Raw genomic sequence first — 140,001 nt, forward strand, 5'->3', positions numbered from 1 at the left:
AGTTCCCTTCTCTTACAGTTTGCTGAGAGGTTGGTTGTTTTTTAAAATCGTACCTAGGTCCATCCATGGCAGTTATTGTTATTTTCCAATACCCCCTCCCACATCAGTCTATTTTTGCAGATCTGCAAATAATTTAAATCACCACAGCTTTGTCTCCACTCTACAACAATCTGTATACACTTGCTTTCTTCATTATCGTAATTTACAACCAAAAATGTAAGTGAATGAAAATATTAGTGCCCAAGATTCTGCTTTTCTTATGTTATTATTATCTGCTTTCTAAATAAAAGACATGGTTTTAACAGAAGCCCAAAACCTGTTTGCTAGCATGTCACTTGAGAAAGGACTAAAACTTCGAATGCCCTGGCCATGAGGGCGTTAAAGCCCAAGGACAAAGTGAGGAGAAAACTGTCCCCTCTGGTGAGGAGGGTTGGGGAGGAAGGGGGCAGGTGGAGTTGCTGGCCAGATCTTTGCCTAGGCCTTGAGGGCTGACTTCTGGGCCAGTTGGTCTCTGGCAGCTCAACTCCCTGTCCCCCACCCCCCAAGGTCCCGGGCCACCAGTATCCCTCGGTCTCCTGGAAAGACAGCAGGCCAACAAGCTGACCTGTGTACAAGGTGATGCCCGATGTCTGAGGCGACCCCCATGTCCGAGGTGCCTCTTTCTTCAGAGGGCGGAAGTCTCTCATCGGCTGGCATGCCACTCGGCTGGACAGTGCAGCTCCCTGCAGTGGCGTCTCTTGTCCAGTCGCACTCTGCCCGTCATGTGTCCTCAGCTTGGCTGTTTGTAGTGCTGGGGTGGGCTCTGAGGGGTAGCCCAGCAGGCGCCCCCCAACCACGACGTCCTGGGGCAGTGTCGGGAACTGGGGCTCTGCGTGTCCTGGGGGACAAATGAGGCCCCTCCCCATCAGGACGTCCAGTCCTTCAGGAGGCTGGGGTCTGGGCGGCACATTCTTGGGTGGGCACGGACCTCAAGGTGCCCCTCGCCCTTGACAAGCTATGATTCAGCACGTGCTTACTGTGTCAGGCACAAGCTCGGTGTTCCACACGTGGGCTCTTCCTCAACCCTCACACCTCTGTAGGGCACGTGTCCAGATCCCCACTGTCCCTTTGCAAAAGCACCCTTGATGTCATGATGCACCAAGGAATCGTGTGGGGCTAGGTCTTATGTCACCAAATGGGACAACCTTTGCCTACATAGAATGATCTCGCGGCCACCCTCGCCACCCTGTGCCTGTGGAGTCTGGGAACCAGGTGATGACAGAGTCCAAGCTCCGGTGTCCCTCTTGTCCCCTAAACATCCTCCCCACCCTAAATCTCCCTCTATGACGTGGCTGGCAGGTGCCCCCTGAATCCTCGTAACTCCTTTTCAGATCCGTAGAGGCTCAGAGGTGTAGACAGAAGGAACACAGGTCCTCCACATGTCCCAACACATACCGTGTGTCTGTCCATGCAGCCATGTGGGCCCACAGTGCCTGTCCTGGCATGAAAGGGCCCTCTGAATTCTGCCTCAGTCTCTGCCTCCGGTTTTCCTCCGGTGAATTCTGCCCTGGGCCTCACAGCGCATCAGTCGCAGTGTTTGCCCTCGTTCACCGGCTTCTCCTTGCTGCCCAACATGGAAAAAATACACTTGTCCCCAGAGCAGAGCTTCTTGGACCGCTCTCAGAGTGGGAGCCACCCCCTCTAGGGGCGGTGGTGGGTCACCTGACTGAGCGCAGGTGACTGTGGACTGCAGTAGCCTTGGGGCACACAGCGGTCCCACGTGGAAGGGAGCTGGAGGAGAAAGGCTGTCGTGTGCCCATCTCCCGGCTCCTCCTCAACAGGTCGGGTCCCACGAGGGAGGAGGAGGGAAACAGGATACGCCCACCCCCTGGCACCATGGAAGCTGCTGGGCCCCAGGCTGCAGTGGGGAGACCTTACGGGTGGGAGTACACAGGTGCTCAGGGGAGAGCCGGGAGCTCCCAGAAAGCCCGCGTGGTCTGTCTGCACGATGAGAGGCGACATCAGTGCTGCTGAGCAAAGCAGATGGCAGGCGGTGGGGACCAGCCCAGGGCCCTGCTGCAGAGCCAGCAGTCCGGTCCACGGCACATCCCTGCCTGCGTCTTGGAATGCGAGCTCGAGGGAATTCGGCAGACCTGTCGGGGGGGAGCTCCCTCAGACCCGGGGCGTAAACTAGGACACCCCACGGAGGCCAGGAGCCCCTGAGAGAACCGGTGGGAATCCAGAGAGCCCCCCTGACAACACTCTCTGGACTCAGAAGGCAGTGGGCGGTTTCATGTGGGCGGGCCCTCCAGAGAGGGGAGGTGGGGGCTTTGCCCCTTGGGAGGCAGGCTTAGGGATGGGACAGTCCTCCCAGATCCCTGTCTGGGGCAGGGAGGACCTGCCCTTCTCCCAAGCTGTGTAGCTATGGCTTGGGAACAAAGGACACCCAGAGGGAAAAGGATGGCCCGCCAAGCCCTGGACCACAGAGGGCTGGCCAACCGAGGGGGACGAAAGGGGGCCTGTGGCAACAGGAGGTAAGGGGCTGTGGGGCGGTGGTGAAGGAAGACAAAAGTGGAAGGCCGGGGCCCCTGGGAGATCAGAGCCTGTCATTCTCACCTGGGAGGGCCACCTGGCAGAGCTTCTAGCCCCCCTGAAGGAAGGCTCAGCGGGTGAAACGGAAGAGGGAACGCACCACAGTCTGACAGTCTCAGCCCGGGATTCCTGTGGGCAGAGCACGTGTGGCTCGAGGGCCCCCCGTGAGGCCATTCCTGGTCCGGCCTCCCTGCACCCTGTGTGAGTCCTTCAAAGCGAAAGAGAATGAGGGATGAGGCCGGCTCCTCTGTGCTCCCTTCTGGGAGATCGCGGACCGTGTGCTCCGGTCTGTACGTGCCAGAGAGGGGTGGGATCCCACATAGTCTGGGGCCGGCTAGACCTCAGAGCCCAGGTAGCTGTCTCCGTCACCGAGAAAAGTCACCGTCATACATGCTATTGGGTTCTTCCCGTATTTCCTCCATGGGCACCGCAGGGCAGGCCTTACACTTAACTAGTGAGAGGCAGGAAGGCACCAGCCCACCTGTTCCTCACCTGTTGCCCTCACGGGGCAGAGACCCCAGGCGTGGCTTTTTGCTCAGCCAGTCCAGAGAAGCCCCGTAGGCTGAGCACGGGCACCTGCTGAACGTCTGGTTTGTCCCGTGTGGCCATCAGCAAGCAGTGGCCGCGTGACAATGCCTCCTCTTGCCTCTTGCCGTCCTTCACTCTTGCTTCCCTGGAATTGTACTTCCAGATTAAAGCATTCGTTCTTTCTTTTTTAACTTTTTTTTATTTAATTATTTTGCGAGAGAGAGAGAGCGCGTGCGCATGAATGAGCAGGGGAGGGGCAGAGAAAGGGAGAAAGAGAATCCCAAGCAGGGATTCTCCCGATGCAGGGCTCAAACTCACAAACTTTGAGCCGTAAACCAAGAGTTGGATGTGTAACCGACTGAGCCACCCAGGCACCCCTAAAGTGTTGGTTCTTATGCCTATCCCGAGGCTCTGTTTTCTAGGGAGTCTACACTAAGACATTGGATACTGCAAAAGGTTCTAGAAAGCAGACTCTTGGGGGTTCATTTTGGGATTGAACTGCCTACCTGTCTCAAAGCCATAGGGACCCCATTCCTAGTGGTGAGTGGGACATGGCCCTTGAGCTAAGAATGCCTTTTACATTATTTAAAGGAAAAGAGGAGAAAAGAAAGCCAAAGAATATGCTGCAGAGATCGGACAAGATCCACAAAATGGACATTATTTACTCTCTAGCCCTTTACAGAAAAAAATTTGCTGACCTGGGTAATAACCCATCATGCAGTGGCATTGCATTTCTGGAAGTTTCCACCAGCGGTCCATTACGATGGGGGACCATAGAGACCAAGGCCCTGAGGGAGCGAAGAGATGCAGGCCTTCATCAGCGAGGCCACCATGGGAATGTTGCTGATGATGGAGAAGGGTGGTTCCCTATGTTGGTGCGGAGACCTTGGCAAGCAAATGATAGGCTTAGGACAGTTCACGGCCAACCTCAGACCAAGCGTGCAAGCCCGAAGGCCTCCATGGCAGCCCGGCAGATCCCCATCTTCCGCAGTCGCTGGGTAGACTGTCGGAACTCAGCCCTGGACTCTGATTATAAGGTTCACAGAGCTACAGAAGAGACCAAAGCCACGGCCTTGACAGTCCCCTGTACAAGGTCAGGAGTCAGGCAGGGAATGATCTTGGGCCATGGATGTGGGCCGCCGGATAGATGAGCTGAGAATTTCAGAGCCCCGGGTTCCCAGGAGCCTCCCCATTGGCAGAGGTAGTGCCTCTGACCTTGCCAGGGAACAGACTGTCCTTGCTAGCTTCTCACCTGGAGCAGGTGCCTTGCATAATGATGCTTGTTCTCAAGGCCTGCCCTCAGCACCCCGCCCCCCTTTGATTCCAGGCCTGGAACGAAGGTCCCGTGTCAGCTGAACTGCGGGAGAAATCACTGGCCCAGGGGCACTCATCTGTGATTTAGAACACAGCGTTTTGGCAAGTACCCCAGAACTCGTTCTAATCATTTCCCGGGATGACTCCGGCAGCCTGCTAGTAAACGTTTAACAGCTGGCTCTCTGAAGGGAAAATTTTTGTAGCGTTTGCCAGTTTTTCTGGTGTAAATAACCACACTGTGGCCAATTTCAAGCTACCAGCGTGAGTCGGTTATGAAAGAGGCAATGCCTCCAAAGGCCAAATGCGGGAAGAGAAGGGGCCCACCTCTCCTCACCTAGGGCTGTCACCACGCCCCACCCAGCATTGCCTTAGAAATAGCCTGGGTTTGGGGTGCCCGGGTGGCTCAGTCAGTTGAGCATCCGACTTCGGCTCAGGTCACGATCTCGCGGTCCATGAGTTCGAGCCCCGCGTCGGGCTCTGTGCTGACAGCTTGGAGCCTGGAGCCTGCTTTGGATTCTGTGTCTTCCTTTTTCTCTCTGCCCCTCCCCTGCTCATGCTCTGTCTCTCTCTCAAAGATAAATAAAGATTTAAAAAAATTTTTTTGTGGAAATAGTCTGGGTTTGCTCGGTTACAAGGAGAAGCGGGTCTCCCAAAGTTCAGCACCTACAAGGCTATTTTTCCAAACGGTTTAGGCGATTTTAAAAGGGGCTGTTGTCACAAAAGAATCTCATTCAGGTTTCTGTTGTAAAAACAGCTCTCAAAGTCGGTGAGACCCTTGGTTTCTGGCATGAGGAGTCTGTTGTGAGCCAGTTCGTGCGCGATTTATAACAGTGGCCCTCAGGACATTGTTTGTGGCAGGGACAGGCCAGGGCTCAGTCAAGCCACTCCTGCTCTTTGTGGCCATAAAATGTACTGTCAGCAGAAAGGAGGCTACTCAGGCTTCTGGCCTCCGGGTGAGGGCCCCCGCTCCCTCAAGTGCTGGTGTTAAGTCATTAGGGTTCCGGGGAAGGAGAGATGACTGCCAGGCATCCCTGTTTCACCCTTCCGGAATGATCTGGCCCTCGAGACCTTTCCTGTCAGCTCACCTCTCACCATCTGAGCCTGGAGAGCCAGACGATTGGGTGGACCTTGGCCCGAACCGTTTCTAGCCCTCAGGCTCAAAGGCCAGGAAGAGGTCACTGAAAGTCTCAGCGCTGGACAGATTGTTCCAAAGTGATAGGGAGGGTGGGCTTGGCCAGTGGCTGTGCCCGAGTCCCCCTGCCCTTGATGTGGAACATCGGCTTGAGAGATCCAGACTTGCGGTTTAGGAAAAGAAAATGGACTTCCCTTGTACATGAGCGTGACAGTCTCTGTTTTTAGGGGAGGATGTTTGTATGCACGTGTACGCAAGAGAGAATCAAAGAGAAATGTCAAAACTTCAGTGGGTTTTCTCTGGGTTGTGGAACATGAATAACATTAGTTTTATTCTTTGTATTTTTCAGTGCCCTTCATGTATTCCTTGATGGGTACTTCTTATGTTATATATACTTGTATATGTAAATTGTAAGTTCTATCTAATCTGCATTTATGGATTATAAGCATTTCTTTTTTAATTGTTTTAATGTTTATTTATTTTTGAGAGAGAAAGACGGGGGCGGGGGGAGGATCGGGGCAGAAGGAAAGGGAGACACAGAATCCGAAGCAGGCTCCAGGCTCTGAGCTGTCAGCACAGACCCTGATGTGGGGCTTGAACCCACAAACCATGAGATCATGACCTGAGCCGACGTAGCATGTTTAACCGACTGAGCCACCCAGGCGCCCCTCTTATAAACATTTCGTAATTACAAAACTATGGTTTTAAATGTTATAAACTACTAAATATAAAGTAAAAAATTAATTTTGAACAGGATGTTTAGTATCCGATTAAGTGGCTCGTTCTGTGACCGGGGCTATATTCACAGAGACAGAGAATAAGGACCAGTGCAGTAAAACAGCCAGAGCCCTGGATTTTTTTCTCATTGCAAATTTACTATTTTTGTCTGGCTTCTATTCATTTCTCAGATTTTGTCTTCAATAATCAGATAAATATTAGCTCCATGCTATTTTGAGCAGCCACGGCCGGAAATTTACCAACCTTACATTTATCGTGCAAATCTGCCAACAGGTAAATAACGAAAATAGTCTACAGAGGTCAGGGAAACAATAAACAAACTGCAGAAAACAATCTGACGATGGAGACCAGGTGCGGGTGGGAGCCCAGCGAACCACCAGCGGCGGCGAGAGCCGTGAGCTCTCAGGGATAGAGGACACACTGTGGTATTGGACATGCGGAACACACAGAGGCTTTTAAGCGTCACGGCAAGACACAGATGCCACAGAGAGGTAGAAAGATAAAGCGATGGGCGTGGGTGTACCGGCGAAGCCAAGGCAAAGTCGACGCAGCGACATTGCCGAAAGGCGGAGCAGAATTTGTGTTTTTCGGAGGGTCTTATGCGCGTGACGGAACGAAACATATGCTGATGGAGGGCACTGGAGGGAATACAGAACAGTGATCCCGTTCTGTTGGGTGGATGCAGTGAAAGGATCGTCCAAGCTCTGTACGTGGCCTTCCTGTTTTGCTTGTACAAAGAATCCAGGGTTTGGGTTGCTAATTCCTGTGCTCTCCTTCTCACGTTGATTTAAACACAAACAGCCTTCAAAGGGTGTTTGCTTAGAGGCCCTGCATGTGTCGTGAGCGGGATTTCAGGCAGCCGAGGCAGAGACTTAGCGTGGCCAGCGGGGAGGAGGCCCTGGGGGGCCGGTGGGCTCACTCTGCCCTGCCTGGGCCTGGTCCCTCTGCAGACGCTTCCTCGTCTGACGCCCCACAGGCCCCGGGGCTGGAACGTGGGACTACCCATGCTCTTCCAACAGTGAGGACCGGGCGGATCCCTGCGTGTCGTCTGGGTGAGGACACGGGGCCCCGGAACAGCGCTGCCGGTCAGCACTGGGTGGGAGCTGCTTGGGGTCCTGGCAGTCACCTGATGAGGAAAGTCTCCACCTGTCCCAGGTGCCTGGGACGGGGACACTGTGTACCCTGGCCCCCCACCTTGTTCCCAACTTCCATTCTCGCTCTCCCCTCCGTCCTCCACTCAGGACTCCGGACTTCTTCTAAAACTCAGAACTCATCAGCCAATGGCTCCTTTGAGGCAACTTTCGATGGCACCCATGCCAGGATAATGGAGGCTTTTTAATTCTTAGGGGCTAAACCTTGGGCTGGAGGTTGACGAGCGTTCTCCAAATCTGTTTGAAACGCACTCAAAATAAGAATTATCTCCCGGGGCCCCCGGGTGGCTCAGTCGGCTGGGCGTCCGACTTCGGCTCAGGTCATGATCTCATGGTCCGTGAGTTCAAGCCCTGCGTGGGGCTCTGTGCTGCTGGCTCGGAGCCTGGAGCCTGCTTCCGATTCTGTGTCTCCCTCTCTCTGCCCCTCCCCCCGTTGATGCTCCGTCTCTCTGTCTCAAAAATAAATAAACATTCAAAAAAAATTATTTCCCCTTTTTCCAAGGATGAGTTTTGCCTCATCCTCTCCAAGGGGTTTGTTGTTGTTGTTGTTTTAACCCTTTTATCCCCACTTTTCCCTCTGCTCAGTATTCAGGTCATCGGGGTTTCAGGCCACATTTAGGTAACTCCAGGGATGAACTGCCCTCACGGACGCCCTTCGCCGGCAATAAAGGGACTGACGCTGACTTGCGGGTGGAGCGTCTATGATGGAGAGTTGTCCCTCCAGGTCTTCGCAGGGTGCACAGGCCCAGGCCACATGACCCCTGCCACAGCCCTGTCGTCCCCGGCGGCTCTGGGCCTCCAGCTCCACGGCGCAGTGTGAGTGTGGTGTGTGTGTGTGCATGTGTGCCGTGGGTGTGTGTATGTGTGAGGGTGCCCGTCGCCGGGGACCCGCATCTTTCATCAGCCTCAAAAGACTGACCCATTTTCCGTCACCGCCTCCCGCGGCCAGCGGAGCCTTTGTTGGGTTTGTATAGCAGACCTGAACTGGAGCCGGGTCGTGTTTAAGAGCAGGGGTGTGGGCCTCGCAGGCGGCCGAGGAGGCGCAGGCCTGGCTCTCCTGTGAAAGTTCAGCTTCTTTCCTCCCGGAAAATTTCGAAGACTCTCGTTTCCTTTTCCTCGGTCGTAGCTGAAACCTGCCTTCAGACACGAAGCCGACGGCGGACAGTGGGAACACCCCGAAAGCATAGCCCGCGGTTGGTAACTGGGACACAGAGCCGGCTGTTAGGGGGGCCCCCACCCCCCCGGGGCCCAGGTCTTGCACCCAGCCGACCTCGTGTTTGCAGAGAAAGGTCCGGGCTAAGACAGGCCCTAGTGCGCTCAGCGTTTGTCCAGAGCCCATTGGGTCCCAGCAAGTTGAATTGTTTTTGGTTTGTTTGTAAAATGGCATTGCACTTAGAACAAAAACAATTGCTTTCATCTTAAAATACTCCATGCTCCTATTGCCTGCGGACCCCTGAGTCGCCGGATAGGGGGGGCGCTGTCTCATCCAGTGGCTGCATTCAATGATGTAGCCCTCCTTTCTTCTAGACGCTGGAGTTGTGCCTAGTATTACCTGTCTGACACTTACAATCATCGTCGGGCACGTATCAAGTTGACCTATTCGGATTGAACAAAGTCACCCTGAGAGAACAAGTGTCTAAATTGTTAGCTAGGGGCGCCTGGTGACTCAGTTGGTTAAGCGTTCCAGTCTTGATTTTGGCTCAGGTCATGATCTCATGGTTACTGAGATCAAGGTTCGTGTCCAGCTGTGTCGACAGCAGGAACCTGCTTGGAATTCTCTCTGCCCTTCTCCCGCACAGGCGCACGTGTGTGCACTCTCTCTCTCTCTGTCCCTCAAAATAAATTAATAAACTTTAAAAATTAAAAAATTTTACTGCTCATTTATTTTTGAAGAGGTGAGAGAGAGGGGGGGAGGGGGGAGTATGAGTGGGGGAGGGGCACAGAGAGAGCAAGACACAGAATCTGAAACAGGTTCCAGGCTCTGAGCCGTCAGCACAGAGCCCGACGTGGGGCTCAAACTCATGGACCGTGAGATCACGACCTGAGCCGAGGTCGGAGGTTTAACCGACTGAGCCACCCAGGCGCCACAAAACTGTAGAAAATGTGAATTGTTGGCTAAATATTGCCATTCTGAAGAAGCACATCATGCCTGGGCTTTTGTGTCAGTAAGAAGCCAGCAATGGGACGTTCTCCCCCTTGCGGGGTCATCTAAGGGGAAACCTTCTCATCCATCAGGAGCCCTGTACGGTTGCCGAGAGCAGGCCCTGCAGGGAGCCCCAATCCCCGTCCTGTCCTGCCGTCGACTTGGTGCACGATGCTGGATACATTCCTGAGCCTCAGTGTCTCTTCTGTAAAGTAGAGTGAACGGCAGGACCTATCCCGATTTTGTTTTAAAAATCGACGTTTAGGGGCGCCTGGGTGGCTCCGTCGGTTAAGCGTCCGACTTCGGCTCAGGTCGTGATCTCACGGTCCGTAAGTTCGAGCCCCGCGTCGGGCTCTGGGCTGACGGCTCAGAGCCTGGAACCTGTTTCAGATTCTGTGTCTCGCTCTCTCTCTGACCCTCCCCTGCTCATGCTCTGTCTCTCTCCCTCTCAAAAATAAATAAAACATTAAAAAAAAATTACATTGTGGTGAAATACACGTAACATAAAGTTGCCATCCTCCTTATTTATTTATTTTTTTAACGTTTATTTATTTTTGGGACAGAGAGAGACAGAGCACGAACGGGGGAGGGGCAGACAGAGAGGGAAACACAGAATCAGAAGCAGGCTCCAGGCTCTGAGCCATCAGCCCAGAGCCCGACGCGGGGCTCGAACCCACGGACCGCGAGATCGTGACCTGAGCTGAAGTCGGACGCTTAACCGACTGCGCCACCCAGGTGCCCCATCATCCTTATTTTTAAGTGCAGCTCTGGGGTGCCAAGTGCATTCACCTTGCTGTGCAGCCAGTTTCCAGAACCGTTCTCATCCTGCAAAACCAAAACTCTCCTCGCCCTGCCCCACCTCCCCCCAGCTCCCCAGCAGCCGCCAGCCACCATTGTTCCGTCATTGGGCTTCCATGACTCTAGGAACCTCATGTAAGTGGAATCTTACAGTTTTTGCCTTTTAGTGACCGGCTCGTGCGTTGCGCTGGGCCTCACGTCCTGGAGGCTCATCCACGTTGTAGCACAAGGTGTGGGCTGGGCCTCCTCCCCACCGCAGCCCATAGGCTGCACCCCTGGCCCATACTACCTGCCCCCTTCTTTTCCCTTCCCTTTGCCCGTCAGGTTGGTCTCTGATCCCCTCGAACTCCCCGGACTTGAGAGTTAAACCTCCTTTGGAGCCCCACCACCCTCGTGATTCATGGTGGGCCTGGTCCTCAGCCATTTCTGACCTGCGGGCTGCCAGGGAGCGGGCCCAACCCGGCTGCCTCTCCTGGGCCTCCCCTGTCTTCCTGCTCTGCCCAGGCAACCCCCATCCGAGTCCCGGGGTCCTCTCGCAGCCCTCCGGTGGCGCCCCCTGCCGGACGGCTGTGTGACTGCAGCACCAGGGGCTCTGGTCTCCCTCTGACCCCCATCCTGGGGACTTCAGGTCAGCTGCCAGTGGGGGATGCCGCCCCAAATTCTCCCGTTAGGGGCTGCCTCCCCGGACTGCTCCCGAAAGCAGCGATCTCAGCTGGAGGTCCCTGGGAATGTGGGTTTGCGCCCCCAACTCGATCAGCCCTCTAATGGGGGCTGCCTCTGGGGAGCAGGAGGTGAGTAGACCCCTCTGGTGGTGTCCCAGAGAGGAGCTTAGCCGGGAGCTGACAAGGACCGATACTCCTCATGGAGGGGCACCTGGGGGCACTAAGGTGGTGTAAGCCTTCTCCTTCGGGTTCAGGTGGCCGAGGTTCATGGTGTGCCCCGAGAGACCGCAGAATCGGTTCCCTCTCCTGGAGCCTACGGTCTCCCGGGGCGGGGACACTGTGCAGCCAGCCACACAATTCTTCAGTCGTGGCCCCGAGGCAGGGGCGCCATGAGGCACAGGTCAGGTGGCCCCTGAGAAGGGGCCCACGTGTTGGTGGGAGTCCACCGCAGGGTGGCAGCTGGGGAGAGCTCAGGCGGGAGACTCCGCTTTTGGGTGATTCGAAAGGAAGCTGTGCTCTTGAACTCCAGCCTGGCTTGCGTGAGAAGGACGCGCACACGGGAAGGGCTGGGCACAGGGAGGTGGAGGGAGTCCCCGGGTGGGGTCCCTCGATTCCCTGCCCTCGTGCTGACACCCACTCTGGTGGAAAGCTCCGGGTCCGCACACGTGCCTCGTCCTCATGTACCTCTGGAAGGAGCAAATAGTGACCGAGTCTAGATACTAGTTAACCAGACCTTTGGGGAAGGGGCTTGCTTGGGACTCTGGCAGCAGAAGACTCTTGCCCTTTGTTGGAGAACCAGCCTCCTGTGCAAAGAGCGTGAGAGCCGTGGTCCCTGCTCCAGGACCCTTAAGCATTCATCTGCGTGTGTTGTCAGGGATCCAAGGGCCATCCGTCAGGCCCCCAGGCTCTAGGAGACCCGGTTTAAGGGAACATGTGGGGGGGCACCTGGGTGGCTCAGTCGGTGAAGCATCTGACTTTGGCTCAGGTCATGATCTCGCGGTCCGTGGGTTCGAGCCCCGCGTCGGGCTCTGTGCTGAGAGCTCAGAGCCTGGAGCCTGCTTCGGATTCTGTGTCTCGCTCTCTCTCTACCCCTCCCCTGCTCCTGCTATGTGTCTCTCTGTCTCTCTCTCAAAAACAAATACACGTTAAAACAATTTAAAAAAATAAGTAAGGGACCGTGTGGGATGGGGGCTCTGCCCTGATGGTTCCCGGGGCATGCTCTGAGTGCCTGCTGTCACAGATAGTTATTGGGAGAGATGTTTGAGCTTATGTACTTCACGTCCTTCACTTTCCTGACGACTGACGAGGTCGGAACCCACCCAATTGGGACACCTGGTTACAGGTAAAGGCCGCCCCAGGTGACAGCTACCCTCACCGCTAGTTTGGGATGCTTGCCACAGAACCTTCACGGGTCAACTTAAGTCTTGTAAAAGACCCTGTTAGAAGCAGTTAGACATAAATGAGGCTACAAATGGGACCTGGGACTCAGTTTACCAACACAGTTTATCAATACCATGATTTCCTCCTCTGACAACTTTTAACTTTTGTTTTTGATTAAAAAGTCCTCACGTATTGAGAAATAAATCTAAATTACAAGGAGGTATAAAGAAGCAGAAGAAATGTCCCGTTATTCCAACTCCCAGATAGTCTCTGAAACCTTGAAATCGCTGGACGTATTCACACACACACATACTCCCACTCGCACACATAGGCGTTCAACGTCACTGAGATCCCATCGTTTACATAACATTGCAGTTTAATTTTTTTATTTAAAATTGTGGTATAAACAAATCATATTATTAGGAGCCCTTTGAAAGAGCAGTTTTAGTAAGAGCATAGTCTATTCAACATCCAGCAAACAGTTATCGAGTGTCTGGCAATGTTAAAGGTTTAGGGGGTTCAGGGGTAGGCAAATCAACCGGGCCCCTCTACTAATTGAACTCACTTTCTAGGGGTGAATGGGGTGGGGGAAGAGATAGACAACAAAAGCGCAGATAGGAATAAAAAAATACTTTCACAGAGTGATAAGTACTTTGAAGGAAATAAGGTAAAATAACAGGCTGGAGAATTCAGATGTGATCTATTTTTGATATCTCTGAGATGTCACATGTGAGCTGAGACCCAAATAATGGCAAGGATCTAGCTGTATGAAGATCTGGGGGATGAGTGTTATTCAGTTAGCGGGACCAGCAAGTGCAAAGGTCCTGAGGCAGAAATGATCTTAGCCAGTGTAGGAAGAAGGTCTTGTCTTCTTTTTCTCGAAGCTCAGCTGGAGAGGACAGGACAAAGTCTTCTATGCAGGCCCCTCGGGATTCACAAAATGGTGTCGGTCACCTCCCAGCTTAGATGGGGAGCGCACAGCAAGGTGCTTGACTGGCCGCACAAGCTGATGCCTTCCTTTCTGAGCCTGCCAGGGAGTCCAGTCTCAGATCCAGGGCTGGTGAGGCTGTCTCCAGGCTCTGGGTCACTCCTCTTTCACCTGGGCTCACCTCCCCAGTCCTTCCCGAAGGCTGACCCACATCCTGGGCTCCTGGCCTCCCCTGGCCTTTGTCTCAGGGGAGGAGAGGCAGGGTCTGGATGCCCTTTGCTTTGCGGAGCTCTCTCTCCTGGGATGAGTCACGGCCACTGACATCTTCACTCATTCAGAAACTGCTTGTTGCAAAGCATCCTGCTGGCTCTTTATTCCTCAAACACTTCCTGTGCCGTGATTTCCTATGCTTCTTTAACCACTTGCCACTTTCATGAATGGCTCTTTTTTACATTCTCTTTTTCTCTAATCCTTACATGACTCTGAGGTGCTGAGGGGTAATTCAGGCTGCAGGGCCCCCATGACGCCGGCCCCCGGAACTGGAGGCCGCTGGCTGGTCTCTGGGCCCCTCTGCCTCCCCAGTGTCCTCAGGTGGATCCGTGTCTCTTTCTCGGCGTCTGGGACCCTTCGCTGCGTCTTGCCGGCCCCGCTTGCCCAGGGCCCAGCGCTCCTGCCCCGGGTCTCCGTGTGGAGGCCTCAGGATGATGCAGCGGATGGCTGGAGCATGTTCCCACACTCTGTGGCCTGCTTCCCCCAGACAGGCCCTCAGTGGGATCTGGTGGCTCAGCTTCCTTGTCCCAGAGCCTCTCAGAGACCCTCTCTCGTGGCCCTGTGGTCCCAAAGAGAGCAGCGAGTCCTGTACCCGCAGGCCTGCATGGGGCCTCCTCAGCCTAGATGGCTCCCCTGCTCTCCACAGGCTGTGGGAGAAACTGGAATCAGGCTTCCCCCTCGTGTGGCTTTGGCTGGGCTCCTCAGTGGACCCTCAGGGGCCCTCCGTGGCCACGCCCCCTGGCCCCACTGCTCTGTCCGACCACTCATAGACCAGCCATTGTTGGCCATGATGTCCCATGGCTCTGGGCCCAGATGATTCTGCCTAGCATGAACTTCCAAGGAAAGGGTCTAGGCAGTGTCTTTGGGGAAGGGAGGGCACTTGGGGTCAGAGGCCAGGCAGTGACCTCCCTGAGTGCCCCCTCTACCCTTACTCAGGCCAACCCCAGCTGATGTTCAGAGTTCAGAGGTGGGAGTTCCTCATAGGAGCCTCTGGGCTCCCAGCTCAGCCACGGTGAGATCAGGGAAGACGTCAGGACCTTCCAGCTCTCAGACACTATGGCATCCTCTGTATCTGGTGCAGCCCCGAAGGGCTCCATCCGGCCATCCTGTGAGAATGACATACCACCCTTCTCTCCCCAGCACCTGGAGGGCAGGAAGCTGGTGGTCTTTGTCTGAAGGCTTAATCGCTTCAGAGCTTTGGGCCAGCTTTCGGGAACGAAGGGCACAGCCGTGAAGAAGGACACGGTCTCACTATGGCCCACCCCGCCATTTAGAAGACTCTCAGCGCCGTCAGAGGGGGGGTGGCAGGGAAGGGGAAGAGAGGGGCTAACCTTGTTCTCCATTTGAATAAGAAGTGTTTCAACGTGGGCAAGGACGTTCAGAAATGGTGAAGTGGTTGGGGAACTCTTTTCTTCTTCTTCTTCTTTATGGAGTTTGATTTAACGCTCGTTCTAGGAAGGCGGGACATGTGTGTGATAAAGACAAATATGTGGACAAACCACATGTGGACAGTGAAGATCTGGAACCCCGGAAGGACCTGATTCACAGCGTCCACCATCACGCTGGACTGTTCCAAGGGACTGAACTGCTAGGCAGTCCTGCCCCCGCCTTGGGCTAAGTCTGGAATGGAGAACCCAGTGCTGAAAGAAAGGGGGTGGATGAGAAGATACGTATGTAGATGGTGGGGTTTCTAGAAAGTCAGGGCAATTTGACGAGGCAGGGGGCAGAGGATGGAAGTGCTCTGGCCAAGGGGGTAAGACCTGAAAGTTGGGGGGGAGGGTTGCTAACTGAGGGCCACCCAGGAGGGAACACCTCTGAGGGTGCAATTTGCCGCGTGCTTTTTCCCCACGGGGCACGGGACAGCTCTAAATAACGAGGCTTGTCGAATTCCTTCCCTCCTAGGTTGTCATTCTCTTAGGTGGCCCCTAACTTCTCAGTGAAGTCTCAGACAGCCAGTCTGCCTGCCTGGTGAAGTGCAGAAAGAGGCGAGGTTGGCACTGTTGGAGGGAAATGAGCCCTGGTGGCTCACCTGGCCTCTGTGTGGGTGACCAAATGCTGTCCTGGGTGCCATTAGCAGCAGGGTGAGTGATGTGCGGATATCAGAGGATGGGATGGGTATTGCTTACTGGAAGGTACATGGTTCTCCAAGATGTCCCCAGCCCCTGTTAACCTTACAAATAAAGCTGTTGGTTATTTTGCCAGCCAAAACAGGTTTATTCTGGAATAGCAGAGAATTGCAATCAGGGACAAGCAACCTACAGCAAAACCATAGGCAAGTCCCTAGGACAAAGGAGAGAAATTCTCTCCAATAGAGGAAAGGGTGAGTTCAGAGGGCTGTTACAAACAGAGTCCATTGAAGTAAAGCGAGAGTTGGAAGTACAGTGGCTTCTCACTGGCTGAGCTGTGACTGTCTCTCATTGGCTGGGCTGTCGCCTGGCCAGGAGGAAATCTTCCCTCCTGCTGCTGGGATGGTAAAATAATATCCATGTGCAAGTTCCCTCTCTTCCTGTCGGATCTGCAATTGCTAACCAATGCTAGGAATGAGAGCTCAGCCTGCTGGCCTTCTGACTATGCTAAACACTCTTTTCTTTTATTAATTTTCACAGCACATAGCACTGATTCCATGAACACCTGGACACTTTATGAGTTATCCTCACCAAATACATATGAATACCCAATTAGTACATGAAAAGAGGCTCAAAATCACAAATCACTAGAAAAATGCAAGTTATAATCATAATAAGATGCCATCACAGCACCACTAGAATGACTGAAGTTAATTTTTTAAATGTTTATTTATTTTTGAGAGAGAGAGAGAGAGAGAGAGAGATCAATCCGGGGAGGGGCAGAGAATAAGGGAGACACAGAATCCGAAGCAGGCTCCAGGCTCTGAGCCATCAGCACAGAGCCCGACGCGGGGCTCAAACCCACGAACCATGAGATCATGACCTGAGCCGAAGTCGGACGCTTAACTGACTGAGCCACGCAGGTGCCCCAGGAATGACTCCAGTTAAAAAGAGTGACCTAGGGGGCGCTTGGGTGGCTCAGTCGGTTGAGCGTCCGACTTCGGCTCAGGTCATGATCTCATGGTTCGTGGGTTTGAGCCCCGCGTCGGGCTCTGTGCTGACAGCTCAGAGCCTGGAGCCTGCTTCGGATTCTGTGTCTCCCATCTCTCTGCCCCTCCCCCACTCGTGCTCTCTCAAAAATAAATAAATGTTAAAAAAAAAAAAAAAAGAGTGACCTAAAAAAAGAAAAAAAGGACTGACCTGTCAGGTCTTGGCAGGGATATGGAACAAGTAGAAATCACACACGTGGCTGGTGGGAATGAAAAATGATGCCATCACTTTGAAAACTTGGTGGCATCTTGTAAAGTTAAACATATTCTTACCATACAACCCAGGAATTCCACTCCTAGGTATTTATTCAAGAGAAAGGAAAACTATGTTTGCCCCGACTTGTATGTAAACGTTCTTAGCAGCATTATTTTTTTAAAAAAGATTTTATAGCTTATTTACTTATTATGAAGAGAAGGGAGTGGGGACAGGAACAGACAGAGAGGGAGAGAAAGAGAGAGAATCCCAAGCAGGCTGCACGCTCAGCTCAGAGCCTGATGCAGGGCTTGATCCCATGACTGTGAGACCACAACCCAAGCTGAAATCAAGAGCCAGATGCTCAACCAACTGAGCCACCCAGGTGCCCCTAGCAGCATTACTTATAAATAATCAAAACCCAAAAGCAACCCAAATGTTGATAAACTGGTGAATGGATAAACAAAATGTACTATGGGATACTACTCAGCCACAAAAAGGAATGACATATTAATGTATGTTGCAACATGGATGGATTTCAAAATTGTAAAAGAAAGAATTAAGCACAACAGACTATGTACCTTATGATTCCATTTATATGAAACTCTAGAAAAGGCATAATTATCATGACAGAAAGTGGATCAGTTGTTGCCTCCTGCTGGCAGAGAGAGGAGATAGACTGCATGTGAGTGAGAGGAAATATCTTGATTGTGGTGGTGGTAACATAATTGTATATAGTGACCAAAATGCATTGACCAGTAAGTATACTCAAAATAGATAAAGCTTATTGCATATGAATAATAATCAAATATAAATTTTAGGTTAAAAAAACTCCCACACCTAGAAACATCATGGGCACATTTTTAAAAACCAATGATAAAAGAAAATCTTGAAGGCAGCCAGATACATAGAACAAAGGACTACAGCAGACTTCTCTTCAGAAACTATGTAAACAAGAAGCCAATGGAGTAAAATGTATAAAGTATTCAAAGAAAAAGAACTGGTTAACCCAGCTTTGCATGCTCTGGGAAACAATCTTTCAAATGTGAAGGTGAAATAAACACTTTCAAATAAAGGAACCGTGGGAGCACTCTTTGCCTGCTGATCTTTGCTAAAAGAAGTAGTAAAGGAAGTTCTTTAGGCAGGAGAAACATGATACCACATGGAAATTTGAATCTACCCAAAGAATGAAGAACATTGAACATGGTAACAATAAATGTAAACAAAATTTTAAACAGTACGATTAGAAGAAAGAAACAGATAAAGGGGGTCAAAGGTACAAATTTCCAGTTATAAAATAACTAAGTTATGGGGATATAATGGACGGCATGGTGACTTTAGTTAATATTGTGTTACATACTTGATTTGAAAGTTGCTCATTACAATAAACAGCTTTTGAAACTATGGTGGTGGATGTGAACTAGACTTACTGTGGTGATTATTTTGCGACGTACACAAATACCAAATCATTATGTCCTACACTTGAAACTGATGCCATATATGTCAATTACATCTCAAAAAAAGGATTTAAAAATGGGGCTACAATCAGCATCTTTTAATAAAAAAGAACTAAAAACAGATCACAAAGCCTCCAAACTGCTGGAAGGACTTCTGCAGTGAACTTGCGCGCGGCGGCCCGCAGACGGGTGGGACACAATCGCCGCCACCTGCTAGAACACCAAGGGCGTGGCTTCGTCCAAGTTGCGAAGCGCGGGCGCGACTTCTGGGGCAGACTTCTCCCAGCAGGCGCTGCGGGCGGGGCGGGGCGCCGCGGCGCGTCCGTTGCTAAGGCCGCGCCGCCCTGGCGACGGGCTCCTGCGGCCCCGCGCACGCGCCGTAGCCGACTCCGGTGCACTGTGGGATGGGAGCCCGGGCGCTGCGTCCAGGCCGGAGCGGACGGCGGCGGCGGCGGGGCCGGCGGCGGTCCGGGAGCGCGGCTTAGGCTCGGCGGGTTGGCGGGGGCGGCGGGGGCGCGGGCTCGGGCGGCGCCGCCATGAACGCGGCCGTGGTGAAGCGGACGCAGGAGGCCCTGGGGAAGGTGATCCGGAGGCCGCCGCTGACGGAGAAGCTGCTGAACAAGCCCCCGTTCCGCTACCTGCACGACATCATCACGGAGGTGCGGGCCGGGCCGGGGGCCGAGGGTCGGGGGCCCTGGTGCGGGTCGGGACGCAGGTGGGGGTCAGGACCCAGGTGAGGGCCGGAGTCAGGGTCCCAGGTGGGGGCTGGGGCCCTGGTGCGGGTCGGGACCCGGGTGGGCGCCGGCGCTAGGAGTCAGGCCCCAGGTGCAGCCGGAGTTGGGGTGCCAGGTGCGGGCCGGGGCCCAGGTGCGGACGAGCCAGGGTCGGGACCCGGGTCAGGGTCAGTGCCGGGAGTCAGGGTCCCAGGTGCGGGGCCCGGGGGTTGGGGGGTGGTCAGGGCCCAGGTGCGGACGGGCCGGGTCGGAGCTGGGGATCGGGGCCCAGGTAGGGGTCGAGGCCAGAATCAGGGTTGGCGTTAGAGTCGGCCTCGCCTAGCCGAGCACAGCCGCTGCCCGGGCCCGCTGGGCCCAATCCCGCGGTGCCTGTGCACCGAGTTCCTTGCCTTCACCCCTGCTCTGCCCTCTCATCCACCCCCACTGGGCTGCCTCCCTCCGCCCCTCAGGGAGCCTTATTTCTTTCCTATGTATCTGTTAGAGCTCATCTTCCATTTAGCCTGGCAGGGCCGTTTTTGTGACCTCCCCTCCTCCCCCCTTTCAGTGCCTGGCTCGTGAAAGGTGACCAGACATTGTGGGATATTGAAGTTATTCTTTTCTATCCTCATGTTTCCCAAGCATTCTCCACACTACTCTGCACCGTGGTCCCCATGTTTTAGATGTTTGATAAATACCTTGGGGTGAATTTGTTGAAGGTGGTTGTAGTGGGACCCCAAAGGGAAAACTCTAGAAGAGCAGGTTGATACTTGCTGCTGAAGGGCACAGCCTGGCCTCCATGGAGATTGTCTGTAACTTTTCCCCAGTGGATGGTGAATTAACCAAACGGTGGAGACCGTGTATGTTTGTTGCCATATCCTGGGTGAGCTGAACTGAGTAAGGTACACAGAAGGTGCACAGCCAGCCTTCGTCGTTGTGCTGTCAAGGCTCCTGGTAACTCAGGCCACGGCGCGTTCCGTGGTGCAGCTAAGAAGGGTATTGAACCCAGCAACTTGGGCGTGGCCTCTGGGAGTTAGGAATCAGGTTGAACTTGCAGGCTTCTGAGGGCTCCCCGAATTGGTGCTCGTCTTCACTTCTCTTTCTGACAGGGGGGTGGCTTCCTCTCCACAAACTGCTTTACTTATCCGCTCTCTCAACTTAGTTTATAATGTGCACCTCTGTGTTAAACACCCTAACTGTGCTTGAGACTCTGGAATCCCAGCCACATCCCAGGGCTGTCTTGCCTAGCCTCTACCTCCTTCCACCTGTCCCGGCCAGTGTTTGGGAGGGGACAGGGCCGTGTGGAGAGCCTGGTGGGAGCTGGGCTGTGTGCTGTGTTATCCTGCGAAGTAGGCAGGTAGTGACCTCTAAGCCAGGAGGTGAGGTTGCCTGACCCCAGTGCTGGCCACCGTGGCCCGACATGACACCTTTATCTTCTGTGTTAGTCCTGTCTGGCCACTGAAGTGGGGAGGCAGGGGGCATATGCCTCATCCTGTGGGTCTTGGTGTGGTGCTGGGCTCCTGGAAGGCCAGAGCACATTGAAGTGGAGGAGGAGGGACATTCTAGCAGGAATTGACTCGATTGACCAGGCAGCCAGACTGTGTGGAAGGAGTTACATGTTCTCCATTGGGAACCAACGGTCTGCTTTTCTTTCATGGGTTTTCTTTCCTAATCTAATGCTGAAATTAATTTCTCTGCCCTGTGTAAAGGTAAATTGATTAAGTGGCACCTACTTGTTAAGGACATTAGGATGATTGACCTATCGGAAAGCATTTTCAGGTAGGGGGTGAAGAGTCTCTGAAAATTCTTCACTGCCTCTGAGTATTGTGTTCAAATCACCGTTGGTATCTTAGCTACAGCTCAACTAACTCAGCCTCTTTCATAAAGCATTGATCTTGTGAGGTTAATGTTTTGTGTCCCTTAAAATGATTATCCAAAATTTTACTGCCTGCAAACTAGGAAAACGTCAAAAGAGACAAAATGAAAAGGTTCCAGGAATATTAAGGATTCTCTCTCTCTTTCTCTCTCTCTTTTTATGTTTATTTATTTTTGAGAGAGAGAGAGAGAGAGAGAGAGAGAAACAGAGTGTGAGTGGGGGAGGGGCAGAGAGAGGAGACACAGAATCGGAAGCAGGCTCCAGGCTCTGAGCTGTCAGCACAGAGCCCAACGCGGGGCTCGAACCCACGAACTGTGTGATCATGACCTGAGCCGAAGTCGGTCACTTAACCGACTGAACCACCCAGGCACCCCTGTACTGAACTCTTTTGCTCCCTTGAATGAGACCCTCTTGGCCCCGGGACCTTGCAGGGACCGTTCAGCCTGACACGTGTTTCCTAAACACCCCCGCCCCCCACTCTCGTTTCCTGGTAGCGGTGGCCTCAGTTTAGATCCGATTTCCTCTGGGAAGCTTTCCGTGACACCCTTGCCCCTCCTGCATTTGGGTTGGGGACCGATCTTGTGCTCCCTAGTGCCCCGCAAGTCTTTGTAACGTTCACCTGTCCCCACTTCCAGACTGGGTCCTGCCTGGTAAAAGACCGTGCGTGCGGTAGATACTCAAAAGCTTGTTGAGCAGGTGAAGGAATTAAGTCCTGCATGTGGACGCGCTCTGACGGCTCCTGACCGTGGGGGCTCAGGGGGTGAGGCTGATGAAGGGGCTGTCCCGTGAGGTGCTGACCATGGCCTTGATCTTTTGAAGGTGATCAGGGTGACTGGTTTCATGAAGGGCCTCTACACGGATGCCGAGATGAAGTCCGACAACGTTAAGGTAGGCTGGGGGCGTCACACCCTCACCTTAACAAATGGGTGTTTTGTCAGCGGCGTGCCGGGTGTGTGTCGGCTCGAGGGGTCGGTTACTCCGTGGGCTGCGGTTCGCCCTTCCCGTTCCGTTTCCTTTTTTCCGCCAACTGCGCATCGTGCTGATTTTATCCGTTAACAAATGGGGTCAGGGTTTCAAGGTTTCTTCCGGCCTCTCCGCTAGAATTAAAAGCGTCAGCGAGTCGTTTTGTTTCGTGACAGAGGGTTCGTATTTCCAGATTTGACATCTACCAACAGTAAGCGTGCCTGTTGAACATACCGAAGAGGGTGCAGAGTTCTTTGGAAGTACTTTTTTGTTTGTGTTTTGAATGGAAATCTTTCAGGATAAAGATGCAAAAATTAGCTTCCTTCAGAAGGCCATAGACGTGGTGGTGATGGTTTCAGGAGAGCCGCTGTCGGCGAAACCAGTGCGGATCGTGGCCGGGCTCGAGCCTGAGAGAACGAACGAGCTGCTGCAGAGAATTGCGAAGTGCTGCCTCAGCAAGGTAATGCTGGCGAATCGCAAAGTGTGTCTCAGCAAGGTAGTGCAGGGGTGCAGAGCTGGCAGGACCAGAAAGCAAGATGGGGACGGCAGGGTCGGAAGCGTGGGGAGAGGGTCTGGTGGCGTCTGTCAAAGGCTATGCTTCGCAGCCTCCGAGTCGCAGGAGAAGCGATTTAAAACCGTACCGTGAAACAAGTAAGGGGATGCCACGCACACCTTCTCCAGGCTTCACTGTGAACCAGGGGACCTCACAGGCGCTTGCTCTCGGGGCGGGTGGCTGGAGGCTGCATGCCCGTGCACCCAGCCCTGCCTGCCTTCTGCTTCTCCTTCCAGCGCAGGGGCGGGGGCGGGGGCGGGGGCAGGGGCAGGGGGTGGGCAGGGCGGAGGACCTGCTTTTCTTCTTCTCTGGGGCTCGTGGGATGTTCCTGTCCTCTGCCTACCTTTCCAGCCTCTGTTTTCTGCTTCTCTCCATCCCTTCCTTCCCTCCCCCCACCCTGCACTGTCCCTCCACTCCTCCTCCCCTCCTGGCTGTTGGCTGCAGAGCTGTGCTGCCTTCAGAGACACCTTGTGTCACTTGTACAGGGGCCGCTTGGTTACTTTCTGGGATCCTCACTGTGGGTTTGAACCTGGGGTCTCTGCTTAGACCCAGCCCGGGTCATTCTTGCCAAGGACGTTAAGGACATCTCAGCTTGGTGATGGCAGCAGGTGTCTCTAAGGCCTGGGGAGAGGGCATAGCTGATACAGCCCTTCGTGGACCCTATGGATCGTGGGCGGGGCTGACCTTCCATGTTGCCAAAGTGGGAAAGGGTGGCCTTCAGCCCACACAGCGGTGGTGGGGGTGGGGAGCAGGGCCCCGAGGAGGCCTCCAGAGACTCTCGCCCTGGTCTGCATCCAACTCTCAGGCTTGGAAACGAGGAGCTCATTCCGCCAGTGCCCCGGCTCTGTCCCCAGTCCCCACCCCTGCATCCTTCATGTTCCTTCTCTTTCAAAACACATTTGACTCCTGCCTTCCCTGCTGAATCCTTTGCCAGCTTCCTGTTGTGTCTGGGCACAGCCTCTCCATGGCCTGGCTCACAAGGCTTCTGGAGATCTCGTCTACTTCCTGTCCCCCGGCTCCCTCTCAGCTCTCACGCCCGTGCCTGAACCCTGAGGTCCCCTGCATGGTCATGCTTCCTGTTTCTTTGTCTGGCAGCAGGTGTGGGATCGGCTGTCCCAGAGCCCTGGCCTCTCCTCCCTCCCAGTCATGTAATTGTTGCATTTGGTCTCTCCAGCCCAGTACGCACAAGCGTCCTTGACCTGTGGTCTAGCGCCTGGCGTGTGACAGTCGCTCAGGGCATCCTTGTGGAATGAACAGGCGGGATTCCTGAGTGGAGGTGTTCGAAGCCTCTGCGTGGTGGCAGGGACGCTGCAGGAGGGTTTTTGTGTTTCACAGAGCTCGAGTTAGATCATTCCGTGAGGCCCTTTCTGTGCGGGGCCCCGTTGATCCTGGGCAGAGTTCAGGCACTTGTGGAACTGTGTGGGTCGCCTTTGTTGTCCGTGCTGACGCACCAGAGGCGACAGTTACCAGGAGAGGCCGTGCTTTGTGCTAACAGCATTTCCTTCTAGTATTTTCTCCCAGGACCTTCCTGGGGAGACGCAGAACGCGTTTAACGAGCTGTCCCTGAATGCCGACACTCGCATTTGTCACTTGTGCTGATGTCACTTTCACCTTGCCTTTTGTTTCCTCCCGCTCTGATGACAAGCTCTCCAGTGACGATGCGGTGAAACGAGTGTTGGCTGGAGAGAGGGGGGACGCGAAGGCAAGGACCTCCCTGACGTCCAAGTCTCAGGAATTGGACAATAGGAACGCGCGAGAGGAAGGGCCCGGAGTTCGTGAAGATAAAGAGGTGAATTGCAAGTTGTGCATATCCGGAAGGGAGATAATGAGTCTTTTTGTAGCCCAGGTAAAGGCGTTTATAAGTGATGCTGTTATTTGACCTTTTCTTCAGGATAAAAGATACTCTGAGATCAATGAGGAAAGTGCAAGCAGAGACCGGAAACAGAAGGAAGAAGTGAAAGAAGAAAGCAAAGCACGGGACAAGGACAAGGACAAGACGATGGAGAACGACCGTGAGAGACACAAGGAGCCCGAGAGGGACAAGTACCGAGAAGGAGAGAGAGAGCGAGCCAGGAACCGGGCCAAGCAGGACAGGGACAGAGGCACCCGAGAGCGGGACAAGGACGTGGAGCGCGAGAGAGAGCGACGGAGTGAGGCCGGGAAGGAGAAGGAGAGACGGAAGGAGCGAGAGCGAGAGCGGGAGCGAGACAAGGGCCGGGACAGGGACCGCGACAGGCGGAGGGGCAAGGACGGGGACCACTCCAGGAACCCCGACAGGGAGAAGAGCAGAGAGCACGACAAACCGGAGAGGAAGGTAAAGTCCTGGTTGCAGCCCTCTGCCTTTAACCTGCAGCGATTTCTGTCGTCGTCGTGGCATGATTAGGAAACCGCTTCTCTCCAGCACCACCTACGGCAGGCTTGGGTTCCCAGGGGAACCCCAGACCGACCCCAGGCGTTGCCAGGTGTTTTACGAGGTGCTCCCCTCACCTCTGCACCGTGGGCGTGCACGTGGGCGTTTTGGAAGACGGAGCTTCACGCCGTCACTGTGCGCGGAGTTCCTACGTGTGCCTCAGCCGTGTGCAGGCTCTTACGCACCGCCTGGCTTGTGGGCACGGCTGACTTTTGGCAGGATTAGGGCCACGCTCTAAGTCCTGTGCGCATTAGTGGAGGAGCACGAGACCTCTGATTGCTGTAATTCTCGTTTGATAAGTTTTCAGGTACATTTACGACAGGCCAGAAAATTTGTTTGGTTTCAGACGGTGTTTTCTAAACGTGCAGGTGACTTTTGGGCTCACAGAGGTGGGGAGGCCTCCGTCAGGACTGGCTTTGCAGGTGCCTGTTCTCACGGGGACACTTTGGCGTCCCAGAGGCAGAATGTGGAGATCTTCTGGTTTCCAGCTACTAGGAAGGAGGGGCCGAGGTCGGGAAAGGTTCAGGGTCTGCCCAGGTGAGGTGTTGGGTAGTGAGGAGCAGGGCCAGTGTTGGCACTCGGGGTTGTGCCTCCCGGCCCTGTGGCATCTCTGGGATGTACTGTACTGGGCGATGACGGGCCCAGTGGGCATGACCCTGGGGGAGCCTCAGGGTCTCCCAGGAGCCCCCTGGAAGGATGGGCCCTGTGGTATGTGTCCTGAAAACCAGGCTTCCCTTAGAGAAAGGCTTTAGAAATAACAAAGGCATTCCGCACCTTTTGCCTCTTTTTAGAGGTCTAAGAAAAAGTATTTTTCACTGACCTCATTTTTCTGAGGCGCTGGCACGTTCTCTCGTTTTTTTCTGTGCCCGAGTTGGGCAGCCCCCGGAACGGGATGACCTTCTCAGCTGTCCAGGTCTTACGAAGTTTCCCATACTGTATGTTCACTGAAACTGCTGGTTCTGTGACCGGTGTTATAAATAGAAGGCTAATTCCAAAGACGAGTTTTTATAGGCGGGTCTGTGGGACCCTGGAGCCTGGTGGGAGTGACGGCTTGACTTCTTCGCGGGTGAGACCAGGGCGAGGGGCCTGTGCTGCTGCCGCCTTTTTTTTTTTTTAATTTATTTTTATTTACTTATTTGTTTTTTAATTTTAAGTAGGCTCCTTGCCCAACGTGGGGCTTGAACTCACGACCCTAAGATCAAGAGCTGCCTGCTCTACCGACTGAGCCAGCCAGGCGCCCTGGGCCTGTGCTTCTGCTCAGAGCTGGTCCTCCAGACCCCCAAAGCCGGCCGTCGGGGTGGTTTTGCGGGGCCAGCTGCTCCCATGTAAATCTGGGGTTCCTCTGCGGGGTCTGCAGGGCAGTGCTCACTGGTGGTGAGGACACCCCGTGTGGACACCTCCCAGGGAACCAGGCTCCGGGACTTTGGTACAGGCGGCTCTGGGGAGGCTCCCGTCCTCACCCTCCGTCAGCTCCCTTGACTCTCTTCCACTCGATTTCTGTCTGGAAGAGACGATGGTCAGACCTTCTCAGTCCCCCTCAGGCTTTTTGTGAAGATGAGGCGGGTGGTTGGTGTGTCTAGAGTGTGGGGGCGCGGTAGGGGAGGGCCAGGTGTCAGGGCTGGGGGTACGGTGACTCCTCACCCTCACGGGACAGCGGGGCGGGCGAGGGGCTGCGCACAGAGCCTGATGCCTTCCGCAGGGAATTAGGAGGACAGCCTGGTGCCTTCTGCAGGGAGTTAGGAGGACACGTGGTCGTTGACTTGAAGCGTTGTCCTTTGCTTTTCAGTCCTCGAGGAGGACGATCTCTGTGTAGTCTCTCCTGCTTTCTCCTCCTCACATCAAGATGCGTCTGTTGGAGACCTGACTGTAGGACTGAGTTGGCGTGTGCAGTTTGCGCGTAATTTGCTCTGGGAGAACTTCCCCGATGCACAGCCTGAAGCCTTTGCTTACAAAGAAGCGTCCATTCGGACGTTGCCCCACTCTCGGAAGCATGGACTGTGGCTGTGTGTCCGTTTCTGTTCACTCCTTACCCCGTTTCCAGATTCCTGCGTCTCGCTGAGAAGTTTGGCCTGGTGTGGGGATCCCGCATGTCTAGGAGATGCCGTTCTGTAGTTTCCCAAGAGGCACCGCCCTGACCCCGTGGCCCTGCCCGGTCTGCCCCGTGGAGAAAGGTCCCGGAAGGCCCTTTGGAAACATGGGTGGCGTCAGGCCTGGAGTGTGACCGATGCTCTTAAGGGAAAGTGATCTTGCTGCTGGTCAGCAAGAAACGTCTCGCATCTTGATGTGTTTGTAGATGTCACAGATTTGAATACCAACAGAATATGATGGATTATTGTTGTTGTTTTTTTTAACAGTCCTCGAACTCAGGGGAGGTGTCTAAAAAGTTGTCAGATGGATCTGTGAAAGACTCCAAAGCTGAAACAGAGGTAAACTTTAAAAAATAATCTCGAGAGACGTAAACGGGTAGCTGTGTCGATGTGGTGACCGCAGCACTGTGGCCTTTTCCCGCCCACGGAGACCCGGGCGCGGGACGTGGCCAGGCTCACGCAGGAGTCCGGATGTCCATGGTGGGCTGTGGGCTTTCCTTATTCGTTTATTTGACAAGTATGATGTACGGGGTACAAAGGGATGGGGGCGTCATCCGGGAGAGGGTCCAATCTCCAGGCAGACAGGGAAAGCAGGGGCACTGGAGGGACCCCTCCAAGCTGTGTCCGGCCTATGTGGGACCCTGCGGTGCGTATCCTACGGCTGGGGGACAGCCGAGGCTGGGCCATGTCATCTCTGCGCCTCTGGGCCCCGGAGGTTAGACTCATCCCGACTTTCACAGTCCAGTTTGCATTTCAGAAAGTGTATCCAGGCAGCTTCAGGGAAGATGGACGAGGTGTGGAATGGAGGCTGGGGGCCGGTTAGGAGTCATCCTGGCAGGTGCAGCAAAACCACAGCGGCTGCTTTGTGCTGTCTTTAAACGTGAACGCTCGCACTGTGAATTGTTACGGACGGACGGACGCGTGTGAGTGAATAGCGTATCGCCGCCGAGAGTGAGTCCTCGGGAGCACAGCTGCTAAGATAGTGTTTCTCAGTGTGGCTGGTGGACTGCTGGCCTTTTTAGGCCTTTGCAGAAGATTGGTTTCTGACTGGACAGTGAGGGGGCCTCCGTGTGTTCAGTTCAGCCTCGGGTCTGGAGCAGCCCCGTTCCGCTCTCGGGCGTCTGGATGGCGGTGTTCGGTTTGCTCTTCGTTCTTCGTTAAGCAGAGCTTGAATAGGAAGTCTGCTCAATGTGTTGTTGCTGTGACACACGCCCTGATTCATTCCTTCTCCTTCTCTTTTCTTTAAGACTGAGGTTTCCACTAGAGCGTCTGTGTCCATGACAGCAAAGATGTCAAAACGGCGATCCAAAAATTCAATGGAAGGTACTGCAAATTTGTCATTATAAGTAACTGAAAATATGGAAATGGGTCACCGTATCTGGTAGAAAAAAGTCCTGTGGCTAGAAGGCAGATGTACCACTGGGGGAATGAACAAAGACTATGTGAAAGGGGTGAAGATATGTCTGTCTGTCTGTCTCTTTCTCCCTCTCTCCCTCCCTGTCTCCCTTCCTCTTTCCCTTCCTCTCCCTCTGTCTCCCGTGCATGTGTGTGTGTGAGCCCATGGCACCAGGGGCGGGGGAGCGCCTCTTTGCTGGAGATCTGTTGCAGTCTGGAAGATGTGCTCAAATTTTAATCTTCCAGAAATGGTTGCCAGTCGCCCGTGTTTCCTTGACTCTGGTCGTGTGAATCGGTAGGCTCAATTTAATCCTGATGCAGAGTGGCCGACGAAAGCACCCTGCTCTTAGGTGATGTTTACCATTTAAAGATCAGCAGAAATGGTCCCCAGGAATCATGCCAAAAGCTAAGAGCTGGAGCTCAAGTGGGCAGGCCCGGCCGGGGCTTAGCCTATGGGCAGTACCCGGTTCTGACGGACCGGTAGGTGGGAGCGAGGGTCAGGCCGGTGCCGGCGAGCGCCCCTGCAGGCTTTCCAGGGAAGTGTCACGTTACTTTGAGCAGCGGTCGTGTCCGAGAAGGCATCCTTTTCCTACATCGTAGAGGTCCAGGTAGCGTGGCAGCATGCCCTAGTTGGACGTGAGAAGTGGCACGGAGATGAGGCCGAGTCCTCTCCTCATAATGGTATGCGGTGCCCTGGAGCGTCTCTGTGCCGGCACCTGGCCTCTTGTGGGCGATCTCTGTGGGCGAGGCTCCCAGGAGGGGCCCCTGGTGCCCGGGGCAGGAGGTCTTTCGGGTGTCAGCCGAGGTGCACACCAGTTCCCCGCGCCCGACGCCTTTTCCGGTGTCTTTGAGGCTTGCCGACTCGGGTCCGTGAAAAATGAACAGTGCTGGCTCTTTTTAATTGCTAGTGAAATTGTGCATTTTTAACGTGTGTTAATCATGTGTATTGACCTCTCGGGCCTGTCCTCTCCTTTGTGGGCTCGTCACCGCCGCGATGGAGTTTCCGTGTTGTCCTTAATTTGCGCAAGCTCGCTGTCTGTGAAGCATGTCTGCCGATTTTTAGATACGTGTTTGTTCTCCACCCCCCCCCACCCCCCCCATTTCGTCTCTACTCGCTGTGTTTCGTTCCTCACTTGCCTGAGTGCTTGATTTTTCTGCACTGGAAGCGGCCAGTCGTGTTTTGTTTTTTGTTTTTTTTTGTAGTTTGTCTAGAGATTCAAGAGACGAAGATTTGTGCTTTATCCCGCATTTTTATATTTAATCTTTTTAGTGACTCTGTAAGGTGAGGCTCTCAGTTTATTTTTTCGGAATAGCTCACCAGGTGTTCCAGAATTATTGATATTAAGCCATTTTATGCGCTTATTCTTCCAGGTTATTTTACAACATTGCATCAAAGAGTCTCACGTCCCTCGAACAGAACTAATTAGTTTGTCAGGATTAGGTTGCCTGTGCCCTCACTGGGGAAGACTGGACACCTGTGGTTTCGAGTCAGGACGCATGTCTCCGCCTCCCCAAGAGGACGCGTGTGCCCGTGCTGGGCGGTGTCGGCGGTCAGGATTGCGCTCGTTCGTGGTCACTTTGTTCAGCGATGGTGTCTTCTCTCCCCCCTGTTGTTAGCGATGAGTGTCAGAACGTGTGCGTGTCGCTGACTGTTGTCACTGCACCCCAAACCTGGCCCGTGTTCATCTCAGCCCATAGTTCTGTTGGTTTCGGGTTGTTTCAAGCTGACGGTTGTTACTGTCTGCTTTTCTAATAGCTCAGGGCGTGTACGTCTGAGTTGACTGGGGAGCTTGTGCCTTAGGGCTCCTTTCCCGTGGTCTCCCTGAGATCCGATTACCAGAGATTCCAGGCTTTGTGATGCTGAGCTTTACCGAGGTGTCAACCAGCTGGTGGACTCTCCCCTGCCTGCCAGTCAGGCGCGGACCTCAGCGCCCAGCCTCCCCCACCAGAGCTGCCGTGCTCAAATGGGTACGGCACAGGGCATTCGGGCAAATGTCCAGCATCCGCAAGGTGCATGAGGCACAGGACATCTATGTTCTACTCAAGGAGATGAGCCTACGTTTACTGGAGTGTGGGGTCCCAGGTTTGTTAGACACACAGACTCTTAAAGCTCTTCTAGAATCCCCACAGAACCCAAAAAACATTCTTCGTAACAACACGATGATTTTTGCTTATGATTAAGTAGTGTCTTATAGCAGAAAAATATACTACGAGTGACTGTACAATGAAGCCTTACAAGTTAAGGTTAACACATACTTTCATTGTGCAATTTCACATCAGGAAGAAGGGACTCTAGAAGCAGTGAAAATAGTGCCTCCCCTGAAAAACAACATAACCCTTCCTACAGTAAAGCTAAGAAGGAACATACCGTGAAACAGCTCGGTAAGACGAAGCAAGCCCTCGTGGGGGCTGTGAATGTTGGAGAGTGACGCCGCTGCTTCTCTTTGACCAGGGGACAGGTGCAGCTCTGCGGGTGGCTCTGGAGGGGTGGCTCTGGCCAGGGTGGTGCAGGCTCGGGGCGTGAAGCCCTGCCCGCCAGAGCTGCCCCAGCCGTGAGTGGGTCTCCTACCATAAGTCAGTGACGGGCTGAAATTGTCCATTTGAGTGTTCTGCAGATATTTCTGGAGTACCTGCCCCCCCGGGGAGTGTAACGTAGGGGGACAAGGCAGATAATAAAGAGAACGAGGGTGCTGCCTTCACGTTAATGACGAGACTTTTGATGGAAACTGTAGCCGAGAGGGGTGGGTGCGGTAGGGGCAGGGTGCGTAGGCAGAGAGGCTCCGAGGACGGGCCATCTGGACAGAGAGTTGACAAGGTGACGTGCGGGCATCCGGGAATAGGCAGAGGCCCTGGGCGGGGGACAGCCTTGCCTATGTGAGTGATGGGAGGCCCAGCAGTGAGGTGGGCGGGGAGGGGAAGGGGGAGGGGCCCCTGAGGAGGGAGGCCCGAGGTGTGGGCCACGTTGGTCAAGTGTTTGTAGCGAGTGTGAGCAGAAGCCCTGGGAGGACATGAGGCCGGACAGAGGCCTGATCAGACTCAGGTTTTAGAAGCATCTCCTTTTGAAAGTAGAGAGGTACAAGTATGGAGTCTGGACGGCAGGTAGGTGTCCGGGTGAGACCGTGATGGCAGGGACCCGAGTGTCACTGGTGAGAGCAGACTGGGTGTAGGACACATTTATAGAAGGATGACAGATACGCGGGGTGACCGCGGGGCACTTGCTAGAAAGGAGAGGGCACGGAGGTAAGGTCAGTGGGGAGGGGGCTGGGCACCTGTGTGGCCCATTCACTGAAGCGACGGGGCTTTGGGAGGAGACGGTTGGGGGGATGGGCGGCAGCACGAGGAATTCTGCTTCCCGCGCACGAGGTTCAAGTGCCTGCGAACAGCCCGGTGGCGTGTGGAGACAGCAGTCGGAGGCGTAGGCCCGGGGTTCAGGGAGGGGCAGGAGCCACTGAAGGTGACGTCGAAGGAGGCGGGGGTCTTTCGCACGGTGGTCTTTCCCCGACGTGGAAACTCGTGTGAAATTCAAGTAGGGGACCGTGGAGATGAAGAGGGCGGGCTCTGGAGCCCGCCAGGACCTGCAGGGCGGAGGCGGTACTGCTGGGGGTCCCACAGTCCGGAGAGAGGGTGTCCTGAGAGCCGGGGGCCGGAGGGGCGGCGGGAGGAGGGGGGGAGGCGTGTGTCCTGTGACTCTGGAGGGGACGAGCGAGCATGAGCCTGGCGTAAAGCCCTGTCCGTCCCAACGGGAGGACCTGCCCCACACGCAGAGTCCTCTGCAATGTTTTAATCTGTTGTTAACTATTTTGTGTCAGGAAGAAAGGAAGATAGTATGTCAGCTAAAATTTTAGGCTCCACAGTGTGTGGATTAAATGATGAACCAGATCAGGAAACTACGACCTCGGATATAGGTAAGAAAAAGGTATTCTTTAGTTTAAATTCTTTACCACTTTGACGTAAAGTATTTATCTCGGTGTAGTTAGGTTTTTTATTATTCTAATCATGATATACTGAAGATCAGAAATGATACCAAATATTGATACAATATCAATGACATTGATATTCCACTTGCTTTAATTTGCTCAGTTATGATAAAGAATATTAACTCAGTTTTAGTTAACTTTTACGTGCCTTTTTACACGTGACTCATTTTCGCATCTAGATCAAGATGCTTTCTTCATCTTGCTGTTGGGATTTAGAAAAACGACGTGGACGGGTGGATAGAGAAATTATTCAGCTTTCCGGTCCTGCTCTGCTGTGTTGTATTAAGGGAATGCCCCCGATAAAGGTTTTAGGGTGCTTGCTGCGGCACGAGGGGACGTTGTTGCCCGCGGCTTGCGCTCTTACCCTGAGGCAGCAGTGGGACATGTGCGTCGCGTCCCCGCCCTGCTGCTGTGGGGCCATTAGGTGCACGAATTCGGGGTTTCAGATGGGTGATCCTTGATGAGTGTCAGTATTTGTGACGTTAAATTCTTCAGAGATATTAAGAAGCTTGAGTGACATTTAAGAGAAAATATAGCGTAAATCTTTTTTTTAATGTTTTTTTAAGTTTATTTTTGAGAGAGAGAGAGACAGCGTGAGCACGAGTGGGGGTGGGGCAGAGGGGGTTCTCACCGACGAACTTGACGGCGGGGGGGCGTGTTGCCGTTCGGCCACATCCTCTCAAAGTATACGGATCTCCTTTCTGCGGAGGCTCAGCTGCGGGCAGCTCCGAGGAGGGGAGCCCCGGGCAGCCCCCGTAGCACGGGAGAGGGGTGGGTGGTGCCGGTCGTGTGAGCGGAGACCGCCACCTGGGGCAGCCGGCCGGGCGGTGACCGTCTGCCCGTGTCCCAGACCAGAGGGAAGACCCCGTTCCTGCCGTTGCCACCTCTTGGCCTCGAGCAAGCTTCCTGGGTGCGTGGTCCGAGCCGCAGGCCCCTCTGCGCTCAGTGGGTGTAGAAGCACCTGCCTGGAGGCTGAATGAGCTCCGCCCACAAAGTGGCCAGCTTGTCGCACGTGGGCCACATGGCACCTGCTTTGCAGATACCCCGTTAGTTACTGTGGGTCTCGTGCTGAGATGGTCTGATGGGATGGAAGTACACCCGAGTGGCTGTTTAGACCTGTGCCCTCACTTGGTGGGTGTTCTCTCTGGAAACCTGTGGCACACAGTTCTCAGTTGAGAGCTTCGCAGAGATTGGAATGGAGCCCGGTGCCCCCTGGCGGCCACGAGTGGAGCCCTGCACCCCGTCCCTGGGCGGTCCCCTCCCTCCGCCCCCTGTCCCTACGTCCCGTCCCTGCAGGTCACCAGCATGCCTGTCACAGGGGTCATCTCGTGCTGTCGGGACTCCGCTTCCTCAGCTGCCTCACCGTGGCTGATTTTCCAGTTGGGCGTGATTTCCAGATCCAGTGCTGGGTCTGCTCACTGAGCCTTTCGTCCCGGGTCCCCTCACCCTGAGCTGGTGCTGCTAAGCTATGCTGGCCCCTGTTGTGCCTGTTCCCCGGAGCCCTGGCCTGACTTCGGCCACAGTGGCCCGCCCGCGGGACCGGGGTGTCACAGGAGTGTTCCTGCGTTTTGCTGTGTCCTCCCTCTTGCTCTCCCAGGCGCCCCGAGCCACCCCACAGGGAAGCTGTCTGCTTCTTCCCTGCTCCGTATTGGAGCGCCAGCTGCGTGATGGGCCCGTTCTCTCTGCCGCTGTTTGACGGGACATGGGGACATCCTTAGAGCTGCATTGTGCTCGGGTGCTCTCACCCATGTCCTGTTGCTTTGTTGTGTACAACTTTTTATTATAAAAATGCAGAGTTGGGGCACCTGGGTAGCTCAGGGTCAAGTGTCTGACTTCAGCTCAGGTCACGATCTCACAGTCTGTGGGTTCTAGCCCCGTGTCGGGCTCTGTGCTGACGGCTCGGAGCCTGGAGCCTGCTTCGGATTCTGTCTCCTTCTCTCTGCTCCTCCCCTGCTTGTACTCTGTCTCTCTTTCTCTCTCTCAAAAATAAACATTAAAAAGAAAGAAAGAAAGAATGCCACAAGACCTTGGAAGAGGTGAAATGGTGCAAAGTGTCATTGGTCCCCTTGAGATATAGGCAGAGGCGATGCATTTGGAAATCACTTACCGTGTGGTGGGTTTGTATAGTGTAGAAAGTTTTGACACTTTCAAATAAAGTGTAACGACCTATAGTTCTAGGGTTTTCTTTTAAAATTGATAATCTACAGTCGCCAAGCTGATGTTTAAGTTTAGATTTATTTTTGAGGTTGGTATATCATATTGATTCTTTGGTTGTCTTATAGATCATAAATAATTATTGGAATCAGGCTGTTTAAAGCATTTTTATAGATCAAACAAAATTTCCTTAGAAAATTGCGTGTCTTCTGTTGTATGTAGTTCTATTACATAAAATCAGGTCTTTGATAGTCAATGATAGCTTGATTCTGATATAAACTGTTTATTTGAATACTTTAAAGAAATTGGAAGGTTGTGTTTCAGGAAAGGGAACAATTTTTCTAATTTTATTTTTGTCTCCTGATTTCATTTTAGAGAGTGAGGTCCTGTGGTGATAGGTTAGCTTTCTACCCTGGGTCCTGCCACAGTTTAAAATCTGTTCCTCTAGCACCTCCCGCCCCTTATTTTTAGTATAAAAAATGTTTTATTAGGTGTTTGATATTTTTTCTGTTTTCATAGACATTGGCACATTAGTCAGCCATCAGTACACAAGTTATTTGGGAACTTTCAATCTCTAGGACTGTGCACCGTGCTGGAAGGATTTTTCTCTTCGCCCTGCTTTCCTGACACGGCCACCTATTTGTGGCTTCTCAGTTGGGCCTGGCCGCGGTGGGGAGGCGGGTGGAGAAGGTTCTGGAAATGGCGGTGGAGGGGCTAGTTGGCTTCGGCCGTGGGGACTCCACGCCTCCGCCTGGGCTGAGTGGGCCTGGGGTCTGCTCACAGTCCGGGCACCCCTTCCCTCTCCTGATCCCACAGCCACGCTGAGAGGAACGTTCTGGGTGTGAGTTCTCCAAAGCTGCCTTCGGTGGGTGTTCTGGGAGTTTGTGGGGTGGGAGAGCCGGGTAAGTGCTGGAGCCGGAGGGGACCCGCCTGTGCGTGCGTCTTCATGACCCATTTTAAACTGTTTTACGTCAGGCACGAAAGAAGCTAATACTAACTCAGCTAGCGTTTCAGACGATAATTCAGCTAGTCTGAGGCGTGAGCACGTCGAGCCAGAACCAGCAGTGAAGCGGAAAGGTAAGCGGGACACCGTCTCCTCACTCCTTTCTCGGGAGGGAGAGGGGTCCCCCCAGATGTAACCCCGGGGGGCTCCTCTCTCCCCAGAGGGCGGCGGCCAGGTCCCCTTGGCTTTCTGACCCACACGGAGTCCAGTCCCTGGTTCTTCATCGGGACTGGATGTGGTGGGTGGCCCACTGTCGCCTTTTCACATCAGCTGGGCTAGGGCAGGCTGGTCACTGCGTGGTGACCCCAGTGTCCTTTCTGGGGTGGCGGGCGGAGCCCAGGCGGAGTCGGGAACGACCCGAACCGAGCTTCAGAGTCACTGCTGGAGTCCCGTCGGCCCAGCCGCACACCTCCCACGTTTCGTGTTCAAAGAGGACTTTTAAACAGCTCGGGACACTGCCCTGACCCGACGTTTCTGTCATGTCCTCGGGGTGTCCTAAGTCGCACCTTGGTGAGATTCTGCTCTGGGCCTGGCTTTTCTCTGCATCGAGAAAACATTGTGGTGAAAGTTGCGTCCGGCGTTTGTCGGGCACGTGTCGGGCTCTGAGGGGACGTCCTGCAGCCAGCGTCTGCGGGCCGGGTGACACTTGTCGGCTCGTGCACGCCGCAGGCCGGGTGCGTGGCAGGCCCGAGGCGGTGGGCGCGGGGACGCGGCCTGGGGGGCGCCGTGTGGTGAGGGGTGCTGGCCGGGAGCGTGGGGGCCACGGGGCCGCATGGGGCCGGGTGCGTGCTGGCTGAGCAGCTGAATCGCACGTGGGTCGCGTCAGTTTGGTCCAGGCGGGGGCGGCCTGGGCCGTGTGGGCAGGTTCCGGGGTGCTCCGGGCAGGGTCTGCCCAGGGAGGGGGTGTGTGTGGGCGGGGAAAGAGGCAGAGCTGGTGAAGGGTCCGGACGAGACCTGCGCCCCTGAGGCTGGAGCTCTCACCAAAGGGCGGGGGACCCCGCCTGTGAAGGGGTGAGGCCGCTGTGAGCTCACCCTCCGGGTGTCGGCCTTGAGCTCCAGCAGCCGCGGTGTGTCCCCAACCCGATGGCGTGAGTTTCGACGAGAGCTTAGGAGTCTGGGGTCCAGGGCCAGGCAGCACGGTGTTGAGGAGAGGGTCTGCTGCTACCTGCTTTGGCCCCAGGGCAGGCCCGTCCCGGGGTTGAGCCCAAGCCCCCCGTTGCCATCACCCCGTCCTTCCAGTGGTGCTGTCTGGAAGCACCATTTCCAGGTGCTTCCTAACCACCAATCCACAGTTGCACTGGGCCTGGCCCCTGCCGTGTCACTCTGTGCAGCGTGACCTCCGGGAGGCTCCTGTGTTCCCTACGTATGGGCCCTGTAGGGCCTCCCGGTTCCCGTTGCCCCGGAGGCGTGGTCTCTCCTGTCCCTAGAGCCACCTTCTTTGGGGCACCATTCACGTGGCTCTATGACCGGTGACCAGAACGTTCTCAAGTGCGCCTCAGCGGGCAGGCCCGAGGTGTCCGAGGAGCACTCTTCCCCCTGTGGGTGCGTGTGTGCCCTCGGGGCGACCCCGGGTCCCTGGCGCTGACTCGGACCCATGCAGCTTCAGTGCTTCTGCAAACGTGGTCGTGTCACACAGAGATTGTCCTCCTGTGACTTGGGGTCCACCCCACCCCTGCTGTGCTTCCACTCGTGTGCTTGTGGCCACGTAGGTCCACAAAAAGCTTTGTCCCCAAAAAGCAGCCCTTGAAGAAGGGTCCTGGGTGAAAAGAGCAAAGGTAGCCCATAGGGAGCTAGGCCGTGGCAGAGCCCTGCTGGCCAGCTCTGCGGGGAGGGCCCCGTCGCTCTTGTCCAGTCGTCAGAGTGCCCAGAGCCTTGTTTGCCAGGTCACCCCTCTCGTCCCTCGTGTCCCCGTCGGTCTGCTGGCGGCTCCCTGGGCGTATCAGCTGTTGCCGTGTATCTTTCATCTGTGTGTGTGATCCCCTCTCTTTGTATCCCTTTTGTCTTTTCACTAATGGCATTTTATGGGTCATAGTTTCCTTTCTTCTTTGTCTTTCCATCTTTGAAAACGAAGTGATCACAGTGGGACACTGGAAAAGGCTCCGAGGAAAGGGCCGTGTTTTCCCGACAGGCGTTTGTGTTACTTAGTGTTTTTCCCTAGTCCTGCTCGTTTCATATTCCGAGCTTCACTAAAACAAAAGTCGGTTTTCTGATGTGCCTTTTTTATTTTTTTATTTTTTAGGTGACTCCCCTAGTGATACAGGTAAGGAATGGCCTGAACTAAATGTGTTTGCTATAAATTGTGTGTGTGTGTGTGTGTGTGTGTGTGTGTCAATAAGAACATGTACTCTCAGATTTACCATATGTGCGCCACTTTAAGATTTAATCTACACACCTTATGTTCCAGAAGAATGCATCTTAGGACTCTTTCCAGAGTAAAAAGTACATTTCTAAATTCAAATGTTGATTCATTCTATTCTCTAAAATATAAAGGCTTCTTACTTTAAATAGTGGGGTGAATTTAATTGCCTTAGTAGAGTTTGTTACTTACTGATTAAGTCTTTTCACCAAAATGAAGAAGCTTTATTCAGATTATAAAAACAATTTGGTCCATACCCAAAGTAGAATCTGTTTAAATGCAGAAAAACATGAAGAAGGAGATGAAAAGCACTGTTTCTCATGGAAATGACCGTCCTTCTAGGACCCCTGTCGTGTGTGTGTGTGTGTGTGTGTGTGTGTGTGGTGATGAGATACGCCCGTTACTGTTACATGTTGGAGTGATGACGTTTTGTGCAGAGGGCCCGGTGTGCGGCTGGAGTTACCCACCGCCCGTCACTAATACATGGTGGCAGGTGACCCTCTTGACACCGCTGATTACACACGTCCATCCTTCTCAGGTTGTAGCTTACAGGATCCACCTACCTTTTGAAAGAAACGGAATCGGTTTGTACTTCCAGGGTTTGAACGCCGTCTCCCAGATCTTCACCACCTCTAGAAACGACTGTTCTGTCTTCATTAAAATGATGGATGAATAAAGCTCGTTTGCATTTGCACTTACCTGATGGCTGTCTTTTCAAGCACTTACCTATTTGTGTTTCTTCCTTTGTGAATTGCTGATGCGATTGTCACGCTTCAGAAGAAGTCGGACCTTCTGTCCAGGAGAAATCCGAGCTGCCGAGCGAGCTTCCGGCCAACATCAGGTCTGCGGCCAACGTGCTCTCTCTTTGCACCTTCTGCCGTTTGTCCGGTGCTTGAGCTTAATTATGAGGAAATACCTGTACAAAGAACGCAAAAACCGTTTGCTTAATTTTCACATGCTGGGTATAAGTAACTACACATAGGGCATTTTAAAGATTTAGGGAAATTCATAATTATGGTAATGTTTTGATTACTTTTTGGATCTTAAATTTAATGAAAATATAGGATTAAAAGACGGATACTTCCAACTTGTCAGGTTACTGGAATGTTCTTAATGCTCTGCAGACTGCGTCCTGACCAGTTGACGGTGGGAGATTAGCGATGACATTGACCTGGGTTTTCTGTCGTCCCCTTTGAAATGTGCAAGTGTGTCACATTCCCTCTCTGGTTTTCCAATATCTGGGTTTAGAAAACCACCTCGGCCTGGGAGTGCGAGACCAGCGCCTCCCCGGGTGAAGCGTCAAGACGGGGCGGAGGCGCTCACGGCGGACAGGTGAGGCCTCTGCTGCGAGGCGGGGTGAGGGTGGAGAGGGCTTCCTGATGGGGGAGTGTGTGTGGGAGGGGTTCGGGGCACGCCGGGGGCGGTGGGGGGGGAGAGCACGGGGCGAAGCGAGGCTGGGCCCCGCCGGGGGCAGGATGATGCTTTTGAGGGTTGAAGGGCCTGGTGCCGGAGAAACGTGTACTGTTTCAGGAGCTCACGCCCAAGCACAGGTTCCCTCCTGACCTTGTACAAGGTCCCCGAAGCCAGGAAGAGGGTGTGCACGTGTGCATGCGAGCCTGCATGTGTGTGCATGCACTTGGCTGTGCTGTGATCGTGGGGAGGGAGTTACGGGTGCTTGGTGAAGCGTGGTTGTGTTAGGCAGGTCGGGAGGAGGAGAAGGCAGGTGGGAGCCGCAGTGCGTTTGGTCTGGAGGCTTGTGGTCCAGGCACAGGTGCAGCAGGACTTAGTGTGCGAGCAGAGGGGAGCTGACAGCGGCCTGCAGTGGGGTGGCAGCGGGCGGGGCAGTTCCTGAGAGTGGCCACAGGAGGCCTGAGAGAGCCCTAGGATGGAAGTGGTCACCTGGGGAGACAGGGCCAGGCCTGCGGGCTGGGCAGCTGGATGTTAGGCTGACTCAGACCGGTGGTAGGACTCGGGGGAGAGGAGGTGCTGGGCAGGGAGCAGGACCCAGAAAAGTGGGACCGGGGGAGGCTGCTGTGTTCCTGGCAGAGACCCAGAAGCAGGGGTCTGCGGCCACATTGCCACCCCTGCCCTGGTGTTGCAACTTGGAAGAATAGGGCCCTCCAGGTGAGGGGCTGCTGGCGGAGGGCTGGTGTCCAGAGAGTGCGGCCAGGGGAGGGGCAAGGCTCTGGGTGGGGGAGGCTCTGGGGGCCCTTGTTGAGATAGGGGCACAGGGAGGGGGCTGGGTGAGGACCAGAGGCCAACATTAGTGGGGGCACAGAGGGCAGGACTCACAGGGACCCAGGCCTGCATTCTGTGATGTTCTGGAGGTGGTTGGTGGTTGAACTCCTCCCTTGGCGCCCGGGGTGCATGGGATTGATGCAGACGTGTGGCCAGCACATTCCTGTGTGATGTGATTTCTGGTGCTCCAGGACAGGGAGTGGCAAAGCCGTGGCCAGTGTAATTGTGGATGCACAGAACTCCGACGGTGAGGAAGACGACCAGTTTGTGGTGGAGGCCGCCCCCCAGCTCCCTGAGATGTCCGAACTTGAAGTGGTGAGTTAACGGCAGCGTGTTTTTGTAGCTGCGCTTGGACGACTCTGGACTCCATGCTCCCGCATTCAGGTTCCGGAGACGAACGTTCCTCTAACCTTTCAGTTAGATGTCCGCCTTCTTTAATTTTGTCGTTGCTTTGGGGACCTCCGCAGAGGCAGGATTTCGAGAATCAGCTTTTTCCTCCTTCCTTTCCTGCCCAGGTGCCAGCGGTAGACGTGGAGGAAGAGGAGAAACACGGTGAGTGTGGGGTGCGCACAGCTGTGCGCGGGAGGGGTCCCATGCCCTTGAGCTCTGAGCGCCCCGTGTCGGCCAGGGTTCTGAGGAGCATCAGTGAGACACCGCAGCACGGATGGGCTCCTCCTCGGTTGGTGGCTCGTAGTCCCGGATTCGAGGGGCGCAGCGCCCCGGGACCCTGGGGCTCGGTCAGTAGCTTCCAGCGTGGCGTGGGGTTAGGGTAGAGGTTCGACCTCTGAGGTTGTTTCCAAATCGACAATATTTGTAATATTTGTTCTCTTCCCAAATGTCTTTGACTTCAAACGGTTGCAAAAGCAGGAAGAGTCTCCTAATGAACCCCCTTGTACCCATCACATGGCTTCAGCCGTGATCGGCTCATCTCGTTTTCTCTAAGCCTCTGCCTGCTGCAGACCCCCATTCCCCCACGCTGTTTTCTTTGTTTTGTTTTTAAGTTTTTATTTATATTCCACTTGGTCAACATATATTGTAATGTCAGCATCAGGAGTAGCATTCAGTGGGGCACCTGGGTGGCTCAGTCACTTGAGTGTCCGATTTTGGCTCAGGTCATGATCTCGCAGTTCGTGGGTTCGAGCCCCGCATCGGGCTGTGTGCTGACAGCTCAGAGCCTGGAGCCTGCTTCGGATTCTGCGTCTCCCTCTCTCTCTCTCTGTCCCTCCCCTGCTCATGCTCTGTCTCTCTCTCTTTCAAAAATAAACATTAAAACACAATTCTTCAAAAGGACTAATAGCATTCAGTGGTTCATCCCTTGCATAAAGACCCAGTGCTCAATCCTGACAAGCGCCCTCCTCAATGCCCATCACCCCTCTGAACCATCCCCCACCCGCCTCCCTCCATCACCCTCAGTTTGTTCTCTTTCGTTAAGAGTCATGGTTTGTTTCCCTCTTTTTTCCCCCTCCCATGTTTGTTTTCTTTCTTAAATTCCATGTATGAGTGAAATCATATATTTGTTTTTCTCCGATTTATTTCACTTAGCATAATATACTCTAGTTCCATCCATGTTGTTGCAAATGGCAAGATTACCTTCTTTTTGATGGCTGAGTAGTATTCCAGAGTGTGTGTGTGTGTGTGTGTGTGTGTGTATCACATCTTCTTTATCCATTCGTTAGTCGATGGACATTTGGGTTCTCTCCATAGTTTGGCTATTGTTGATAGTGCTGCTATAAATATTGGGGTGCATGTGCCCCATCAATTCTGTATGTTTCTATCCTTTGGGTGAATACCTATTCATATTTATCCAAATTACCCAATTGCTGGGTCATAGGGTAGTTCTATTTTTAACTTTTTGAGGAACCTCCATATTGTTTTCCAGAGTGGCTACACCAGTTTGCATTCCCACCAACAGTGCAAAAGAGTTCCCCTCTCTCTGCATCCCTGCCAACACCTGTTGTTTCTTATGTTGTTAATTTTAGCCACTCTGATAGGTGTGAGGTGGTTTCTCAGTGTGGCTTTGATTTGTGTTTGCCTGATGATGAGTGACATTGAGCATCTTTTCATGTGTCTGTTGGCCATCTGGATGGATGTCTTCTTGGGAAAAGTATCTATTCATGTCTTCTGCCCATTTCTTCACTGGGTTATTTGTTTTTTGGGTGTTGAGTTTGATAAGTTCTTATAGATTTTGAATACTAACCTTTTATCCAGTATGTTGTTTGCAAAGATCCTCTCCTATTCCTTTGGCTGCTTTTAGTTTTGTTGGTTGTTCCCTTTGGTGTGCAGAAGCTTTTTGTCTTGATGAAGCCCCAGTGGTTCATGCTTGCTTTTGTTTCTTTTGCCTCCGGCCATGTGTCTAGTAAGAAGTTGCTGTGGCCGAGGTCAAAGGGGTTGCTGTCTTTGTTCTCCTCTAGGATTTTGATGGTTTCCTGTCTCCCCCAGATTGTTTTCAAGTCCTGGAGAAGATCATTTCTTCTGTTAACATGTCACGTGTCCCTCTAAAAGAGAAGGGCTCTTTAAAAATATATATATAACTATAATTCTACTGTGGTAACAAAACAATTTCTTAATGTCATCAAATACTGTTTTCCCAGTTGTTTTGTATATTTTTTCTACTTTGAGTCAGAATCCAAATAAGGTCCCTGCGTTGCAGCTGATTGATGTTAACTCTTAGGTCTCTCTTAACCTCCCTCCCCTTTTCCCTCATAACGTATTTGTTGAAGAAGCTGGTTGGTTGTCCGTAAGAGTTTCCCACAGTTGGGTGTTGCCTGTGATATGCCTGTGGTTTTTCACATGCTCTTCTGTGCTTGTAACTTGGTTCTAGAGACCCAATCAGGTGCCAGAATACTTAGTAGGTGGTGGTGCTTCTTCCTGACGTCTGCGTCTCTCTCTGCTTGTGATGTTAGCCTGGTAGCAGGATGGACCTGCCCTTCCTCAAGGTTAGCCGGAGGACGCCATCGTCCACAGCTTTGCCTCCCCAGCCGTGGCCCCAGGGCTCAGTCTCTATGGGAAAGGTGGGCGGCATGATTCATGCTCTCCCTTTGTTGATGGGTTTCCTGAGTTTGTTTCCTGTCGCCATCCAAGCTGACTGTTGAGGGTTGGTGTTGATACCTGTATGAAATCACGGGTTTCCTTTTAATACACGTAATGTGCTTCATTTCAAGCCAAGTCAGTCTTTCTCATCAGTGTTCTGACTGTCCAGTGTTGACTCAATGGAGCCTGTTCGAGTGGCTGTCTGGGACCTTTTGACACATCCCGGGAGACTTTGCAGCTTCCTCGTCTTCTGATATGGGGAAGATGTTTCAGGCTCGCTCTGCGTGTTTCCCGCCCCATATCTGGAACCTTCCATCTCTCCACGGAGCCTGGCTGCATGTTGCCTCTGGATTGGCCATTGTGTCTAGGGGTTTTCTTACCTTTTTTAAGACGAGAAAAATGTATCCAAGTTTATGTTGGCATTTCTAACGCAGCTTTACTCTTTAGAGTTTTTCCTAAATCTTTGATTTTATACATGCATATCTGTCTCATGCCCCGCATCCTGGCTCCTAGCGCCGTCAGCCGTCCGATTGCTGTCCCCTACGGCACGCACAGCACTTGGAGAACGCCACCACCGGTAATGAGCCGCAACAGATGACTGAAAACACTAGGAGTTTTCTTGGTAGGTCTGTCTGTTCTCAGGGTGCGTCCCACTGGGGACGGACAACCAGTTAACGGAACAGTTCTTTGTTAGGCTACGCTTGCCACTTTGATGTTAAGTGTCTTAGTTTCATTTTGGCTTCAGTTTTTAGGCATTGAAAAATTGGATTTAATTTTGTTTTATGTATGTAAAGTAGTCACTTGTTTCCAAGGTCAAATGTACCAAGCAAGATAGATTCAGAGATTCGGGGCTTCTGCCCTGTCCTCTCCCTCCCCCTGTAGGAAACAGTGAGAAATACGGCTTATACTTTCCTTTAAAAAGTATACGTGAATACGTGTGTGTGTGTGTGTGTGTGTGTGTGTTCACCGGGATCTATGCTTCTCCATCTGGCTTTTGTCACTGGGCAGCGTGTGCTGGCATTTGCTCTGCAGCGGTGCGGGGAAGTGGCTTCACCCCTGCCCCAGCCCCGGCCTCCCTCACCGACCAGGTGCTTGGGGTTTACTCAGCCAGTTTCATGTTGATGTACATTTGGGTGAGATGGTGTTTTAAAGAGAATGGTGTTTTTTTTTTTTATGGTATTTACCCCATGGGTAATTCTTTTTTTCTAAGGAAGCTGAAGACTCTTGACTTAATATAAAAGGAGTATCTTGTGCTTAGAACCAGCTCAGAATTGTCACACGTGTTTGCAACACTTACCTGTTTAATTTACTCTTCTTCTTCATCCTTTTCCATCTACAAAGTTTTGTTTTTTTCACCTTTGAGGAGCTCATTTCTTTGAAACGCTGAAATTTTTTAAAATTTAAATCCAAGTTATTTAATATACCGTGTAATAATGATTTCAGGAATAGAATTTAGTGACTCATCCCTTACATACAACACCCAGTGCTCATCCCAAGAAGTGCCCTCCTCGGTGCCCCTCACCCCTTTACCCATCCCCCCTCCCGCAACCCCTCCAGTAACCCTCTGTTTGTTTTCCATATTTAAGAGTCTCTTAGGTTTTGTCCCTCTCCCTGTTTTTATCTTGTTTTTGCTTCCCTTCCCTTATGTTCATCTGTTCTGTGTCTTAAAGTCCTCATGTGAGTGGAGTCATATGATGTTTGTCTTTCTCTGACTAGTTTCACGTAGCATAATACCCTCCAGTTCCATCCACGTTGTCGCAAGTAGCAAGATTTCATTCTTTTTGATTGCCAAGTAATACTCCATTATATATATGAACCACATCTTCTTTATCCATTCATCCATTGATGGACGTTTGGGCTCTTTCCATACTTTGGCTCTTGTCGATACTGCTGCTGTAAACATTGGGTGCATGTTCCCCTGCGAATCTGCATTTTTGTATCCTTTGGATACCGAGTAGTGAAACACTGAAACTTTATCCTTAATTTCCACCACCAGCTACTTATCAGTGTATTGCAGACTCTCTTGCACCAAATAAAGATTATTTGAAGCTGTTTTCAGTATAGAAAGAGGAAGAACAAGAAATTCGTGTCCTCCCCACCCCCTCCCCATTTGGAATGGAAGGGCTCCTCAGGGCGGACAATAACATAAAACCGCTGATTCTCAACAGGAGGGCTTGTGAAGAAGATTCTGGAGACCAAGAAAGACTATGAGAAGCTTCAGCAGCCGCCCAGACCTGGAGAGAAGGTAAGGAGGGCTTTCTGCAAAGGCTGCACACACTTGGAAGGTTCCCCCCACCTCCTCGGCCGGGAGGATGGAAAACTCAGGGCTCCTCCAGTGTGTCCCGCGTGGGGCCGCGGCCTCGCCCCGGGGGCTCGGGAGTCAAGGCCAGAGGCCTGTTCTGCTCTGACCCCGTGGCCGTCCCCTTCCTGCCTGGTGCATCCCGTCTCCCTGCTTGCAGGGTCGGGAGGCTGGCCGCCTGGCCCTGGCCGATGGCGGGAGAAGAGCCTGGGCAGCTTCCGGTCTGGCTTTTCAGTCTACCTGCTGTTAGTATGTGGCCTCCAGCGGTCTTGCTTACGGGTGTGGGACGTCCTTTTGTCGGGACCCACGGGCTTCCCGCCAGCCGCCACCCCTGGGCGTGTGACCCTGGGGTGCCTGCTTGCAGGCCGGGTGCCTCCAACGTCACGGCCAGGTTTCTGTCACAGCCACTTTAAAAAATAAGAGTGTATCTTCACTTACTGGTTTTTTAACAGAAAGATGTTTTTTGGATAGTTTTGCTGGCAGCCAGTAATTCCAATAAGTTTTACGCACACACATGCACACGTGGATAATTCTGCCTAAAACGTCCTAGTTTGTCATGAAGATGTGGCCCGAAGCCGCCAGTGAGAAGACTGGTGAGAGTGACATTCGAAGGGCCCCTGTAGTGTCACGGGGAGGGGGAGGGGCGGGGGGGGGGGGGTAATGCTGCTGAGGCCTCGCTGGACAGCCCCCGCCGCGCTGGCTCCTCTGCGGCCTGTTGTCCGTTGCTGTGGAATTTTAATGTGTCCTGCTCCCGTTCAGGCCTGCGGAGCTGGCCTGGTGTCCCTGGCCGTGTTCCTGGCACTTGAATGTGTCCCTCCAGGCTGTTCCTGGAGGTAACCTTTGAGGCTTCGCTTGGTTTAAATTTTATAGCCTTGCTTTTTATGCACAGCACGCTAGGTCTGTGCTTCAGACTTCCTCGGAAGAGTCCACTTCAGAGTAGGTATTTTGACTTTAAAGATACAAGGAAGAAAACGTCCTTGTTTGGTGAACAATTTGCTGCTTTAAAAAAAGGACAGTTAGTATGGGGGTGCCTGGGTGACTCAGGCGGTAGAGTATGCAACTCTTGATTTCGGCTCAGGTCCTGATCTCACGGTTGTGGGATCGAGCCCCTGTTGGGCTCCGCGCTGGGCGTGAAGCCTGCTTCGGACTCTTTCTCTGCCCTGCCCCTGCTCCTGTGTGCGCAGGAGCGCTCGCTCGCGCGCTCTCTCTCAGAAAAATAAAAAAGTACAGTTTTTTTTTTTTTCTCATTATTTTTAACATTTATTTTTGAAAGAGCGCAGGTGGGGGAAGGGCAGAGAGAGAGGGAGACACAAGACCGGAAGCAGGCTGCAGGCTCCGAGCTGTCAGCACAGAATCTGACGCGGGGCTTGAACTGAAGAACTGCAAGATATGACCTGAGCTGAAGTCGGTCGCTCAACCCACTGAGCCACCCAGGCACCCCAAAAAAGTACGGTTTAGTAAGTGTTTCAAGGTCTGTGTATTACAGGCAGGGGAAACGCATGCTGCTGTGTTTTCTTTAGTGTGTTGGTAAATGTCAGGTTTACATTTCACTGACTGGTCTTCTAAAAACCTCTTAGAGTTTTTTAAATAAAAGAAATTAAAACACACCGGAAAAGTTGATGTCTTTTCTGCCTTCGCCCCAGGCCCATTGTCCCCAGGGCAGTCACAGGGAGGGGCTGGTGTGAGCCTTACTTTATAAGCAGTTCCTACTGCTTCGGGGGTTTTCGGTGCTTCCCCCCAGTGCTGGTACGTTTGCTGGTCGCTTTCTTCAGGCCGCAGTGTGCTTCTGAGACCTCCCCCGTTTGGATACCTGTGGATCTAGCTTGTTCCTCTTAACTGGTAACTAGTATTCCGTGGTTTATTAATTGTTTTATTGACGGATGTCGTGTTGACTCCGCCTTCCACTGTTGTGAACACGCCTCCACGTCTCCAGGCAGATGGGAGCCAGTGTCTCCGGGAACAGTAGTCAGCAAACATTTTCTGCAAAGGGCCACGCGGTAAATATTTTAGGCTTACGGGCCATACAATCTATTGCAACTTCTCAGCTCTGCTGATAGCCTGAAAGCAGCCCTAGGGAGGACAACAGGAAACGGTATGCGTGGCCGTGTTCCAATAAAACTTTATTCATAGCAGCGGGGACCCAGCCTGGGGCTGGGGTTTGCGACCTTGCTTTAGCGTCTGTGCCCAGACCCAGAGCTCCTGAGCGTGCACAGAGCTTTGATTTCACCCCATACCGCCAAATTACTCCCCGAGTGGCTGCACTGATTTACTCTCCCAGTGGAGTGAGACTCTGTTTCCACATGTCCGTGCCATCCACAGTCAGGACGGTGAACGTGTGCGTCGCCCTCCACAGTGGCCTGTGCCCTTCGGAATCCCTTCGATCACCTCTCCCCACGCCCCGCTCCCGCCAGGACCCGCCAGCTGCTCCTCTGCTCCTGGTCGCTCTTGTTTGTTTCCCAGAATCGCAGATGGTGGAGTCACATGGCGTGTGCTCCTTTTCGGTCTGGCTTCTTTCAGTCATCGTGTTACTTTGAGATGTATCCATTTTTCAGCATGTGTCCTTTTGCTTGCTGAGTCGTGAGCACGTTGTAAGATACACCCACTGCAGTTGTAAGGATTTATCGTCCTCTGTAGTGGGTGTATCCATTTGTCAGTTGACGAGCCGAGCCGTGTATCCATTTGTCAGTTGACGAGCCGTCGGGTTGTTTCCAGTTTCCGCCAGTTACATTCCCTTACGAGCCCTTGTGGGGACAAACCCTTTCGTTCCTTTGGGTGAACACCTAAGAGTAAGATTGCTGGCTCACGTGGTAAACGTATATTTATCTTTTCCGGGAACCCGCCGGGCTGTTTTCCAAAGTGGTTGTACCATTTACATTTCCACCACAGCAGAGGAGAATTCCAGCTTCCCCACGTCGTCGTCAGCACTCGGAACGGTCAGTCTTTCTAATTTTTTGTGTTTTAATTTGCATTTCCTTAATGGCTGAGGATTATTCTCTCTTCACTGCTGGTTCCCCCTCTTGCTCTTTTCTTCGTATTGAAGTCTTAATGTTGCTAGCTTTTCTGTTCTCTTGAACGAATCCTTTCTTTTTGTTTTGCCAAGTCAATTTCTCGAGTGAGTATATTCTGTTTTCCTATTTCCTTTTTGAGTCTCTTTGAGTAATTCATATTTGAATCAGTTAGGATTAGGTTCACCTATGAGTGAAGGAGAGATCGAAAACATTAGTGGCTTAAATGACGTGGAAAGTGCTTTAGCTCCTGAGTCAGAGTCTGGAGGTGGCGCCCGTGTGACCCCCGTGCCTCAGGGCACCTCATGGGCCAAGGTAGCTGTCCCAGGTCCAGCCAGGACTGCCTGCCAGCCAGCAGGAAGGGGAGAAGGAGAAAAGCATGCCCCTTTCCTTCCAGACTCTTTCTTGGAAGCTGTGCCTACCGCTTCCACTTCCGCGATAGTGGCCAGGTCTTTGTCACTAAGGGGCCATGAAGTGAAATCTTTATTCCAGGAGTCAGCGTGCTCAGTTAAAAATCTAGGTTTTCACATAGACGAGAATTTGCCAAAATTCCTCACTGCCTGGAGTGCTCAGAAGATGATATTTGCAAGGCACATGGGTGAGTGGAGGAGGCTGGCTGCCTGGCTAGGGCCCGAGGGTTTCTGGAACCAGCATCTCCCACATGCGGGCTGCACATGGGGCAAAGAAGCTTTGCTGTAGAGGCGAGAGCGGAAATCGGCGTCCCCTGGCTGTGCCTTCTCCAGCCTTTCTCCAGGCAACTGTTGCGTCCACGTTTTCCAAAGTCGTGACATAAACATGTTTCAGCTGTGCCTTTATGATTTTAAAAATACGCCTATAGTTCCAGTTTTCCTTTTCTTCCCAAAATTTTGTGTCTTTTTACTTTGAGACTTTAAAGAAACAGTTGAAATAGACACCCTCTAGCAAAGGATCAACTTTTGGTTTTGTAGATAGACAACTTTTGTTTTCATTTCATTGATTTCTATTCTTTATTTTTCCTTTTAATTTCCTTGGTTATTTATGTTTTTAGTCCTTGTGTAAAATACTTAGCTCTTTTATTTTTAGCCTTTATCATTTTATTTTATTTTTTTATTTTTTTTGAGAGGGAGAGAGAGCATGAGTCAGGGAGAGGGGCAGAGGGAGAGGGAGACCGAATTGTAAGCAGGCTCTACGCTCAGTGCAGAGCCTGCCTCGGGGCTCAACCCCACGACCCTGGGATCATGACCTGAGCTGAAATCGAGAGTCGGACGCTCCACCGACTGAGCCACCCAGGTGCCTGAGTCTTTGGCATTTTTAAAAATTAATTAATTAATCTATCTATTTTAAGTTTATTTATTTATTTTGAGAGAGAGAGAGAGAGAGAGAACAAGAGTGCAAGAGCAGGGTTGGGGCAGAGAGAGAGGGCGAGAGAATCCCAAGCAGGCTTCGTTCTGTCAGTGTGTAGCCCAGTGTGGGGCTTGAGCTCGTGAATCGCGAGATCATAACCTGAGCCAAAGTCGGGCACTTAACCAACTGAGCCACCCCGGCGCCCCCTGAGTTCTTGTCATTTTAAACAAATATATGTAAGGCCGTACATTTCTCTTTAAGCATGCTTTATCTTTGAATTTTTAATATGAATATTAACAGTTCCTTGAACTTTAAGATGAAATACTTTATTTCTTTTTATCATGTGGGTTATTAAGGAGTCTGTTCCATAGCTTTGAAACGTAAGGGTTTTTAAAAAGTCTTTTTACTGGCGATTTCTAATACAATCTCACGTTCAAAGAATATGGTCTATATAAGATCGATTATCTGGAGTCGAGCTTTCTCTGAGGCCTAGTCTGAGGGCAGTTTTCACAGGTGTTCCGGAAAGCTCGCAAGGTGTGTGTACCTTCCGTACTTCGGATCCAGACTCCGACACGCCTGGTTTGCTGAGAGGCGGCTGTGAGAATCTCTTCGAGCTGCGTCGGCCGCGTCTGCCTGTTGCCGTTATTGGTTTATACATACCCGTCGTAATAGTAATTGCTTGCCTTCTCTGTCTCCCACTTAAAACTCAAACGGTAGAGGTTTCCTCTGCTTTTCACATAAATCGTAGTTGCCTTTAGTCTCGGTACTTTGTATTTTCTTTGGAGGCAGCGTGTGTTTTCAGCATGCCTGTAGCCCAGCTGTCTCTCCAGCCGGTCTTTGAAGTTGTGTTGGAAGAAAAGCTATTTCTTATTGCACTAATGGACTTGAATAACACATTATAGAATAAATATGTGAATCAGGCCGCTTTGGGCATTTTCTTCATTGTCCTGACCAACTTGCTCTCTTTTCAAGAGGAAATATAAACTCTGCTAAGAGTAAGATACAAAGCCCATGCCAGCATTTTTTTTCCTTCACATCTATGAAGGAGTTTTTGAAAACCAGCCAGAAGAGCAGTTTTATTAGTGTTTCTTACGCTTTAAAAATACTTGCTTTTTGAACGTCATAAATAAGATGCTTGAGAGTGATAGGGGGCAATTCAGAGATGGTTCCCTCACCGGGAAGTGCTGCTCGGGGTTTCTCGGGCCTGCTTCTGTCTCCTCCTACATTCTCTTTCGGGTTTCTCCACATCGTGTCCGTTCTAATCGAATGTAAATTTTAGATCCTTTTTCTTTTCATTCAGATTATTTTTTTAAATTTATTTATTTTGAGAGTGATGGTGTGAGTTGGGGTGGGGAGAGAGAGAGAGAGAGAGAGAGAGAGAGAATGAGAATCCCAAGCAGGCTCCCTGCCACCAGCCCAGAGCCCAGTGTGGTGCTTGAACTCATGATCCGTGAGACCATGACCTGAGCTGAAATCAAGAGTCAGACACTTAACTGACTGAGCCACCCAGGCGCCCCTGATTCAAATTCTTTATTTTGAAATAGAGTATTTCTCTTAGTGGATTCTTTTTTAGTTTATTTAAAGTTTTTGTGATTTTACTCTCTTCACCTTTTTAAAAAAATTTTTTAATGTTTGTTTTTGAGAGAGAGAGAGAGACCAAGAGTGAGTGGGGGAGGGGCAGAGAGAGAGAGAGGGAGACACAGAATCCAAAGCAGGCTCCAGGCTCCAGGCTCCGAGCTGTCAGCAGAGAGCCCGATGGGGGCCTCAAATTCACGACCCGTGAAATCATGACCTGAGCCAAAGTTGGACACTTAACTGACTGAGCCACCCTCCCCTACTCTCTTCACCTTCTTTCTTGGCCACGTAAACTGCATCTTCTGGAGGTTGTACATCTTTTCACATGTGAAGTTGGTGTGTGTGTTTAATTTGACGTGAATGTATGTATTTTACTGCCCTTCTCGGTGAAAGTTGTAACGAGGGACTAATGTAGCTATCAGCTGTCTATAGAGATTATGGACGGTCATCTGAAAGAAGCATTTCTGTGGGAATGTGCATCTTTTTTTTAATGTTTATTTTTGAGAGAGAGAGAGAGAGCGGGGGAGGGACAGAGAGAGAGGGAGACCAAGAATCCCAAGCAGGCTCCACACCGACTGCACAGAGCCCGATGTGGGGCTTGAACCCATGAACTGGGTGGGGAATCGTGAGATCATGACCCGAGCCAAAGTTGGACGCTCAACCTACTGAGCCACCCAGGCACCCCTTGAAATGACTCTTGACGGATGAAATGACCTTATCACGCACATGTTGTATTTTAGTTACAGTCAGTCGTATATAGTGAACAATTTGTTAGCTAAATTCTTACATGAACGTCGGGGATTTCTATTTTATTCCCTTAGCTTGGCGATCTGAATACATCTTTAAGTTATGTCTCATTTTGGCCACTAGGTGGTGCAGTTTCATCACAAATACTTGAACCCTGTCTGAAAAATGCTCTTCAGAATCCCCCCTTAACTGAAATTCTGCACCTGATAAAAAGTATGTTTAGTTTGGACGTTTGTGGTCCCAGTATTATTGGGAAAATAGAAATACTGTTGCCATTTAAATTGCTATGAAGGAAACAAGGGACACATACTACGATGTTCTTCACTGATGAGACTTCGGTGGCCAAATGGGGAACCACTGACCCTGACTTTAGTCAGAAAGGGTGAGTTTTTGTTTATTTCAGGAAATAAGGCCATCGCTTCATGTTTCCAAGAAGTGCAGTTTCTTCCAGTATGCAGGCTGCGGATTTTAGATTTTGGATGTAAAACTAGATTGTCACCAGCAAATTATCAACAATATCACTTAAAAATATTTACAGATATGTGCCGTGGATATATCCTAGACTGTGAAAATGGTTTGGAAACCATCAAAATATCACATGTATGTGAACTTTGTGAAGATCATTACGAGTAAATAGGCCTTCTTTGTGTAAACAAAGGTCATAATGTGGATAAAGTATCGGAGTCCTTTTCCTGAAAATACATATGTGTGACTTAAAATTGGATTGCAAAACTGTGACTAGCTGTAGTCTTAAAAACATTTCCAACTCAAATACCCATCGTCTTCTGTTTCGTACGTTCACTCAGGGAATGGTAACACAAATAAAGATTTTATTTTTACTCAAAACGTCAACTTGAAATCCGTATCATTATATTTGTCACTTTTCTAGATTTAGTCAGTTTTGGCCTGACCAGTCATTGTGGCCTCGTGTCCATCGATATCCTATCTGCTTTGTGTAAACAAGTCTTGAGTTTGACTTTCACAGCCTGAGTCTGTGGAGTTGGGGGCTCAGTGCAGGTGCCAGTGTTTACACATGGTCCCTGCAGCACGTTAATGAGGGATCGAGTTCTAGCCTCGGGAAGAAAATCAGTTAGTAAGGATTAGAATGCAGATCGAGGTCAGTCACAGTGACTGTAAAAGGTGGGCGAAGCTCAGCGGACGGACCCCAGTGCGCTTGTGCGGAGAGCAGTCGGGGAGCAGTTCTAGAAGCTACGGCCGCCCAGCGAGTGTGGGCCTGCCGCGGGGGAGACTGGTGAGGCCCCGGCCCTGCTGGAGTGTTCTCTCCGGTTTGCAGAGCCGTGAAGACTTTCAGAAGTACCCAGTGAGACCTCACGAAGGTGTTAAAGGGAAAAAGACCCTTGGAGAGGAGAGGCTTACCTGCGATCGGGCTCAGCCTGGGCGAGCCGTTGGCGTGGTCTGGCTTCATTCTTGTCTGGGAGCCATGTTGCTGGGCGGGGGCCCTGGGGTCTCTGCTTGCCCGGGGGCGAGGGGGGGTTCCTCAAGTGACAGCGGTGAGGAGAGCCACGGCAGCTCTCCCCTCTTGGGTCTCGTCCCCACACGTGACCACCTCCAGTGTCACCCTGGCGCCCGGCACCCACAGGGTCGGGGCGCCCCAGCACCCGGCCCCAGGCCTTGTGCTCCAGGCCTATGTCCCATCTGTCATCTGGCTCCTGGACACAGGGTCTTAACTCAGGAAGGCACACGGGCTCCTTGGCCACAGCAGGCGGGTCTCAGATTTCCAGGAAGCCCCGCACGTGTTGGGACACAGGCCCTGTCGTGCGTGGAGCTCTCGGCTGTAGGTGGAGCAGTTGTTTCCAGAGTTATTTTCATCCCGAAATTCCATGTTTCTTGGCTTCACTTTAGACAAATTTATTTCTTGGTGACTTTTTTCCTTATTCTTATTTTTGTCCTTTCTAAAACGTACACATTTGTGCTCATTGTTTTAAGTGAGAAATGCATTTGTTTTATTTTCTGAGTTCCCATCTGTGTTGTTCCTGCCTGTTTGCTTCTGACTTGTGAAGCAGCTTCCCGTGAAGCACTCTGCTGCCCGAGGGACAGGCTTGGCGGATAAATGACCCGTTAACCCGGGCGACATGGGCTCAGAAGGGGCCGACATGGCCAACCAGTGACATGGCTTTATCCCTTTTCTCTGGGAGATGGGTTTCAAGGCAATTTTTAGGGTAAAAAACTGAAATGCTTGACATCACAATACATACTTTGATTTCCTACTTGTAGCAGTGATGCACGTATAATTTTTCATATTGGAGCATTATCAAGGTTTTCTGATTGAATTCTCCAAACCTTTCTTTCTGGCCAAAGACCCCTCCCCACCAGCCGGGACCCCTTAAATAACTAACAGAGCCTCTTGGAAAGCCTTCTCACCGAGGCCAGGACTGACAGCCACTTAGTGAAGAGCTTGCATTATGTCAGGGTTTTGCTCTACATAAGCCTTAAACTTCACAGAAAATTCTTGGGGCGCCTGGGGGGCTCAGTCGGTTAAGTGTCTGACTTCGGCTCAGGTCATGATCTCAGGGCTAACGAGTTCGGGCTCTGCGCTGACAGCTCAGAGCCTGGAGCCTGCTTCTGATCCTGTGTCTCCCTCTCTGTCCCTCCCCCACTCAGGCCCTCACGCTCTCTCTCTCTCTCCCAAAAATAAGAATGAACATTAAAAATTTCTGATTTCACAGAATATTCTTAAATCCCTTACAAGAAAAAAATTAAGATAAAACAGAAATGTGTTTATTTCAGACATTTGGTTTTCTGTAAATTATGAATAAAATACACCGCATGTTAACGCATGGTCTGAAGTTCACTCTTATAGGTGTGCTTCCTGTTACAAACACGATGCATTCTAAATGTTTTCTTCATTAGGTTTTGAAACTCAGGAGTAATTTCCAAATACGCATATTTTTGGTACTCACTAGGTTTCCAGGTAGCTTGTGAAAGCTTTGTTGTACTACAAATAGAGTTCATTTGCATTGAAAGATGATACAAAATTATGTTGTAATTGTAACAAATAAGCCAAATGGAGTTAATCATTTTACACAGCGTTAAAAGCAACTTTTGAAGAGAAGCAGATTTAGAAGCAGGTCAAACATTTTAAGTTGTGAGGGGCACTTTTGGGAACTTTCAGATCCTCCCGAGATCTGATCACCGTGTTGAAGGTCCTGGCAGAGCGTGTCGCGTTGTCCTCGCGGGGTCTGCCCTGCTGGGCCCATTTGGGGCCTTGTGGGTTGCGCTCAGCCTCCAGCAGGTGGAGCGGCCCCCGGTCTGGGAAGGAAGGGCTCCTCTGACTGCGTGTCCCCGTGCGTGGTAGCGGCCACCACAATGTCCCAACGCTCGGCCAGCTTCGCTTGGGTGTGCTGTGGCTCAGAGAAGGGCCCCTCACCCCCACCCGCAAACTGCGCAAGAACCAATGGCCGACCTCATCCCTGAGTACTTGGCCGATTGCTGCAGACTGGGACCTTCTGCATCAGCACCGCAGGAGCCCGGGCCTCCCAGCGCGCCCTGCATAGAAGCGCCCAGCCTGGAAACAGTGCGCCCTCTGCACTTCCGTGACCTCGTCGACCTTGAAGAGGGTCAGCTGTTTTGTGGAGGGGCCCTTGGGCTGGGGGGTGGGGGGGGTTGCTCACAGTTAGATGCAGGTAGTGCCTCCGGGGCAGGAATCTCCCAGAAGGGAGGCGGCTGATGGCCCAGCATCCGTCCCAGGGCGCGTTTCCCGCCACCCCGTGACTGCGGTGCTCGCCCGGGTCTCCCCACGTGGAGGACCCTGCCAGGCTGCTCCACTGTCTGCCTCCTTTTCCCCCTGTGATGACTCGCGTTTTCTGGAAAGTACCGTGAAGCGTGAGTGTCCTGCTCTTACTCTCAGTGTCACCTCTTGTTCGTGTCGTCGCGGGCTCACGTGGGCGGGGTTCCTCGAGGGCGTAGACGCTCTGCCTCCTGTGTCTGTGCTCACGGTGTGTCCGCTTTGTCCAGTGGGGGCCCCTTCAGGTGGGCGTCTGCGCCCTTGCCGGCGGCTCTGGCTGCCTTCTTAGCTCACTGGGGTGTCCAGCACCTCCTCTACTCTCCCTGCCCCCGGAGCCGCCATTTCTCCTGCTCCCTCTTGGCGGAAGCCAGATCTGCTGTCTGTGTGCCCACTGCCTTTGTGGTGTGTCAGCTCTCAGGCCCGCTCAGTGTCCGAGCCACGGGAACTGAGTGTGTGTGTGTGTGTGTGTGTGTGTGTGCGCACGCGCACCATGGGCATCGGGCTAGTTCCTTCCCTTTGTTTATAATTCCCTTGTCCGGTCATGAGGAACATGTTGTTGTCCTTAATAGATCGAGTTGGTGAATGCATCCCGTGTCTCCTGTTGCTGCTGTCACCGCTGTCCTGGTTGCATGGGCTCCCAGGACACCCACCTTGGGCTCCAGCAACCCCTGCCCCGTGGACAGGCGCCTCATCGCTGCTGGGCTAGCCATTTTCCCCGGATAGGACTCCCTCCACCCTGTGCTGGCTGCTGCACCCCTCCCCCACGTGGATGTCCTGACTCCGGGCCTGTGGCTCCCCCCCTCCCCCACGCGGATGTCCTCACTCTGGGCCCTGTGGCTCTCCACTCCCCCACCCTAGTGCAGGTGCTCCCTCGATTGGCCCACCTAACGGGCTTCGGAACTGAATGGTTCAGGAGGAAAGAACCACCACCGACTTTTCCCTGGAATGGAATCTCGTCAGGTGGAGACCTATGTCTCTTCTGTGGCTGGCAAGGTGCTAGACGAAAGTTACCCTTAACTTGTTGACTAGATGAATTTCAGCGAATGAATTAAACACAAGTTACAAGAGGCGGGTAAGTGGACGGGAACAAATGATCACGTATGAGGCGGCACCTGGCAGAATGAACTAAAACCCTGTGCGGAAAGATAGTGGAAGTTTTCACGGTGCTTCTGGAGGAAAAGGGGACCTGGTAAGCAGGTGCCGTAGCCTCGGGGAGCCCCACACTGAGCCCTCACCCTGTGTCCTGGTGCGGAGCCCTGCATGGCCTGGCCCCAGGCCTGGGAAGCAGGCACGGCTGTCTTGCCCCGTGGTTTTCTGCCCCAACGTGGACGTTGTAGTTTGGACAGTAATACAGATTTCAAAGTAAAGTGTGATGAGAATGGTAAGTTTCTGACCTAGATGGGATGTTGAACAAAGTATGGTTTTTTAGAGGCACTTGGGTCCTTTCACAGAGAGCGAGCACTTAGCCTGCTGTGGGTCTGCCCTTAAAAGGGCTTTTATGTTCCAGGAGAGAACATATTGTAAGAAACAATAGGTTCTTTTCAAAAAAAACCAAAGTCAAAGTTGCTTTTAGATTTGCTCTGCAGCCCTGACTGCTGGAAGAAGAGGGAGCTGGGGCTGCAGGATTTGTAGGGAAACAGGTGGACTCGGGATTGTTACTATTTAGTCACGTTGGCATTACAGATGTAGAGTCAGGAAAGATCTACCCAGATGTTGGAGGGGCTCAAAAAACATTGCTCTTGGATTCTCGAAAAAATAAATTGCCTAAGACCCAGTTCACCCAGAGAACTAGGAAAAGCAAACGTGAAAAACCCACACCTCTGCAGAAGCAGCGTGCAGACCTGTGCCGACGGGTGCAGGGGCCACCTGTCCCCTGGGGTGTGTAAGCGCCTGAAAAGCTCCAGTCCGACCTGAAACACATAGTATAAAATTCGCAGTGGGGGGGGCGCCTGGCTGGTTCAGTCGGTCAAGCGTCTGACCATTGGTCGCGGCTCAGGTCATGATCTCACAGTTCATGAGTTCAAGCCCCGCGTCAGGCTCTGCGCTGGCAGCATGGAGCCTGCTTGGGATTCTGTCTCCCTCTCTCTCTCCCCCTCCTCTGCTAGCGAGTGCTCTCTCAGGAGTAAGTTTTGCAAAGAGAAGAAAAGCAGCCAGCCTGGCCTGAAACACAGTTTTATGGAAGAATAACGTAAGAATCGACGGTAGAGGGCCAAGGGAGGTAAAGTCACATTAAAATCATCATTCAGAACTTGCCCCCTTCACTTTCTTTTAGGTGTTTTTTGATGGCTGAGTTCTTAATTTTAAGGTAATTAAATTGCTCGGCCTTCGCGCTTACATGTCATGTTTTTGGTGTCTTAGTGAAGAAATCCTCCTCTGTCCTAAGGCCAGAAAGATACTTATTCTCTTTTTTTTTTTTTAATTTTTTTTTTCAACGTTTTTTATTTATTTTTGGGACAGAGAGAGACAGAGCATGAACGGGGGAGGGGCAGAGAGAGAGGGAGACACAGAATCGGAAACAGGCTCCAGGCTCTGAGCCGGCAGCCCAGAGCCCGACGCGGGGCTCGAACTCACGGACCGCGAGATCGTGACCTGGCTGAAGTCGGACGCTTAACCGACTGCGCCACCCAGGCGCCCCCGATACTTATTCTCTTTAAAAGATGAAAACTTTGTTTTGACACTTCAGTCCTTAATCCACCTGGAGCTGAATTTCCTGTGTTGTGTTGAGACAGAGGTGCCGTTGGTTTTTTTTTCCCCAGTAGGAATAACCAGCTTTTCATCCTCCCCACATGGCTCCGTGATGTTACCTCTGCTATATGCAAAAGTTACGCGTGCCTGTGGCGTTCTCTGGATCCTGGACCCCAGAGCTTAGCAGGCTTTTTCTAGAAAGGGTAGGCACGCACGCATTTGCAGCTGCGAGAACCACGCCCGCTCTGTCACCGGTCTTCAGCTTCGCAGCCATAAACAGCATGCAGACGGGCGAGTGTGGCTGGGCTCCGGTAAAACTTTATTTACGGATGCTGAAAGGCAAATCGTCTAGAATTTTCTTGTGTCCCAAAATACTACCCTTTCGATATTGCTTTCAACTATTTGTTTTGTGGAAGCCGCTCTTCGCTTGTGGGCTGAACCAAAAGAAGAGGCCGTGGGCCCGGCTGCAGGCTAAGTTCTGTTCTCCCTGGCCCTGCCCGATTCCGCACAGCTTCGATCAGCTTTATGAACAGGCCTTGTGTCTGGTGATGTGCCTCTTCCCGGTCCTTACCTCCCGTAGAGGTACTATAAGCAACTACTTTTTTTTTTTTTTTTTAATTTTTTTTTTTTTAACGTTTATTTATTTTTGAGACAGAGAGAGACAGAGCATGAACGGGGGGAGGATCAGAGAGAGAGGGAGACCCAGAATCGGAAGCAGGCTCCAGGCTCCGAGCCGTCAGCACAGAGCCCGATGCAGGGCTCGAACTCACAGACCTCGAGATCACGACCTGAGCCGAAGTCGGACGCTCAACCGACTGAGCCACCCAGGCGCCCCATGTAAGCAGCTTCGTGAATGCCACAAAAAACCCTCTTGGGAACTCAGCAGGAGTGTTGGTGAACACAATCTCTCCGTGTATTTGGCCGCCTCTGATGCCTCTCAGTGAACATCTGTGACTTTTTTCTGTGGCGCTTGTGCCCATCATTTGGTAGATTTGTATCTGGGCACTCTAGAGGTTGTTCTGCTCTTGGAAGACTCTGCTTTAGGTTTTTTTCCTGGTCATTGGTGGGTACAGGCTGTTGAGTGCTTACGATCACTTCCTCGATAAAACTGTTGTTTGAAAAAGACGTCTGTTGATCCTTCGGTGTTTCCTGTGCCATGGGAGCAGCTGGGTACTAACCCAGAGAGGAGTGAGGTACAGACAGGTACTGTTGTCACCCCCGGTTTGAGGCGGGGGCATCAGGGGGGACTTGTCTGGGGCCATGGGACTGCCGAGAACCAGAGCCCGGGCGCAGGTGCAGGCGTGTGGCCCGCGTCTGAGCTCCTCCCCTGCGCTGTGCCCGTGTCGCCGTTGCCCCGAGACCCAGCGGCCTTGTTCCTCCTCTCCGGTCCTAACGCCGTCCTCACCACTGTCCAGTTACTCCCACTGGACCTCCAGTTCGAGAGGAGCGATAACAGCGATAGTAACACCTTCTTCCTTTCTGATTTTTAGTAACAGTTCTGGAATTTACCCGTTTCCGACTGACTTAATGTAGCATCGAGCAACCTAACAGACTGACAAAGTCTGATTTTTTCTCCTATGGGGCTTTCTCATGAATGGGCGTTGAATTTTATTGAATGCTTTTTCTGCATTGAGGTAATTCCGTTTATTTCTTTAGTTCGCTAAATGGCATTTATAGCTTTCTGATATTAAGTGATCGTTCCATTTCTGAGATGAAACCAACATTGCTACACTGTCTTCTCTTTTTCATCCATTGGTAGATCCTGGTTGCTAATTCGTATTTTTCTATTTATATTCGCGGATGGGATGGGCCCATGATTTTCTTTTCCTCATATGATCCTTAGCTTGTGTTAGTCCCAAGGTTAAGAGTGAACCAGGGAGAGTTCTTGTCTGTGTTCTAGATGATACAGTAGATGATGGAAAGAAAGGTATGTTTCTTGACATTTTGGTGGGACTTGTCCATAGAACCATCTGAGTGTGATGTTTCCTTTATAGGAAAATTTTAGGCTCCTGCTGTTATTTTTGTATTAATTATGGGAGCATTCAGGCTTTCTGTTTCTTCTTGAGTCAGTTTTGGTTATTAATTTAAGTCCTCAAGTTTATTGGAAAGAAGCTCTTGATAGAATTCTTTTAACATCTGCTTTATTTGAAAATCAGTTTTGTTCTGTTTTTATTAATAATGCTACTAATTTGTATTTTTTCTTCTTTTTTTGAGGCAGTGCTTCCAGAAGTTTGTCTGTTAGTCTTTTTAAACCAATAGTTTTTGGTTCCATTGACCTTCTGTTTTGTATCTTTGTTCTTTTCACTGATTTCTCCTGTTTTCTTAATTCCCTTCCTTTTCTCTCTTTGTGTTTATTCTGTTGTCCTTTTGATTTCTAAGTCGGACACTCACATTACTAATATTTGTTTAGCCTTCTTTTAAACCTTAATATGAACTTGTTTTATGATTACAAGTTACGGTGTTTTGTGAGTCCGTATTCCCTCACCAGCCATTTATTTATCACCTGCTGATTGTTGGGCGATCTCCCAGGCTTGTAATCAGAAGTGGATGTGTAACGTTACCAAATGTCTTTTTGGCAGCTGTTGAGATTATCATCTATTAATAGATTCCTAAAGCTGAGCAGTTCTTACATCCCTAAAATAACCTTTGCCTGGTCATAGTCTATTAATTATCCAATGCAAAACCATATTCAATTCACTAATATTTAATTTATTTTTTGTTTGTTTACATTTTATTTATTTACTTAAGTAATCTCTACACCCAGTGGGTCTCAAACTCACAATTCCAAGATCAGGAGTCACATGCTCTTCTCACAGAGCCAGCTAGGCCCCTCAGTTTACTAATATTTTTAAATGGAAGTCTATATTCAAGTGACATTGGCCTGAAGTTTTCACACATGTGTGTGCTGTTGTTGTTAGTAGTTAGGAACACGATTATGTTCATTTTATGTAATTTTTTTAAGTTTATTTGTTTTGAGAGAGAGTGAGTGAGCAGAGGAGGGGCAGAAAGAGAGAGAGGGAGAGAGAGAATCCCAGGCAGCGCAGAGCCCGATGTGGGGCTTGAACGCACGAACCGTGAGATCGTGACCTGATCCGAAACCAAGAGTGGGACACTTCACTGACTGGGCCCCCCCCGGTGCCCCTATGTAATTAATTTTTATGAAAGTTTTTCCCATGCCCTAGAATAGTGTAAGTCAGAGGAGTGACCTGGTTCACGGAGGTCGTGGAACTGTGGGGCTGCGTGCCCTTCCGTCCTCTCTGGGGGTGCGTCTCCCCAGGGCTGCTGCTTAGAAGCAGGAGCTCGCTTCCTGTTCGATGACGACTTGAGGTCCAGCGGCTCGGAGCCCGCGTGGTTCTGTGGGCAGCCGTTGCCGACACGGCCCGGGTTCCTTTGCTCTTGCCTGCGGGGCACGTGGGTGTGAGGCCTGGGGGCCTGGGAGAGTCCTTCTCCGGTGTGGTCCCAGTGACTCCTCGTGTTGTCCCCCTTCCGTCCTGGCCCCAGGAGCCCTGGGATGAACAGAGTCCAGCTGCCCTGTGGCAGGGGCTCAGCAGGATCCCAGAGTTACGCGGTTTGTTCCTCGCGGGTACTCCTGCTGTCCTTGGGAAGTAGGGAGGAGCAGGTGTCTCTACATAATCGGGGGCCTGTTTTCCTGAGGCCCAGGTCTCTCCCTGCCCTCGTCTGTGCTGCCGGTCCAGAGTTTTCTGGAGGCAGGCTGCTGGTATCTCGGGCCTGCTGGACTGTAGGAGGACCTGTCGGAGAAAACTCCCATTTCTCTTAGAGACCCTTGCCGTCACCACGCAAGTCCCTGCGCACAGGCCGCCCTTCAGAGGGGCCTTCCCTGTCCAGCGGCTCCATTAGTCCTCCCCCCACCCCATCGCCCACCAGCCTCTGGCCCTGCTTGACCTCCTTCCCCGGCGTCCACCGCTCACTGAGACTGTGGCTGTGGTTTTGGATTGACTTCTGGCGGCTGGAGGAGTCGGGCGTGGCGAGCACAAGCCAGAGCTCACCGCCTCGTCTGCGCCAGTGGGTCAGGGCACCTGCCGCACGTGGTTGCCAGCGTGGCCTCGCCACTTGCAGGGGTACCCGGGACCTGACCTCCTGTATTTGAATTTGCCTTTGCTCTTCTAGTGTTTCGACTCACTCCGTACAGTCTCCACTAACCCCGTGACGTTCATTTTCCGCCGAAGACCTCGGATAGCCTGACTTCTCGTTTCTTTGCCAGTTCACGTGCCGACCGTTGACACGCGTGGCCTTCACGTTGCCCGGAGACTGCCGGGTATGATTGATGGTGAATTCGATCTGGTACTTCGGGGCTAGGAAATACAGTCAGAATTTAGGAGGCTAAATATGTAAAAGCAGAACTGGAACCAGAACTGTAAGAAAGATTATCGCAGTAGGCCTGGCAAAAAATGATGAAATCTAAAATAGCAAATCCAATTAGTTAATAAAGGGATGGAAATAAAAAGCAAAATAATTTAATAATCTTGGTGGTCATTTCCAGAGATGATAGGGAAAAGGGAAAAATACTTAAAAAAAATTTTTTTTAATGTTTATTTGTTTTTGAGAGACAGAGAGAGCGTGAGTGGGGGAGGGGCAGAGAGAAAGAGGGAGACACAGAATCCGAGGCAGGTTCCAGGCTCTGAGCTGTCGGCACAGAGCCCGACGTGGGGCTCGAACTCATGGACCCATGAGATCATGACCTGAGCTGAAGTCAGATGTTTGACTGAGCCACCCAGGCACTCTGGGAAAAATACTTTTAAAGTGTATTTTTAGGGACACCTGGGTGGCTCAGTCGGTTAAGCATCCGACTCTTGATTTTGGCTCAGGTCATGGTCTCACAGTTTGTGAGTTCAAGGCCCATATCGGTCTCTAAGCCTGGTTGGGTGTCTCTGTCTCTGTCTCTCTCTCTCTCTCTCCCTCCCTCTCCTCCTCCTCCTCCTCCTTCCCCCAGTCCCTGACTCACGTGAGCTCTCTCTCTCACAAAAATAAATAAACACTAAAGTGTATTTTTTTTAAGTTTATTTATTTTTGAGAGAGAGAGTGCGAGCAGGGGAGTGGCAGAGAGAGAGGGGTGGGACAGAGGATTCAGAACAGGCTCTGCTGACAGCAGAGAACCCAATGCGAGGCTTGAACTCACGAACTGTGAGGTCATGACCTGAGCTGAAGTTGGACACTTAACTGACTGAGCCCCCAGACGCCCCTAAAGTGTATTTTTAAACTTAGATTTTTTGTGGCCCCTGCCTGTAGCATGGAAAGTGATTGTAAAATGTAAAGCAAGTGAACTTGGAATCTTACGTCCTTTGAAAGGTACTTACAGGTACGTCTGCTTAGAGCCATTGGTGCATTAGGACCATATTATTAAATACTGGTGCCAGGGCCCCTCCTCAGACCCGTTAGATCAATCTTTGGGCACGGTCCTGGCATCGGTAGCTTACAGAGTTCCCCAGGTGATTCTAATGCACAGCCAGGGACCAGAAGTTCTACGGCGGCTTCTGGTCCAGATGGTGCTGGGCCCTGGAGGAACAAGGTGGGAAGCTGCCTGTGCCGGCCTCTGGTTCCTGTGCACAAGGCTAATCACCTCAACCCCTCCAAAGACCCCCCCAGAAGTCTTAATGCTAGGAGAGGACAGAGCCTGTCCCTGCCTGGGTCCCTGGGTGGTGGCGGTAACTGGATCTGGCTCATTTGAGCGGGAAGCTATGGAGGTGAGGCCGATATTGAAGCTTCTTCCTAACCAATAGAAAGCGTGCCCCGCTGCCCTTGCCCGGTGGCCTGGGTGTGGGCCAGTTATACATCTTCCCTTTGCTCCCATGAGTGGATGGGGACCTGGACGGATCCCTGGATGCCCCATGTGCCCAGGTTGCTGTGTGAGCACCAGGGATGAGCCCATCCCTCCCTGAGCACATTCGCTGATCTCATGGCGCTCTGCCCTCCAGGTAGCACTGCTGTGAGAGGCCTGCACACACCTGGTGATCTCTGAGCCCCGAAACCTACGTAACACACAGGCGTAAAGAGACCAGGGGAGTGTGTGGTGGGATGAACGTGGGAGAGACGCGTGTCCGTGACTTCGATTGCGTGCACATGTGTGGGGGGTGCGTAAACGCTAGTGCGGCGGCAGGAAAGGTCCGCAAGGACCTTCCTGGGAGCGACTTCTGCGATGATCTCAGTTCTTCCCAGTCTGTTAAGTCTGCTCCTCTGGTTTGGTTTTCCGAGGGTTCTCCTGGAGCCCGCCGTCCTGTTCACAAAATGCCACCGGTTTTCTCGCCACAGACGGCATGCAAGATGGTGCCTGGTGTCTTTTGGGGCTGTGTGCATGGAGCTTCTGGGGCTAAACAGCTGGGGTCCAGAAGCGATCTTCCTCCCCTGGTCGGCATTTGCGTGGCGCGTGGGTGCTCTGACCTGGGGTGCATGTGTGTTTACAGTGTTCATGTCCTCTGGACGAGCTGGCCCTCCTCAGCAAGTAGTGACATGACCTTCTTTGTCTCTCGTCACAGGTTTTGGCTAAAAGTCTGTTTTGTCCGCTGTAATACATGTGGCCTCTCCTCTCTTTTGGTTTCCATTTGTAGAGGATCTTTTTCCATCCTTTTGAGCCAATTCGTGTGTCCCTAAAGCTACAGTGCGTCTTGTCGGAAGCATATGGCTGGGTCTCGTTTTTTTAATCCGTCCGGCAACTCTATGCCTTTTGATTGGAGAATCTAATCCACTTATATTTAGAGTAATTGCTGATAGGTAAGGATGTACTAATGCCATCTTATTTCCCGACTGTTTTGTAGTTCTCTTGTTCTGTTCTTCTCTTGCGATGTCTGTTGTGAATTAACGGTTTCCCACATGGTATGCTCTGATTCCGTTCTCTCTGTGTTTTGGGAATCCGCTGCAGGTCTTTACTTCGTGGTTACCACAAAGCTTCCATAAAACATCTTATAGGTAAGGTTCTACTTTGCACTGGTCATAAGCTAACTTCAAAAGCACACAAAAACTCTTTTTAAAACCCTTTGACTTCCCCCTTTTTATGTTTTCAGTGTCACAGCTCCGCTCTTTATATTGTGTGTTCATTAACAAATGGTTATGACTGTATTTTTAGTACTCTGTTCTTTCACCTTTATGCAGAGTTAAGTGGCTGACACCCCTCCTCCCGGCAGCGTGAGGGGCCTGAGTCTGGCTGCTCATCTCCGCCAGTGTTTCCTCGGCCCCGCTCACGTTCTCATCTGCGCCTTTCACTGCGGCTTGGTGACTCTTCTCGGGATTTCCTGTGAGGCGGGCCTGCTGCTGGCAATCTCCTCCTCTCTGTCTGGGAATGTGTTTGTCTCCTCGCCTTCATTTCTGAAGGACAGCTCTGTGGGGTCGTGTTCTCATGGGCACTTGGTGTCTCTCGGCCTCTAAACGTATCCTCTTGCGCCCTCCTGGCCAGAAATCTGCAGCCTTATGGGGTTCCTTGTGAGGTGCAAGCTCTTCTCTTGCTGCCTTGAAGATTCCCTCTTTGTGTGTGGTCCTGTTCTGTTATAAGGTGTCTGGAGAGGATCTCCTGAAGGTGAGTTTGTTTGGTGAACCTCGTGAGCTTCGTGAACTTGGAATACCCAGACCTCTCTCCAGACTTGGGACGTTTCAGCCATTGTTTCCTTGAAGAAGCCTTCTGCCCCTCCTTCCCCCTCCTCCTTCTGGGCTCCAGTAATGCTCAGATTGCCTCATTTGATGGCATCCCACGATCACGTGGCCTTTCTTTACCCCCTTCACTCTTTTTGTCCTGTTCTGTTGTCCTCAGAGGTCTGTCCTGTAATTCACACATTCTTTCCTCCTGATGCATCATGACGTTGGTGCATTCTCCGTCGTGTTGTTTTCATTTTGTTCATAGGATCTTCCGCTCCAGAATTTCCGTGCGGTTCTTTTTTATGATTTCTCTCTCTCTCTGTTAAACCACTCATTCTTTTCATGTATAATCTTCCTGATTGATTGAACTGTCTTTCTGTGTCTTCTTGTAGCTCACTGAGCTCCCTTAAAAGACCCGTTCTGAATTCCTCACCAGGTAGATCGCAGATCTCCCCATTTTGGAGTCAGTTACCGAACAGTTACGGGGATACGTGGTGGTGTCGATGTTTCCCTGTCATGTTCCACGGAGTCCTGTGTTGCTGTGTTCCCCTTGAGGTAGCAGTGATCGCTTTCATCTTGCCTCACCGACTTCAGGAGACACGTAACCTCTGTCAGCCCTGCTGGGGATTCAGATGCTTTTTCAGACCTGGTGTGGACCCACCTGCCCTGTGTCTCTTGCTCCCTCTTGGGGCAGAATTCTTGAGTTTCTGTGCCTTCTCTCCACGCTGCAGTGCCCCAGGGCAGGCGGGCAGGCGCTGACAGCTCCCTTTTGCTTCCCCAGGGGCCGACTACAGCTGTTGTTTGTGGCTGCTCCCTGGCCCACAGATTCGCACTGGCTTTGCAGTTCTCCCTGGCTGGCTGTCAAAGCTTGCTTGTGTTGCCATCAGGAGTGCACACAGGGAGCCAGCAGCAGGGTGGGGGTGTGTGGGTGTGGGCCCTTGGGGGTGGGGATCCACGGGCAGGGTGGATTTTCTGGTGGGGTCCGCAGTGCAGTAGGACCTGGGTCCCTCTGATGCCCTGCGAGAGTCCTGTCTGCCTTCTCCCAGCTGCTCCCTGCCCCCTAGTCATACGGCTCAAGATGCAGTGGTCTGGCGAGGGTGAGAGAGATGTTGGGCCTCTTCGGCAGCGTCCTGCATGGCTGAGGAGGCCAGGTGCTCCCTCACCCCCTGTCACCCTGTCACTTTCCCCCATGGGAGAGATCATGAGCTGAGGTCTCTCCTGGCCCTCCACCCTGCCCCCTTGGAGAGGTGATGGGGGTAGAGTCAGACCGTTCCTCTTACCCTTCTCAATGCTTCCAAACTCGTGTGTGTGTGTGTGTGTGTGTGTGTGTGTGTGTGTGTGTGTGTGTGTATTTTGTTTTTTGTTTTTTTTTTTTTCCTCCATCGGTGTGCTGGAACTTCTCTGGAAACCGGGGTTTCCACACAGGCTCTCTTCGTCCATGGGTAATTGTCTAAGACGGTTCCCGGCCCCTCCTGGAGGCTGGCCCTCCCCGTCTGCTGCCTCACGGAGGGCTCTCTGCCTCCTCGGCTCACCGACACCCTCACGCTCTGAGCCAGAGCCGGGAGATTGTCCCCACACAGCGAGCGAGGGTGAGGGCGGGCTGGCCCCCGTCCCTCTTCGGGCTCTCAGTCAGATGTGGGCTGGAAACAGCTGCATCCGATGTTTTGTTGTTTTCTAGTTGTTTCCTACTTCGGCTCCAGCCTTTCCATTCTGGCCAGAGTCTCCTTGGGATATTTTAACAGAATTACAGAACCCTAGAAATCATGGTTAGGAACTAATATTTTGTTCCTAAATCATGTATTTTATATAATTAAGAGTGAACTAGAATATGTTCTAGGACTGAAGATCCACCTCTATCAGATAAATATAGTTCTGTTTCCATGAATAGCATTTCCTTTTCATCTCTGCCGCCACATCCAGGGAAGAGGCAGCCTTTCAGCTGAAACCAGGTGGAGGTCAGTGGTTGCAGCACCCTTTGACCATGGCTTACCTCCCAAGAAACTATTCTTGAACCAAAAAAAGTCACTAGTAAGTGTGTTATTTCTCTCTCTCTCTCTTTTTTTTTTTTTTTTATCTTCTTTTAATGTTTATTTTTGAGAGAGAGAGAGAGACACTGTGAGCAGGGGAGGGGCAGAGAGAGAGGGAGACACAGAATCCGAAGCAGGTTCCAGGCTCTGAGCTGTCAGCACAGAGCCTGACGTAGGGCTCCAACCCATAAACCATGAGATCATGACCTGAGCTGAAGTCGGACGCTCAACCGACTGAGCCATCCAGGCGTCCCGTGAGTGTGTTGCCTCTTAAGAAGACATGGCGCTTATAAACTTCAGCATCCTTTGCAACTAGAGTGTGCAGTGACCTGGGAATGGGAAGGTGCCTCCGTAGGAGAGCGCGTGTCCCCATCAGCACCCTACGTGGCAGCGAGCGACTGTGTGTGTTCCCACCAGACTCGGGAACAGGGCTGCGAAACACAACCCTGTCCGACTATTCTGGGGGCTCTAGCCAGCACAGAAAGAGGCGAGGCGTGGAGTTCTTTAACGGGGGGAGACGGGGTCATCATTAATTGAAATGACAGCAGTCTGCCAAGGAAATTGATCCCCAAAAGGTTAACTACTAGAGAAAAAATGCATAGGGTGGCCAGTGACAAAATAAACATCCCAAGTCCATGTTTTTCCTGCAAGACAGCAATAACCCATTGAAAATAATGTGCCTGAAGTTCCTCTTCAGAACTGGGAACGAAAAGGTAACTTACCAAGCCATGCATTTAACAAGAAGTTTACAGTAACTATTTTGAGAAGCCGCAGAATTTTACCAAGAGATGCAAAGGGCCTGGAGAAAGTCAAGAGAGTGTTTCTGGGTGGGAAAATCAATACGATAGGGATGTTATTTCCCTCGGCTTACTGTATAAATTTAATGGAATTACAGTAAGTATTCAGTGGATGTTCTGGAGCTTGGCAAAGAATGTTCTCAGGTTCATCTGAGAGTAAATATGTGAGAATAGCTTTTCATAAAAATGTTTGAAAGGACCAGTTTTAGGCCAGTATGACTCTGGTTACTTTAAGCAGAGGAGAGATTGTCGGGGCTGAGAACTGGAGCTCTGCATTTCCCTGTTGCCTGCTGGCTTTGTCAGTCAATCGGCTCCCTGTGGGATAAAAGATGGCTTTAAAACTACTTCCAATTTTCAAGGAAGTCAGAAAGGCCAATCTGAAGAGCCGTCTCTTCTGTGCCCTAACCTGCAGCCGCTGTGGTGACCCCGCTGGGCCTCAGGCCGAGCCTCCTCACTCGTACTTTCCACAGACTTCCACGACGGTTCCTCCCCCGCCCCCTGCCGTCCACGGCTGCCAGTGTCTGTGAAAGGAGCTAACGTGTAGTGAGTTCTGGTTCTGTGCCGGGTGCTACGAGGTATGCTGTGGCGTGCGTTTTCCTCCCGTGGAAGTTTACCAACCAGTTCTCAGTCAGAGACCACTAGAACAACAGCTGCCGTTTCTAGAGTACTTGTTACGACTAAGGAACTACAGACATCGCGTCATTTAACTTGACCGTAATTTATTAGATAAGCGCCATCCCCGTTTCCTAGGCCTGGAAACAGAGTCACAGAGTTATTGTGTCTGAGGTTGTTAGACCGTTAAGTGGCAGAGGCGGGTCATCACCCTCGTGGCTGTGTGGCCCTGTCTGGGCACGCGGCTTCTCCTGGAAGGTTTCTCTTAACAGCATCTTCCTGACGTGCCGGTGGTTTTCTCTCCGCTGCCCGTGAAATAATTGAGTAGATATTACCCGCAGCTGTCAGATTGTGGAAATGCCATAGGAGTTGATGTTCCTTTATATGCACAGAAACAAAATGCCGGTTCATGAAAAATGTTTGCTGTCAGTTGGTACAACCATTAAATGGAAAACTCTTTGACGTTATGTCACGAAGGTGAAGACCTACACACCCTTTGGCCCAGCAATGCCCTTGGGCATTGCACATCCCAGAGACTCCTGTGCACGTGTGTATTGGGACATATATAAGATTGTCCACAGTGGTCTAACAGTTGTAGCGACTCATTACTTAGCTGTTCAGAGTAATCACTTTTCCTAAATAGTTACTGTCAGAGCCCCAGACCAAAAACAACCCAAATGTCCATCAGCAGTAGAGTGGGTGAATAAAATCGTGGTATATTTGTGTGATGAAATACCTACCGTTCAGCAATGCAAATGAACAGTATACAGGTGCTTGTAGCTACATGGTTGATTCTTAAGTACAACGCTGAGCAGAAGAGGCAGACACGTGTGGAAATGTACTGTGTGGTTCCGTCTGCACCCTACGAGGGAGACGGGCACACAGGGAAACACGCAGGTGCACACAGACCCAGTAGTGGACCACGTGGAGGGCGGTGTGGTCGTAGCCTTGGGCTTTGGGGACCCTGGGAAGGTTGGTTTTCTTGACCCAGGCGAAGGCTGCTGGAGTCACTTTAGCATTTTGTTGTACCATGTATGTTTTATGCGCTTTTTTGTATGTGTGCAAAAAGGTTAAAGCATTTGATGGCAGACTGTTTTATTTTACTGTGCGTTCAAGGGATCGGGTTTGACCCACGCTAGGGACACATGTTTGGTTGACAGAGAAGCTTGGCGGTAGAATATCTCTGGATGAACAGGACACTCTGAATAGTTACTCTGTCGATCTCTGCCTTTCTCTTGTAACTCGGATGCAGGCACTCTCGGCTTACGAAGAAAATGAACTTTTGGCAGGTTGTACATAAATCAGTTCCTGAGGTCATGGGAGAGTATATTATTTAAAGCAAATACTCACACTCTTTGATTTATTATTCCCTCTCCCCACCCGACATTACTCAGGCCTTTGTTTATTGGGTTTGCTTAATGTAGGGTAGAGCTCTGCCCGGCAGCGTTCGTGACCCCTCGGATCCAGAGACAGAGTGGAAGGCAGTGTGCACATGCCACAGCCCTCGTGTTGCACCCTAAATCCTGCTCCTGAGACACTTCTGGCGGTGCCTAAGGGTCAGGCTTCTAAGGCATTCTTTTAAAAACAGCATTTTCTTCTGGTGAAGCATCGCGATTGAAACTTAAAGGAACAAATCTTTCACGTCAGTGGTTCTTATTTATTTGACTTAGAATAAATCACCATAAACTTAAAAAGTCACCATAAGCACAAACGCTTACATTTCTGGGGACAAGTGTGCGTGCGGTAAATGCAAATCGTATGAAGTCCCAGAAGCACGTAGCCGTTCACCTGGATAGTCTTGGGAACTCACGCTTTCCGAAGCACATGTGCGAAGGGGGCAGCCAGACGCCGGAACGCTTTGTCAGAGGCCCTTCCTGCCGGAGAAGCAGCTGAGTAAACAGTGTGCAGCCTGTACGAGGAGCCGGAGGCCACAGGCCGGTGGGTTTGTGTCCCCGCGAGACCCGCCGCTGCCACCTCCGTGCGCGTCGCCCGTGGAGAGCGAGGCCGTGGCCGGAGTGCCGCGGAAAAGCGTGGCCCGGAGATGTGCTCTCCCGGCAAAGAGTTTCGAGATCTGATTTCGTGACAGCGGGGCATTTACATGTTTACAAAGTAGAGCTGGGGACGGGACCGTGTCGGGGAGGAGGGTGTATTCTGGATGAACGGTCCTGTCTGTCTGAAGCTGGTCAGTTGGTGCCGCCGCTCCACCCGCACGTGTTTTCCGGTACGTGCCGGAGTGCTCGGAGCAGGCCCGACTTCGAGTCTTGTGTAGCTGACGAGTCCGCCCGAGAGAGAAGGGCCACGTCGCCGCACTGGAGGCAGAGCACGCGGGCCTCGTCCCGCAGGGGCTCGTGCTTCCGTTCTTTCTGTCCGAGAAATTTATGGCAACGGTTAACGCCCATTGAAGGTTTACTACGTGCGAGGCTCCGGGCTGCCTATTTTATATGATCCCATTTAATCTTACCTACAGGGTAAATATTATTATTTCCATTTTATGGTGAGGACATTGAGCTACAGGCAGGTCAAGCGAGGCTCCCGGGGCCATAAAGTGAGGAGGTGGCAAGGCTTCGTACGTGCAGAGCACGTGTTCCGACCGCTGGCCCGCGCGTTTCCCCAAAGGCTCCCTGTGTTCCCCGTCGTTTCGGTAGTGGACGTATAATGGTGGAGTTTCACTGTATCTTGCTCTTGTGTTTCCAGAAATTAAGCGTGGCTCGTGTGACTGATTCCTGGGTGGTGGATACGGTGCTAGATTCTCATATTTCACTATACGTATTAAAAGTCTATAAAACAAGGGTTTATAATGGTTACGTTTGTCTGGAAGTTTGCTGACACAGCTATACGGGCTGTATATGAATCAGTCTGTCGTCAGAGGGGTGTGCTTTTAAAGCAAATAATCACTGGCTTACCCACCCCACCCTGCCATGTTCGTTTAGATGGAAGTTGTTTGTTGGTTTTTTTTTGTTTTAATGCCAGAATTTTGATGTTTTGCCACAGCGTGTTTGCAGCAATGATGAAAGTTTCTCCCGACTCATAATCCCAGCCCAAATGCATTTTGTTTTGAATTCTTAACCCCTTAAAAATAAAGTTATAAACGTAAGATTAGTGTTCCCAATTCTGCTTGGCGCTGTGATTCAGAGCTATGAGGGAGTTTGACACGGTGACCCAAAATAGGGAGCTTGGCCAGATAACCCCTTAGTGTCTTTGTCTCCCTTGCAACTCACCTGTTTCATCACACATTTACACATATTAGCCATGCTAAGCTCTGCACCCTGAACAGTTTTGTATCAGACTCAACACGATGCCAAGTACGTGGGAATTATTTACTAAGCGTTCTGAATGGGTTTTAGTAGAATTTTAAATTGCTCAACTAAGTCAGAGTTTTACTAATCTGGATGTAATAAAGACAACACTTTTTTTTTTCCCTTGAGAAGTAGTTTTTTATTGTCTTGAGTTCATTTTAGTCATTTAGCATTTTACTTGAAAGGCATTTGTGTGGCCACTAACTTTTTTCGTCAGCGAAGCTTATTTTTACATAACTGTAGACTCAGCATGCAGTTGCAAGAAATAACGTACATTTGACATTCCCACCAGCCACGTCCAAGTAATCGAGTTTTGCCGCATCCTCACCGGCCTTTGGAGACTGCCCGTATACTCCGTTTTCCCCACCCATACGTCGTGCAAAGCCATGTTCAATATCACACCAGGATATTGACCTTGATGCATCACCACAAGGATCCTTCCTGTTGCCCTTTTACAGCCACGCCTATTCCCTCCCCTCCCACCTCACCCCCTCCTCAGCCCGTGGCAACCACCACCTGTTCTCCACTTTCACAATGTTGTCATTTCAAGAATGTTCTGTGAATGCAGTCAGAGAGCGTGTAGTCTTTGGAGATTGGCCGCTTGCATGCAGCATAACTGTCTGGAGAACCATCCAGGTGGCTGCGTGAATCAGCGGTTCGTTCCTTTTATTGCTGAGTGTTGTCCCACGTGTGAGTGTAGCGCCGTTTCTTTAACTGCTCACTTGTTGAAGGGCATCTGGGTTGTTTCTAATTTTTGGCTACTCTGAGAATAAAGCTGCTGTAAACATTCACGTACAGACTTTGTGTGAACATAACTTTTCGTTCCTCTGGAATAAGTGTCCAGGAGTACAGTTGCTAGGTCGTCTGCTGGTTGCATGTTAGTTTTCAAGAAACTGCCCAACTGTTTTCCAAAACCTGTTTGCAAAACCTGTACAGTTTACATTCCTACCAGCCATGTCCAAGTAATCAAGTTTCTCTGCATCCTCACTGGCCTTTGGTATCGTCACTCCTTTTTTTTAAAGCTACCCTGGTAGGTGTAGGGTGATACCACATTGTGGCTTCAGTTTGAATTTCCCTGATAAGTAATGATTTTGAACATCTTTTCATGAGCTTATTGGCCATCCGTGTATCCTCTTTGGTGAAATGTCTGTCTGTGTCTTTTCTCATTTCTAATTGGATTTCCTGTTTGCTTTTTTACTACTGAGTTTCGAGAGTTTATATTTTTTAGATACTAGTCCTTTGTCAGATACACGGTTTGGAAGTATGTTCTCTCTCCAACTTGTCTTTCAGCCTCTCGACAGGGTCTTCAAAAGTTTTTGACTGTGACAGAGTCGGCTTTGTCACCTCTTCCTTTAATGAGTCATGCTTTTGGGGTCAAGTGGGAGAACTCTTTGCTTGGCCGTAAATTCCAAAGGTTTTCTCCTAAAAGTTTTGTACTTGTATGTTCTATATGTAAGTCCATTACCCACTTTGAGTTAATTTTTGTACAAGAAATGAGACTTAGGTCAAGGTTCCTTTTTCCCCTCTGGATATCCAGTTATCCAGTGCCACACGTTGAAAGGCTCTATTTCTTTCATTGAATTGCTTCTGCACTCTTGTCAAAAACCAGATGGGCATACTTGGTTGAGAGTCTATTTCTAGATTCTTCATTCTGTTCCATTGGTCTATGTGTCTATCCTGCCAATACCACACAGTCTTGATTGCTGTAGCTACATAATAAGTCCTGAAATTAGATAGACTGATTGCTCCCTCTTTAGTTCTTTTTTAAAAAATATTTTAGCTATTCTAGATCCTTTGTCTTTCTGGATAAATTTCAGGACAATCTTTTCTGTGTCTCCAAAAAATTTAGTTTGGATTTTGATAGGAATTTTATTAAACTTGTATATCAATTTGGGGAGAATTGACATCTTCACGATGTTTGAATCTTGCAGTTGAGGAACATAGTATGTCTCCCCATTTATTTAGATCTGTTTTGATTTCTTTCATCCACATTATGTAATTTTCGTATGCAAGTTCCACACATATTTTGTTAGATTTACACCTAGATACTTTTCTCTTTTGTTTACGTATACAATTGTAAATGACACTGTATTTTTAATTTCAGTGTTCATGTGATGACAATATACAGGCATATAATTTATTTTTGTATATTTATCTTATATCCTGCAACCTTGCCTAACTCTTACTAGTTCTATGAGTTTTACCTTTTGTTTCTCCTCACGTTTATTTAACATTTTCTGTGTGCCAGGCATTATGTTAAGACTTTCCACGTGCTTGTCCAAGTTCAGTAGGTAGTAGAGCCAGAATCTTGAGAGGCAGACTATTTGGTCACTTCATTTGTTACTTTGACAGATATTTAAGGAGAACCTATATGGGCCACAGTGGATGCAGACACAGGGCTCCTGCCCTCCTGGATCCTACAGTCTGAAACTGGCATTAGAAGTAACACAAATGGTTATATGATAAAAAACAAGTTGATTAGTTATAATTTAATTAACAGCATTTGACTCATACTCTAAGTCAGTAAAGCAGCGACACCTTAGCCAGCCTTGTGGAGCGGGAACATCCAGGGAGGGCTTCCTAAACAGTGTCCATTATCTTGGGAACGGTTTTCCAAGAAGCCAAACTATTCATTGGTTCTTGTCACTTACATCAATTTCTGAAATTCAGAGATGTCTGTGATAAAAGCTCATATGAAGAGAATTGTAAACGTTGGTTGCCAAAGAGCCCAGCAACTCCTGGCCAAAACTGAATGAAGTTTTCCAGTTGCCTCTGTCTCCTTCCCTCCTTTGCCTGCTACTGTGTGAGACCTCCCCCCTACCCTCCGCACCAGTGATTCCCACCGAGGCCCCAGGCTCCTTGACCTCTGTACCAGCCAGCTCAGTCCAGCCCTCTCCAGCTGACCCTCTGCTTGGCTTGGTGCTGCTGGCCATGCCCTGCTTGCAGACTTCCTCTCCTTCCCTTCCACGTTGCCATGTTTCCTCCTCTCTGGAGGGTTCCCTTCCTCCTTTCGCCCGGCGAGCTGGGTTGCGGTGTCATTTGAGATGGAAAAGAGGTCCGTTCAAGGAGTGAGGTGCAGGGTCAGATCCCTTTTCTGCCAGTCTGTCTGGGAAAATCATCAGTGTCCCTAAGCCTTGGTAACAGTAACTACAATAAGTTTCTGGTCAGTTGGGGAATAAATCTTACTTGATAGAAATTTGCCCTTCAGACAGCCTTCCGGGTCAAGACCCCTCTACCCTTGAGAAGGGAAGGCACGGACCCCCGGTGGGCACAGTGTACCTGCTCCCACGGCTCGGGGCTGCGGCTGGCCCAAGTGTCACGTTCACAGGAGGGACAGTGGGTCCCGAGCCAGTACTGTCCCCACTCCCGTGTCTTTCCGCCCTCGGCCGGCCCGCAGAAATGAGGATGTTTCCTTCTCTTCCTGTTTCCCCCACTGACCACAGGAGAACTTGCTTGTCTCTGAGTCAGCGTGGAAGAAGGAGAAGGACATCGTTTCCAAGGAGATAGAGAAGCTGCGTGTGTCCATCCAGACCCTGTGCAAGAGCGCGCTTCCCCTGGGGAAGATCATGGACTACATCCAGGAGGACGTGGACGCCATGCAGAACGAGCTGCAGCTGTGGCACAGTGAGAACAAGCAGCACGCCGAGGCCCTGCGGGAGGAACAGAGGTCGGCAGGGGCGAGGGGGGCGAGGGGCCCCCACATCTGTCCAGGGCCCCGGGGGACATCTCCCCTGAAGGAGGAATAGAGGTCGGCAGGGGCGAGGGGTCTCACATCTGCCCAAGGCCCGGGGGGATGGGGAGCCCCCACATCTGCCCAGGGCCCCGGGGGGGATGGGGAGCCTTCACCTCTGCCCAGGGCCTGGGGGACATCTCCCCTGCAGGAGGAACAGCGGTCAGTGGGGGCATGGGGCTGGGGAGGGGGGCCCCACATCTGCCCAGGGCCGGGGGGGACATCTCCCAGGAAACCACCACCCTCCCCAAAAGCAGCATCTTCTGCATTCATACCGCAACATGCACTTTGTAACAAGTAGGAAAGATTTGGAGTTACCTTTCGCACGTGATTAGACGTAGGCAGTAAAAACTATGGGGAACTGTGCAGTAGGGGTATTATTTTTTTATGTGTCTTGCCACAGTCCCCCCAATTTTGTAACTGTTTGTAGTTTGACAGTGTTTTCACTTTTTACTCCGGAAGAAATAAATGCAGGTGAACCCATTTTGAAATTGCTACCGTGAAGGAAATAGAACCGCTAAAGAGAGATTTATCTTGGGGAAATGTTTGACAGTCTGTATTTATAATCGTCCCAGCATGAAACTATATCAATTGTTAATGTTTTTTTTTTTCTTTTTTTCAGAAAAGTGTCTGATTGGACTCAGTGATATATCTCTAAGCCCATATAATAAGCTGTGTTATAACGAAGCTATACTCTTTTATTAGTCTGCTTATTCTTAAAAATTTCCTTAAGATTTTAAATTCCAGCACGACAGGAGTTAGGAAATCACCGAGAACTTTTTGGTGCCGGGTCCAGCGTGGTTACTTGTTAGCACGTCTTACGTTTCGTTTAACGTACTAAAAAGTAGCACCCAGATGGTTCTTCCTTCGCAAAACTGATGTTGCTTTATGGCAGGGTGGTTGGACACTATCACTGTTTTTGTATTTATTCTGTATTGATATGCTTAAAAAAAACTAAAGGGAAAGGCTGATCTGACCTCTGCCTTCCCAAGTATGTTCTAGATTTTTCCGGGCATGTAACCCAGCACTGAAAGGCCTCAATGCCTTGGGCAAGGGAGTCCGGAGGGAGGGTCTCTGGGGGGAAGCCCTTGCAGCTGGGTGAGCCTCCCCCTGGAGGAAGGTGAGGGAGGCGGAGGGCTGCCCGGGGCGGCGGTCTTGGTGGCCGCGCCGTCCCCAGGGCTCTCTGCAGCGTACGTCACGTAAGGACTTCAGACACATTAGGTTCCTGTGTATAATTTCACGTTTGACTCCACTTCGGGTCGCGGTGAGGCTGTGACCCCCGTCGTTCCCAGGCGTGAGGCTTTCGTCCCTCCGTGTCATCACCCGAGCGTGTTCGTACTCCTAGCCCTTTTCTGTGGATGCCGTGAATAACCTCCGTTTGTCTTCTTGCGTCGTTTTGGTCAAGAAGCGCGCGTCCGCGGGGCCGCGTGGTCCTCACGAGCCCCTGTGTTGTTTCCCGCCAGCATCACGGACTGTGCCGTGGAGCCCCTGAAGGCCGAGCTGGCAGAGCTGGAGCAGCTGATCAGAGACCAGCAGGACAAGATCTGCGCCGTGAAGGCCAACATCCTGCGGAACGACGAGAAGATCCAGAAAATGGTGTGCAGCATCACTCTGAGTTCCAGAAGGTGAACGCTCGGGCGTCTCGGAAGCCGCCAGTCCCCCTCGGGCCGAGAATAAAAAGGGAGAGAGAGCCTCGCTCGTCTCTAAGCTCAGTTTCCCGAAAAAAATGAAGTTTTCGGTGTCCTCCGACCGACGCGCAGGCACGCTCCCGCCCGGCAGGGCCGTGTTCTCGTACCTTCCTCCCGCGGGCGTGTGGCCCGTAGAGGGGACCCCCGCACGCGTGTTCTCCGTGTCTCGGCCGCGGCCTGTGTGCTCAGCTCTGTGCCAGAACCCTCCAGCAGGCGAGCGGTGCTGGCGCGCCGGGGGAGACCCGCGTCCCTCGTCTTCGGGTCTCGGGCCTCGAGCCGGGCACCGGCACTTACACGCAGAACGGGGCCCCAAGGTGAGCGAGGTTCACTTTGAGTTCATCCCCCCTTGCAGAGGGGTCATTTGAGCCTGTATCTCTAGGAGGCACGCGGGAGGTTTTTAAACCTCTCACCCACGGCCCGCGCCGCTCGAGGTCATTTTCTCATGGGTCCCTGTTGCCTCTGGCTTGTGTTTACAGCCTTAAAGTTCAGAGATTTGAGGAGGTTTCAGTATGTCCTTGGCGGGCGTCTGGCCCCCGGGTTCTCCCCACGGAGGCAGCAGTGAGCCCGGGTGGGGGGGCCTCGCTGTCCTGCGCCCGCGGCTTTGGCCTCTTCCCTCTTCCCTCTTCCGCGCTCAGTCGTGCGTCCCTGGGAGGCAGGAAGACTTCGAAGGATGCACCAGTTGACCCCATTTTTTTGATGTTACCATTTTTTTTTGGAAATTGTTTTTTAAAGCAAGGCTTTTTAAAAACATGGTTTATATTTAGTTTTTCACATATGATATCGTCAACACTTACGAAAGTCTTAACTTTGTATGTAAAGGATTTCCCCCGGTCAGAGACATACTCACAGGTCTTGGGTTCTGGGTCCCGATACCGTTATTTCTAGATATTTGTTGTGTGACCCACGCAGTGCCATTGAAACGCTAGAATTGCCTGAGGAGTTTTGCTTCTTTAAGGATTTGCACAAGTGGCATGGGTAGGTTTTCTTCCTGGCATTTCCAAAATACGTCCTTTTCTAAGGTAGTTACGTGATCTTCCAAGCTGAATACGCTTGACATCCGATGATTAAGTTCCGCCGTTTCCACACCCGGGCCATCTCCTCGTTTCTGCAGCGCACCGTTAAATTGTGTGATCAGATTGTGCTGAGTATGTTGTGGGAGGCGGGCGGCCGGCGAGTTAACTGTCCTTTGTACACTTCTCTCTCTCCTACTGAGTTGAACGACTTAGCCCTACAGGGACTGTTTTGCTTCAAGATGTCTGCCTTTTATGAATTTGTATATCTGAATAGAGTTTTTGTGTTGCAAAAAAATTGCATACATTTTATGTGAGTCAGATTTTGTATGAAGTAGTTTATCAAATTGTATCATAAAATTTATTTTTATTTTATACATAAATCATTAAAAACGATCACATATTTTTGCTAGAAGCGTATGGGTTGTGCAATTCAGTTCGCACCTGGAAAAAACATTTATAAGCATTTGGGAGTTTTCTTATTTTCAAATGTGCGTATTTTGCTTTTTCTGGTGAAGAAAGTTCAGGGAAATTTATCTTTTCATTCATATCATGACACTTACACCTCTTCTGTGTAAATTGAGGTTTTATAAGCCAGGTAAGCACTTATCAGAAATTTCAGGATCATTCATGAAGTTGTAGAAAGTCTCTGCATGTGATTATGACCGTATCTTATCATAGGCACAGTCAGTCCTCAGGTTATTCATTACTTTGAGAAAATACACAAAGGAGATCATTAAGTGTTTTCCTCTACTTCGGCTGAGACATTTCCAGGAAGTACTGAAGTCACACTGCAGGAATTTTAATTTAAAAGTTGAGCTCTTCGAAGAGAATGCGTAAAGCTTTGGAAAAATTAATTCGGGACTAAAATTTGAGCTTTCTGCTCCCGTATTCACGCTTATTTTTCTTTTCAGTAAGCAACTTAAAAAAGTAGTAACGACTGAAATCTGTGAAGATGATGTCATTTAGTGGCACAAAGTGCGGGTTAGGATCTGGGGTGGCCTGGAATTGCATTCGTGCTGACAGGTCCCCTGAAGTGTACTTGGACTTGATCGCTAAGCTGCGCCCGCCTCGCTGAGACGCATCTTCCGTCCGTGCGCAGTGTCAGGGCGTAGAGCGAAAGCAGGGCCAGCAGGGCCGGGACCCGCATCCGAATGAACAGGTAGATGTCAAAGGTCACAGGCCGAGGGTGACCCGTTCGCTCGAGCTTCGGTAAGAATCCGGCTCAAACGAGGCCGCGCACAGCAAGACCATGTGCTCAGCGGTTCCCGCCGATGGGGAAGACATTCCGCTCAGAGCTGGACTCTGAGCCCAGCTCCGGAATCTTCCACCCACGCCGGCGATGCAGAGAGCCGCTCGCCTCCTCGCCTCCGTGGCCACGCCTCCGAGGAGCCAAGCACCGCCTCCTTCGAGCAGGCTTCCGCGCGGTCCGCAGCAGAGGGTGGAAGTGAGAACGGGAGTCGCGGAGGCCCCCTAGCGGCAGAGGCCGGAACTCCTGTCCGGCTCCGGAGCCGAGCTGGGGCCTGCACTTGGGCTCTGAGGTTAGCTGTCCTGCGATGCGCTTTATAAATAAAAAGCTTTTATATTTTTCTAAGAGGTGTTTTGATAAGTATAGTTTATACAAGCCTTACAGTAAGGCAGAAGTGAGACCCTGCAAGACTCCCTTTTTTGTTCGTTAACGAGCATCTTCATAAAGGGAGATTGGGAAGGACATTTTTTTTAACTTTTTTTTTTTTTTTTTAAATTTATTTTTGCAAGACAGTGAGAGACAGAGTGCTAGCGGGAGAGGAGCAGAGAGGGAGACACAGAATCCAAACCAGGCTCCAGGCTCCGAGCTGTCTGCACAGAGCCCGATGCGGGGCTTGAACTCACAAACCGTGAGCTCGTGACCTGAGCCGAAGTCGGTGCTTAACTGACTGAGCCACCCAGGTGCCCCAGGGAAGGACTTTTTTAAAATTCAGCTAGAGAAAAGACATTTAAATGGCTTTGAAACTATAAAAAATTTTAAATCCATATTTAGAGCTGAGTTCCGAATTGATGGCTTCTTCAACCAAGCAAGGAGATCTTTCTGGTAAGAAAACGGGGTTCAAAACATGAAGTCCGTAAATGACACGGAGGCTGTGCCCGGTTAGCCGGGGAGGGGTCCGGGCGTTGTAGACCACAGTGTGATCAAAACCTACGCTGCCCTCCCCGGGACAGAGCTGCCAGCAGGGCGCCCTCGGGCCCCCGCCCCCTTGTCACCTGCCAGGCAGTCGCAAGGGCACGCAGGACGGAGGGCCTCCGGGCTCATCAGTCACCCTCACGTCGTCTGTTTGGTCCTTCACTGTGCTCTCACGTCTCCCACTTGGGTCTCAGAAAAGCCTTTTAGCGCCACCATCGCCACGACCGTAACGATCAGAAAGCACTTAAGTTTGCCCTTCAGAACCTTCCTCGAAGCCAGTACCCGGCTGGACGCTACCAGCTGGCGTGCGCGGGGCTCCCTCCCTGGGGGACACTGGTGTGAACGCGGGCGCTGCTGCTCCCCCGCGGGGGCGTGGTCCCGCCCCGACGGGCTCTGGCTTTTCTCCAGGGTCCCTCCCGGTAGGGACGGCCCAGGACGTGCGTGGTGGCCCGTGGCCGTCGGGGCGTCGAGGGCCGTCAGGCGCTGGTGGGCTCTGCAGCCGGCGGGGTTGTTAAGCCAGATCGCGGCTGTGCTGTCTAGACCTCAGGCATCTGGCGAGGTGTCCGCTCCCCTGGGGACAGACGTGGGAATGTCCGGATTCGTCATCGGTGGAAGGACCTCGCCAAAGAGGCCGCGTCTGTGAATGGTGTTGCCCTGGAGGGAATTGCCGGTGGGCCTGCCTCCTGGACATCCTTCCCAACCACTGTCTGGGGGGGAGCTGTGGCAGGCGGGTCTGTGTGACTCACACCCGGCCTGAGTGTGTGGGCCGGACCCACACACTGGAGAACCGACTCCGCACGTGGGAACGTGAATCGGGACCAGCCCTGCCGCGGGGAAGGATGGCAGGAAGCATCAGGACGTGACGGGGGCTGCGTGGCCTTGGAAGCACCGTGGAGAGCCCCGTGTTGTCTCATGAAGCCGGACTCTGCGACCTTGGGAGGCGTTGGAGGAGACGAGGCCCGGCTGGCCCTGGGCCACGGCCTGATCGTGGCTCCCACCAGAGCCCAGCAGGGCACCCTGTGACTGTGCTGTATGAAAATGAGTTTTTAATATTTTTAAATGTACTTTATTTTATTTTTTCAATATTTATTTTGAGGGGCACCTGGGTGGCTCAGTCAGTTGAGCGTTGGACTTTGGATCAGGTCACGATCTCACAGCTTGTGAGTTTGAGCCCCACGTCGGGCTCTGTGCTGACAGCTCGGAGCCTGGAGCCTGCTTCGATTCTGGGTCTCCCTCTCTCTCTGCCCCTCCCCTGCTCACGCTCTGTCTCTCTCTCTCTCAAAAATGAATAAACGTTCAATTTTTTTTTAATATTTATTTTGAGAGAGAGAGAGAGAGAGAGAGAGCGCAAGCAGAGGGAGAGGGAGAGAGAGAGTCCCATGTAGGCTCCGCAGTGTCAGCACAGAGCCCTCTGTAGGGCTCGATCTCGTGACCACGAGATCATGACATGAGCCAAAATCCAGAGTCAGACACTTAACCGACTGAGCCTCCCAGGTGCCCGAAGATGATTTTTTTAAAAAAGAAACTTACCCTTTCTTTTATGTATCATTATCCTTAATCATTCCAGTTTTTTGTGTATTTCTGTGTGGCTTCATTATAATTTTTAAAACACGGCTCTACAGTTTCATTTAAGGTGGTCTTTATTTTTGAAGAGGTGATCTGTTGACACGGATCAGTAACGTAAGTGGCAGGAAGGAGACCACACGGAGACCTCCCTCCCTCCCGTCCCTGCCCCTGCAGGCAGCCATCCCATTGGCCGCGCTGTTTCTTTAGGGAAAAGCAAGCAGACTGAGTACACACTCTTCTACTCCCCACAACACACAGAGTCACGAAGGGTAGCATGCCGTATACACTGTTCCATACCTTGCTTTTCAAGTGTGCTCTGGGGCACCTGGGGGGCTCAGTCGGTTAAGCGTCCGACGTCGGCTCAGGTCATGATCTCGCGGTCCGTGAGTTCGAGCCCCGCGTCGGGCTCTGGGCTGACGGCTCGGAGCCTGGAGCCTGCAGCCTGCTTCGGATTCTGTGTCTCCCTCTCTCTCTGCCCCTCGCCCTCTAATGCTCTGTCTCTCTCTCTCTCTCTGCCCCACCCCTGCTTGCGCGCTCTCTCTCTCTCTCAAAAATAAACATTGAAAAAATTTAATAAACTCCTCTTACACTCATAGATTCAACTCCCCATGATCAGGATGGGTTATTCTGACTCATCGATTAGTTCTGTTACGTATTCATCATCCCTGTTTCTTGTCGCCCAGTGCTTGCCATCTGGTTGTGAGAGATGGGCCCCCCGCCCCGCCGTGTTGTCAGTTACCCCAGTCTTCTGTGGGTGCCCTGTCCTTGGGGCGTGGTCCCCCAGTGCTCCTGGAGTGCCGCAGGCTGACGGTGCGGGGAGCTGTGCGTCCCCTGCCAGAGGCTGCCGCTCCCTTCCTCACCTCTGCACCACAAGGGACACTGGTGAAAGCTTTCTCCGGTGCCTTCCGAGACGGTGTGGAGGACACCTGTGAGGAGGGTGCAGACCCCCGCCGCCCACGGCCCCTGGGACTCACGTTCTTGCCCACCGGCAGCCACCCAGGGAGCCCGCGTTCCTGGCCGGGCTGTGTTCCCCACTGTCACTTCCAATGGATGGTCCCCTCCTGGGTCTTAATCCAACCCATACCTGGAAAGGCCCTTGGCAGACTTGAAAATCAAAACCGGGACCCGGACGCTCGGGTGACTTTTCATCGCTGGCTTCTGTGCCGTGTTCCTGGGTCACCGCATTTTGCTGAAGCACAGACAGTTTTGTATCAGCGATGGTCGGTGGACGGGTGTGGTTTCAAGCGTAACAAGGCGGGAGCCCAGGCCAGAAGCTTGGCCTGCTGGCCTGCGGGGCACGACAGGCCTGCTTTCCCTACGACGGGCCTTGGGGTCATCCATGGGACTGTGCCCCTCGCCCACGGGGAGGAGACGGGGTGGGGAGGGGGGCAGGAGCCGGTGACACGCACGGCCTGGGCCCTGTGTCGGTCCTCGCCTCACCTCGCCTCCACTGGCAGAGAAGGACAGTCTGGTGAGGCCTGGGGGGCGGGCGCCCCACCAGGTGCCTTTTGCCCTGATGAACTGTTCTCATCTGGTGACAGAGGCTTCCCTTTCCCTTAAGAAACCCCCAAGGCAAAGACAAGATCTTGGTGGGAAGAAGGCCACGGTGGCCTGGGAGTGGAGCTTGGGGTTTGGGGTCCGTGTGGCCTGGACACCCCCTCCTGTACCTCTGAGCCTGTGGTCATGGCCCCCTCAGGCTCCGGGGGCCTGGCAGGAGCCGTGGGGTGTTCCCAGCTGGTTGGCCCACGTCCCCTTGTGGGCAGAGGTTCTCACACCTGATTTTCTACTAGCGGAGGGAGGCCGCCCACTGAAATGTGCCGCAGACACGCAGTTAAGTCCAGATACAAGTCCAGTCTTGCGCGGTTAGAGAGCCCACGACTAGCATTTTCCTGGAAGGGAACAGGACAGCGGTCTGAGCTGAAGTCTCGCAGGAAGGCCTTGCCTGGTCCTCGAGCCTGAGGATAAACAGGGCAGGGAAGGGCACAGGTCTGCCATGGCCGGCTGGCCCCTACGTGGGGGCTCCCGCCTGCCGGGTGGTGGCACTGAAAATAGAGACGCCTGCCAGAGGTTCGTGGCTTCGAAGCCGGGCACGGGGCCCGTTAGAGCTAACGGGGCCCGGCACTTCTGGGAAGATTTGTTTTCTCTTCCCAAAGTGAGTGAGGCCCTTCTGGCTTGGCAGTGAGAAGCCAGTGAGACTCTGGGCTCCCCCAGGCAGAGGAGCCGCTTGCCCGCCCACCCGATGGCCGGTCAGGTGCGGGTCCCCCGGGCCCTGGGCGTTGTCATGGTCCCAAGCGCCAGCAACCCTGGAGGACTGAGGCGCAGACGCCCTCCACCGCCCCAAACCAATCTGTAAATTGAATGCAGTGAAAAAAAAAGTCCACATGGGGATATGGAAGAAATTTAAGCCGATGCTATACTACAGAGCTATCGTAATTAAAACGAAGTATAGGAAAACATAAATTAATCAATAAAACAGCACAGGAACTTCCGACCACAGAGGTAAACCCGGGGATTTCGTTTCTGATAAATGTGGTATTTCAAAACAGGCGGTTCGGATTGTTGTGAGAGTAAATGGTATTGAAGCCTACGGTTATCCACGTGGCAAAAATAAAGTTACAACCTTGCCTCGGACCACATGCAAAACTAAGTTCCAAAAAAATTAACTTAAAAATATGAGACTGCTAGAAGAAAATAATTGAAGAACACTTTGCATTGATCATATTCATAGATGATTTTGTTATTTCTTAGCACATTTATTATCATACTATTTATATATTTATGTCATTTAAAATAGTTCTATTTTGGGGCGCCTGGGTGGCTCAGTCAGTTAAGCATCCGACTTCAGCTCAGGTCATGATCTCACGGTGTGTGAGTTCGAGCCCCACGTCGGGCTCTGTGCTGACAGCTCGGAGCCTGGAGCCTGTTTTGGATTCTGTGTCTCCCTCTCTCCTTACCCACCCCCCCCTCACTCTCTCTCTCTCAAAAATAAATAAACATTAAAAAATTTAAATAGTTCTATTTTGGGGCACCTGGGTAGCTCAGTCGGTTAAGTGTCTGAGCCTTGAGTTTGGCTCAGGTCATGATCCCAGGGTCGTGGGGAAAATATCTCAGGGTCTAGCCAAGCAAAAGTAAAAATCAGATGGCCCCCTTGGAAGAATATTTACAACATCTCTAACAGAGTTAATATTCATAATAGATGAAGACTTTTAATTAATAAGCAAAATACTTACGGCCCAATTGGAAGATGGATGAAAGATAGAGTCAATTCATAGAAGATGCCAGTGGGGAAGAACGCGTGAGACCGACGTTTAACCTTCCTGTCAAGAAATAACATGGCCGAGAGTCTAGAATCCAGACAGGACAGAGTTAACCTGGGTTGGAATCCCAGCAGGTCAGGGCGCCCTGCCTTCGGCCTGTGCTGGGCTCCCTTACTGGCTTGTGACTTTGGGCAAGTGGCCGAAACTTCCTGCCTCACTTTCCCCTGTATTTGGGTTAATCCACATGGCACCTACTTTGTGGGTTATCGTCAGAAATTGCATTCCTGGTTACGAAGTACAAATATCAGTCATTGGCATACAGTAGGCTCTATACGAGTATTGGCCATTCATCACGATCTGTGTCAATATCATAGGGCGCAGTTTTCAGCTGGCAGAAGTTAAAAAGACCCAATACTACGTGGTGTGGTTGAGGATGTGGTGGTGTAACTTGTTCACTATTTTTAAAGGGTGTTTTGGAAGTACTTCTCAAAACTAAAAACGGGAAATCTTTTTCCGACCCAGGAGAAAGCTGAAGCAGACACATGAGCGCCATCGACAAATAAAAGGTCTGGAGGGTGGGAGCAGGGTAGCACCTGTTCTCTGTGGCTGTAGGACTGACCCCTGGGTGACAAATGTGCAGTGACAGACTTTGGGTCTGAATAAGGAAGGAGTCTCCACTCACATACAGATTGGTTCAGAGACGGTGTGGCTGGTCCGGGTAGATAGTGAGAGCCCCGTCACAGGAGGTATGCAGGCAGAACTGGTGACCACTTCTCAGGGAAGCTGTTGAGGATTCCACTGGATGCTCCTGCGGCTACTCCCGGTCCTTGCCCACCCCCAGTAAGGAAGAAACCAGCCCACCATCCCGGGTCCCCACCCCAGCCCCTTACTGCCCTGTCTGCTGTCTCTTAACACGCACACCCCCTCGTGCACAAAGGCTAGAGCTTCAGGCCTCAGCAGAGAAGATCTTCAGGACCCCGGCAGGCTGAGCCTGGCTGTGGTTGCTGGTCCCCTCAAGGCCCCTGTCACCGCTCAAGTTTGCCTGGAGAGGCCTGTCTGGGCCCCAAGTGCCCTCCTCCAGCCAGGGAGCTTCCGTCCTTCTCTCCTGCACGGAAACCGCCTCCGCCACGGCCCCGGGGACACCAGGGGAACATTGCAGGCAGCTCCTGATGAGATGTGCCTCTCGGAACAGATACTGACTGGGACGAGGGCATTCCCTGTGTGAGACCCTTCCGGGATTTTCCAAAATTGTCATTGACACTCCGGGGCTAGGCTGTCTTCTGCGATCACAGGCCCGGCGCTGGCCGGCTGCCTGGCTGCCTGGATTGGCTGCAGTCGCCCTGGGCTTTGAACCTCAGTCAGGGCTCCCTGTCCGGGAAGTCTCCTCTCCCGTTCTGCTGGGGCCTCGGGGGAAAAAGAACCCTCTTGGTGGGAAATCGTTTACAAGGATCCTTCGCTTCCAGTTTCCCATGTGAGCCTCTCCGGGGCTGGGAGTCAGGCCTCCTACCCATTTTACAGATGAGAAAGCCAAGGCTGCAGGGGCAAGTCACAGGCCTCCGCCAGCTCTAAATCCCAGGCACCTTTGGGGTAAACGGGGCCGGGGCTGAGTTGCAGAGCGTGTGGCCCAGGGGAGCAGCCCTGGAGGCTGCTGCTGGCGGTGGGGCCGCTTTGTCCTGTCATCTGAGCACAGCGCTAAGGAGGCCCTTGCTCTAAGGGATCCCAGCGCGCCGTGGGGGACCCCGGCCCTGCTCCAAACCCCGCACCCGGGCTGGACCCACAGCCACCTGCGGGCCGCAGCCGCTAAATCTGAGTGGGTCTGTGGGGCCCCCGGTACCTTAGGGACCCGTGAAGGTGTTTTGATTTCTTCTATAATCAGATAAAAAGGAACTTTTAGGTCAGAGTAGAAGTTTTCATATATACTATTAACATAGTCGTCTTTCTATCAACACAGTTGTAAAAGATCATTTTTAATGCTTTTGGCGGAGGAAGGGCCCACGAAGACACAAGTGCCCGCAGCCTGAGTGGGTGCCGGGTCCCACCCCGTCCCCCGCACGGCTGGGCCCACCTCGGAGCTGCCCTCTGTCTGCTCTCCGCCCGGCGCCTCGTCCAGGGGGCCCACAGAGCTGGCGCTCTTCCGGTGGGTTTTCCGCTTCAGGGATTATGCGTCTGAAGGGAACTGTCTTTGGGGCACGTTCAATACAAACACTGGGATGCATTTAAAAATAGAAGATTCCAAAAAAACCCCTCTTAAACCCCGGATTTGTAGCGTTCAGCTTATGGGGATGGTTGTGAAATCAGAACCTTGGCCGTGGACTTGGTTCTCTCAGCCCGTGTGCTCCTCCCCAATGCACCCCCCCCACCACAGTGGCCCCCGTGCCTCAGCCGAGGGCGGTCCCCACCCCCCCCACCCCCGACCCCACGGGGCTCCTGTCCTGCAAGGCTGCACACCCGTTTCTGTATCTCCCTCATCTGTACACCTGCCCAAACAACCGTGCGTGCTGTTTAGATTCTCGGACCCCTCAGCAGTGGAATGAGGAAGGTCACAGCTTGTAAAGAGCAAGGTGGTCTCCCGGGGGGGTGAGGTGGACCACGTGTCATGCGGCTTCCCCTCCCCGTGCCCTGCAGAGGGGCCTGGCGGGGCCCAGCCTGCGGGGCGCCTCCAGTCCACACCCGGCCGCCTGGCTGCCTGCCTGGCCGACCCCCAGATGCTGGCACTCGAGGCCCTGAGCTCTGGTCGCCGGGCGCCGGGCAGGCCGGAGCCGCCTGTGCCCCACGAATGTCACGCTTCCGGGAATTGTGCGTGATTTTACAGTAAAGAATTGCTTTTAATGTTTATTTATTTCAAAAGTTTTTAATATTTATTTGTTTTTGAGAGAAAGAGAGAGAGACCCAGAGGAGGCAAGGGGGAGGGGCAGAGAGAGAGGGAAACACAAAATCCGTAGCGGGCTCCAGGCTCCGAGCTGTCGGCACAGAGCCCGACGTGGGGCTCGAACTCACGGACCGTGAGATCGTGACCTGAGCCGAAGTCGGACGCTCAACCGACTGAGCCCCCCAGGCGCCCCACACACTTTATAGTAAAAACAGAAGTAGTCAGCAGGGAGAATTCATCACTTGATTATCTTCCTGTGCCCCTGAGGTTATTTTTTATCTGGACTGCTCGTCTCTTCCCAGCTGCTGTTTCGTTTCATTCCCTTCAGCCAGGCTGGGAGTAGTGACACTATGGAAACGGGCAAAGTGACAGAGTGACCCCAATAATGACGCACGTGTCAGAGCCACACTTGTGAGTCGCGGCCACAACGCACACAGGAGTCCAGCCAAAATCAGCAACATCTTCTATGAGAATAGATGTATTATATCCCTGTTAATATTTATAATTCACCTCTCCCTGCCCCACCCCGACCAGGGGAGGAGACGTCTCAGGTGTGGTCCTCTGGCTGGGATTGGGGGGCAGGAGGGTCTCCTTGTGGTGCAGCCCCTGCAAACCCCCCTAGGTGCCTGGGGTGATCCTCCCTTCCAAGACCATCTCCTTCCAGAAGTGGTTCATCAGGTGGCATTCCTCCCGAGTCCCCAGGCCCCTGTAAAGGCGGGTCTGCTGGATCTGGGGGGGGCTGCCGCGGGAGGAGCGCAAGGAAGGTGAGCTGATCGCTTTACAAACAACCGTACCTGCCCCGCAGCAGACAAAACGGCCTCCTGAGGTTCTAGCTCCTTCAGCCTCTGTTTTCTGGAACAGGCGCATTTGGGGGCTTTGGAGGTGGCCTCCTCCCCGTCAATTTAGTGGCTCCAGGCTGCTGAGGCGCTCCTAGGGGTCTGGCATGTGGCAGGGGGGTTCCAGAACCAGAGAAGAGCTGGAGCACGGGGGGTGGGGGTGAGGGGCATTGCAGATGGGGCAGAACTTGCCTCCTCCACCCCAGGGAAGATCGGCTGCCCCAGCCAGGGTCCTGACCTGGGAAGCAGGGGAGGGGCGGGGTCCCCCGTGTCCTTTCCTGATCACCGGTGCCTCTGTGGATCCTGTGTGGGGCAGGCGTCAGGCCAGCAGCAGCAGCACTGAGTGGCTCAAGAGGTAGGTGGGTGGCGGTTCCCGGTCCTTTGCCCCCACAGCTGCTGCTGCTTCTGGCTCAAAGACCTTTGTTGTTTGAGCTTTCTGCTCGCCGAGTATTTGTTCGGCCAGAAACCAGCGCCAAGAGGGAAATAAACATGGCTCACGGCCCCGCCTTCCTAAGTGAACCCCCATTCACATGCTGGCGGCTGGCGTGGGTCCGTTTTCCCATCTTTACAAACCGTTTTTACAGGGGAGCCCGGGTGGCTCGGTCATCACCACCACCTGCCTCCGGAACTTTCTCGTCTTCCCCAAACTGAAACTCTGTCCCCAGGACACCCTGCCCACCCCCCCCCCAACCCCCCCAGCCCCTGGCGCCCACCCTTCTGCTCCGACCCTGTGGGTGTGACGGCTCTGGGGACCTCACGGAAGTGGAACCACACAGTGCTGTCTTTCTGCGACTGGCTCGTCTCACCAGGCACGACGGCTGCGTTTCATCCAGGTTGTAGCAGCGGCAGCCTTTCACTTCAAGGCTGACACACATCTCAGTCCATGGAGAGACCACATGTGGTTTATCTGTTCGTCCGCTGATGGACACACAGGTTGCTCTCAGTGCTTGGCTATCGCGAGTAATGCTGTTGTGAACGTGGCTGTCCAGATCCCCGTTCGCGTCCTCGTTTCCCGTTCTTTTGGGTGGATGCGCGGAACTGGGGTTGCGGGGATCACATGAGGATTCTCTGATTGTTTGAGGAATCCCCGGTCTGTTTCCCATAGCAGGGGCACCGTTGTATTTCCCCACCAGCAGCGCCCAGGGTTCCCATCCCCCCACATCCCTGCCCACACTTATTTTTGTGTTCTGCGTAATTTTGAAAAGGATCTGGGGCACCGTGTTCTACCATCCAGGCCCATTCGGTCAAGCCCGTTGATGGTCTCACCCAAATTTGCATCCTGGAAGATGTTTCTCCTTCTTGTTTCATCACTTACTGAGAGAGGTATTGAAAAGTGTGCTGCCCACTAGGAACATTATTTCCCTTGATATGTATTTTCATCCTTTGCCTTTACATCTCTCTGAATTTTCACATTTTGTGTCTCTTGAAACATTCTGTCAGGCAGTCTTTGTTTTCACCTGGAGAATCTATTCCATTTGGACGTATTATACTCTCTCATTACGTGGGCTCAGTTTTTCCTTCTTTTTTGTTCTTGCTCACTTCCCCCCACCTGTTTTTTTTTTTTTTTTTGCCTTGTTTTGGAAAAAGAAAAGTTTTTGTCCTATTTTTTATTTTTCTTACTCCATTTTCCTAGACCTGTCTAGTTTGAAAGTTATGCTTTCAAACTATGGTCGTTATTTTAATAGTTACTTTAGCTACTTTAAACTCCTTCGAGTTTACAAAGTGTAAGATTAATCCGTATCTTTAGCTTCCTTCCAACAATACGAGGATAACCCTGACTAATATGATGTAGTACCTCGTGTTTTAAGTTTCTTTTAATTAAATTTTTTTCATTTATTTATTTATTTATTTATTTATTTAAATGTTTATTCATTTTTGAAAGAGAGAGACAGAGCACAAGCAAGGGTGGGGCAGAGAGAAAGGGGGACACAGAATCCGAAGTGGGCTCCAGGCTCTGAGCTGTCAGCACCAGAGCCTGACGTGGGGCTTGAACTCACGAACTGCGAGATCGTGACCTCAGTGGAAGTCCGATGCTCAACCGACTGAACCACCCAGGTGCCCCTAAAAAATTTTTTTTAACGTTTATTAATTTTTGAGAGAGAGAGAGAGACAGAGCATGAGCAGGGGAGGGGCGGAGAGAGAGAAGGAGACACAGAATCCCAAGCAGGCTCCAGGCTCTGAGCTGTCGGCACAGAGCCCAGCTCGGGGCTTGATCCCACCACCCTGGGATCATGACCTGAGCCCAAACCAAGAGTTGGATGCTTGACGGTCTGAGCCGCCCAGGCACCGCCCCCGCCCTGTGTTTCGATTTTGCCTTTTTTTTTTTAGTTTGCAAACTGTTCTATTGTTGCTTATCTGGGCAGCCAACTCTCTCAGAATGTATTCACCTATTTACCAGTATCTGCTCATCATTCTGTCGTGCATCTCAGACTTCCATCCGGGATCCTTCTCCTTCTTTCTAAAACTGATCGATCGCTCAGAAGTCTCCTGAAGGAACACGTGCAGCAGCCAGCAGACTTGTGTGCACAAAGCCGTGGGAGCACCCATGAGGCTTGCCTGGACAGTGAGTCTATGGAAACCGTCCGCCCTCGGCCAACCTGCCTTCCTCCGGTGGCAGGGGCCACACACCCAGCTCAGCCTGAGGCCCCAGGTCATGGCATCCCCATGCCCCATCTCTGGGGCTGCGGGCGGCCTTCGCCAGCCCCCTGCCTCTGCAAGGAGTTGTGCTCAAGCTGGTACTTAAACTAAACAGACTTCCTATAGGAAACACACACACACAATCACACGTCTGCTGACGTCGCTTTTATGGACATTTCCCCAAGAAATATTTCTCTCTGGAAAAATAAATTCACAGGATGTAATTAAAACCACTATATGTGTATGTTGGCCTGGGTGCCTCCTAAGTGCTTCACCAAATGGGCCACCAAATAAAGAAATAAAGGCTGGCTTTGTTCACGTCTAGGAACAATGATCTTTATTAATTGTAGCCCAGGGCATTCTTGGGTTACTTTATGCATTCAGAAGCAGCCAGCACGTGCCCTCGGTGCTGACCGCAGTGTGTCCACAGCTGCAGGGGACAGGGCAAGGGTGGCTCTGGGTCAACCGGATAGAGGCAACTGAAGGTTGAATGGCAGGTACTTTCTGGCTGTGACCTTTGAGAAAAGAATATTGCCATCTCGTCTTCAAACATCGGAAAAGTTTCTGAAAATCAAAATCAAAAAATCTCTGGAAGACAGTTACCGAAGCAACGTGCTTTTGAGTGACGTGGCAGAAAGGGGCTGTGTGGCTGCGTTGTCTTCCGTGGCCCTCTTGCTCTGTCCCTTTATCTACTTTTGGGGGACCTCCCGGGCCCCGGGGGGGGTATCCAGCTCTGGGACTGGCACTGGCCCCTGTGGTGGGCACGGGGCCACAGGACGGCACTCAGAGTATTCCCTGGCATGGAGGGAGCGTGAGGGCTGAGAGGCTGTTTTCTCGCAGTTGCTGAACGAGGTGTTTGAAGGTCGATGGTGACGCCACGCAGAGGAAACTGTCACAGGGGAGGCTGCACACAGAGCAAAACAACTCTAAAGATGGATGACACTTGGGGCCAGACTTTGGGTTCCAGGATCCAGCTGTGCCTGAAGACCATCCCACCTTGGACACCCCTGTTCTATAGACGTCTTCGTGGGTGTTCAGTTTTGTCAGCTTGGCTAGGTCATGGTGCCCAGTTGTTTGGTCAAACAGCAGTCTAGATGTGCGGTGAAGGTATTTTGCAAATGGAATTAACATCCACAATCAGGTGACTTTAAATTAACATTATCCTTAATAATCCGGGTGGGCCTCATCTAATCAGTTGAAGGCCTTAATGGCAAAAATAGGTTTCTCTGAAAAAAAAGCAGTTCTGCCTCAAGACTGCAGCATACAGACTCTGGGTTTCCAGGCTGCCAGGCTGCCCTATGGATTTTGGACTCAAGACTACAAGATCAGCTCTCGTCTGAGTTTCCAGCCTGCTGGCCTGGATTTCAGACTTGCCAGCCTTCACAATCACATGAGCCAGTTCCTTAAAATAAACCTCTTTGTGTGTGTGTGTGTGTGTGTGTAATAATAGACACATATAAATGCACATACACACACACACACACACACACACACACACACATCCTATTGGTTCTGTGTCTCTGGAGAACCCTGACTGATACAGAGGGCTTCCCAGGGCAGACCCTAAAGTATGTGCAGGAGATTAGGCATGGGCTCCCAGGGGAGTGGAGCAGGCAGTGGCAGGGGACAGGGAAGGGGGGACGCAGGTGGAATGCGATTTCAGGCATCGGCAGGAACCAAACCGTGGGAGGCTCGGAGTGGGAATCCTGCCTCCGGCAAGGGGTGTAACTTCCACGTACTTCTTTGTCTCTTGCCTCTTTGCAGAATGGTGGCTGCGGGCATGAACAGTGTCTGCTACAACGGGGTAGATGCTTCTGTCCCTACTGGTTTGAGTTGAGACCCTCATTAGCAATGGGGAGTCCTGACAAGTCACCCACGGGCTGCGTGAATGAGGGGAACCGAACCGCCTTCCCAAAGACCATGGCAGAAACTCGTAATCATCCAAGTGGCCAGACTCTGCTGGTCGATACAGGCTTGGAGCAGGGGCTCTGGGGCCAGAGGAGCCTGACCCTGGCCCACTGGCTGTCCAGGGCTCTGTCTGCAGAATGTGAACCGAGAGACCCATGGTGGAGGTGAATGCCTGAGCTGATGGTCGAGAAGGGTCAGGCTGGAGTTTCTGTCTCTGAGACCAACGACCAGTCACAGGGGGAGGGGCTGAAGCTCAGAGAGGACCAAGGAAACCCATCTGCGGAGAGGGGTAGAGGAGAGGCTGGCAAGCTGAGAGAGGGAGGGTGAGACACACAGGGTGCTAGACGGAGAGAGTCAGGGAGAGTGAGACATCGGGGCACAGCAAGACCAAGGTTCAGGGAAACAGTGAGAGGCAGAGACGGAGAGACAGAGTGATGGGGAGAGATCGACGGAAAGGCAGAGAGAGCGACTGAATTATCTAAAATAGCGGCAGCAATATACGTCCCTCCCCCACTGCGATCCTTGCTTTGGAAACGACATTGACATTCCTTATAGAGAGGTGGGCAAGGTCTACTCTCTCCCTCTCTCTGGACACTCCCCTGGGAATCCAGCCCTCATATTGTGAGGAGCCCAAGCCCACAGGGAGGCCACGCGTCGTGCTCGGATGGCACCAGCCCGGGAGCCGGCGCCCCTCAGACGCCCCCAGCCCCAGCCTTTGAACTCCCAGCTGAGGCCTCGGACATCGTGAGGCAGAGGCAAGCCTTTCCTGCTGTGCCCCATCCAAGTGCTTGGCCCGCGGACACCCTGGGAGATGACCCAGGATCGCTGTCCTTGGAAGTCGCTAAGTTCTCGCTTACCTGGTAATGGATGAGGAGAGAGACAAGGGGCACGAAGGGAAAGAGACAGGCAGAGATAAATACAGAGACCCGTATCGGAGCAGGCTGCAAGAGAGAAACACAGCAAGAGTCAGAGAAGCTTCTGAGTCCAGTGCAGCCAGCCTTTCTAGGCCACCTTGTGTCCCCAAGCCAAACTGAAGACTCCTTTGGACCAAAAGCGGCTTCAGTGGGCCTGGTCTGTGTCCGTTGGCCACCCGGCCTCTCGCAGGAATGAACGCAACCTTCCCGTGCCCCACGCTGCCCAGCCCACGGGACACAGGTGTTTTCTGTCCTCTGGGCTCCGGCTGGGCTGGTGTGGGTGGCGTGGGGTCACCCCGGGTCTCCTTGGAGTCCTGCATGCGTTTCCTCCTCGTCCCTCTGCACACGGCAGCCAGTGTGCCCCTTGTCAAACCTGATCTGATCCCTGTACCCCGAAGCCTTCCCTGTGACACCAGGGGAGGCCCGGTCAGTAAGCCGGCCCCTCCCTGGCCTTCACCCGACTGCCCAACTGCCCGTTCCCCGGACTTCTCTTCGTGGTTAACTTTCTGCCCTTCTCTGCCTCCTGCGGAAGCCTCCTCGCACCCCAGCCCTGCTCTGTCCCTCACAGCCCTCGCTCAGCCGGTGATTTGTGATTCTGGCTCCATTTACTGGGGGTATTCATTGCTTGCAGCCGCCCCCATAAGTCACCACACACTCAGTGGCTTAAAAACGCAGAAATGTATTCTCGCACGGTTTGGAGGCCAGGGGTCTGAAATCGAGGTGTCTGCAGGGCCGCATTCCTCCTGGGGCTTCCAGGCCAGGTCCTTCCGGTCTCTTCCGGCTCCTGATGGCCCCCGGCTTCCTTAGCTTGTGGCCGCATCCTCCAATCTCTGCCTCCTTCTCATGTGGCTTCTCCCTGTGTGTCTGAGTCTCCAATCTCCCTCTGCCCTTCTCCTATCAAGACACTTGTCATTGGGCTTAGGGCCTAGCCTGAGTCCAGGGCCATGAGATCATTGCCCGGATTTCGTCTGCAAAACCCCTTTTCCGAACAAAGTCGCGCTGTCCGGTTTCAGAGGTTGGGAGGTGGGCTTCTCCTTTTGGGGGGGGCCACCGCGCACACCACCACATTGGGCCACAGGTGCCGTGGGCCGGGGCCGGGTCCACTCACCCCTGCACGCGGGACCACGCACAGCGCCTGGACGAGGACGCTTGTTAGCTCTGGTCGATGAATGACTTTATCCGTTTGTTCAATAACAAGTGCTGGGCAGCTCCCGTGAGAGAATCAAAATATTTGTCCGACCAGAGGCAGCTTTCGAGGAAGCTCCGTGGCCGCCAGCAGAGATAACACGGCTCTGAGTCCAGGTGGGAAGAGATAAACGAGGCGGATGTGTGCGTGGGGGCTGGCGGGGAGCCCAGGCGCCCCCGAGAGGCTCGGGTGGGGGCAGGGAGGCATCTGGGGAGCCGGAGAAACACGTCGCCCTGGGCTGCTTTGTGGGGGGCCGGCAGGGTCCGGGTCGTGCAGACACTGGCTTCTGGATGTGTCCTGGGAGCTGCCCGAGGGAGGAGGCTGGGGTGAAGGGCCCCACGCGTCCAGCGAAGGAACACGTGGGAGTTCCCAGGATGTCATAGGAACTGTCAGCCCACATGACAGAGCCGGAATCTCAGCTACTTTCTCTGCAGGGAAAATTGACCTGGTGGCGAGGGGGGGAGGCAGTTCAGGGCTGGGCGACGGACAGCAATTCCAGGGCTGGGGGAGGGGCCCGACTCACTCTGGTTTTAAAACTGGGAGTCCTGTGTTCGGGAACCCCCTCGGTCGGGGGCGCAGCGGGAGGGTTGGTCCCTTAGGACTGGGCGAGTCGTCCCTGAGTCTGTGGGCTCTGCCGTGAGTCACTACCCCCTGCAGACTCAGGCACAGGCCCTTCCTGCGTCTGGAGGCCCGGGGCTGAGATTTCCTCGCCAAGCCCCAGAATCTCCCTCCCCCTCCCTGTGACGGGAGCTCGGCAGGTGCTTAGGCAGGTGGTGAAAGGAGAAGATGGAGGACACGTGGTCTCACTGCCACCTGTGGGGACACACGCCTCAGCAGGTCAGCCCGGGGCTCCACGCTGTCCTCGGCCATCTCCGGCCCGGGAGAGTGGGTGTGTGAAGAGGCATTGTGGGCCACACTGACCGCTCCCCACCCTTCTCCACTGCCTTTCCCTGCCCCAGCCTGGCTGGAGGCCTGCTGGGACACTGCCTCTGACTTGCTTTGACCCTTGCTTCCCTCCCAGCCTGGGCAGAGAAGGAGGGTGGGTCCCCAACCCGGGATGCAGTGTGGGAGAAGGGGGGCCTGGCCTGAGGCTCCTGGGAGGAGATGCCCCAAACGCAGGCCCAAAGGGTCCCCAGAACCAGGAAAGCTGCCCTCTCCCACCCTGTCGTTTGGTGATTTACTGCCTGTTCCCGGAGCTGGGTGGTGGGGATCGAGCTGCCAGCACCCCCGAGCCCGGGCCGGGGTCCTCACCACATGCAGCTGTGGGGCTCAGGCTTCTAGCCACTGGGAGCACTAGCAGTGTTTTGGGAGGAGGGGAAGGGACAGGAGCGGGGACGAGGGGCCCCAGCCCAGACCTCCTGAGCCAGAAAGCTATCGTTGGACATTTTTGCTATAAAGATGATGCCTGATGAGTAGCACCATAGCTGAATCTCTCACACATCTGGTTACTTCCCTAGAATAAATGCCTAGAAGAGGAATTTCTGATCAAGGTGTCCTCCAGGAAGACTGGGCTAGATTTCAAGGAGGGCTCATCCTGGGGACAGTGGGCATTTTGTTCTGGGGACATAGATGGGTGGGCTGCTGTGGGGGTGGCCTGAGCTGTCAGATGGCAACAGGAGGCCGTGGGTGATCTTAGGGTGGGAGGAAGCAGTGGGTGTGGGAGAATGTGAGGGTGCTGCCGGGACTCGGAGGGGGGCAGACACAGCCCCCACTGTGCCCGGGGTGGCACCAGCCCCGTGTCCATGGGCTGGCATGCCCCGCGAGCCCACGCCTGGGCTGGCACTGGCAAACTCTGTTGGTTATAGATTACGCGAGCTGAATTACTCCCATCTGCAGAATTCACTGATCATCCTCTTGTTGGTGGGTGTTCGGGGCTTAAAGGACCTGGAGGAAGTGGGCCCTGGAGAGAGGTGAGGCCCGAGGAGAGCGGCCCCAGGGGTGCCGAGCGCCGTCTCAGCCGCTGTGTGCTTTGGGAATGGCACCAGGCCCCTTAACCTCAGGCTCCTGAAAAACGGGAGGGTTAATGCCTCTTTCGGCGCCTGCTGGCATTGACGGTACTGTCCTCGTCTGGTGGGCGCTTAGGAGGAGGGGTGGGAGGCCGTGAATGGAGTGGGGCCTCAGATCTTTCTCAAGAAGAGACAGGATTCCGAGGGCAGCATCAAAGCCAGGCCTAGGCACAGAGTGACGCTCTGCTCTGGCCACTTAACCCCTAGATACAAAGGCACTGATGCCTGGGGACCGGGAAGGCAGCATTGCTGAAGCTGGTTGGGACAGGGCTGCACATTAGAATCACCTGAGCCTCAAAAATCCTGAAGGCCCAGGCCACACTTCAGACCATCTGCATCAGGACCTCTGGGGTGGGGGTAAGTGGGGCCAGCCTTCCTTTTTTTTTTAAATGGTGGTAACATTTAGGGGTGCCTGGGGGGCTCAGTCGGTTGAGCTTCCGACTTCGGCTCAGGTCATGATCTCACGGCTCGTGGGTTTGAGCCCCGCGTCGGGCTCTGTGCTGACAGCTCGGAGCCTGGAGCCTGCTTCCAATTCTGCGTCTCCCTCTCTCTCTGCCCCTAACACACTTCAATTCTGTTTCTGTCTCTCTCAAAAATAAATAAACATTAAAAAAATAAAAAAAAAATAAATTGTGGTAACTTATACATCATAGACTTTATTATTTTAAATTGTCCCCCCCCCCCCAAGTTTATCTTGTGAGGGAAAGAGAGAGCAAGCATGCACATGTGAGCGGGGGAGGGGCAGAGAGCTAGGGAGGAAGAGAGAATCCCAAGCATTGTCAGCATGGAGCCCCCTATTCGGGGCTCAAACTTACGAACCGTGAGATCATGACCTGAGCCCAAATCAAGAGTCAGACGCTTAACCAACCGAGCCACCCAGGCACACGTATTTAACCTTTTTAAAGCGTACAGTTCAGCAGTGTTATGCGCATTCACACTGTTGTGTGATTGATCTGTGGTCAATCTCCAGAACTTTATCATCTTCACAGACTCAAACTGTGCCCTTTAAACAAATCCCCATTCTCCCCGCCCCCAGCCGCTGGCTCCGCTGTGCTGTTTTCCTTCTCTAAAGAGTTTGACTCCTCCAGGGACCTCACACAAGTGGAATCACACAGCATTTGTCCTTTTGTGAATGGCTTATTTCACTTAGCATGAGGTCCTCAAGGTTCATCCATGTCGTAGAATGTCCTTCCTAACATGCATATCATTCCATTGTATGACCAGACCACACTCTATCTATTCCGGCGCTGATGGACACTTGGGTTGTTTCTGTGATTCCGGACCCAGTGGGCTGGCCACACCCCTGGCTCCCGGCGGTGCAGCACCAAGGGCGTCACCCCCAACCCTCTGCCAGGGATGCTGTCTGCTGTTATCAAGTCCAAACAGCACTGCAGGAAGCCTTCTTCCCCCACCAAACAGCCCCGCGGGCCTGCCAGGTCTGCGGCCAAGGGAATCCGAGCTCCAGAACCCACGCTCAATACACACATTGTACTGACAACGTTGCAAGAAGCGAGAGCGCAGAAGTTATTCCTTTGTTCACTTATTCAATAAATGCTTTGTATCAGGCAGTCAATAAATGCTATAATTTAATAGACGAGAGCCCTGCCCTCATAGAAAGCATTCTGGGGGTGCATTCTGCTAGTAGCACATTGATACATGCACCCCGTAGTGGCGCCCGGCCAACAGAACCGGCCGCGGGGAACCGAGCTGGAAGTCCGGCGCCTTCGCATCCACGCTCTCCCGGGGCTGCTCCGGAGCGGGCCGCTGCTGCCCACGCAGGCCTTCTTTAACCCGCACTCCCGGGAGCGCGCCGTCAGCCCCGCACAAACCCGATTCCCACCAGCCTCCCGACCCGCCCGTGGTCTCGCAGACACCCGCGCGCACAAGGCCGCGCCCCCTACCGGGGGCGGGGATGGGGCCGCCCAACCAGCGCTCGCGGGAGAGCGCTAGGCTCCGCCCCCAGGTGAGGTTGTTTTTCCAGACCGCTCCACTTTCGTGCAGAAACCGCCGCACCGCCGGGCCCAACGGCGCGCACCCCCGACAGGCCGCGCCCCCGGACAGCCGGCGCCCCGCTGCCGGCGCTCGTTGGGCCTCGCGTCGGGACGGGAGGCGTCGGGACCGGAGGCCGGAGCCCCACTCGGAAGCCCGCGAGGGAGGTGCGCGCTCGCCGGAAGCCGCGCCCCCGACGCGGCCCACCTGCCCGCGGCGCCGGAAGCGGCTGTGGCCGCTCTGCTTCCGGTCGGCGGGGCGCTCTCGGGCCGGGGCCGCTGACCGGGGGAAGTCGGGAGCGCCCATGGCGGAGGGCGGCGGCCCCCACGGGCGGGCCGGGCCGGGGCCCGCAGGTAACGTGCGCGCCGCCGCCGGGCCGCGGGGGCGGTGGGGCAGCGGAGGGCAGGGTCCGGCGTCCCCGCGGGGGGGACGCGGCGGCCGCGCCCGGGCCGTGCTTCCTCGTCCCCCGCCGGCCGGGCCCACGCAGCCGCGCCCTGCCGCCGGGGGCGGGTCAGCGCGGCTCTCCGTGCGGGGCGGCCCGGCCGCTGCGTGTGCCCGCTCCTCGGCCTCGCGAGGACGTCCTCGCGCCGGAGTTACTGTCCTGTGGAACTTGCTTTTCTAACTGCCGGCTCCTGAGCCGGTGGGGATGTGATAGGACCCCAACTGTAACAGTAGGACATGGATCATCTCCCAGCTCCGAACGCACGGGTCAGGAAAGCCCCCAGAGGCCAGCCCCTCCGGAGGGCAGGTGTCTTTTTCTCCGCCCCGCCACCCACGGCTTGCCTGGGGAGGTACATCACACGCACAGGCAAGGGACAGCGATAACACCGTCCCCAGCGAGCTCTTCGTGACACAGCATGTCCAGGGGCCCACCGGCAGAGGAGGCAGCTAGGAAGGCTCACGGCGACCTCCCTCAATAGCCCTCAGACTTAGGGTTTCCACCTTGAGACCCTCCTCCTAAGCACAGGAGAGGAGAGGCTCGTCCTAGCCTGTGGCGGGATTTCCTCCGTGTCAGTTGTCTGGGTTTGCCCTGCCTACCGAGTGCTTGCTTCTGTGTGCTCTGCACTTTACGGGTTCGTCTCCCGAGAGTTTCTTACACCTGGAGACTGGCTCAAGTGGGCCTTTTCATCCCTCCATTCTTCCATCAGACGTTTATTGAGGAACTCCTGCAGGCCAGACCTTGCCTGGGCGGGGGACAGCCCAGCGAACCGGGGCAGGTCAGACAAAGCGCCTTCCATCCTGAGATTCGGCTGATACTGACTTTGACCTCAGGTATCAGGACTTTGGTGCCTGGGCTGTCATTTCGGCCTGAGGGAGAGGAACGGGCTGAGAGGAGGCCTGAGGGCCCCTTCCCAGTAGGGACGGGAGCCGTGTGGAAGAAAGGCTGCTCTGCCCCTGTATACAGGGCTCTTTTGTATCTGTGCAGTGCTGTTTTGTTATTTGGAGTGTTGCAGGCCCGGGAGTGGAGGGGCCGCGGACATGTCCAGTGAAGGTCTAAGTGCTCTGCGGAGTAATTGCGTTGACAGTGGAGAAGCTGATCGGAAAAGCACAAACTTGAAGTTATCCTGGGATCTGGAGCTGGGGAAGAGGAGGCTGCACTGAGCTGGGCCAGGGAGCGGGTTGAAAAGCGGCCAGCGAGGGGAGGCCCGGAGAAGAACCTAGCAAAAGTCCATGGCCCCCCACTTAACCTGTCAGGCTTTGTTCTATGTTTTCTGCATCTTACCCCCTCCTGCTTTGAACTCTTTCACTCTGTGGGGTGAGACTGTGGGTTACTGCAGTGGAGGAGAGTTTGGGGGGCCCTAAGGGTTCCTTGGGGCCTGCCTGTTGATCTGCCACAGGTGTTGTGGGATCAGCTTGAGGGACCCATGTGTTTGTGAACCCTTGCTGCCCTGCCCATCTGCCAGTGATCCGTTGAGTCCTGAAGGGCAAGGAAACATTCGTCACCCCCACTGTGCCAGGGCCAAGCCTTGTATACAGTAGGTATTCAGAAGAGATACGGGTTGAATATAAAAACCGACTTCATCGTTGGAAGGAGTGCACCTGCGGAGGGGTGTCCTTCTGTGCCTGGTCGCATGCTGGAACAGGGTGGCAAGGCAGGAACTTGAATGCAGGGAGCCGAGTTCGTGCGCTTTCCTTACGCCCCTCCCTGTCTGTGATGTTGTATGCAGGACTCTGGATTATCTGGAGATTATTTCTGAGCTCTAGTGTCAGGTGAAAAACTCGAGAATTTGCAAGTAGGTATCTGATTTTACAAATTTGTTGACTACTTATAGTCCGTTCAGGCTATAACAGAATACCATATACTACTGGGTGGCTTAAAAGCAATAGAGATTTATTTTTCTTAGCTCTGATGGTTGGGAAGTCCAAGACCAAGGCCCCAGTGGATTCTTTGGGGGAGGCCTGCTTCTTGGTTCATAGACAGCAGCAGTGCCTTGTCCTCACGTGGTGGGGGGTGAGCGGGAGCTCTCTGGGGTCTCTCTTAATAATGGCATTAACCTCATTCATGAAGGTTCTGCTCTCATGAGCCAGTCACCTACAAAGTCACTACCTCTTCAAACCATCATCTTGGGGGTTAAGATTCCAACATATTTTTGGGGGAGACACAAGCATTCAGTCTATAGCAACTACTCTCTATCCCTTACAGATTTCGACACCCATTTATCTTTATATTAAGGTCTTTCCTGAGCAGTGGATTCTGTTTATGTTTTTATTCTGATGACAAATAATCAGTTCTGTTAACTAACTGGTAGGGTAGATTTCGTGTCATATGTGCTGAAAAAAAATGATTCCCATTCCTATTTCCAGGTAAACTTTTATGATATTTGTGTTGCATATAAGAACCCCGAAGATGGGGTACCTGGGTGGCTCAGCCGGTTAAGCGTCTGACTCTTGTTTCGGCTCAGGTCATGATGTCATGGGTTTGTGAGACTGCTTGGGATTCTCTACCCCTCTCCCGCTGGCATGCTCTCTTTCTCAAAATAAGTAAATAAACATTAAAAGAATAAATACCCCCCTCCCAAGAGATTTGTTAAACCTCTTAATTTATGTGGTACCATTTAAAAGTTTCCTAGCATCGGGGTGCCTGGGTGGCTCGGTCGGTTAAGCATCCGACTTCGGCTCAGGTAATGATCTCACGGTCCGTGAGTTCGAGCCCCGCGTCGGGCTCTGTGCTGACCACTCAGAGCCTGGAGCCTGTTTTGGATTCTGTGTCTCCCTTCCTCTCTCTGACCCTCTCCCGTTCATGCTCTGTCTCTCTCTGTCTCAAAAATAAATAAACGTTAAAAAAAATATTAAAAAAAAAATAAAAAAAAAATAAAAGTTTCCTAGCATCGACTCTTAACCTGGGTGCATGATATGTGCTCACCGCTTCTAGTCTTTGTTATTTTCCAGGTTTATAGTCTATTACACGAGGCTGGCCTTCTATTTATATGCACATATTTTTAAATTTTCCTTCTTACCGAGGTGTAACTTATATTTAGTGAAGTGCCCCCATCTTAGGTTACCGGCTGATGAGTTACTCACGTAGACTCCTCTGAGGTCATTACCCAGGTCAGCTTGTTACAAACAGCCGCATTTGTTTGGCTGTTGAATTTTGCCAAGGGCAAGTGTCTTTCTGTAATACGGAAGGTGATCGTATGGTTTTTTCCAATATTAAGACACTCCTACATTCTTGGGATAGGTAGAGTGATATTATGGTGGATTTAAAAAACATTTTTTTAAAATGTTTATTTATTTCTGAGACAGAGAGAGACAGAGCATGAGTGGGGGAGGGGCAGAGAGAGAGGGACACAGAATCCGAAGCAGGCTCCAGGCTCTGAGCTGTCAGCACAGAGCCCGACGCGGGGCTCGAACTCACAGACCGCGAGATCATGACCTGAGCTGAAGTCGGAAGCTCAACCGACTGAGCCACCCAGGCGCCCCTATGGTGGATTTTTTGATACGTATTTTAAATTGAACCTTGCTAATATTTTATGTAGGATCTTCTGTATCCTTCAGTAGGGTTGACTCCTTACCTCCCCCCCCCCACCAGCGTTTTTAAAATTCTTGCCCTTGCCAGGTTTGGTGTCGGGAATGTGCTTCTTTCATTACGGGAAACTTTCTGTATTTCTCTGTTTTTCTGGAGCAGGGAATGATTTGTTGTTGAGCATTTGAGGGGTCCCGTAGCCAGAGGACAAAGGGCTCGCTGCAGATGGCGCCCCCTCCTGGCTGGTGTTGGCAGGGTTTCCCCTGGCTGACAGGAGCCCCTCTCTTCAGTGCAGGTCCTAATCTGAAGGAGTGGCTGAGGGAGCAGTTTTGTGACCATCCGCTGGAGCACTGTGAGGACACAAGGCTCCATGATGCAGCCTACGTGGGGGACCTCCAGACCCTCAGGAGCCTGTTGCAGGAGGACAGCTACCGGAGGTGAGCGTCACTGTCCTGGGGCTGGCCCGGTACTTGGGCCCCGTGGGTCTGCGCGGAGCTGAAGTGCGTGATCCACGGGGGTCCGTGTGACTCCCTGGTCTGCAGGTGAAGGCCCTGGTGCTTTCCAGGCCAGGGGGAGAAAGGAGACCGGGGAAGCACGGTCAGACTTGTAGGGAGACCTGAGTTCAAGTCTCGCTCTGTCATTGACCTTTCTATTTCCTCGAAACTTCTGGCCCTCTCTGGTGTCAGTTTTCTTGATGGTAATCCTGATGGCAGCACTGTTACTCTCGTCGACAGTGGTCCTGTCCCCTTCCAAGTCTCTTGCGGCTCTTTTTTTTTTCTTTTTTTTTTTAAAATAGTTTTTATTTTTCTTAATTTTCTTAAAGTAGGCTTCACGCCCAGCACGGAGCCCAAGGAGGGGCTTGAACTCACGACCCTGAGATCAAGACCTGAGCTGAGATCAGGAGTTAGATGCTTAACCAGCTGAGCCACCCAGGCACCCCCAAGTCTTTCGTGGCCTTTTACCCTAAGCTGTATACATAAGTTCCCCTTTGTTATTTTCATTTGGTTACCCCTTGGTGGGCGCGGACTTCCTGATGTACCCCATTTATACATCACCCCTGATGTGCTCTCCTCTAGCTTCTCTGGTCCCCAGTTGTCTGCCTCCTGGGCCTGGGGCTCTGTCTCAGGTCAGCTGTCTCACCCTCCTGGGATCTGCTCTGTGCTCACCTTCTTATTCCCTCTGTCCATAGAGCTCTGCGTGTTGCCCGTCAGATTCTCCAACCCCGTCAGGCTCTTCCTTCGTAGCAGCGGGAGCGTTGATGTTACCTTTTTCCCACTGGGGACACGTGGGAGAGCGTAGAGTCTTCCTTGCCTCCGGGGGTTCTCTGTTTTGTGTGTCCAGGACTGGAGTCCCAGCTAGATTTGAAACTGACCTGCCACCGGAAACTCCTCATGCTCTGTGTTTCTGTTTCCCCTTCAGGGAAGTTGATAGAAGAAAAGCCTGCGTATGAGTGGTGAAATTAATGCCACATTTTATGAATAGCTCCCAAGAGAAGGATTTCTAACAATACAAGAGTAGGTTTCTTTTTCTACTTCTAATGTCTTAGCATTATTGTTCAGAATAGATAGCAGTATTAAAAAAGAAAGCTGTAAATATCTAGGAAGGCTTATCATACAAAGACATCGGGATGGATTCCACATGAATATTTAACGTGAATGACTCAAGCCCAAAGAAACGCTTGAATTTGCAGAGGTAACAATAAAAACAACAGAATGAGACGGAGTTCAGCTGGGTCTTAGACTTTTCATACTGCTTTTCCAAGTACTTTTTTTTCTTTTTTTATGTTGGGGTTTAGTCAATCTGTCTCGACGATATTTTCCTGTTGCTGTGTACTTCTCTGATGAGGAGTCCTTGGAGCGTTCCTCGGTCTCCTTGGCTTGTGGAAGCCAGTGCGCCGAAGGAGGAGCCCCTGGCCCACTACGTATTTCCGCGTCACTGCTTCAGTGATCCGGATCACCAGGCTCTGGTCACAGCTGCCTCGGGAGCGTGAAGTGAACCGCGTCTTGACTGAGGACGTGGTGGGTCAGTGGACTGCATGGCCGTGGCACTCCTTGACAGGGAACCGTGGCCTGATTTTCCCTTTTGATGAGAGCTGAGTCTGGCCAGTTTCCCTCTGCTGATGTTGGCCAGGAGGGTAGCCCCGTGTGGCCTTAGTGATTCCTGCAGGCTGTGACTTGTGCTGTGTCACAGGTAGAGGGACCACAGTGGTCGCCTGGCTCCAGCGACGATGCCGAGGCCCGACCTCAGGCCTTCACAGCTGGTAGCGGGTGAAAAGGGGCCTCGGGACCCTGACCCAGATTCCCGGTGAGTGTCCTGCTCTCCACCCTGCACTGACGCCCTGGGCAGACCCGTCTACCCTTTGTGGAGCAGAGAGCTCTGGACCGAGAATCAGGAAATCTGAGATCTCAGCCCTAGTGCCCATCTGTCTGCCTGTGCCTCAGTTTCCTCTGCCGTGGAACGGGCCCTTCAGATCTGCTCTGCCACGTGCACGGATCCAGCATTTCATAAAACAACGCACGTGGGGGCATTCTTAAAGCACAGGAGTGTCCGTCTGAAGAGGTTGCCCTCCTGCTGTCTGTTTCATGTAGGTGCCAGTAAGAGAGGAAGCCGAGCGGCTCGTCAGTTTTCCAGGCTGCCCCTCACAGCCTGGCTCCCCTATGTTCTTTCTTAGCCGCATCAACGAGAAGTCTGTGTGGTGCTGCGGCTGGCTGCCCTGCACACCGCTGAGGATCGCGGCCACTGCCGGCCACGGCAACTGTGTGGACTTCCTTATCCGGAAAGGGGCCGAGGTGGACCTCGTGGATGTAAAGGGACAGACCGCCCTGTACGTGGCTGTGGTGAACGGGCACCTGGAGAGCGCCCAGATCCTCCTGGAAGCCGGCGCCGACCCCAACGGAAGCCGGCACCACCGCAGCACCCCAGTCTACCACGCCTCGCGGGTGGGCAGGGCTGACATTCTGAAGGCCCTCATCAGGTCAGTACTGCGGAGGCCCGGCCACCCTTGTCCCGCACGGGTCCCTGCGGGGGGAGGGGGGGCCCATGGCTGCTAGTTCCTGTGGCCGTGTTCTCATTCCTTGTTGTCTGTATTTGCCCCTCTCTGTCTCACGTTAGGCTTGTTGAAAGATTTGTCTCTTGTAGGTCTTTCTAAACAGCTCCTTCTTAGCTCTATCAGTTGTCTTATTTTTGTGCTTACTGGTTAATTTGTTTTAATTTTTTCCCATTTGCCTTACTTTATTTTTCCCCAAACTTTTGCAATCGAATGATTATTTTTTTTTTTCTTGAAGTGTAAACTTGCAAGATTATTAATTTGTCTTTGCCTATAGCTTCGGTCATATCTGCTAAGCTTTTTCCTCATTTTGAAATTGGAAATTTTTGAAGTCGCTCTTCTCTTTGTTCTTATGGCCATGGAGGAGAAGGGTTGAATACAAATTTTTATGAACCAATTGTATAGTATTGTGCACAGGTAATGTAGAGTGTGTAATTTGCATTTGGGGGATTCTTTTGAGTTTATTATTTTTTTAATGTCGAACTACATTGTTGTGGTTGCTCGAACAAAGTACATGACCGTGGGTGTTCTATTTGCGTAGTACAGTATGGTAGCCTCAATTGTGTCTCATGGCCCCTCTTTTTTCTTTTTTCTTTTTTCTTTTTTTCTCTTTCTCTCTCTCTCTCTCTCTCTCTCTCTCTCTTTTTTACATTTTTAGCCATTGGATCTGCCACAAGTTTAGAGAAGTCTGTTGGTCTTTAATCACTGTTGTGATTTGTCAGTGTCCCCTTTTATTTCTAGTATTTTTTGCTTCCTATGTTTTGATGCTAATTGAGCCCCTAGAAGTTCTTGCCTGTGGGTTGTATGCACATTATCGAAACCAAAGGTAACTATAGGTTTCACTGAAGGCTCATTTATATAGCATTCTGCCATTTAGTTTTACTCTGGGTTTAAGTGGTTCTTTGGGTGCTCACCTTTCTTCTTTGCATGTATGGGATTCTTTGTTTTTTTAATAGAGTTAACATTATTGCCATAGTTGATGTCAGGTCTGTGTCTGTCTTTTCGTTTTTTAGCTGTTCCTTAGTTTGTATCATGTTCCATGATCTGTATTTTCTTTGCTTTCTCTGTATTTTATTTTACTTAACATTTTAAAAATTTTATTTTAAATTTTATTTTTGAGAGGGAGAACGACGGAGAAAGTGAGCAGGGGAGGGGCAGAGAGAGAGGGAGAGAGGGAGACACAGAATCTGAAGCAGGTTCTAGGCTCTGAGCTGTCAGCACAGAGCCCGATGCGGGGCTTGAACCCACAAACCACAAGATCATGACCTGAGCTGAAGTCGGATACTTAGCCAACTGAGCCACCCAGGCGCCCCGCTTTCTGTTACTTTACATGGTTTATGGTCTTATTTACTTACTTACTTTTACTTACTTACTTGCTTAATTAACTTACTTATTTTTGGTCTTATTTTAATTGTACTAATAGTTACCTTTTTAAAAATCTGAACAAGATTACGTTTTCATATTCTGCCTCCAGTGACTTCTTTCTACCGAGGTGCCTTTTTCCGTGCCTTGCTCTGGAGGCATTTTGTTCTGCGGTTGGACAGAGTGTAGTTGAGGTAGCCAGTTTGCAGTGTGGAAAGGATTATAAGGGTCCCATCGTGCCAGGCCCCAGTGGGGGTGGTTCTGAGGAGCAGGAGGTCTGCTGTCCCCCATGCCCAGTGCAGAATGTGGGTTTTGAACCAGGTACTAACAATATATTTACTCCATCAAAAAAAAATTTTTTTAAGTGACCAAGGAATTGGCTTTTGGAGAGACAAATGAGGGTAATATGGGTTTTGCTAGAAGGTGATAAAGCTGTGATGCTTTTTGCCTTCTTTTTAAGGATTTTTAGCTTGATGATCTAAGCCACCTCAGTCCCCTGTCTTTGCATCTTGGAGAATGTTAGTCATTAATTTGGAAGTATTCGTGAGTAGGATCGGTCGGTGAAATTTCATCTTGGTTCCAGAAATCCTTGAAGGCATCTCAGTCAGTTCACGATGCATACCTGCTTTGGGTTAGCTGCAGGCTCGTCCTTCAGAAGTCCACACACAGATGCTCTGTTTGAGAAAGTGTTACTGTTAGTAGACCTCTCCTTCCCTCACTGGAGCCTAGGACGTTACTTTTACACTGAGGTACCAAGAGCATATACTAAAAAGTTTTCTCTGAATTACCAGGAAATTGACTTATTGACTTGGAAAATAGGGACGGGGTGGTTCAGTTACTGAACAAGTAATACAATCTACATACAGTGTCAGCTCCTGCCTTGAGTCATCGTCCCTTATATGTGGGGCCCTTTGCTGTCACGTTGTAATTTGCTGTTTCTCTGCAAGTAAATTCCATTTTGTTGCTTTTAAATTCCCTTGATATATGTTGCTGATGGTTTTTTTTTTTTTTTTTTTAAAAAGGTAAGGAGTGGTGTTTCTGTATGTGCAAAAGTTATACTGATTCACTGAGTTGTCCCGGTGGAGCCTTGCCAGAATATTAAAAGCAGGAGGGGAATTTTGGAAAATATTCAGGATTAAAATGAACTGGATCTTATCCAGTATGTTTTTATGAGGGGCTGTCTCTCCCGTAGCTCAGCTAATACCAGATTGTCCTATTGCCCAAAATTACAAACAGTTTGGAACACCTATCCCCAAGAAAAGGAGGGAAAAAAAAATCACTGTGTAAAATCGAGCTCTCTTTTTCTTAATTGATTGAGTGTGTGAAACGAAACACCAGTCTCTGCTTGGTTTGGTATGTGTTTTAGGATGTTTCCGTGGTCTAAGAGGATAGGCAATGTCTGCGTTTGTGGTGTCTGACGATGCTACGTGGCATCCGTGGGGCCGCGGATGGTCTTGTGAGCACATCGGCCTGTGTGCCCCTCCTTCCTCTTCCTTAGGCCCGTGCTGCCTGAGAGCAGGAGTGTCGGTTTCAGGGAGGAGTCCCTTCGGACACTCAGAACAGTGCTTAAGAGACGGGTGATAGAACACAACTGCTGGCCAACCGTGGAGAATGCTGTTGCTGGAGAATGGAGATGCTGTTGCCCGTGCCCTAGACCCCTGCTCGTTGGCCCGTCATCACTGCTTTCCACGATTCCCTATTTTCAGTGACACGTGCTGATAGAGCCCGTGTGGCATTGCAGGGCTGTGTGGGGGAAGCTCAGGGAGGCAGGTGCTGACTCCGCTGGGAGCCGGGGAGTGCGTGCTGGGCGGGAATCTCACAGGGGTGAGGCTGGGCTCTTCTCATCACACCCTATCAGGTTGCACCCGATTGCACTTGTCCCGTTACTGCTGGAGTTCGCTTGGATCTTTTGATTAAGGTGGTGTCTGTCACGTTTCTCCACTGTAAAGCTATTCTTTTTCCCCTCTGTAATTATTTAATTAGTAAGTGTTTTGTGGAGGGGTACCATGAAACACGTGTTTATCCTATTTCTTATCAGATTTTTACTGTATTCATTTATTTGTCTTAGACCTGTGGTTTCCCAGTGAGTAATAATCCCTTACTTTATTATTTTGATGCTCAGATTGTCTTAAATTTGGCTACAGGGAGCCCTGTCAAACTGGAACCCAGCTTTGTCCTTATGACCTGTCCCCCAACATCCTTTGAACAATTCCTTACTTTCTCCTATAACAATATATTCTAAGCTCATCTAGTACTGTGCCTGTCTTAGCTCTGGGATTAGAGATTTCTCCAAGGAGTCCTGGCTTCTTTTTAGTGGAGAATAGTGTTTAGAAGCCAAGATCTGGTTACTGGGAGTGTTTTTTGCTTATGGGCTGTTCTTTTCGGGCTCTTGGACTGGACAGAGCTAAGGTTACTTATACACGTTTCTTTTCTTTTCTATTTTATTTTATTTTATTTTATTTTATTTTATTTTATTTTATTTTATTTTTATTATTTTATTTTATTTTATTTTATTTTTTATATTTTATTTTATTTTATTTATTTTTTATTTTATTTTATTTTTTATATTATATTTTATTTTATTTTAATTTTATTTTTATTTTTAACATTTATTCATTTTTGAGAGACAGAGATAGACTGAGCAGAGCAGAGGAGGGGTAGAGAGAGAGGGAGACACAGAATCCAAAGCAGGCTCTAGGCTCTGAGCTGTCAGCATAGAGCCCGATGCGGGGCTCACACTCACCGTGAGATCATGACCTGAGCTGAAGTCAGAAGCTTAACCGACTGAGCCACCCAGGTGCCCCATACATATACACATTTCTATCTGTATTTCTGTCTCTAAATACAGTCACAGTTGAGTTCACCCCAATACTTCTAATCCAATCTGGTACCACAGGGGTCATCTTACTTTTCTCCCTTTCCAGATTTATTATTGGCTTTTGCTACAGAAGCCTGGTTCCACTTATCCTTAACATATTTATTTATTTTGCCAGTCCCTCCATCTATAACCGATGTCTTAATGTTGCTGCCCCCTCCCACACATGCCTCCTCACCCCACGTGGGCTCTAACACCCTGTGCCAGGCAGTGTTTTTTAGCAGACTTCCTCTAAGCTTTGCCAGGACACTGATAACCTGAGCCAGGCCACCCTTTGTGCTTTAATCAGTGGCCTCTGCTTAAAGTGACCTGGGTTGGTAGTTTGCACTTGGGCTGGGGGAACTCCAAATCCTGACAGTAAGGTGTGTATTTGGACTTCCCTGAGCGCAGTGACCAGGGCAGGTCCCTTGTGGGGACCCTGAAGACTCTGCCTTTGTAGGATGGTTTAGAGATGGGCCCTGCTGAAGATTGAGGCTTCTAGGTCTGGCCGCCCACGCACCCGTCCCGTGAGAGATGCATTTCCTCACGTCTGGGCTGTCACCGGGCCTCAGAAGAGAAGAGCTCGCGGACAGCCATAGGGTTAGCTCAGGGACCGCCGTGAGCATGCCCATCTGGGAGCGGGGGGTGTTGCATGAAGCTGTCCTACTGGCAAGCTGTGCTTCCTGCCTTGGGTTCTTCTAGGTGAATCTGATGCTGGGAGTGGTCTGGATCGTCTGGTTGTTTTGCAGAGAGGAGCCACCCTGCAGGCAGGACATGATGGCACCAGGTGGCTACACAGTTGGGTTAAAGTGGTTTCTTTGGCTTTTAATTTTTGGGGATTGCTTTCTATTTAATTTGTTTCACGACATAGATTTAGCTGGTTCCAAAGTCAAATCTATAAAACAAAGTATATTTAAAAAGTCTAGCAACTTCTATGCTGGTCTCCTTCGACTCCCCTGTAGATGACCATTTAAAAACTTTTATGGTTTATTCCCCCTTGTTAAGTTGTAAGCCTAGCGTGGATGTGTCTAGGAGTGTCATACACGTACATGTTGCAACCGCTTTCCCCCAGATAAACAGTAGCATACTACGCACTTTGTCCTGCCTTTCTCACTTGTGAAACGTATTCTGGAGGTCATTCCAGAGCAGTCTTTAGCGACAGTCCTCACGCCTTTTCATTGTGGTACAGCCCGGCTTTATGCGGGCGGAGCACAGTGTATTCAGCCAGTCTCCTGTTGAGGGACCTGTGCGTTGTTTCCTGCCTTCAGCCATTGTGGATGATGTTTCAGTGAATTGTGTGCATGCTTCTTTTCAGAATTGTGCAGATGTATCTTGGGAATAGACTCCAAGAGTGTGATGGATGGGTCAGAGGGTAAATGCATACGTAACTTTGCCAGCTGTTGCCAAATTTCCTGCTGTAGGGACGGTTCCATTTTGTATTGCTGCCAGAACTGAACGAGACTGCTTGCTTCTTTAGAGCCTGGTCAATAAAGTTTTGGGTTTATCCCTGTCTGATAGGTGAGAAGTGGTATCTCAGGGTAGTTTCTCTTGTTTTCTTTTTTTTTTTTTTAATTTTTAAAGTTTCTTTTATTTACTTTGAGAGAGAGCGAGCACAAGCTGGGGAGGGGCAGAGAGAAGGAGAGACAGAATCTCAAGCAGGTTCCACACCATCAGCACGGAGTCCGACGTGGGGCTTGAACTCACAAACCGTGAGATCATGACCTGAGCCAAGATCAGGAGTTGGATACTTAACCGACTGTGCCACCCGGGCATCCCTAGTTTTTCTTTTTTTAAACTATAGTTGACATAATGTTGTATTAATTTCAGGTGTAAAGGTAGTTTTAATTTGCATTTGTGTTATGAGTGAGGCTGAGCATCCTTTTACATGGCTAAGCCTCTCTAGCTCATTTCTAATAGAGCAGTTGATCTTTTCCGTTTATTAGCTCTTTATATATTAAGGATATTAATCCTTTGCAACATTCCCCTAATTTTGTACATACTGCTTTACTTTGCTTATGCTGGTTTTTTTTTTTTCTATGTAAAAGTTTTTCTTCAATTTTCATGTTAAAAACCTTTGCTTTTACATCTTTCCTTATTTGATCTTCCAAATGACCTTTATAATCAACTTCTATAACTCCAGGGATGTTACTATTATTTGTTTATATTTATAATGAACTTACTTAGTTCTCGAATGGGATTTTCATTTATGTAATAAACTCAGGGAAAATTGACCTCTTAATGTAGACCCTTCCTCGCCAAGGCAACGGTGGTGGGTGTTTCCATTTCTGAGAGCTACTTGTGTGATGCCTTCAGTAGTATTTTATAACTTCCTTCATGCACATTTTAGACACGTACCGTTAGGTTTATGCTTAGATATCTCACTTTAATTTTGCTGTCATAAATGAGGTCTTTTCCGTTTTGCTTTTGAACTTGTTTTTGTTTGTATAGATGAAGGCTATTGGTTTTATAGCTTTATTAACGTACTTAATAAATTCTCTCCTTGCTTATTGTATTTTTATTAATTATTCAGGACTTTCCAGACATAATCATACCTTCTGAAAATAGGGAAGGTTTTTCCTTTTCTTCCTAATCTTAATTGGCTAATTGCTTTCTCTTGTCTGGTTGCACTAATACTTTTATTTAAAATGCCTGACTGATGGTAGGCAGGAGAGTGGGCTCCAGGAGGAGAGCCGCCCCTGTTTGCCCCCCATTAGGTGAGACTGCGACATCTGGGTCTTATCTGGAGAAGGAAATGTCTACCACTTCTTAATTTTATTGAGTATTTACGAACCTGCAGTAGTGTTGAGTTTTGTCACATGCCTTCAAGTTTTTTTTCCCACCTGTAGAGATAATCGTGATTTCCCCCTTAGTTCTGTGAATATGATGGACTGTGTTAATGGAATTTCTAATACTGGAACTACCCTTGCATTCTTGGAATAATCCTCATGAGGTCATGGTACGTTGCTTTTTTAATATACTTTTGGATTCTCTTTGCTAACATTTTATTGAGGGTTGTTAAATTGATATTCACAATTGAAATCGGTTGGTAGTTTGTGGTGGGGCCTTTGTCGGGTTTTGGGATTGTTTGGCCAATTTCATCAGATGACTTTGGAGTTTTTCCTTTCTTTTTCTTTGCTTTGAAGTAGTTGAAATAGCTGTGGGATTGTTGGCTCTTCAGAGGGTTTAGAGAGTTCCCTTGTAAATTTCTTGGCGTGAGTGGATTCCAAGTTCTTAACCGCTGTCTTACCTTTGCTGGAAGTCACGAGACCCTTGTGATCTGTGGAGGCTCCTGTGCGGCCCCCCGGTGCTCACGGAGGTCGGGCTGTCTCCCGAGGGTGCCGTGGGAAGCTGCCGACCCGGGTCTGACTGTCCCTGTGCCTCCCCTGCAGGTACGGGGCTGACGTTGATGTCAACCACCACCTGACTCCTGACATCCGGCCCCCTTTCTCGCGGCGCCTCACCTCCCTGGTGGTCTGCCCCTTGTACATCAGCGCGGCCTACCACAACCTCCAGTGCTTCAAGCTGCTTCTCCAGGCGGGGGCGAACCCCGACTTCAACTGCAATGGCCCCGTCAACACGCAGGGCTTCTACAGGGGCTCCCCCGGCTGCGTCATGGACGCCGTCCTGCGCCACGGCTGCGAGGCCGCCTTCGTGAGCCTGCTCGTGGAGTTTGGAGCCAACCTGAGCCTGGTGACGTGGGACTCCTTGGGCCCGGAGTCGAGAGGCAGAAGGAAGGTGGACCCCGAGGCACTGCAGGTCTTTAAAGAGGCCAGAAGTAAGTGGCCCGACTTCCGTTCTGACTCGCAGGCTGTTTGGGTCAGTTGAAGGAGTCGAGTGGCAGGGACGAAAAAAGCCTCCGACTGAGCACTTAGTCAGAGTCGTCAGTTACGGCTAGGAATTTTCGCGAGTGCTTCCAGACGGGTCTTTGCTTCTCAAAGTCCTAGACACCAGGAGTCGATACAAAGACATCCGTGGAAGCGCGTGTTCTCAGAGTGCCTGAAATTATGTGCTCTTTGCCCCTTTGCTCTGCTCTGTGGCCCCCCAGTTCTCTCCCTGACACACGGTTTTTAAATGTTGGCCTGACACCAGACTGCCGGCCCTGCCTCCTCCAGGGGTCCTCACCCCCTTCTTCGCTTCCACACAAATATGTTGTTTTTATTGTGTGGTACCTCTGATTTTTGTTAGGATAAAGCCCATCGTGCGCTTGTTTCGGAAGAACGGTTTTGCTAACGAATTAACAAATCGATAGGTTGTTTGCAGTTGATCCGGGGCTTGGTCTTGTTGCCAGAGTCCGTCTCTGGGACTCAGAAATTGACCTTGTGCGCCTCTGCAGGCTGCTGCGTGCCCTCTGCGACCTGCCCGCGCCCGGCCTCATTCTCGCCTGGGTCTCCAGGGCATCTGGGTTGAATACCTTTGCCCCCACCCTTACCTCTCACAGAAGTTTGGTTTGTTGTGTTTTTGTCGTTGGGGTTTCCGAAGGCTGTCATTAGAACCCGCTCCTGCCGGGGCTTCCCCGGAAGAGTTGGTGGGTGGCCAGCGGGAGCCGCCCCGGGGGAGTGGAGCCTCCTGCGTCCTGCCCGCTCCACGGGGCACAGCCGTGGCTGGGCTCTCCTGTCCCAGAGCAGCATTGTGGGCCCGCACGCCTCACGTACTGCTTGGCCTGTGTGTCCTGGCCCCCTTGGAGTTTCCGGACGCGGCCGAGCGCGGAGGCTGACTGAGCGCGTGTGGGTCACTTGCTGACACCTGGCGGGGCCTTCTGTAGTCGGCCCTTGTTTCTCCCTAGGAAACGAGACGCGGTCAAGGAGGGGCCGTCACGGTGAGCAGGGGCCCCGGGGGACGAAGCTCTCGCCCCTTGGGCAGGCGGGGGAGGAGCAGGTGACAAGACCTTCCTCGCCAGGGACTGCCCTGTCCCCCGTGAAGCTGGCCGGTTGGCAGTGAGCGTCAGTGCGTTCTGTCAGTCGCAGCCAGCCTTCCGTCTTCAGGCTTAGGAGAGGAATTAACCTCCCTCCCTCTCTGTCCCTCTCTCCCATGGCGTTCCAGGTGTCCCCAGGACCTTGCTGCACCTGTGCCGGGTGGCTGTGAGAAGAGCTCTTGGCAAATACCGACTCCATCTGATTCCCTCGCTGCCTCTGCCGGACCCCATCAAAAAGTTTCTGCTCTACGAGTAGAGCTCAGATGCAGCGGTCGACTGCGCGAAGAGGAAGGTGACTGCGGTGAAAGCGGACCCCGGGTCCTGCCCCTGTGAACCAACCACCCCCTGTCCTCTGACCGAGTCCCATTTGGCTGTTGGTAAAGCAGAAACGGCCTTGTTCCCACGGCTTGTAACTCCATCTCGGGTGCTTGGGGCACCGGACAGTCCTTGGGTCATTGTCGGCTGAAAAGTTCATACAAAACCTAATTTCGCTCTTCCTCAGTATCTCTGTTTTGGATTCTCACAGTCGCATATTGACGAAACGGGCCGTGCCGCGTGTGCAAGGACGGGCTGAGGTCGGAGGCCTGCGGATAGCTAGCTCCGGCAGGGAGGACGGCTAGCACTTTCCAGAACTGTACTTCTGCCGATGTTTGTACTTCTCCATTCAGTTGTTTGATTCAAGCCTTCTAATGCCTAAAGGCAAGGAGAGTTTGGTGGAAAAGTAGAGCTCTGGAACGCAGTTCATGGACGTGCTGGGTGGTTTTCCCTGCCCCCCGGGGTGGCCTGTGGCACCTGTCTACACACGGCCCTCCCTTGCCACTGGAGCGTTGTCTTCTCGTGGTGGCGGTGTCCTCCGTTAATTGTCCTCACTGCACGAGGGTCCCCTGGCCTCACGGATCGGCTGTGTTGTCTCAGTGCTGCGTTTGCTCACCATCTAAAGAGGTACTTTCCGCAGCGCTGCCCCTGTCCTGATACTGACCGTGCCCGGCACTGCGCCACCGGGTCTCGCGGCTTCTCTTTGAGGAGCTTCCCGACGGGGATTGATCTTGGGAGGCGCACACCGAAGAAGTAGCCAGTAAACTGACCGCCTACACTCGGACCAAGGACCGCTCCAACAGCATTCACTGCCAGTTCCGACGAGGGAGTCCCCGCGGCGCTGCCTCCTAGTCCTTGCGCGCACCGGGCCGGGGAGACTCGGTCGTCCTCCGGGTGGTTCCACAGTCTCAGTTGCTTGGTGTCCAGAGGACAAAACATGCGGCGTTTGGTTGATTGGTCTTCACCGTTGGGGACCGAACGTCTTGGTCATTGCTCCTAGAACCCGAGGACGGGGATAGCGGTGAGGTCAGAGGGCCTCCGCCGGCCTGCTGGGGTGCCGGGAGGTGACATGAGCCGGGTCACCATCCCCAAGGCTGCGGTTGTGGGCAGGGCTCACTCCCACCTGGGCTGTGCGGCTCGGCTGTGTCCACAGGGGTGGGGCGGGACGGGCCGCCGGCTGCCCTTGCAGAGCCCCTCCAGGAGATGCTGCTTCTGGAGAAACCACATGTGGCACTTTGAAGCCTCCGAGGACCATTGTGTGGAATCGTGGCGACTCTAACCTTTAGAAGGCTTTAGAAATGGGCAGATTGCCAATCTGCGTGTAGATATTCTGTAAGAAGAGATACCTTGTTTGTAACAGTTGCACTGATGAATGATACAGGTTTATTTAATGACTAACAGCGTTGTGTGTCGTAGCCCAGCAGACGGGCGGTGTGCAGACGGGCGGTGTCGGTCATTGTCGTATGCGGTCGGGGAGAGAATTCTAAGCCCCGCCTTGTGTGCGGTGGACGGCTCCACCGGAAAGCCGTGCCGTGACCTGCGGGTGCCTGCGTCAGGTCTGAGGGCAGAGGAGTCGCTGGATGGTTCAGAGGGGAGACGCAGTCACTGGAGGCTTTATGCGGCCGAAGTGATCCTGTCACAAGCTCTGGCCGTGCGTGGTGTCAGTGTGGGATGGCTGTCCGAGCCCGAGATTGGGCTTGTGTGCCGCCACCAAAGACCTGGGACCCTGGATGGCTGGCGCGTGCCGAGCCGGGAGCTGCGGGTGCGGGTAGCTGGGGACCAGTGCCATTAGAGCTGCGGCCGAGCGCTGCCAGGGTTTCCGCTGAGAAGGGTTGGGGGTGCTCCTTGTGCACTCGGGGTGGGAGCAGGCCCACGGGCTGTGCCAGGCCCTCGGGGAGGTAGGGCTCTGCCTGGGCACAGGGGAGCTTGAGCGCCCCGTGGGTGGACTGGATGCTGGTAGGGGCAGCGTGTCACTGGAGGTGTGAAAGCCGTGGCTGGTCACCTTGGTAGGCCTGAGAGAGGAGTCCGGAGTAGGTGGTAGTTCACCTCACTTCTCAGCTCTTCCGGCTCTGGGTCCCCTTGCGGCCCGGGTTCTCTGGGTGAGTTGCGTCCGGACTCGGGGCACGCACGGGGTCTGCCCCGCTGGGTGCCTTCTGCGGAGGCCTGTGAGGGGCAGGGCCTCTCCAGCCCTGCCCAGGGTAGGAGGGTAGCTCCGTTCTCGGACCTTCTGGAAAGCAGCGCCTGGGCATGCGGCCAGTGCAGAGGTCTCGCACCTGTAGGCGCAACCTTCAGGCTGCACGGAGCCAGGGGCCCAGCACAGAGTGTTGTCAGCGTCAATTGCCCAGTGGAGCAGGTGCAGGGCTGGTTTCTGGGGGGTGGAACCATTTTCCCAGGGTCTTTCCAAAAGGAATGGACTGAGTTGGTCCTCATAGTTGGGCCTCACCCAGACCTGGCCAGGGAGGTAGCATGAGTCGGGGGGGGGGGGGGGGTGGGGGGGGGTGGCGGGGTGTCTCCCACTCTGCCCCTAGAATGTCGCTGTGCCCCAGGGCAGTCTGCAGGGGACTGGGGCCTCAGCATTTCCTTTGAGGAGGACAGGTCTGATCAGCCAGACTCTGCTGATTGTTTCGGAATCCTAGCAACTTTGAGGTTCAGCCTCTAGTTTGAAACTTCTGCTGCCAAACACAAATCTGAAAACAGGGATAGTTGCTTAAGGTCATTCTTACCTGTTTTGAGTGACACTGTACTAAAGCCTCCTTTCCTTTTGTTGGCAAGGATAGGATCCTGGAGAAGAGAGAGTAACTGTCAGAACACTTCATAAAATCGCGTTTCTGTGGCCTGGGGCACCCGAGTCCGGGGTAGCAAGGAAATGTGGTGATGAGGCTGCTGCCTGGCTGGGCCCAGAGTCGTCCCCAGGGAGGGGCACAGCGAACCAATGGGAAGGAGCTGGTGTCCCGCCAGCCTGGTCCCAGGAGTGTCCTTACTGTCCCCACACAAGGGGCCTTGGCTGCTGTGGACAGATGGGCAGGGATTAGGGTCCGGGGCAGCGTCGATATCTGAGAACTCAGCTCTGGCATCCTGGGTGGGGATTTTGAGTACATTTCCCAAAGCCATCGATGTCACGCCCAGCCGTGCCTTTTCATGTTATTTATGTTATTTATGTATTTATTTATTTATGCCCTGCCTTGCTCACGGAAAGGGATTAAGGCAGCGATGCTTGGCTTTTGATGTTCTGTTTTGATCTTTACTAAGGTTCCGTCAACACTCACCTGTCAGGTGATTTTGAAAAGAGAGGACAGTTAGCAGTTTCCTCATGTTGAGTGTGTTTCCATTTTCAGGCTTAAGTGCCGTCCTATTTTCTTTTTTCCCTCTCCCACAAATTGGTTCTGTAAATACAGGTTGGGGCAGAAGGAGGAGAGGAACGTGCCGTGCCGCGAGCGTGGGCCTGAGCAAAGGGAGATCGGCCTGAGAGAGACGCGCTTTGTGCTTTTCCGCTCCCTGCCGTGTGGCCCGGGCAGGTCCCAGGTGACGTGGAGGCTGTGCTCTCACACTGGCAGCCGGTCGACTGTGCCTTCCCACGGGACTTCGTGAGGACGCGTGAGAGAGCGTGTGACGGCACTTTGTGCGTGAGCGGTCCCTGTGACTGTAAACTGCTTTCCCTGTGACTGTTGTCCTTCTTCTCAGCGGATATGCGTTAGAGGTGATGATGGTGCTGAAGAGTCTGTGACCTTGGGGATCGGGCTTGTCCTTTGTGTCTCATGGGGCAACGAAGGTCATGGGAGCCCACAGCGTAGGCCTTGGCACAGGGGGCTCTGAGCAGGTCACAAGGATAAGGACATGTGTTAAATAACGTACAAAGTCAAGTTTATTCGACCTAAAGGATATTTTATTCTGAGATAATGACCTTCCTAATTTGGGTGATAAAATGTACTTTTATGTAATCAAGGAGATAATATAGGGCAATATTTTTATTTTTTAAAATGCTCTTGGTTATAATATATTGGCTGCTCTTTGTCAAACCCCAGAATTTCTTTCTAAGTTTGCCAGTCTCTTAGGTCTCAAAGTCAGGGAACCGCAGTCTAGCTATGGTGTGTGTTTACATGGTGATGAGAAGTTCCTCTCAGACTCTTCTAACAGCTTATACATTGTTGACGGGAGGGCATCACAGCATTTCTGCTGCCCGCTGATCTCACGATCACCACGTGCGGCGTTAGGAAGTGCGTGCTTACATCCTGGCAGTGACGGAAGCTCCCTGTGGTGATAGGCCTCTGGCCTTTTCCTGGGTCTGTGAGAAGCGCCCCCGGGAAGTTTCGCGAGGCCTTCTCGGGCCTTCTCAGCGACGACTGCCCTTAACCTCAGGCCCTGGGGGCCTGTGGCACCGCTGAATGTTGGTGACGACGCTAGTGGTGGGTCTTGTGCCTGCCGGGCACTCAGCGACCAGTCCTGAGGGGTCTGGATTCCCTTCCGGCTTGTGTCTGCTCGCTGGGAGTGCCTCATTTGGCCGTGTGACCTCTTTGTCTCTGGCTTACTCATTAATCCTCCCCTCCACCCCCAGCCTGACCCCCTTGGTGTGGAGTAGAGTAACTGATGTGCACTCATTAATGGTTTGTGGGATTGTGTCCACGGAGGGACGTGCGGGTTTTGAAGTGGAGGGTAGTGACGTACACGACATGTACTATAAGTTCTGGACAGACAATCAGATGGGGGAGTGAGGCAGGGAGAAGGGGTGACTTCTGTTGCCTTAACACGTAATTGCTCAGTGTCTGGAATACGTGGGGATCTTTTTTTTTAAGTTGTTTTGCTTCCAGATGTGCACAAATGCATTTGGAGTATGGTGGGTGTGCACACAGCTTTCCCGTACGTACGACACCACAGCAGCGTCCCTGCTCGGCTCCGTTTGCACGGCTCCCGGTGCTTGTTGGGTGTTGGGCACAAGAGTGTGACAGGCAGGGGGCCAGTGTGCCTGGAGGCGTGCTGCAGGGTGTGTTCACCGTGGCCTGCTTCTCCCTTCCGCTTTGGTGATGAATGAGTGTCCCCCGCAGCAGCGGGGACCGTGACTGTGCCTGCCCTTGTGCCTGGTGACGAGTTTCTCTAAGTGTGATGAACGTCTTCGATATGTTGTTGTAACTTTAAGAAATGCTTTATTACCCTTTAATTCACCCTGCCCATGCCTTAATTTGGGGGACTGTTTATCTCAATGGGTAGAAATGGGTCTTGTGAAATCTTTGAATACACATTTCGGGAAAGTTTCTCTCTGGAAAGTTTCTAACAATATGGAAGGAGGGACTTTTGGGAGCTGCCCTGAAGGATCTTGCAGTGTTGTAGGGAGGCTCCCAGAGTGTGGCACAGGCTTATACTGCTGGATGGAACCTGTTTTACTTAGTGGGGTTTCCAGTTTGAAGAGACCGTGCCCCTAAAGTGTTTGAAACCCATGGCTTTCAAGTAAGGTGACATCCCTACAGTGCTCTGCAGGGGGTAGGTGCTGGAGAACTGTGGGAAAAACCATGGTCTCTGGGCCCATGTTATACGTGACTTATTTTGACAGTGGGAGGGATGAACCCAGGAATGGATGAACTAAATAAAGACATTTATTCATATCTCAGTGATGCTTTAGCACGTTCTCTGTGTGTGTGATTTCAGATATTTTCTTCATTCTTCACCCCGATCCCCCTCACCCCCAGCCACCCCCCCCCCCACACACCCCTCCTGCTCTACTGAAAAGGTGGCTTGTCTCTGTCTCAAAACCAGCTCAATTTGTGTGGCACAATTGCTAGTTTTCCTTCACTGTCCATTTTTTTATCTGTGATAATAGAACCCACAGTTTTAGCTGGACGCTTAAATTCCCAGAATAGTCTTCATTTTCCAGTCTCCTGTATGGTAGGTGTGGCTGTTTGCCAGAACTCCTTTCTGAAATTCTGTTAAAATGATAGGAAATTTCACTTTTTAAAAAAAAGTATAAATCCCTTAAGATGACTGAATGGCAACACATTTTGGAACCTCAAGAAAATAGATGAATGGTAACTAATACAGACACATATGAGAAAACGACCTTGTAAGAAGGGAGCGTATCTGAGAATCTGACTTTACTGCCAAGCTCCCAAAGGCTGTGGAGTCGGCAGTTCCAGGGACCTTAGAAGTGGCCGTGAAAGAGGGTGAGAGTGTGAGGACTGGCGGAGAGCCAGGTCACGGGATCGCCAGGATCCCCCACTACACACGGTGGGATGCTTGTGCCTGCCCCAGCCCAGTGGGCCCTGAAGGGAGGTGTGCCGCATTCAGCCTTCCGTGTGTAAGGTCTGCTGCCGGGTAAAAGGGCTCCTATCCTGTAGGCAGCAGCAGAGCAGAAAGAGACTTCTTGGGGAATCTCACCAGCCTGATGGTGTAGAACCAGACTAAAATGGAGTCACTTATGTCAGGGACAAAATGTACACCATCAGCGCAGGCGCGTAAAGGAAATTTAACCTTACAGGAATTGAAAGCTCTTGTTAGAAGTCAGCAGAGGACACCAGCCAGCCCCCAAACGCCGGGTCTGTTCACTCTCTCTCTGGACTTCTCCCCTCCCCCCCCCCCCCCCCCCCCCACTCCCCGACTCCACTACCCTGATCCAAATAAGAAAGAAGACCACTAGGTAACCAATCAGCTGAAAAAGCAAAACAACTTTTGTAAGTGTCCTTTAGTCTGTAAGCAACTTGGAACTGATTGCTTTTGGAGCCTTGAGTTACCTGGTTTGCAGGCCGGAAGCCCTGCAATAAATTCGTCTTTCTGTTTGTTTTTTTTAATGTTTATTTATTTTTGAGAGAGAGTGCAAGTGGGGGAAGGGCAGAGAGAGGGGGGGACAGAGGATCTGAAGCAGGCTCTGCGCTGACAGCAGAGAGCCTGATGCGGGGCTTGAACCCTTGAACCGTGAGATCGTGACCTGAGCCGAAATCAAACATTTAACCGACTGAGCCACCCAGGTGCCCCTCGTCTTTATGTTTTAATTCATATGCAGGTATGTTTTTGACAAAGACCTAACATACCAGTACTGAATGTGAGCAAAGAAATGGTCACATGTCTTGCAGTGGATTCCAACAGATCAAGAGCATTCTGAGAACAAAGGCCAAATTTTCCAGATTACGAGAGCCAATGTGGTGTTAACACAACGGAAGACTCTTGCCAGAACATCACTGAAATGTCCATACCGGAGAGAAAAGATGCTACAGCTTTTGGAGAGAATCAACAGGACACGTACAAAGTATCAGGTATCAAAATAACTGCATGGTCCTCAGTTGCCACATGGGACCGTAGAGGAATGTGGACCTTGACTTTCATAATTCTGGAGGGAATATTTTGAGCTAGCTTAAGAGTCAAGCTAAAGATTTAGTTTCTTTAAAAATTTATGTCTCACGTACACCGCAGAAACCACTAGTTAATGTACTACTCCTCCAAAATGAAGTAAACCAAGAAAGGAGAAACCACGGTATACAGGAAACGGACCCAACGCCAAGGCGCAAGGTGGAAGCTGGCACAGTGAAAGCTTCCAGGATGGCGGCTGTACGTCAGAAGAGAAGGCATCCAGTCTCGATTAGATGTGAGCGAGCCCCAGAGATGTCTTAGTTATTAAGACTGCTTCTCGCCTTTGAACGTACTTGTACAGGAGTTGGGATTCAGTTATTGACAAGTTCCTAGGAAACCAAGGGACATACTCCAAGGAAAAGAAAAGGGTGGGTGGGAAAGAAAAAGTTACCCCGGTAATACTAGCTGACTCAGCAGGGGTTAGTATTGACATGGTCCTAATAGGATCAACACTGAGTTTGAACCATACAGCCATAAAGCTCTGAAGAGGGTCAGAGGGTGGGGAAGTGTGTGCGAGTGAAAGCTGTACATACGATCCTCATTTTCTGTGGGGAGAGGTGGAGGGGTGAAGCCTAAAAGAAAGGCTGGTAGTATTAGGTAAGAAAGTAACAGCCAAATGAACCCAGAGAGAGAAGGGGGGAAAGTAAGAAAGAGCAGAAATTCATTAAAAAACAAAAACGAGAGGGCAGCAACCAAGCCAAAATATGCTTCTTTCTAACTAAAATATACACACCTTCGGAAAGGCTAGTCAAGACAAAAAGGCATACAAATCCCTATTAAAAAGGGCAGTGTTACAGATAATGTTGCCATCCATTAATACGGATATCATCAACGACTTTGTGATAAGAAATGTGAAAATTTAGAGAACATGGACAAATTTCTGGAAAAATAGAACTTTCTACGGAGGTGCTCGGACAGTAACCACAGCCTCCACCGCTCTGCAGGAAGTGTCATTGGAGCACCTGCCTCATAAGTCTTGGCGCGTCTCCTTTAAGAGGACGCGAAGCCCCGCCCCGTGTGGAAATGTCATTTCCCGGCGCCCATTTTGGTGACGTCACACAGCGTCGGGCCAGTGAAAAGCCGGGAGGGTGTTCCCGTGCTCGCGGACTAGGAGGGGGCGGGGCCTCTGGTGCCGAACTCTCGGCGGTCGGGCGGGGTCTCGCGGTGCCGGTGAGCCGTCGCGGAGAGGGCGGGCGGGGCGGGAGCTTTCAGGACCCGCTGCCCGCGGACGTGGCCCGGTGCCGGCCCCGGGAGAAGTGGGACCACCTCCCACCCCCCCGCCCTTCCGGACGAGGCTGGGAGCCCGCCGCGCGGTGATGCGACGGGGCCGGCTCCCTCGGGCGGGGTGTTTTGTCAGTGTCTCGGGGCGGGGCGGCCGGGCGGGTCCGGGCGAGGCGTGGCCGCGGGCAGAACCTTGCGTGTGCGGAGGCGTGCGAGCGAGGCTTCGGCCTCCACGTGAACCAGCTCCGAAGCAGCCGCGGGGAGAGAGCCTGCGGAGGGGCCGCCGAGTCCGGGGGCCGGGGAGGACCGTCCCCGTCCGCGCCGGCTTCCACGCAGGAGCGGGGCGGCTGGGGCCGCCTTTCCCTCGGGAAGGCACAGCAGACGCGAGCGGGCCGCCCGCAGCCAGCAGCACGGTTCCCACTGGAGAACAGCCTCGTGGGCGCAGCCGGTGTGGGAAGGCCGCATCCGGGGAAGGTGCGCGAGAGAATGGTCCCCGAAGCCCCGTAGTGCTGGCGTCTTAGCCACAGCTGAGCTCACGCAGCCAGCATCAGGATGTTCGCCCCGGAGAGACTGCCTCTGAAGGCGCAGAATGAATTGCTATAATGCAGCACTGGGCAGTTCCCAGCCTAGAAAGCTGTTAGGAGTGCAGCCGATGTGGGAAAACCTTCTGCCAAGGCCACATTTGTGCTGCACAAGAGCTTTGGAAGGATGACTAGTGTGAGAAAGCGTTAGGCTGCAGATCCGGCCGCCTTCACCTCTAGCAAATTCACACTCGAGGAAGACCTTATGAATGCAGAGGGGGACGAAGGCCTTGCACCAGAGTCTTCCTCATTCAGCACCAGAAAAGTCTCCGCAAAGGCCTTCTGAGCGTAGCCAGCCGGTGTGAGACAACCTTCAGCCAAGGGCCTTACCTCGTTCAGCAGCACACTGGAGAAAGGCTTTAAGTGTGCAGGGAATGCGTTCTCCTTGTCGAGCATGACCCAGTGCGCAGGAGAGAACCTCTGAGAATAGCCTCCGAGAGGATGCAATCGGCCGGAAGTTGAACGTCGTAGGGTTACACACCCACGCTGGCTATATTCCTAGTGAGTGCCAGGTGTGTGGGAGGCTCTTCCGAGCTTCGATCACTTTCTGACCTGCGGGGACCCCAGCCAAAGTTCTTTCTCAGTGCCTGCGACAGAAGCCCCGTCACCAGCTCTGCCAGCTGGGAGGGACTCCTCTCACTGCTCTTCCCAGTCCCTGGGGACACTCAGAAGCAGCCTGAGGCCACCGGTGGACTTTATTCTCTGCTTGACTAGTTAGGGTCTATGTGTGTCTCAGCTCTGGCGAGGAGGACCTCAGCTGGGCTCGTTTTGTGGCTTATAGGGATCGTTTACCTTTTTTTCAGAGATATTATTGGCCTCATAGGGCTCTTTGTTGGCTTCGTCCAGCTTCCAGATCAAACTTCCCAAGGAACTGCCTTCCTCCCATTAATCTGCTGGGTGTGGAAATAAAAGCCTTATTGTTTAAGCCACCCTTTTTTGGTCTGGGGGTTTCTGTTGACTGTGGGGTGGGTTGAGCGCAGAATTGGGGTCTGCAGCATTGAGGGGATGCGTGGTGAGGAAGAGTTGATGACAGGGAAGAACTCTCAGTCCGCTTTTGGCTTGATTTGCATTGCCCCCCAAGACCTCCGGGGAATGACTGAAGGGCTTTGTGGGCTCAGTGCTGTGGCCTGGATGTCAGGATTATTTTGGGGTCTGGAGGTCACCCTGAAGAGGTGGTTGGTGTGGCTGCCCGTCCCCCAGTCCCCAGCACTGCATCTCAGGCGGCCCGAGTTTGGTCTGTTGTACCCAGGGCATGCCCCACATTTCCCAGCACTGCTGAGCTGGGAAGAAAGCTTCCCACGATCTACCTAGGAGCCATGGCCCCTGAAGTCCAGAACCTAGGAGGCAGGTGTCCTTGACTGTGGGGCGTGCAGGGGCGATGTAGGAGCCATAATTAGTGCAGAAACACCAGGTGTAATAGGGAGTGGGGAAGACTGGCCCAGTTAGGAGGGATGTGCCCTTGCAAATGGGCATTTCTGGATGCTCTGGTAACTGTAGCTTCGCCAGAGGAGAGTGTGCAGAAATTCTCAGGATCTTCAGGCCCGGATCTCCTCTACCTATGCTCACCGTCCACATCTACAGGTATCTTCCACGTTTTGAAAGTTCGCATCAGCACCTCTTCACTTTTACCATAGACCCGTATTAGTGCCTATTTTTGCTGACTGAAAGAAATCCGAAGGGCGTTTTCACTTCTGTGAAAAAGGTGAAAAGCAAAAGTAGTGTTGAGCATCCATCGTGCAGTGAGCCATCACGGAGGCAGCGCGTACCCCGAGCGGTGAGAGCGGCCCCGCTAAGCTCCTTCCCCAGGAACCCGCGCTCGGCATCTCAGCACCAGGAGACCGTAGCTTTGAACTGTGTGAGCATCTGTGTTGTGTCTCGATTTATTTTGTGCATCTGTTAGCGAGCTGTGTCCTGAGGTAATCAGAAAAGTCTAAGAGGTGATTTTGGGGTCTGGGAGCCCTCAAAAATTTTCCATATAAATGAATGGCCATAGTTTCTTTGCTTTGTGGTGTTCTGGCTTACCGGAGGCTGCATAGGAATGCCTTACTTTTAGATCGTGGGGGAGGGGAAGGGGGGGTCTGTAGTGGTTGCCTCCCACTCTAGGGCAGAGAAGGCCACTGGCTGGTCCACCTGCTGGAGTGCCAGAGAAATTTGCTGGGCAGCCGCCTGAGTGTAGGGGGCGAGATGAAACTTGGTGGGAAGCTAGCCGGGGCAGGCCGGGCTCCCTGGGAACGCCGCGAAGCTGCTGGGTGCTGCTGAAGCCAGCGTGTCCCGTACCTGCCCAGTGCCTGGGCGTAGGGAGGAAGGAAGTGCAATGGAACTTTGAAGAGAAGCCCCTTCCTCCTCGCAGGGCCCCCCTAGCGCCCTCTATTGACAAGTGGAGAATGGATTTGGGGAGGCTTGGATCCAGGTGGTGTACTTGAGGCCGGGTGGCAGTGTTCTTCCGGGGACCCAGCCTCCCCTTCAGCCAGGGGCTGGAGGCCTGTACACTGAATTAGTTCTAGGGACTGGCTGAGAGGCAGTCACGACCCACAGATGAGACCCAAGTCAGGTTTTGGGTTACTGGATCTAAAGTGTTTTGGTTTTTTTTTTTTTGCCATGTCTTATCATCAGTATTCTTTTCTAGAGGCACCGCGTTCAGTTAACCACTGTCAGAGATCCCTGTGGACTGTGGCATTCTGCTGACTGCTACATACCTGCCGTCCTTCGTGGCAGATGCAGCCCCCTGCCTTTGGCGGTCAAGTCCTGCCGTGTGGCCTCTGCTCCTCCAGATCCCATCACCCCCGCTGAAGTGAGCCATCAGCCCATCCCAGTGGCAGTATCCCCTCCATCACACCTGCCTGCCAAGGAGAGTAATCCCAGAGCTTTTCAAGGATGCGGGTGCTCCTCCCACGAATGTATTTCTTAGTGCCCTCGTGAAGGGAGTATCTCCTGGGCCTTCTTGAAGTGTGTAGTTAGGAGACAAAGGTGCAGGTCTCACACGATAAATCCAGTCCGACATTCCTATCACCTTGTTAAATGGAGGCCGTTTTTGAGTTTAGGTTTCAGTTTAAGCAACCAAATACGCTCTTAGAGCCACCTCCCGCTGCCCAAGTGAGAACCTTAAATCTGGACTCTAGTAACTTTACCATCATCAATAAATTTGGTCTGACCTGGTGTTACATTCCATCCGCTTTGTTCTGACACCCTTAGAATCCACACATGTTCCCCATATTTCTGCTGATATATACTAGCAAAGTCTTACTTGTTTCCTCGGTGTGCAAACCATTCTTCCTGGGGCATAGTGTGGACCCGTGTGTCCCTCTGAAGCACTCTGCACTTTGGGGCTAGTTATGGGTCTGGTGGCAACAGAGGGTATTGTGGTGAATGAGTATCCCCTTTCCAGTCATCCCTTTCCTTGGCAAGGTCGTCACAGGATTTTCAAGCAAAGGAAGATTAATCTTCTAAGACACCGTGGGGCAAACTTACTACTGATAAGAGAGGCACAGAGTGACTCAGGGTTTATGATGGTCAGTTGCATCTGGGTCTGACCAGATGTCCCCTCTCCGAGTTTCAGGATCCTCTCCCAGTCAGTGTCCTGGCTTTCCCTTGAGAAAGGGAAATATCAGCCCTGTGACTACAAGGAGAAAGCTTCCTTTACAGCTGTCCTTGAAATTCTCTGGGTCTCACCATGACTTGTCACCTTCTCTGTGTGAGCACTCATGCACTCAAGAGGCGGTCCCACATCCGAGTTTCTGTAGTCGTCATTACTTCCATAAAACAAACAAATTCAGCAACCACTGGGGCTCCAAGGCAATTGCTTTGGTCAGAATTCCAATCAGCCGAGGCCAGAGCTTGATTAACTGTTAAAAAAACACAAGCTACTCTTGGGTGCCTAGGTGGCTCAGTCGGTTGAGCGTCGGCCTTCGGCTCAGGTCATGGTCTCTCAGTCTGTGAGTTCGAGCCCCGCGTCGGGCTCTGTGCTGACAGCTCGGAGCCTGCTTCGGGTTCTGTGTCTCCCTCTCTCTCTGCCCCTCCCCTGCTCATCCTCTGTCTCTCTCTCTCTCAAAAATAAACTTAAAGAAATTAAAAACAAATACAAGCTACTCTTAATGAAAAGATTGATTTTATTTTTTTTTGCCATCAAATAATCATACATTTTATAAATTATATTTTATGTCTACACTTTTGTCTTACACCAATGCATGCCATGGGTTACTAGCATCGTATTTCCCACAGGTAGTGAGTTCAACCACGTATATCTAAGAGTACAAATTAATCCCCAAGTCCCGCCCATGCACGTCTATCCCTTGGGAAACTCCCGGTACCAGTGTTGTGTCCGTCAGGGTCCAGTCCAGTCCAGAGTAACCACACCACAATCTGAACGAAGCAGGTGTGATGTGAAGAATAGTGACTGTTTCCTGGGGTCTAACTACTATGTGGAGGTGCCAGAGGATTCCAAGGAATACCCTGAGGGAGAGTAACGAGGAAGGAAGAATGTGGAGGGGAGGACTCCCTCCCTCAGGCGTGGGGATTGAGACCTTGTTGGAGATGGTGCTGGTTCAGCTCAGCCGACTGCAGAGGAATGTGTTGGCTGGATCTGGACCGGAGTCGGTCCATATTTGTTGGGGAAGACTGGTGGGCAAGAACTCCGAGCAAGCAGAAGCTAGACCCCGCCTTCCCGGTCCCGCTCCCCTCGCCCCCACCTTCGGGAGGTCTACACCCATCACCTGGAAACTGCCCCTGGGGAAGGGAGGTACCACCAGACTTGCCGAGGAGCCTGCTGGGGCGCGGCTGGCAAGCCCTCCATGGGGGTGTCGTTGAACTCTCCAGAAGGTGGCTGAGCCACCTGCAGAAGCTGCAGGAAGCTGCCTGCGGTGGGTGCCGCTGACCTGTCCTCGGGGAAGCCGTCTCGGGTGTCCCGACCCTCCCGGGAGGCGGGCTTCCCCGGGTGCGCCGACTCCAGCCCGGGCCCGGGGAGCAGGGAGGAAGGCAAGCCCTCCTCCAGCGTCCCTCCAGCTCCCTCTACCGGCAGAGCCTGGCTCGGCGGCCGCCGGCGCCGGAGAGACGCCGCGGTCTCGGAGGCCGGCTGCGAAAGGGAGTTCGAGCTGATGGGAGGGAGGCAGTGCGTTTGCACAACCCTTGCACGACTAAACTCGTTTTGCGAAGTTCGCATGGCCTCGATGACAGAACCCAGCAGATGCGGGAGGGAAAAGGCACCCTGGCCTAGCTCAGGCACAGAGGCGAGATCCGAAGGAAATCCGGCGAGCTGGCTTAGCGACGTAGAAAGTAGGATGCGTTAAGCCCCCCTTGGGTTTGTATCCGCAGCCGCTGGCTCTGCGCCAGAGTCCGTGCTCCTGTTTCGTAGGACCGAGTTAGTACCGACTCGTTTCAGGGAGGCGCGCGGCCGAGGCCAGTGGAACGCAGTCCCCGGGATGGGGCTCCTGCAGGCTCCCTCCCCAGGCGCCTGCTCCCTGGACGCAGACGGAGGCAGGCTCCTCGGGGATAGCAGAGGGCTGGGGGCGGGAAGGGGCGGGGAGGGGAGAGTATAGCCAAGTGCGGGAGTTGGGGGGGGGGGCTTCCTGCCAATCGGGAACCTCCACCTGGGGTTGTTACATAAGTGACACTTCTAATTGCTGTTAATGTTTATATACGAGAGAGAGAGAGAGAGAGAGAGAGAGAGAGAGAGACAGAACAAGTGGGGGAGGGGCAGAGAGAGGAGACACAGAATCCAAAGCAGGCCGAGCTGTCAGCACAGAGCCTGTCGCGGGGCTCGAACTCTGGAACCGCGAGATCATGACCTGAAGTTGGATGCCTAAGCGACTGAGTCCCCCAGACGCCCCTAAACTTCTCATTTTTGAGGCAGTACACATTTTGGGGGGGGTGTTTGTGTTTTGGCCTTCCTTAATAATGTTTACATTATACAATAAATTGTATATCTGATATTTACAGATTGAGGGGTGAAATCATATGATTGTATTAGTAGATGTAGAAAAAGTGTTTTAAAAAAAGCCTTGGCAACTGGGAATGGAAGCAGGTGTCCCTGCTGTGGCACAGGGTACTTGGAGAAAACCTATGACGAGCACTCTGGCAATGGTGACAAATGTAGGGCTTCGTGTTGGGTGCACTGAGGCAATTCACGAGAAAAACAAATAAATAAATAGCATAAGAATCAGAACGTTGGAAGCAAAACTTGTTATTTGACAACATAAATACAGAAAATCCTCAACAGGTCAACGTGTATGCTTGTGCTTGATTTCTGGTAAAATGGGCCTCACTTGGGAGGCTCAGTGGGTGGCAGGGGTAGTGAGGCCAGGCTGGCTCTGACCTTGCCGGTTTCACAGAAGGAACTGAGCGGCCAGCGGAGTCCGGCTCAGCCTGGTTCTTTTCTTTCAGCACTTGGCAAATACTGTGCCTCATCATTCTGGTCTCCGTGGTTTTTGATGACAAATCATGTCATTTAAATTGCTTTTCTTATATAGGTATGATGTTTCTGGGGGCACTTGGCTGGCTCAGGCGGAAGAGCCTGCGACTCTTGACCTTGGGGTCGTGAGTTCGAGCCCCACGTCGGGGTGTAAAGATTACTTCAATAATAAATAAATAAATAAATAAATAAATAAAAAGATGTTTTTCTCTTGTTCCTTTCAAGGTGTTTTCTTTGTCCTTAGCTTCGAGGAGTCTTATGACGTGTCTCGGTGCAGATGTCTTTACGTTTTACTCTTCCTGGCGTTTGCTTCGCTTCTTGTCTCTGTGTGTGTATGTGTGTGTGTCTCCCTCTCCCCAGGATTCTGATGACATGAGTGTCAGATCTCACGTCATCATCCCCACAGGTCCCTGAGACTCTGTGGATTTTTGTTGCCAGCCTGCTTTTCCTGTGATGTTCAGACTGGAAATTTCTGCTGTTCCAGTTTACAAGTCTCTCCTCTGCCTTCTCTGCTCTGCCGGGGAGCCTTCCAGTGAGTTTTTAAAAAAAAGCATTGGTTACAGTATTTTTTCAGTTATAAAATGTGCATTAGCTTCTCCACATCTTCTGTTTCTTTGCTGAGGCTTCTGTTTTTTCATTGATTTCCAGAGTGTTTGTAATTGCTTGTTGAAGCATTATTATGATGGCTGCTTCAGAATCCTTGCCGGGTACTTCCTGTGCGCGTCAGCTTGGTGTTGGCATCTGCTGACTGTCTTTTCTCATTCAAGTTGAGAGTTTTCTGTTTCTTGGAATGATGAGTGATTTTTGGTTGTATCCTGAACATTTTGGGTATTTGGAGTTTTATCTCAAATAAAACCTGCCTTAGCAGGTAAGCCCTGATACCTCGTCGCTGGGAGGAGTTACTGTCAGGTGGGGTTGAAGTCCAGGTTCCCCTCGTGTCTGTTGACACCCTGGGGGGTGGAGAGGATGCCTCCCCAGAAGCTGTAGGGGTGTGGGCTGCAGGGTGGTCTCCTCGTTACCACTGGGCAGTGTTGAAAGTCCTGACTCTCCCCCAGGCTTCCTCAGACACCACTGTGGTGTGTGTGTGTGTGTGTGTGTGTGTGTGCGTGTGTGTGCATGTGTGTGTGTCCGTCTGTCTATGCTGATTTCCTTTGGACTAGGTTTATATCATGACACATCAGCCATCTCAGGGGAAGCCCCAAACCCAGTGCTCCCTTGTCACTGATACTTAGAAGGACCTTAGATTTCAAACATTATCTTAATCTGTACAGAAAATGGGAAGAAAACCAAAAGCACTAGGTTTACGGAGCCGGGAGGGACAAGCAGAAGGCCCCTGGGTGGTGGGGACAGTGTTAGAGTCCTGTAGGGTCTTCCTGCTGAAGGAGACAAGTGCACCTGCCCTAACGTGAGTCTTCCTGTGGACACAGAACCTACCTGAAGGCCTTGGAGGGCTCTGGGTCTGCTGCCAGCTGGGCCTCTCGCCTTGGGCAGGGTATCCGTGCTCTGGCTCCGATTTTCCTTACCTACAAAATCACAGGGAGGAACAGTCTCTGGTGAATAACCAAGTATCTTTGGCATTTCCCATTCTTGTCCGTGATGGCAGCATCAAAACGAAGGATGCCTCAGAGGAGCGCGGAGATTGGATTTGCCCGTGACTGCGCATGGGGAATTTGTGTGGGGGTTCCAATCCAGGGTAATGAACAGTGGAACAGAACGAAGCCTTGGGGATCAGTACATCATCGGGGCATCACCCATGTCTGGTTTGCCTCTAGAAACAAGCAGCATTTCCCCCCAAAGGCCCTTCAAATCTAAGTCGGCTTTACAAGTGTGGCACTGCCTGTTGTGGGGCATCTTGGGGATGAGGACCCTCGGGAGGGCCCACACCTGGGTCTTTAGTCTGGGCCCTGACCTTATCTTGGGCAGGCCCAGAGAAGAGGCAGTGGTCCTGAGGCATGTCACAGACCCAGAGGCGGCGCCATGGGTCCAGAGTCAGTGGGAAGCATGAATAGGCTGCCTGGTGAAAGATAGTGACGACAAAGGTCCCGGTCACTTACTGTCCTGGGTGTGAGATGCCTGTACGTACAGTCTCCACAGTCTCCATTGGTGCAGGGATCAGCCCCCCCCCCCCCCCCCCCCCCCCCCCCCGGCTTCTTCTACTTCGGATGTGCTGTCGGCGTGGCAGAACTGGTCTGTTTGGGACACACGTGATCACCATCCTGGGTTCATTTTAGCAGGTGCATTGTACCCAGGGCAGAGCCATGAAAGGGACGGCTTCCAGAGCCCTGAGGACGTGGGACCCTCAGGGCTTCTGGTGGAGGAACTCTGAGCCGGCACAATGCAAACTTTTACTTCTGGCGAGAAAGGACAGTGTGGCAGCAATCAGCCCTGTGAGAGAGGATCGGAGTTCCTCCAGGGTTTGTACCTGCCACGGCAGGGGAGGGGGCAGGGGAGGGGGGCTGAGCAGACTGCAGCCATGGACGAGAACGCTGGATGGAGAGTGACAGCTTCAGCTGCCCCACCCGCTGCATTGAATACGGACCTCAGCCAGGGCCCCAGCAAGTTAAAGGTGGCCCTCACCCCGAGTTTTATTGTTCAGTTTTTGGTCCTTTACTGTGTAACTTGGCCTGAGGTGGGACTGAGAAAATGCATTGCCTTATTTCACCCTTGACATTTTTATTGCAGGGAATTTTCAAATCTGTGGGAAAGACTGTTCAGGCTGCTTCCTTGGGAATTATTTAAAGAGAGACAGGTTAGCTACTGAATGCAGGGAGAGAGGAAAAGAGCGAGGGAGAAAGAGAACACGCAGGAGGGAAGGAATTTCAAAGTAAGGAACGCCTCATCACGGCATTTTACTTGTCTGCTTGTTCTTAGTGTCATAATTTTCTAAGTGAGCTGTACTTGCCGGCTAGTTTTTTTTCTCTCCATTAATCGGATGTGTACTGAGCCTTCAGTGAGAGGGACCTGTCCCCAGCTCTGTGACCTTGGCCATTTCTCTTCTCTGGGGGAAGAGAAGTCTCTTCATGTGCAGGGGGTGGGGGGAGACCAAGAACATCCTCCACTGCTTAGGCTTATTTCAAGGGTTAAATGAACCCGAGCAGGGGGTAGCTAGGGAAGGAGCACTGTTTAATGAGGCAGGTATTAAAGTAGTGGGGGAAAGGGCTCCCCAGGAGAAGCCACACCTAGCCCAAATCTGGGAGTTTACTAGGAGAAGTGGCAGGTCTGAGGGTGGAGGGAGAGGGGGATCTTGTGCAGAGGCCTGTGGGGGAGGGGCGCCGCGCCACCCCAGGGGCTGAGAGGAGGCAGGCCAGTGAGGCTGGAGGGAGAGGGGAGTGAGGGGGCTGGAGAGGCCAGCAGGTGGAGATCGTGGGTGTGCACCAGGCCAGGTGAGCACTCTGGTCCTCATCCCAACAGCCTCAGGAAGCCACCTCACGGTTTTAAGTAGGGAAAGTCACAATGGGACGTGCGTCTTGAAAAGCTCTACTGGCCACAAGAGCCAGTCTTGGTGTCTAGGGGAAGCCAACGATTTGGCTCTTTCCTGAGGCCAGCTGGGACGCTGCAGCTTGGACGGTGTGGTGGTCGGTGGGGTAGGAGAGCGGAATGGAGAAAAGCGCGCTGATGTTAGGCTTGTTTAGGGAGTTGGACCTTCCGGGCTTGGTGGCTGATCAGGTCATGAGTGCAGAGGAGGGGGAAGGTATCAAGGTGTCAAAACTGTGCCTAGATTTCTACCTCGTGCAACTGGATCGAGTCTTGCCATTCACTGATGTGGATGCTATTCGATGAGACTTGGTCTTGGGAATGTTCCGGTTGAGGTATCTTTGAGGCCTCCTAGTGAAAAATGTGGAACGGGTATAGTTGGATGTACAATTTTAGAGTTTAGGGTTGAGATGCGGCCCCTGACTGAGTCACCAGGCACCCTGTATACTTTGCTTTTAAAGTCATGTATTGAGTTCTATTTTTTTAAATGTTATTTCCCTCTTTTCTTTTTTCAATAAGGTCTCATTTATATATGATAAAATGTATCAATCCCATGTTTAGCCTGATGATTTGTTACACACACACCTCTATCTCTACCTCAATCTCTATCTCTATCTCATCTTTATCTATATTCATATTGAAATAATAATCACCTGTATCAGGATATTTTAAGTTCCTAGCACCCCAAAGTCTCCCTCATATCCCTTGCATATGATATTTCCCTCAAAGATAACCATTTTTTTGACCTCTATCACCATGGATTACTTTTGTCTATCTTTGAATCTCCTATAAATGGGTCCCATATTATGTAATTTTATGCCTGAGTTGTTTACTAACATTATGGCTGAATTTATCTATATTGTTTTGCATAGCAGTTTTTTAATTGGTATGTAGCAATCCAATATATGAATATGCTATGTTTTAATTTGTTTATTCTGCCGTTGATGGTTATTTGAACCGTTTCTATGTTATTATTCTCTTGTGACTTTTCCTCCTGATTCTGTGTCCAGTGTGTCTGGTAATTTTTGATTGCATGTTGGGCATTGTACCAGAAATTGATGCAGTTCTGAATGACATTATCTTCCTTTAGAGAGGGTTTACTTTGGTTTATGACAGGCAGTTAGATCAGGGGTAGACTGATTTAATGTAATGAGATGGTGAAGTGATTTGAGGTGGTTTTAGTCTTCGCAAGGCCAAGTCTATTTCTGGATTGTCTTTGTTCACAGCTGTGCTCCTTGATGCGCCCTGAACTCTAACGACTCCACAGCATAGTGGGGGTTGCCTGAAGCTCTGCTTGGCTTTTTGGACTCTTGACTTGCTTTCTCCAGGATCTGTCAGCCTGTGGGCTGCTGGTCACAAATCAGGAATCACTTTGAGGAGATCACACTCTTTGGTGAAGAGTGTTGGGCTCACTTCTGTGCATTCTCCTTGTTTCCTAAAGTCCTCACGTTTTGGCTGACTTGCTTCCTTGAACTCCAGCTTTTTGTTTCTCTCTCTCAGACCTGTGAGACTGACGAAAATCTGCTTCTCTCACAGCCGCTTTCTGCTCGGCTTCCAGTCCTCTCCAATCCATGCTGCTGATGAACTGTCAAACACCTGGAGGGTGGGAGCGGCACTTGGTGTCAGACTCACATCGGTCAGTTTTCTTCTCCCTGGGATCTTTGTGTTTCATCCAGCGTTTCTTGTTATTGTTGGCGGGGAGTTTGGTCTGATACGAGCTATTCTGTCACGATCGAGCAGATTGATGAAATAATTCCAGACCGCTTGTTTCAGCAGCAGCTTGCCTTTTATCGGATGAGTTTTAAATTTGATTTTCATAATTGCCCCATGAAGTAGTCAGCAGAGTTATTGTTGCTGCCTTACAGAGGGGGGACACTGAGGCCCAGAGGGCTAACGCGGTTGAGGGGGTCTCTATAGTTCATGTGTGGTGGGCCATCTTTAACCCTTACTCAACACTTGAGGCCCTCTTGCGCCATACCTGACACCATTTAACAGAACCCAAACTGTGCTCAGGGAACAGGAAACAGCGGTAACCGAAGAAGGGGAACCTGGTGGGTGGTGGTTCAGTCACTGAGTTAAAAAGGAAGGTACTCAGTGAAACACGAGTGAAATCCTCTATAAACAGATGCCATGTGGATGCAATTATTTTCACCCTAAGCGACTGGAAAGTCCCGGCAGCAAATAAACCCACTCCATGTGCGGTGAATGGGGCCATCACCACCTCCCGTGAGCAGAGGTGCTGAGGAGCCCAGACGGAGATGCCAGCCCAAGTCGAATGGAGGTTCGGGGACTGCGGGGCGCCCTCTGCTGGCTGGCTGCTTTGGGGTGGCCTCTTCAGAAGCCAAGGGCCGCATTGCGGGGTGAATCGTGGGCTTTCCTTGGCGGGTGTTGGTAGTTGGCACACCGATTTCATGAGCAGGGTACCGTTTGTGCATTTTCCTGAGAGAAGTGCCAACCCACCGGTGAGGGGGTGGGGGCTCTGCGAGGGCCTGGTGCCCCTGAGCCCCGGAGCCTGCTCTGAGCCACCCCGAGCTCCTCTAGGGAAAGGGAAGGACCCCCTTTACTGTCTGTGTGTGCCGTGAGGGGAAGTAAAGCCCCTCAGGTGGCTTCCCGGGAGCCCTCTGAGCTTTGTGTATTCCAGTGTGGCGTGCAGCACAGTCGAGGGGGTCTGGAGGCTGAAACGGGGCTGGCCCCCGGGGAGTGTTGGAGGAAAGCACGACAGAACGGCTGGACAGCTCTTATCTGCTATGACTGCCTGATAGGACCCAGGCTCTTCTGTCCGTCTCTCACATTTGCCGACCATCGGGTTCTCAGGACAGGTGGCACCGGGTCCCCTAGTCACCCCGCCACACCTGGAGTCCCCTTGGCTCTGGGCTCCCCCGAGTCTGTGCACGGTCCCCTGGGAAGCCCTCCTTCCGCACATGGTACTGAGGCCACCGGGGACCCTGCGAGGGAGACCGGGGTGCCACTTTGCTCTCAGACCCTCACTCTTCACCCCCTCACACGAGCACTCCGGGCCCCTCCAGGGAGCCAGGGAGCTCCAAGTGTTTCTAGCGGGCGTAGTTCCAGGGGTCACGCCTCCACGCCAGGCTCCTGGGCGAGGGTGTGCCGTGCTCTGTGTTCCTCCAGCCCCACTGGGGCCTCCTTCTCCTCGGTGCTTTGTGTCCTTTCAAGTAGGTCCGTCTTCTCCAGTCACGTCTTCTTATGGATCGAAGCGTGTTCCTCAACACTCGTGTGTTCAAGTCCCAGCCCCCGAGGTGACTGTATGTGGAGACCGCGCTTCTCGGGAGGCGATGGAGGCTAAAAGAGGCCACGCGGGTGGAGCGCTGGTGTCCTCAGAGGAAGAGGAGGACGCACCGGAGGCCGGGGCTCTCCCAGCGTCTCCCTCAGGAAGGCGGTGTGGGCGCAGCAGGAGGGGGACGGTCCACCAGCCGGGAAGAGGCCTCACCAGCAACTAGCCCTAACGGCCCCTCGTCGTGGACTTCTGGCTGCCAGGGCTGCGGGAGAATACATTTCTGGGGCCGAAGCCCCCCAGCCTGTGGTCCTTCGTGACCGCAGCCTGAGCTGACTAATACAGCTGCCCTTTACGACTCACTGCAGCCTGAAAAATACGATTTCTCCCACCTCCCCTGACTGGTTTCTTAAAGACATTTTTTAAATGTTTATTTATTTTGAGAGAGAGAGAGAGAGAGAGTGAGAGCAAGTGAACAGGACAGGGGCAGTGAGAGAGGGAGAGAATCCCAAGCAGGCTTCACATCGTCGGTGCAGAGCCTGACACGGGGCTCAAACTCACGAACCCATGAGATCATGGCCTGAGCCGAGATCGGGGTCAGACGCTTAACTGACTGGGCCACCCGGGCGCCCCTGTCAAAGGTAACTGTTATCTAAGGAAGCACATCAAGTCCACGAAAGCTCTCAAGGCCCACAGACTGAGGCTCAGCTGTGGGTGTCCACACACA

At 52.1% G+C, this 140,001-nt stretch overlaps 2 protein-coding genes across 11 annotated transcripts; both read left to right on the forward strand.

The window, feature by feature from the left end:
* Positions 1 to 18,748: 18,748 nt before the first annotated feature.
* Positions 18,749 to 80,842, forward strand: TRAF3IP1 (TRAF3 interacting protein 1). 7 transcript variants are annotated; one of them, XM_042995858.1, is made up of 18 exons: positions 18,749 to 19,039; positions 21,786 to 21,854; positions 22,228 to 22,389; positions 24,128 to 24,271; positions 24,374 to 24,796; positions 27,247 to 27,318; positions 28,227 to 28,302; positions 30,655 to 30,756; positions 32,184 to 32,279; positions 35,481 to 35,582; positions 37,748 to 37,768; positions 38,642 to 38,705; positions 39,113 to 39,196; positions 40,294 to 40,417; positions 40,618 to 40,654; positions 45,301 to 45,377; positions 45,592 to 45,676; positions 76,268 to 76,325. In XM_042995858.1, coding segments are annotated over exons 1-18 (1,863 nt in total). In that variant the 5' UTR covers positions 18,749 to 18,916; the 3' UTR covers positions 76,270 to 76,325. The 7 variants fall into 7 exon arrangements, with proteins under 7 accessions (XP_042851792.1, XP_042851788.1, XP_042851786.1 ...); XM_042995854.1 differs by lacking the exon at positions 45,592 to 45,676 and adding an exon at positions 78,018 to 78,138 and having other exon boundaries at positions 18,750 to 19,039; positions 76,268 to 76,448; XM_042995852.1 differs by lacking the exon at positions 45,592 to 45,676 and adding an exon at positions 78,018 to 80,842 and having other exon boundaries at positions 18,751 to 19,039; positions 76,268 to 76,491.
* A 19,644-nt stretch (positions 80,843 to 100,486) lies between these two features.
* ASB1 (ankyrin repeat and SOCS box containing 1) lies at positions 100,487 to 122,633 on the forward strand. 4 transcript variants are annotated; one of them, XM_042995859.1, is made up of 5 exons: positions 100,487 to 100,748; positions 104,841 to 104,982; positions 107,217 to 107,519; positions 115,197 to 115,582; positions 116,848 to 122,633. In XM_042995859.1, exons 1-5 carry the CDS (start codon positions 100,505 to 100,507, stop codon positions 116,973 to 116,975), a joined length of 1,203 nt encoding a protein of 400 aa, XP_042851793.1. In that variant the 5' UTR covers positions 100,487 to 100,504; the 3' UTR covers positions 116,976 to 122,633. The 4 variants fall into 4 exon arrangements, with proteins under 4 accessions (XP_042851793.1, XP_042851796.1, XP_042851794.1 ...); XM_042995862.1 differs by lacking the exon at positions 100,487 to 100,748 and adding an exon at positions 100,768 to 100,934; XM_042995860.1 differs by lacking the exon at positions 100,487 to 100,748 and adding an exon at positions 101,148 to 101,389.
* Positions 122,634 to 140,001: the final 17,368 nt, after the last annotated feature.

The sequence above is a fragment of the Panthera tigris genome, chromosome C1 (genome assembly GCF_018350195.1).
Source record: "Panthera tigris isolate Pti1 chromosome C1, P.tigris_Pti1_mat1.1, whole genome shotgun sequence".
Classification (NCBI taxonomy): domain Eukaryota; kingdom Metazoa; phylum Chordata; class Mammalia; order Carnivora; family Felidae; genus Panthera; species Panthera tigris.

Coding starts and splice junctions, on each gene's coding strand:
- TRAF3IP1 (XM_042995852.1), top strand. CDS start 18,917: ATGAACGCGGCCGTGGTGAAGCGGACGCAGGAGGCCCTGGGGAAGGTG. Junction 21,855..22,227: donor TGAAGTCCGACAACGTTAAG/GTAGGCTGGGGG, acceptor GAAATCTTTCAG/GATAAAGATGCAAAAATTAG. Junction 37,769..38,641: donor TGACTCCCCTAGTGATACAG/GTAAGGAATGGC, acceptor GTCACGCTTCAG/AAGAAGTCGGACCTTCTGTC.
- ASB1 (XM_042995859.1), top strand. CDS start 100,505: ATGGGGCCGCCCAACCAGCGCTCGCGGGAGAGCGCTAGGCTCCGCCCC. Junction 100,749..104,840: donor CTCGGAAGCCCGCGAGGGAG/GTGCGCGCTCGC, acceptor TCTTCAGTGCAG/GTCCTAATCTGAAGGAGTGG. Junction 104,983..107,216: donor CAGGAGGACAGCTACCGGAG/GTGAGCGTCACT, acceptor GTTCTTTCTTAG/CCGCATCAACGAGAAGTCTG.